The sequence below is a fragment of the Grammomys surdaster genome, unplaced genomic scaffold (genome assembly GCF_004785775.1).
Source record: "Grammomys surdaster isolate TR1022 unplaced genomic scaffold, NIH_TR_1.0 203, whole genome shotgun sequence".
In the NCBI taxonomy this organism is placed as follows: Eukaryota; Metazoa; Chordata; class Mammalia; order Rodentia; family Muridae; genus Grammomys; species Grammomys surdaster.
Genome location: NW_021604648.1, coordinates 30,406 through 138,970, shown reverse-complemented (window position 1 = coordinate 138,970; position 108,565 = coordinate 30,406). Strand labels below are relative to the sequence as shown.

Here is a 108,565-nt window from a genome sequence, read left to right as displayed (position 1 = left end):
CTGCCTGGTGTGTGTGTGTGTGCCTCTGCCTGGTGTGTGTGTGTGTGTGTGTTCGGTCTTCCTCCTGGTGTTCTGCCCACACTCTGTTTCCCCACAGCCTTAGCTTTATCATATGTCCCATGTCTTGATCCCCAGACTGCAGCCAGTGGTCCAGGCTGTTTGGGACATGTTTGATTGTTGGGTGAGGTGCTGTCTATAGAGGAGTTGGGGCTCCTTCATCCATCAGGCCTTAGATCTTTACACATTCTCTGTCCCACATCCCTGAGTTAACACAGAAGGATCCTTTAATTCTGACACAGATTATCTTTTCTTCTCCTGCTGAGGAGCCATGCCTGGGGTGGCTGGGAGCAATGATGGGGACCAAGGTGGGGATGGCTCAGTTTTAGAGCCTCAGTTGCATTTGTAAGTACATCTTCCTCCCCTACCATCCTCTCTGGTACCTCTGATGGGTCCAGGGGTGCCTGGTAAGGGGAGGAAGCTAAGCAAATGGCTTCCAGAACCTTCAAACAGTCTTTTCCTTGAGGGTCGTTGCTCGTGTCCCCTCTGCCTTCAAGCCAGCCTGCTCCCTCCAAGCCCAGACCCATGTACGCAGAGGTGAGGGCCAAGCAAACGTCAATAATCTGGCTCCCCGCCCTGGTATATGGGTCTCTTGCTTCCTGTCTTAGACCACTGGGAATTTCTCCCTCTGGCCTATCATGCAGAACATCCACGTAAGCTTCAGCTTGAGTCATTGGCCTTCTGATGGGGCCAAGATGCTAGTGATTGCTGGTCCCCAAGCTTCTGTTCACACAGTCATCCCTGGAGCCTCCACAGGTAGGGGAAGGGAGAGTGATGAGTGTCTGAGGCAAATACAGACCCTCATGGACAACCTTCAAGGCTCTCTGACAGCCTGGGCCTGCCCCCATGTGTTGTGGAGGATGGCATCCAGAGGCTTCCCTCCAGCTGCAGTCAAGCCTATGCTGCAAGCTGAGTCTCCAGTCTGACAGGCAGCAGGGGCTGAGAATCATTGCCCTGGAGCTCCTAACTGGAGAGTTATCTGTGGGGACTGAGGGTTGACTGTCTGATGCTACTGCAGAGAGCATCGTTTGGCTGGACATTGAGCAGGGAGGGCACTGGTGAGAAGGCTTCCTGGAGGAGGAGCCCTGTTCCAGAATGCCTAGGTGTTGGGGAGGGGGGAGGGCTGTATGCCAGCGGGAGAGCTGCCTCTGACTGTACCCACCTGACTGATGGAGATATCCCCCCACCCCAGAGTCACCGGCCTGAGAAGGAGTGGCCTGTCAAGAGCCTCAAAGTCTACCTGGGTGTAAAGAAGAAACTGCGGCCACCTACTTGGTAAGTCAGGACTGAGGTACCAGGCCTATGGCTGGGACCTGTGGGGTTAAGAACTGATAGGAAGGCACAGCTGGGGTTCAGGGCTTCATAGGAGATAGTTTTGTCGTGGTTTTGTAATCAGGGTCCTCTTGTTCAGTGGCATCACCGAGACATACCATAGAAGTACAGTTTTTCAGGGAACCCCCGAGCCTCCTGAGTTTGGGGTTCTGTAGTAGGGCTCAGGGCTCAGTGTCTCCTCAGGCTGTCCATGTAACAGTGAGAGTGAGATTACAATTTGGGGGTTGGTGTGTTTTATGTGTGTGTGGTGCATGTCAGTGAGTGTCCGGGTGCATGTACCTGTGTGTGCCCATGTGGAAGCCAGAGGAGAAGTTGGGATGTCTTCTTCTATCACTCTCTGCCTTATTCTCTTGAGACAGGGTATCACTGAAGTGCACTGTTTCAATTAGGATGTCTGGTCAGTGTGCTTTTTGGGGTTTACCTGCCTGTCTCTGCTTTCCAATGCTGGGGTTACAGGCACCCACAGTCATACCCAGCTTTTTATATGGTTTGCTAGGGATTTGAACTCAGATTCTCATGCTTGCAGGGCAAGCACTCTTATTAAGCAGTCTCTCCTACCCCGAGTATATGTTTTAGCAAGTCCAAAAGCAATGCATGCCACTGTGGCTGTTAGGCACTGCAGTCACGTGACTTGGTGTTCTAACTTTCTCATCTGCTGGCTGTGCTAGGCTAACTCTGGTTCTTGAGTGGGCTTGGGCAGACATCACGTTTGGATGGTTTTTTGTTTTTCAGTGGTGAGGGTAGAACTCAGTATCTCAGGCATGCTAGACACACGTACCATCCCCAACTCAGGCCCTGCGTTCGGGTGGGGAGAGAGAAGGACACTGGCCTTAGTGTGCTGCACTGGGGGAAGCTTTGGCTCTGATCTGTCCAGGCTTCTGGGCTCTTTCCCACAAGTCTTGGCAAATACCAAGTGACACATTCTCTGGCTCTTCCTGCAGCTGGGGCTTCACGGTGGTGCATGAGACAGAAAAGCATGAGAAGCAGCAATGGTAAGCCAGGGCCCCATTCTAAGGCCTGGGCTGAGGGAGTTGGGCAGGATTGGGAATCCCCTCTCTGCCCAGCTCTACGCCTATGAGATAGGGAGGCAGAATGCTCGCTCTCTGAGGCCCTCAGCAGCAACCCGACCTATGCCTTCTGCAGGTACCTCTGCTGTGACACTCAGATGGAACTTCGAGAGTGGTTTGCCACCTTCCTCTCTGTACAGGTACCAGCTGCAGGGGGCTTCTTAAGAGGCTCCACCATGGAGAGTGGGACAGCAGCAGAGAAATGGTGTCATAGGAACTAGGTCTCTGGTCACAGGGGCAGTCACCTGGAGAAGAGTGGCTTCCAGGCTGAGGGAACAGCATATCCAAAGGCCTCAGTGTGAGAAAGAAAAGGAAGGCTGCTTTTGAAAGGCAGAATTTAATTTGGGGTTCATGGTTCCACAGGGTTAGAGTCCACGATCATCATGGTAGGGAACGTGGCAGCAATCAGGCAGCCATGGTATGGTACTGACTGGAAGAGTAGCTGAGACTTTATACCTCATCCATAAGCAGGAAGGAGGGAAGGAGGGAGAAAAAGAGGGAGGGAGAGAGGGAAGGACGTAGGAAGGGAGACAGGTGGTTAACTGGAAATGACAAGAGCTTTGTAACTTAAAAGCCTCACGCCCCAGTGACACATCTCCTCCAACAAGGCCACATCTCCTAATCCTTCCCAAACAGTTCCACCAAAGTAGGGAGCAAGCATTCAAATATATGACCCTATGGGGCCATTCTTATTCAAACCACCACAGTCACCACTTGCAAGGGAGGAGCCAGCAGTGCAGGAAGTTGTCCCTGCAATAGGTCAGGAGCAGGACTGTAAGAACCTTGAGACCATGGTCAAGAGGCTGAGCTAGACCTTGAGTTTCAAGTGAGTTTGAGTATAGTGTAGGATTGAGCCTGAGGTGGGTCTCTCAGCTCCCTCAGCACCTGTGTACAGGAAACAGAGCCTGAAGGGCCACACCCATGGAGAAGTCATGCTGCATGGCTGGGTGACTGCCCTGGAGCCAGAGCAAGGCCAGAGGCTGGTTAGACATGAACCAGATGAATTAGATCAGATGTTCAACAGAGTTCAGAACTGTGCAGGGAGAAGGAAGTCAAAACTACCAGGGCTCTGCACTGAGTCCCTGATGTTACTATATTCTTTTAACGCTGAGTTTCATGGTGGTCAAGGCCTAGATGAAAATGGTGGATTCTGTAGTTCTTGGTTGCCGGGAAGAGGGGGCACAGTGTCTTTCAGTTTCTTGATGCTGCATTTTTAGGGAGGCATGTGGATCTTGAGTAATCTAGTTGGCTGGGTTGTGCTGGGATATTGTCATCTGCAAACAGCTGCTTCTCATATCAGCCTCGATCAAAGCTGAAGGCGTCAGCTCAGATCTTAGCTGGAGGCTTTTCTGAGAAGGGGTGGGCGGAACTTGAGCCTACAAGCCGAGTTGTGGCCCAGACCGTAGTATTCCTTTCCTGGTTGTTCCCTAGCATGATGGCCTGGTGTGGCCCTCAGAGCCCTCTCGAGTGTCCCGGGCAGTGCCTGAGGTCCGGATGGGCAGTGTGTCGCTGATCCCTCTCCGCGGCAGTGAGAATGAAATGCGCCGGAGTGTAGCAGCCTTCACTGCTGACCCCCTGTCTGTAAGTGGCTCTGATCCTGGTGGGCAAGGCTGGGTGGGACCTGGCTGGATGCCTGCCTGCACGTCACTGATTTCTCTCAGAGCCCATCTAGTCCCTTCCCTAGGTTTTTGGGGGCCCCTCTGTCTGGCCCTGGGAGCCCCAGCTGCTATTTTCTGCCTCCAGTTCATGGGTGGCTGCTAACTTTTACTATCACAAAGCACTTATAGGATCTGGGCTTCTGTGCCCCTACAGCTCCTCCGTCATGTCTGAGCACAGGAGTCGTTCTGACTCTGGGACACCATCACTGCCGCCAGGAAGCTTTCCTATTCAGACATCCTCATGCTCTGCGTGTTTGGTGTGAGCCAACAGAACACACGGGGAAGCCATACCCACATCCTACATCCTGGCTGCAGCACTGGCTCCTTGGCTGGACAGGAATGGGCTGGCAGTGGGCATTTCCCAGGAGGGGCCCTTTCTTGTTCTCCAGGCATGCAGTGCTCTTGACCTGGCTTCCTTACCCAGGGTCATTCTCCTTGAATCCGTGGGATTGGAAAGATGGACAGAAGTCAGGAGCTGTGCAGGAGAGGCTTAAGGGTTTGGGGCCCCGCTGGGAGGGAGCCTACCCCCTCCTACCCCTTTCCCACAGGCTCTGAAAGAACTCCTTAGGGGGTCTACAAGGGAGCTCATGGGAAGCTCCTACAGGATGAAATCTGGACTTGGGGATGTCAGCCCTCTTTTGGTGTGCTGGCAGGGAGGCCCAGGCTGTGGCTGTCTGCTATCCCTTCCCCACTTTGGATACTTTTTGATAATATAAATATATCTGTATATTTTACCCTATGATGCTGAGGCCTGCGATTGTTTGGGGTTGGGGGGGAATTGGTGTCCTGGGCTAAGGGTACAGTTGGCCGTGAAGCCCAGAGGTGAATGCTGGTCCTTTGAAGCCGGAAGCCTGAGTCCTACCCTCTGCATGTTTACTGAGCTGTTTACCCTCCGCTGTCCTGGCAGAGGCCTGGTCTGGCTCTGTACCTATTGTGCCACTGTACAGCCAGGCTATGGAATTCCTGATTCAGGACAAGGCAGACCCCAGCTTGTCAGAGCCCTGGTCCCTGCAACCATCTAAGCTGGGGCTTAGATCTGTGTTAGTGACCCGGCACAGCTACTGACAGCCCCTACTGGAGACACAAGGCCACAATGCATACCAAAAGCTTTGGTGGACTGTGAAGGGGGCCTTCACCCTGGGCACCATGCACATGGCTCCAGAGTGGAGCCTGCCTCTCACATCACAGGGCATCGCCTTCAGAGGGAGGTACTGACCTGTAGAGGTCACCAGTTATTCAGACAGACTGGAGACTTCTGCCTCCTCTGGAGCCTCGTTACCACCTTATCTCAAAGGCCTAGTGAGCAGACTTGCTGGCGTCCTGTTCCTAGCTCGAAAGGGGCTGAGCAGAGCTGGACAAGGCTGGCCCACCTGTGCTGTCTGTGACCCCTCAATGGGCACCTGGATGCTGTGGGGCCTTGTACACCTGGACATGTGTCCTTTGCCTCATTTCTCAGGAAGGAGTGTTTGCCAGGAGGCAGCACAGGATCCTTGAACTCTAACCTGTTACACTAGTGGCCTAAGGTTCCCCCATCACTTTTTTCCTATCTTCAGGGAACTGCTCCAAGCCAAATTATTGTGTCCTCCAGGCAGGACATGGCTAGAGGGCTTATGTGCCCAAGATATGCTTGGAATTCCTCCCTGAATTTGATCTACTGTCCACCAACAGGAAGGAGGCCCAGGAAGAGAGTGCAACTAGAGGTGCCCTCTGCTGGGCTGCCACTGTCATTACTCTGGTTTAGGGACTAGCTAGAGGGGAGCTGCATTTGGCCACTAGGGGGCAGTCATGGACCACTCATAGTTGCTAATTTTGAGCAGGGTCTGTGTAACACCCCCTAACCCTCCCTCCATCCCCCAGTAATGTTCCTGGATCTGGCTTTGTTCTGCTGCCAGTTGGACCACTCGGCCCTGCCTCTGGCCAGCATGATGTGTTGTAAGATAGCACAGTAGAGGAGCTTAGCTTTGGTCTCCTGGGCTCTAGGACCTGAGAGGAGCCCTTCACCCATTGCCTACTGAATGTGTACCTAAGCCTCTGCTCTCTGCTTTCCCTGCCTGACATTAGAGTCTCCTCAGCTCTCCTCATGCTCTCAGCACTGTTCTCTCTTGTGAGTGCTCCCTGGGAAGAGGAGGTTAGCCAGCATTGTCTGACTGTAGAATGCTACCCCTTGGCGTGAGGTTACATCTCTGCAGGATCGAGACTCAACCTTCGTGAAAAATACCTGTGACTAGAGTGTTGGAGGACCAGGGCAGAAGGCTCTGTTGTCTCAAGGATTCCTAAAACTGGAGCCAATGCCAGAAGGGAGGGATACACTTGGTACTTTAGATTGCTTGGGGTGGGAGGAGCCTAGAGTTAGGGGATAGGGAGCCTGGAAGAGGAAGGACTTCCTGGAGGAGTATGGTTGGGGGTAGGGTTGGATGTTGGGGAGGAGAACTGGGAGGGAACTCAGAGAGAGAAGGCTGCAGTAGGGCACAGCCTGGGCACCGAGGCATTGCAGGTGGAGTGTTGGAGGAAGAATGGGTAGAGAAGGATATGGAGCAGAAAAGGGTTGGGGTATCTGCCTTTGTCTCTCCTGGCTCCTTCAGCTGAACCCTCCTGCTCTGCGTGATATCCAGCAATGAGGACTGAGTAATCCTTGGCTCCGGAGAGCCCTGGGCACACAGGCAGCAGTGAAGCAGGTGGGGGAAGGGCTGGACCCTGCCACCACTGTGCTAACCCTGGGCTGGAGGGGACACGGAACTTTTTCCCTGCCCCCTTGGTCTTATTGCTGCATGCCCGCAGTTCTGTTTGGGGAAGCATGGGCGTGTAGGCAGATATCCTTTATAGTCCGCGTGGCTCTGGCAGTTGCTTAGATCTCTGGTCTTCTGTGTTCTCTCTGTCCTTTGGAGCTGAGCTGCATCCTGACAGACTCCCAGGACACTGAATGAGCGGGTAAGTGTAAAGAGCTAGCAGTGTCCCTTGCTAATCTCCTAGATCTATCTGCAGTGACTCCAGGAGAAGAGCTTGAGAGGTTCAGCCAGCACTTACTGAATACTTAGTGTGTTTGGTTCTCATTCACCAAGCACTTGTTGAATACCTGCTGTGTGCAGAGCCTTGCTGAACACGTGGGGCAGATGAGTAAGTGGTGTGGGGGAGGAGGAAACCCTTGAGGAGAGAGGATGCTGATCAAAGAGGATTTATGAAGAGCTCAAGTCCAGAAGACAGGAGGCTAGGGGATGCTAAGGAGAGGCCTATCCAAGAGAGGAAATGGCTTTGAGCACAGACAAAGGCATGCAGCCTGCAGTAAGACCTATTGTAACTGGAGCCTAGCACCCATGCAACCCCAGGGCCTCACACCCTCAGCACCAGACACCCTAGGGCCTCCTCTCCACACCCTAGCTGTCAGGTCTTAGTCTACTGGCTGCCCAGGAGACATGACCACATCCCTATCTAATGGGCCCTTTAGGACCTTGTCCCTACCAGAAAACAGCATCCTTTCTACCACTTAGCTACTTAGTGACCTGAATGACCCAGATCTTACTGAGACTGTGTGGCTGTTTCTCTCTCGCTGAAACACACACACACACACACACACACACACACACACACACACACACACACAAACACACACACACAGACGGCTGGTCAGAATCTTCCTGCCTCTCCTGTCAGGAAATGCCTTTGGCTTATTCGTCCCAATGTCCATGTTCTATGAAAACATGGGGAGGATTTGTACCCAGCTAGCCAACCAGGGGCTGGCCCCATGAAGAGCTCACTGGCCCTGACAGTCCCCTCGTCTATGCTACTTTCAGCCTGTGGAAATTTCCACACTTTCTCTACCCTGGTTACAGCTCCTACTGCTGTATTTATCACCCTGGAGACACAGTGACACAGGCCACATGCATACACTCATGCTCCGCACACACGTGCCTGCACACCTCAGCTTGCACTGCCATAACTCAAGGGCGGCACACACACACACACACTGCACTGCACGTGGAGGAGGAACACCCACACACAAAGAGCTCTCTAGGAAATTTGCTCTCCTTTCTGCTGCTGCTCCTCCCCCACCTCCTCCTCCTTTCTTCTGTCCGCCCACCACCACCCACAGACCAAAGAGCTGGGCCTAAGGACTGTACCTCCCACCCCTTATCAGCTGGGAGGCACTCTGCCTGGTGACTTGAATGTGCCCTCCCTCTTGCCATCCCACCCTCCTTCCCCCCTCTGCCACGCCCCTACAATCCTGTCTCTCTTCTCTGCATAAATCCCCTCTTTGTCACTCTTTTAACTCTGAAGTGGAAACTGTCATTCTTCTCTGCTTTATCTCCCAGAGGTTCAAGTTGAGGAACTCCAAGGATCCAGGCAGAGGCATAGACTAGGAGGGGGTGCCAGGAGCCCGCATCTCCTCAGCACCTGTCACCTTCAGCCCCCCTCTTGATGAGGAGAGGGCTGTGTGCTTGGCACCATGGAGACCAGCGAGCGTCATGGCAACACAGTCTGGGTGGGCACAGCCTTCCTCCTCTGGGGTTTGTTGTGGGGGGTGCATAGGAGGAACCCCATAGGCCTGATGGTGGAGGGCCTTGTGCTGATGCCCAGTGCTGGACACCACATCTGCCTGCAACCTGTTTTAGTCCTACCGCTCCTTGGCTCACTGCACTGCAGGCTGCAGGGCACGAAGGCTCTGATGCTCCCTGGACACTGCAGGGAGGATGCTGCAAACACCAACACTGCTCAGGGGCACGCCCAGGGTCCCACAGCGCCTCCTATCCTCACTCTTCGGTTTGTGGTCGGCCACCTATCTCAGTTTACTCAGGGCAGAGAAGTCAGTTCAGTATGAGTTTGGGCTCCCTGTGAAACCCCCCAACCAGCCCTTCGCCTTGCCAGTAAGAGTACGGAATACCTGCTGTGCCAAAGCTTCATGTGTTCTCTCACTTCACCCTTGGGAGACCCAGGGTGGCCGAGAAGTTGCCGAGCAAGGACAGACCAGGCTTGGGACGAGGTACCCGTCCTGGCAGGTCCTCTTTTCTCATTTGTGTCTTCCTCGCTGGAGAGGGGTCCCTGGCAGGTTCTGCAGCTTCATCAGGCTCTGGCCTTAGGGTGTCTAGAAACCTGAGAGTTAGTTTTGGGGGGCAGGGTGGAGTAGACCCTTCCTTAAGTGCCTAGACGTAGGGAAGACTTTGCAGCCCCACAATGATTGGTTTCTGGTCCTATAAAGAGTTGTCTCTGCTGTAGACTGGAGTGCGCAGAGTCCAGGAGGAGACCCCTGCCTTACAACCCAGACTTGACTCCTGGCCTCAGTGCAATCACGTTGCAGCTGCCTTCCTCCTGACTTATGTAATCATTCAAATATAACAGCTGCCTTTACCCACTGAGTCACACCCCTCCCTCCCTCCTCAGGTGTGGGGAGTTGTACAGAAGAGGTAGAGCTGGGCTGAGTGGGAGGCTGGGGGGCTCCGGGAAAGGGGAGTCCTGGTGTGCTGGATTGGAGGGAAATGAGGACAGCAAAACCTTTCTTAGAAGAGAGGAACTCAGGGATTGCTTCTGCTCTGACCCATCCTAGTGAAATGCCACATTCTTGTCAGGGGAGGGGGTCCAAGTGTTAAGCTCTAGCCACAGCCTTCTTTGCTGAGCCTCTGTCTTTACCAGAGGAAAGGCAGAGAGTATGAAGGAGAGAAAGTAATTTGGGACACAATGGCCAGGAGTCTCTGATCTGTGGTCCAGCTCTCTCCTGGATATGTCCCTGGCCTGTTTGTCCATCTGTGTAATGAGGGGTTGGACTTTCTGGATCTGACCTCATATGCTCTGTGATATCAGTCTCTAGTAGAGGCACCCAGGGGTCCAGCTGCACACCGGATTGGCCTCCCTTATCTGCCTTTTCCTGGCTCAGCCTCAGTCTTCCTCTGAGCCACTTCTGCTTAGCTCTACCCATAGCACTGGGTAGGAAGCAGGGCCACTGGATTCTGGGTTGAAGGACACAGTAGCCTTTGGCTCTCCTCTGACTTGATATCTGTCCCAGTGTTTCATCTCCAGTGGTAACTGGAGATTACTATCCCCAACTAAAGTCACCAGCCTCGCCTCTCATAGTAAGCTGACCCATGTCTCCTCATCTATAGATTCTGGACTGACAAAGTCACCTTCCTGAGATGTTGAAGAAGTTGCATCCCTCTAAAGCTGTTCTAGAGACCATGGTGGCTTTCCATGCCCTTGTCAAAGCAAAGGCTTTGTCCCTGGTGGTGTGACAAAGTCTCTCTCAGTGTGACCTGTGCCTAGCACCAAGGGTATATGCCAGGCCTTTCGCAATGGCATGGTTCTGGGCATCAGACCTACAAGAGGCAGCTTCCTGGCTACAGGGGGAAAGGCACCCTGAGATGACTCTCTGAGCTACCAATTCATCTATCCCCTGTCCCGTGGGAGCTTGTTACCAAGATCTAGGGTGGACTCCCACTCTATATCCCTGGTCCCAGACAGTCATCCAAGGTGTCCCAGTCCCCCATGAAGTCCATGGCCTGACAATTACACTCCATCCCCAGTGGAAGACATTGTACATTGCCGCATCAGCTTGCCCCAGGAAGTAGGGGACAGCGCCCTTCTCAATTCCTTACTAGACTCACTGCAACATGATCCTGGACTGAACTTGGCTCTGATTAGCACTATCTTTTTTCCATCTTTTATCTCTCTCTAGACTTCTCCATCAGCATTCTTCCCTTGCACCCCTGGGCTGGGCTAGGAGTCAAAGTCTATCCTTTAGGGTTCAGCAGATAAAATGAGAAGAACCCAGACAGGCAGAAGGAGGAGTCGGGGCAAATGCAAGGTGTGGAGGAAAAGCCAAAAGCAGATTAGCTCCAGGCCCAGAATCCCAAGGGTGCTGGTTCGGGTGTGTTTTGAGATGGCTCAGGAAGGATGGGCCAGGATTTGGCATGGCCAAGAAGGAGGAGAAGGAGGAAGAGGAGGAGGAGAAGGAGGAAGAAGAGGAGGAGGAGAGGAGAGGAGGAGGAGAGGAGGAGGAGAGGAGGAGGAGAGGAGGAAGAGGAGGAGGAGGAGGAGGAGGAGGAGGAGGAGGAGGAGGGAAGTCCATATCTTGGAGAATAAACACTGTACAAAGAAAGGAATGGAAGGGGATTGGAAAGTGATGGGTATTCCCCCCCCCACACACACACACCTGTAGCAGAAGAGGATAAAGAGAGATCGATCAGGGCCAAATTGAGGACCATGCCTTTAACTCTGAGCCAGGAGTGGAGGAGCTGGGAGTGGAGGATGGCCACTGGAGGGTTTTGAGGGAGTCACAACGAGATCACACATGTCAGAAAGCTGCACTAGGTGCAACATGGATATAAGATACAGGGTTGAACTGGAATTGGGGCTGGGGAGAGGCCAGGATAAAAGGGAGGAATCAGGGATGTGTGAATAAGTATGGACGGATGTGAGAATCCACTGACTTCTGGGGATGGGGCATGTGGGGAGCAGAGGGGAGGAGAGAGACCAAGCTGCGAAGTTCAGTCTAGGGGTTGGAAATTTTGCTGGTACTTCACACACAATCAACAGTCAAGTTGGTTCTTCACTATTTGGGTTTCCAGCCAACTGGATGTTCCCAGAAGAAATGGTCAGAGACATACTATACTGGCTTTTGACACCCCAGAAGAGGGTCGGATTAGTTGGTGTGTTGGGAGAAGGATCTCTGCCCAGTGGAATAAAGAGAATGGGGGAATATTGTTAGAAGCATCCACATTGTGGAGGCAAAGATGGGATGCGCCTGGGAGGGAGACAGAGGAGGGGCCGTCTGGACAGTGGGAAGGAAACAGCAGCGCAGGAGGAGGCACAGGCTGGTGCTGAGAAGTCTTGGGCGAAGAGAAGATAGCTGGAATCCAGCATCTTGCAGTCCTCCGGAGGCAAGGGCTGGCGGCGTGGAGGCTGATTCCAGAACGACACTCTCTCATCACTTTCGGCAGCCACCTTCATTTCCATAAGCATCCTTCCTCCTCCCACTTGCTTCAACAGCGACCCAGTTAGAAAAAACAAAACACAAAAACAAAACGATGACTGCTGACCCTCAAGGGGAGGGCAGGGACCTTAGAACGTGGCCGGGTTGGCTCAGTACCCTGGAGAGCACCCTTGGGCGGGGTCTTGGGTGGGCGGAGTCTGCAGCCCTACAGAAGATCTAAGCGATTGAGGAACGGGTTGATGCGGAGAGTCTTGAACTATTTCAATCCCTCACCCCTTTCCACACCCCCCTCATCCAGATACTGCCCTGGGGGAGCCCCTGTCCCAGCGCGTAGGACTAGTACATCTTGGGTTCCATCCATTCAATTTCTTTCTCCATGAGATAGACAACTATTTACTGAGAAATTAGTGTTTATCCCCCAAATTTCACAACTGTTTATATTTGGAATCTGTGACCTTGTCTTTCACGTGAGAAAATGAAATTGGAGTTCAAAGGGGCGACGTTACTTCCTTGTGTGTGTGTGGCAGAGCTGGAATTCGAATCCTGTCTGAGCCCCAAAGCTCACCTTCATCTTCATTGTTCTGGACCTTGACCTTGTTCCTGCAGATCCTGCTACAGGGAACTGTGAGGTGTGGGATGGCATTTGGATAAGGAGGAGAGCACCCTACCTTGTTCCCAGGAGATTTCTGAGCAGGAAGCCACTGCTACCATTTCCAGGTGGGGGAGCAGAAAGGGGCAAGTCAAGACTTCGAGCACCCATACCCAGGAGGCACCCTCGTTTGAACTCTTCTGGACCAGGTCCATGGACCAGCTCCTCAGGTCTGTGAGCAGATTCTGGATCCAAGGGGGAGATATGAGAACAGCCATGGGCCAGGACATTGGGGAACATCTCAGCTCACAGGCCTGGAGCAGGGAGGTCCCAGACAGAGGTGCTAGGCTAAGTAAAAAGACACCAGTTCCTGAACTGGCTCAGCTGGCTTTGAACCAGCCTGGCCTTTGTTCCCTCTGAGTGAGAAGCATATTCCCCAGAGCTTTCTGTGATTTGCAGGTCTATCTTTGGGGTTCCAATGGAGAAGCAAAAGCTTCCACAGAGCCTGACATGTCTGAGGCTACAGGCCTACTCTGTCTATAATACTCTGCTTGGATAGGCTGCCTGCACAAACTGGCTCATTCCTGTTCATCATGCCCTTCAGCTTGTGTCGGGTTTCCATTAAGTCTCAGGGGCTTCTCTGCCTGGAGCCTAGTGTGTGTGTAGGTGGGGGTGGGGTGGCACTCTCTCCATGACCTGGAGAGATGAGGTCACCCATGAGACTCACCATAGCATTTCCTTGGATTAGCTCTTCCTTCTGCCTTTAAAGACACAACATAGAGCCTCCTCTAGAAATGTTGCCAACTTTCTGCTTGGGTCAGGGTGGGCACAGGGGCAAGAAACAGTTCAAGTCATAGCTGATGGGGCTGACCAATGGTAGATGTTTGCAAATATATGAATAAACCAGTGGTGGAGTCAGAACTCTATTTCTTTACCCTAACTGTCTCCCACCCACCACCACGCCTGTTTCATGGTGTGGTACTTTTTCTCCCACACACTATACTGTCTACGGAGACAACTGCCTACCTGTTCCTTTCTAAATGCTCCCATTCTGTTAGGTTAAAGCTCTGTCCTGAAGAGTCCTCCGTGAGGACAGGATGTTGATGCAGTACATCTCTCCCATGCTAGAACTTGTGGCCATTGATGGTGGGGGAGGGGCAGGCTGTAGTCTTGGTACCCACAACTCCTAGCAGTTTAGGCCACAGCTCCCACAGTGGCCCTGGGAAACAGTCACCAAAGGTAGGCTCTGTGACAAGGCTGAGTCTGCTATGTGACAGACAGCTCACACTGGTATGCGCCCTAGGACATGACACAGAGACAGCCAGAGTGCCTAGAAGGGATGACAGCTAATTCTGCACGAGGCTTTGCTGTCCCAGATTCGGAGGACAATGGTGTTTTCCCATCCTGAGGGACTTTGTGGTGGGGCCTCAGAGAGTCTGGATTGTGTCCTCCTGTCCCTGGGGTCCACAGCCTCATCCCTGTTCTCATAGCTGTGTTTCTGCACCCCTTTCTGGTCTCTGTATTTCCCATCTTTATCTCTCTGAGATGCATCTATCTCTCTCTCTCTCTGTTTCTCTCTGTGTCTGTGTATCTCTCAGTCTCTCCCTCTGTGTGTCTTTTCCCTCCTCCCTCCTCTCCCTCTCTGTCTGGGCCTCTCTCTGTTCCTCCTCCACGCTCCCTCCCCCTTCTGCATTATCAGACTTGCTCTAGCCTCCTCCCAGAGCCAGCCTAGCAGCAGAGGCAGTAGCAGCCGGAGAGGCAGGCGGAGCAGCCCAGGCAGCAGAACTGGATCGGGTGTTGAGTACAGGCAGAGTCAAGAACCAGCCATTGCTCTTGGTTTCTATGCCTGCTGGGGGTGCCCCAGCCAGAACTCCAGGCAGTGAGGACAGGGGGGACGGGGTGAGGTGCCACCTTAGTCTGGCTGGGGAGGCAGAGGATGAGGAGTGATGGGGCAGGCATGCGGCCACTCCATCCTCTGCAGGAGCCAGCAGTACCCGGCAGCGCGACCGGCTGAGCCGTGAGTACTAGCAAGGGGGTCTGGGGGCTGGATAAGCAGCAGCGAGCGATACCACAGACAGGATCGGGAGTCCCGCTAGGAATTGGGATTGACATGGAGCTCAGCCACATGGGAGGGTCAATCCTGCTGGGGATGGATGGTTGCAGGATGGCAGCCTAGGTAGGGGTCTCTGTGTAGGGGAGGATGTCTGGCATCCATCCAGGAGGTGATGAAGCTGGGGTCCTAAAGAGGGGTTCCTGGCTGGGGGATGGGTGGTGAGAAGCCTGAACTATCCTTAGGGTGGGGTGAGGAGTTTGGCCAAGGAGTTTCTAGGAGCTCTGGTGGCTGAGGGATGGTTCAGCACCCTGGAGAAGGACAATCTTTGCCAGGAGTGTGTGTAGAGGGGTCTAGGGTGTGTGTATAAGAGAGAATACGGATACATATAAGTAGGAGTGATCCTGGAACAAGGGCGTATCGGGGTGACACACTCCATAGGATCAGGAATTAAGGGTTCGGGACGTTACTTTATGCAGCTTTCACCTCAAAGCATGCGTCCCAGGATAGTGTAGTGAGAGCCATGGAACTCCCGCTTTGTTCAGGAGCTGCATGTGTGGATGAAGGAACCACTGTGAGAAGTTCCAAGGTGGCTAGCAGGTGGCGATGGTGCGTGTGTGTGTGTGTGTGTGTGTGTGTATGTGCGCGCACGTGTGCATGTGCACACGCATGCACACACCTGTGGAATATAAGGGCCATCCTGGGTGTGGAGGTCTTGAGGGTTCTGGGGTCCCTGGGGTTGGATGTGAAACAGCCTGCGTGGGCTTGTGAACATTAGTGTCTGGCTGTGGGAGGGAACAGCCTGTGTCTGAGTGAGTGCAGGCTGCTGCGGATGGGAGGAGGTATGCATGTCAGGTCATTTGCATATTGCCCTGCATGCTAATGTGTGTGCGCTGCCCCAGCGACTCAGTACGCATGTTTGCTTGCTTGGGTGTGCATTCACAGTTGTGTGTTGTTAGCGCTTGAATAACTGCTTTTTGTGTGTGTAGGTGGATCTGTGTGTTCACCTAAGTGTTCTAGTGTGGGTGTGTGATCACGGGGCGGGTGCAAGAATATGTGTACATCTGGGCCTTTGTAGAAGCGGTATACATGTGTGTGCCTATTGGTGCCCATTTATGTGTGTGGGTTCCTTTTCTTTCATGGTTGAATACACAGTTGGGACACTTTGGCCTTCCCAGGGAGGGAGGAGGTGGCTGAGTGTGGTGTGTGACCCACCTCTGAAAGCCCAGGACAATTCATTCTGTACCCTGTGGAGAGATGCAGAAAAGAAATAGGCAATAATGGCCCTGTCCTCTGGGGCCCCCTAAGCTGCACAGACACAAAATAGCTCGAGAATAACGAAGCAATAAAAGGCAGCACAAGCTAACAGGTGGTGCATCCTGGGAATGGCTTAAGCACAAGCTGTGAGGTGGGATTGGGCGGCAGAAATGGGGAGGAAGCTGTGGAGACATGTGGTGAGAAGTAGCTGCAGGCTGGGCAGGAGCCGCATCTTGCAGAACTTTGAACTCCAGATCCCCTGGGCTTTGTACAGAGGTCCCAAGGGAACCTTGAAGCGTTTTCTGCAGGGGAGGGATATGAATATTTGGGCAGAGGAAAGATGGGATTATGTTTATGTTAGAAACCTGCTTCCGTGATACTGCTAAGGTTGTTCTGGGCTGAGCTGGGCCCAGAAAGGGAGAGCAGGGGCCAGGCCAGTTCAAGGAGCAGTGAGGTCTGGGGCCAGGCCCGACAAGTCAGCCAAGGGGCAGATAGAGTAGAGTAGAACTTTCTGCAGTGCATCTTCAGGGAGGGAGGGAGAGAGAGAGAGAGAGAGAGAGAGAGAGAGAGAGACAGAGAGACAGAGAGAGACAGAGAGAGAGACAGAGAGAGAGACAGAGAGACACAGACACACACACACACACACAGAGGGAGAGAGAGGGAGAGAGACAGAGAGAGACAGAGAGAGACAGAGACAGAGAGACACAGACACACACACAGAGGGAGAGAGGGAGAGAGAGAGAGAGAGAGAGAGAGAGAGAGAGATCCTAGCTGAGGTGCATAGTGGCAGAGTTACCTTTTGCTCGCCTCCCCTTACTGCCAGTGTAGAGCTGAACCTTATCCTCAGCTTGCTCCCCAGCAGCCTGGCCGTCTTCTCCTATGGGCTCTTGGGCTGCTCTGGGTCAGCTCACTGGGCGTTAACTGCCCATGTTCCCTGCAGCTCCAATCCCAGTTCCCCCTACCCTCCAAGCAGCTCCTGCCACTTTTCCTGCTTCCCACACCAGCTCTTGTCCCCAGAGACTGCTGATGGCTTGTCTGGGATCTAGCCAAATGGTGATGGGGGAAGGTTGTACTCCCATCAGTACCCCCTCACAGTCTTAATGGACTGGTGTCTCACTCTCAGCTATACTGCTGCCAGCCCTGCATTTCTCTGCCTTCTGCTGCCAGGGCCTTTAAAATATAACCCCTCTGCCTGGGCTCTTGCACTCACTCATTCACTAATTCATTCATTTGTTCATCAACAGGGCCTCCCTGGAGCCTGCTTGGTACCCATGACTCGGTCTGTAGAGACATTAACCCAGTTTTCAGATTCAAAGCTCACTATGAAAGAGACAGGGTGGAAACTGATACCACCCAGTGCCATGGGGCCGTATGGAAAAGATTCTGAAGAAGAGGTGTTTTTCTGGGCCCTGAAGGATACTCCTAGGCAAGGAGCAGCAGAAACAACGCATAAGGACAGGAAGGTGTGGATGATTCAGTGTAGTCAAGGTACAGAAAGAACCCAGGCCAGGAGCCAGAATGGATGTGGAAAGAGGCAGACAGGGCCAAAGGAGCCAGTGTTTGTAGGGTCTCCAATGTCACCCCCAGGAGTGTGGCCCTTGTCCCAGGAAGCAGAGATGGGTAAAGATTTTTTGATAGATTGCCTCTGCTAGGAAGCCCTCATAGATTGTCTCTTCTCTCTAACCCCATAACCCACCCTGCAGTTTTGATCCCTCGTGGAGCAGGGTTGATAATGTGGCTCAAATGCAGCCCTGTGATGTCTCCTGCATTTACCCACACAGCCAAGGAGTTCCTCAGTGGCTGCCTCATCTTCCCACCCTAGTCTACAAGGCCTCTTCTCCAGATCTTGAATGTCAGAGCCATCCGTGGCAGTTGCTCCCTTTGTATATGGTGTGCTGGCTGCTCTGACCAGCCCCTGACTCGCACATTCCAGAGACACTCACTCCTTTCTGCTTGGGTAGCCCATTCCTTGAAAGCAACCCAAGGCTGTTTACTCCAAGTACCTGTCAGCTCTATGTCTTTTCTCCATGCTAGGATATTGTCCTTATCCTAAGCTGTTGCATTTAGGGGTATAAAGTGGTCTAGAAGGGATAGCATCCCAGGCCCAGGCTGAGTGAAGGAAATGAACAGCTTCTAGTGAAAATACACAGTGAGCTGCATGGGGGCAGGGGGCTGACTCTTTTAGAAACCATAATACAGAAGCAAGCATGGCCTGGAGGAGAAATGAAGATAGATTATAAGAAGAACTTTCCACCACCACAGAAGGGCTGCGGCATCTGCTGGCTGGGTGACTGATGGAGGAGGAAGTGTCTCAGGATGGGAAAGAGTTGGAGGCAAGTCTTTCTTCATCCTCGATCTTCCTGCTGGTGACCACCATCGGCCAGGGATAAGGGTATGGGATTCCGTGATGGAGGGAGGGTTATCCATTCACTCTTTCCTGGAGCTGCTGCCCAGTTGAGTATTGCATTCCTGAAGGACATGGATGGAGCCAGTGACAGCGATGGAGGAAGGAGCCACCTTCCTTTCTTGTACCTGGGCCACTGGTGCAGCCTTCGAAGGAAGAATCACTTCTAGCCAAATTGAGAGCACACAATGTACAAAGGCCAGGCAGGGCTAGCATGGCTTTACTTATGCCAGGACTAGCAGACTTCAGAGTGGCCTAAGTTTGAAGCATATGCTGGGAGGGAAGCACTGAAAAAGGAGCAAGGAATCAAGGATAGACTACAAGTAGCACTTTCAGCCAAGAAGGTGTCTCTGACAGCTTGGACATGTAAACAGTTTTGTAAATGTGCAACATTTTTGGTTGCTTCTAGCGCCCCTGCTCAGGGCCTGTCAAAGGACACCATACTGGCTGAGAATGGTTCAGTGAAATAAGCAGAGACCCTGGAAATGAGGGCAAGGCAGTATTTGAAGAATGGGAGCCCTTCCAGAAAGTAGCATGCAAATGAATGCAAAACAATATTCAAATCAGTCCGTTGAGCTTGGCAGGTTAGGCACTGAGGACAAGACATCCCTTGCTTCTGTGCTAGCCTCCCACTCCCTCTGCCCCAGGCCCAGGCAGCCAGGATGGCTTCATCTGCTGCTCCAAGAGCCTTGGCTTGTCTGACCCACAGACTATGGCCTCCAGGGTGGGGACCACGAGCTCCCTGTCAGTACCTCAATCCTCTCGGGATGTTGATATATTTAGTAACAGGGATCTTTTCACACGTTTATCTCTCATTGTTCAGCTGCCCACTCCCTGGGAAAGGCCAGTTCCCTAGTGATGTGACCCACTTCTTGAAGTCCCTGGAGTGATAGTCTCACTACCCTTTTTGAGGCAGCTAGAGCTTGGTGCAACAGAAGGAGTCGGTGTCCGACGTCTGGGAGGACTTCCCACTAGTGTTGCTGAGATGAGTGAACCTTGAGACTTCTGGGGTGTTCCTCCTGGTTCAGAAGAAGCTTTGAAGATGGAACATGGCGGGGGTTTGGGAGAGGTGGCAAACTGACATAGGTTCTTTCCAGAGCCATGTGGTCCTGGGAAAGTTGCTCCACTTCACTCTGAACCTTGAACATAAAGTGTGCAGTGGCAATTAGCCTTCTGTCCTCACAGGATAGTTGTGAAGAATCTGGAAGCACAGAACATAGTGCTAGGAATTGAGTGAGTGCTCACATAGAGGCTAGCTGCTGTCACTGTAGAACACCCACACTCACCTACACTTTTAGACCACGGCTAGGAGCCCAGAGAGCGTCAGCGTGTGGGAAAGACAGGCGGCGGTGGGTGTGGTGAGAGGCACAGATGCTCTGTGGGCAGAAGGAGGTGTCTGATGGACATTTAACCACCTTTCTAGGCTGCACCTGCCTGGCCTGAGACCAACCCCCAGAGGGTACAATGGAAGATAGAGCTCATTGAGGAAGGGGTTAATGTTGTGGCCACACCCACAGCAGCTTGAGTCATTCTGGGAATTGTAGTTTGGAGTATGTTTGCAGTAAGTACACTTGGTCTAACCTCTTTCCAGCCAAATCTACACCCTGCTGGTGAGGCTGGTAGTTGGTAGGCCCTAGTAGGGTAGGGGTTGGGGGCTGGGGAGCTCATAGGTGAAGCAGCCTTGACCCTTTCTCTACTCCCTGGCAGCTTGCTGTGTGCTTGAGTTTGGAGGTAGGAGCAGGGATCAAAGGATTAAGTCATAATGAGAACTCTTGCACATGCACAGGGAAGTTTACAGCTGCCTGAGCCCGATTTCCACAGCTATGATCTTCTCTAATCCCCTCCACAAACCCAAGAGGCTGCTGTTTTCTGGATGAGGGAGCAGAAGATTCAAGAAGGGACTGACTTACCTACTGGGATGAGAGGGGCCAGGCTAGGGGTACAGGGTGCTCAGGTCACCAAAGCTTCTGCTCTTTTCATGATTTATTGGTCCAGATGGCAAAGCACTAGCCTTGAAGAACAGGAAATATCTGGCTGATTCAAGATGGAGATGAGGAACAAGAGCTGCCTTGGACAGTGAAAGCAAGAACTGCATTCTGTGGGATAAAAGGCCAAGGGGAGGGGGAGAGCTAGCCCAGGCCTAAAGACCCGATCTCAAGCTGAGTTTGGATGTGTGGCTGTGATCTGTTAGAACTCCCATCCCAAGGGGCCTTGGAAAGGTTCACCTTGAAGCCTCGGGATCACTGATTGATGTGGACAGACCCATGGCTGTCTAAAGCTGAACTTCATCCTTGGAGCACCCAGCATTTGTATTCTCCTCCTCTTCCTTTTTGCTGCCCAGGCTGGAGATTGGTACTGTACAATGGAGCTGTGCTGTAATGTCACATGAACCCAGCAGGGGTCGCTGCATACTCCGTTCCAGCCCCAATCTTGGATGTTGGAAGGACCAGGAAGAGTGAGCAAGGAGCTTAGATGATGGAGAGAGGGTAATGCCTTGCTCCCCACCTCCCATTGCAAAGGCACGCATGGTGGGGAGTGAGGATGGAGGACAGTTGGGCCCTCAAATAGCAGGGGCAGACATACTGGAGGAATGAAGCTCAGAGATAAGAGATTTCCATGTCACAGCTCAGGGACTGACTAATTGGGAAATGGACTTAGAATCACCTTGTGCTTCTGTTTAGTTTTTTATTTTATATTGTTTGAAATGTTTCTGATGCTTAAATGCAGAATAATATTAGTTGGTGTGATGTGTGTGTATGTGTGTATGTACCTGAGTGTGATCTTCAAGTCTTAGGTATGTGTATACTGGTTAGAGAGGGGGAGAATGTGTGGACTTGTGTTTGTGAAAAATTGTGTATATATTTGTATGCGTGTGCTTGTGTGTTCATTCTTGTATCCAAATCTTGGTAGATAATTGTGTGTGCAAGTGTGGCTTGTGTCTATGTGTGTGCACGTGTAGAGTGTTATGCGCAAGTGTTCTAGTATGACACTGTGGGTATCTGTGTTTGCAAGGTGTGTGTGTGTGTGTGTGTGTATGTGTGTGAAGGGCCTCAGGCCTGTACTGTTGACGAAGTAAGGCCTCATTGAGGTCTGGCCGCTCATCACCCTCCCTCTTGGGTCCTGCCTGCCTGAGGGTAGAGAGGGCTATGAGAAGCTGACTTCAGTGGTGGTCGGGCTGCTCAAGCACCCGGGGTCTGAGTGCCCTCAGGGGACTCTGGAATCCTCTGCAGTCCATGAAGACCTTAAGGAATAGTCTCATTGTCTTGTGTTCAGGTTGGGTGGCTGGAATCTTTGGCCATTGATTGAGAGGCTAGATGTGGCTGGGGAGGGGAGGTTGCCTCCCCCCAGGATGACCACACCTTCATGGTGCTCACAGGGCTTTAGGGCTCCCGGCCCTGTCCTCTTATTCAGAAGCAACTATCAAAGCCCAGAGAGGAACAGTGAAATCACCCAATGAGATCAGGGAGAGAGGCGGCTTGGAGTGGAGAGAAGGGTGTGTCTGGCCTAGAAAGCCTCTCCCTCAGCCCCTTAGGCAGTTGAGGCACCCTGAGGAGATCCAAGGCTGTGCTTGTGCCCCCCTCTACCTGGGAGTCTCCACTCCTCTTGGCCTCTGCCTTTGAAGTTTCCACCAGAGTTTCTGCATGCAGCGAGAGATGCCTTCCGGAGGTTTGTGAAGTCTGTCATCCCACAGAACACAGGGACTCCATGGGAGGAGTTTAGTGATAGGTGTGTGTGTGTGTTGTGGGGGGCTCTTTTTAGAGCCTCAATTGTGTCATTTTGAGCAGAGCCTTTATTTTAGGGCTCTCCTGTTCTGCCATTGAAGGCTTCCTTACACTCTCTCCGTGAGCTCTGGGTGCTGAGATAGTGCTGGGCTATGTATGAGGAGGTCCAGAAAGTCAGCTCTGCCCCAGGGCAGGATGCAGGATGCAGGATGCAGGATGCCCCTGGGATAGGCTGTGTTCCACTCACAAGTCAGGAGGCTACACATGGGCTCCACCTGCCAAGAATTCTGTTGCAAACTAAAGTAAACTTCCAGTAATAGCTGTGTGGAGGGGCCACAGGAAGCTGCGTGGGGAGGTAGGGCTCTGCTGGGCTCCTTAGCAGCTATGATAGGTAGTGCAAGGACGGGAGGTTGCTTGGCCTGACTAGAGGCTAAAACACAGAAACCCGTCCCTGGCGCTAGAGAGAACTCTGATCTCATGCACTTTGGAACCAGAAGCCCCAGTGTCCTCCACCTGCGCTCATTTGACTCCCATCATCCAAGGGGAGTCTTAGAACATAGAGAAGGAGGGCAGTGTTGAGGGGGTGACATAGGTTCTGGCTGGAAAGAACTAGGGTAAGAGGTGAGAAGCAGGCAGGAGTACCAATGCCCTTACCATGTCAGAGAATTCAGAATTTCTTTAAAGCTCTGAGTGGCAGCCCAAGAGGAGAGAAGTGTTTTTGAATATTTTTCTTTATTTACTTTAAACATTTAATTTATATGTATTTTATTTCACGTTTGCCCCTTTGAGACAGGGTCTCATTGTAGCTCAGGGTAGCCTGGAACTTACTATGTAGTCAGGATAGCCTTGGGCTCTTGGGCTCTTTGTGGCTCCCCCTAGAGTGCTGGGATTTCCAGCATGCAACACCATGGCCTGTAGCAGGAAGGGATGTCTCCAGAGTGTCCTCTATAAAATCTTAGAAATTGCTTGTTTAATCACCTCAACAGGTCTTTAAGGAGTCAGTACCAGTGTGTAGAGAACAACCCAAATGTCTCTCAATGTCTACAGTTTCCTGTAGGCTGTGCTGAGGCGGGCCTTCCTGTTGAGACCTTTAGACTGGCAGTGGGAAGGCCTAGGAGCAAGAGGAATACTGGACCCAAGAGCCCAAGTCTAGGCCTGGAGAAGAGGCTGCAGTGACTGTGGCCACCACCATTTGACAATAGGAGTGGGAGCTGAGGGGCAACTCTCCCTTTCCACTCTCTGCTCTCAGGCAGCACCCCGCCTACATCAGCAGAACTCATCTGAAAGTGGTGTGTGTGTGTGTGTATGATGTATATGTGTGTGTGGTGTGCCTGTGTGTGTGTGGTGTGTTTGTGTGTGTGTGTGGTATCCATGAGTGGTGTGCGTGTGTGTACGTGCATGTGTATGGTGTGTGGTGTGTGTGTCTGTGTTGTGTTATGTGTTATGTGTTGTGCATGTGTGTGTGTGTGGTATACATGTGTTGTGTGTGTGGAATGGTGTATGGTATGTGTGTGTGCACGCACACACGTGAGTACTCGAGGTGTGTGTGTGTGTGTGATAAGTTGAGAGGAAGCAGTGGCTAGAGGCCAGCCTCCCAGCAGGAAAGGATTGAACTTGAATCTGGAAGGACAAATGGATGATGGGAAGACAAAGTCCAGAGAGGGTAGAAGCTGGCCACAGTCACACACCTGGTTGATCTCAGAGTTAATATCAAAGCCAGGTCTAGCCTTTAAACATCTGCTCTCTCATTGACTTTGGTCTGGTGGGCGCATCCTGAGGGCTTCATATGCACACCCATGGTTGCTGTCAGCCTAGGAATGTCTTCTGACCCTGCCTTTTGCTCCTCCTACCTGTGTATCATGGGGGGAAGGGTGCTGCTAAGGAAGGTCCTTCTTAGGATCCACTCATGGGCTCTGTACTCTACTGTGCCACCTACTCAGGCATTTCAGCTGTCTTTGATGATGCCCAGGGTGCTCTACCTGTGCTCATCACCCAGCCCATGGAGATAAACTAGACAGTCCTCTCCCTGCTGTGTTAAAGACAGGTGTGCCCAGATGTGAGTACTGGAGTGGCTTACTAAGATGCTTCCCAGTGTTGTTGGAGATGACCTACCAGAGGGACAGGGTGACAGATACAGGGCTCTGAGGCAGGAGGAAGAACCTGGGGATAGAGAGGCAGACAAGGAATCTCAGCTCCCATCAGGAAGTAGAGGTTCCAGTGGGGTCAGGTTACAGTTACTCTGGGGTTAGGCAGATTCAGAAAGAGGATGCTGTGTGACCTAGATGAGAGGTCAGAAATCCCCCTGAGGAGTGGATGAAGATATGTAAATTGCTTGATGGGTCAGAGGAGTCATGTCAGCTCTCCCCTGGCTCACTGACCTGAGTTGTGGTCAGTTTTCTCTGATGCTCCCGATCCTCCTTTAGGGACAGCCCTCCCTTACCAGGCTGTCTGCAGGGACAGCCCTCCCTGCCTCCTGCTGTCTGCAGGGACAGCCCTCCCTGCTTCATGCTGCCTGTCCTTTACACTCTTGGAAAACCCATTAATTTTACCCATAGGTCACACTCTCCAATTCTCCCCCCACCCCCAGATCAAAGTTGGGCTACTGCTTTTCATCTCCTGGTTATATTTGTGACCCCAGCAATACCAAGTCCACACCAAGTTATCTCTTGAAGAGCTTCCTCCTGGCTGAGGCATCCATCCTTATTGCTGTCCTGAGCTCTGGCTCTGGGCCTTCTTGGGAGATGAGTCAGTGAGGGTGGGTCCCTCCCTCGTGATGCTGAAGGGTTAGGGACTCTGGTCCAGCCACCTCATCACTGCCACACACCAGCGGGAACTTTTGCAGCTTCCAATGGGCCTTGAGCCTTGACTCATTATCAGGGATAATTAGCTACCTTCAGCCCCACTCAGTGTTCGATGATCATTAGGTGCTACTGTGGGCAGCTGGGTCCTTTCCTGCAGCACCTCCTGCTCAGCCTGTTCCTCTGGCTCTGGCTGCCTGACCTAATGAATTAGGTGTCATGGCCACAAACATACAAGGCACTAGAGAATCCAGGTTTAGGGACACAAACACCAACACAGGTTCTCAGAGAGAAACAAACTCTAAAGATTCATATCTCCCTACACAAAGAAGCTCACAGCACACGAAGAAGCTCACAGTACACGAAGAGGCACCATGTACACGGCAGTCACTAGTATGTATTGAACAACAGACACAGGCTCATCTAAGACTGACCTAAAAACAGGAGAGAGAACCACTAGATACATCCAAGCACACAGAACAGGCTCACTGACCCAAGCATGGGTGAGACTCAACTCATGCCTGCTGCATCCAGGAAGTCACTCGTGATTGACATGGGCACGGCACTACCAGAGTCAGACCCAAGCACTGTTTGTTTCTGTTAGGAGAAAATCCTTCCTTGATGATCCCTGCCTTTTACTTTGATCTCAGTGTCTCCTTTATCAGGGGACTTTCCAGACCCCAACACACTATAGATGTATTGATATAGATGACATATACATATATGCTGATATCAACATGTATGCATTGATACAGATTTAGGGCAGAGCAGTCATGGCGCTTATTTTTGGCACTCTGACCAGTTATGTGTCTGCATTAACAGCTGCGCACTGCAAAAAGAAGCTTCTCTGACCAAGGTTGAGAGCAGCACAAATCTATAGGAATAAACACAAATATTTAGAAAGCACTTTGACAATATGCCCATTTAACAAATCAACCATAGACGGTTGCTCCCTATGAACTATGACCTCCGCAGCCATGGGGTTCTGGATAAGTTTATACAGTGCCATGCATGAATGCTTTATTGTAGAGCAGGCCTCAAATCCAATCAGAAAGCAGTTGGTTACCCCATAACACTTGTGCTGTTATGCACCAGTGGCCACATCTTGCCTGGTAGGTTAGTGTTGTAGCATGCAGGGTCCAGGGCTGAGTTAACTACAGATGTCTTCTCTCCTTCAGTATAATGGTACAGTAGCCTGTCTAATGATACAGTAGCCTGTCTGATGGATACATTCTGGTGCTGTGAGAGCTAGCCAGCAGGGAGAAAGTTTCCAGCCTGTTCTGGGTTAATTTCTCTATGTCCTGCAACCAAAATGTGTGGTGTCTTTGGCAGTAGGATCTTAACACCTAGTTATGATAGGCAACTAAGAGCAGTGACAATAGTCTGTGACGTTCTGGGGGCTTCTGGGGACTCCCTGACCAATAAATCAAGGTTAGGTACCCCATGTCTGGTACTGGTATTTTAGCTTAATTATTAATGTCTTCAGGGGACAGCATCATTCATTGATTCAGGGTACCTCCTTTCAAAGGCCACCTTCTTTTGAGACGGGTTCCTACTATGTAGCCCTGACCAGTCTGGAACTAGCTATATAGACTAGGCTGGCCTTGAACTCACAGAGATCTGCCTGCCTCTGCCTCCTGAGTTTTGGCATTAAAGGCATGCAACATTATGACTGATTTCAAACTCCTTTTCAAAAACATAGAGGGCAGGAGAGATGGCTCAGCAGTTAGGAACACTTGCTGTCCCTGCAGAGAACCTGGGTTGTTCCTAGCACCCACATGATGATCCGTAACCATCTGGAACTCCAGTTCCATGAGATCTATTTCTCTCCTTTGGCCTCCATGGGCATCAGGCAGTCACATAGTACGCATTCATACATGCAAGCAAAACAGGCACATACATATAAAATAAAAAATGTTCTAAGAGTCTATATTTTAATTAATGTAGACAGTACTGGGTCTCTGTAATTTACATGTCTTTAGGGTTAGTTAGCCCAACCCCACCTCTTCCTCACCCTCATTACCCCTCTCTCATGCCCACTTAAACCTTTAGTCCCCAGCATTCCCCTCTTCAGTGTGTAATGTGTTCTTTTAACCCCTCCCTCCATGAAGGCCTACTCCCCTCTTATGGTCCCTGGCCTGATAGGATCCCCTTTGTGCCCCACCCCCATCAACCTTGAAGGCTTCATTAACTATTTGTCACACACATGGCTTTTGTCAAGTCTGGGGTGAAGAATTTTTTTTTTTTTTTTTTTTTTTTGTTCTCCTATATCCAGTGCGATTGTGGCAGTGGGTGTGAACGGGCCATCAAACTGAGAAACTGGACAGAGGCTAATGTGAAAGGGATGAGTCAGCCACAGCATGGAGGGACCCCTGCTGCTCAGGGCCCAGAAGGCTCTGAACCCACTGCTGCCTTCTTCTCTCAGACACTCTGGTTTCTTTTATGTTTTTCCCAGGCTTGTGGGCTAACCCAGTTCCCTCCTTCCCCAAGCTGGCCTTGCCTCTCACCAACTCTCTTATACACGCTGATTTATGTGGAGTGTGCCTGGGCTCTCGGCTCCCCCGCTCGCCTCCCCTCTCATCTCCTCTTCCCTCCCCTCCCCTCTGTTCTCCTCCCCTCTGTTCTCCTCCCCTCTGTTCTCCTCCCCCTCCTCCCCTCACCTCTCCTCTGTCTCCTCTTCCATGTTCTCCTCTCCTAACTCCTTCTCTTCTCCCTTTCTCTTACCATTTGCTCATGCTTTTCCTTCTTTTGTTTTATTTGTGGTTTGGGTCAGAGTCTTTCTGTGTAGCCCAGGCTGGCCTTGAACTCTCAACTCTTTCCCCATCTCCTTTAGTCTCGGGATTACAGGTCAGCACCACCACATTAAGCTTCTGCTTCTACTTCTAAGCCCTCTTCAGTCAAGCCATGGGCTCAGACGGCATGGCCCCCACATACAGCTTCCTAAGCTGTGTAATTTACAGCCATTAGGGGAAGCAGTGGGAGGTGCTTATGAATGAAAGCCTACCACATCCCAGTGGCAGGACCTGTGAGGCCTGCCCCCTTTGTTCCTGCCTCTGTGGGTGGGCATGATCTTGGCACCCACCTCATTAGGGCTGCTGTGAGGAGGAACTGGAACCACGTGGGTAATGCCCCTGGCATATACTGGGGCCCTCTCATGGGCTGTGGAGAGTGGGAAACAAGCTAATGAGACTCAGGATGTGCAGGTGCACACAGGAGGTGCCTATTGACACCTTGCTAATTGGCACTGAGCAAACGAAACATCTGCGCTGTGAGCACCTACTAAGCACACACTATTGCTACTCAGCTCCTCCCGAGTCTCAGCACAGCTATTCCTGCCATGAGGGCCTGGAGGGTGGAGATGGGACCTCTCCTTTTAAATGTTTGAAAGTATGTGCTTTATTTATTATCACTTACATATAATAAAACCTCTAATGAAAGAGTGTAATTAATTTTAGTAAATCTGTAGTCATGTAATCACCATTGAAATTAAGAAAGGCATTTTAAAAAAGATTTATTTTTGTTATGTGTGTGAGTGTTTGCCTGCACATTATAAGTGCGCCACATGTTTCTGGTGCCTGCAGAGGTCAAAAGATAGTTGAGTCCCCTGGAACTGGGGTTATAGGTGGTTGCCAAACTCTAGGTCCTCTGCAGGAGCGACAGCACTTTTACCTACAGAGCCGTCTCATCATTTTATCCTCCTCGGGATGCTCTGTGCCCTTGTAGTGAATCGTGTGTGTGTGTGCACGTGTGTATGTGTGCGTGTGTGCGTGCATGTGTGTGTATATGTGTGGTGTGTGTGTGCATGTGTGTGTATGCATGGTGTGTGTGTCTGTGAGTGTGTGCATGTGTGTTTGTATATGTGTCTGTGTGTGCTTGTCTCTGTGTGTCTATGTGCATGTTTGTGTGTCTCTCTGTGTGTCTGTGTGTACTCTTTTCTGTGAGCTCGAGTGTGTGTCTGTCTGTATATGTGTATCTCTCTGTGTGTGTCTCTCTCTGTGTCTGTGTGTGTCTATGTGTATCTGTGTACATGTGTGTGTGCATGTGCATCTGCATATGTGTATGTGTCTCTCTCTGTGTGTACATGTCTCTGTGTGTGTCTATATATGTATGTCTCTCTCTCTCTCTCTGTGTGTGTGTGTGTGTGTGTGTGTGTGTGTGTGTATAGACTGGGGTAGGACTGTGAGAGGTGCTGGGTTTTCCTTGCACTGGCAACTTGGTCACATATAGTTAGACTGCCTTGTATGTGCTGGGTGGTGCTAGGGAGCTGGACATCTTCTCTGGGCCCTAATATCTCCCGCTACCAAGGTGACAAGGGCAGCCAGTATAAAGGATACTTATGATGTGTCTCATGATGACATACCCTGGATATGAAACTGGAGTGGTGTCCTCAGAAAGGCATAGACTAGGGCACAAGAAGTAGAGGGTCTGCACTTCCACAAGTCTGCTTCTCCAGGTGTTCTCTGGGGCCCTGGTGGCCATATACAGACCCAGATTAGAGCAGAAACCTGACCAAGATGACTCTATTCCCCCCACCAGGGGACCCCAATCCCATTCTTTGGATAACCAATTCCCTGAAAAGAAGGGGACCACTCTTGTTCCCCAGTTCTAGAGCCAAATATTAAAGCAATTATGTAACTAGCAATAAATTACTTAAAGTAGTGACTCACTCAGCTTAATTAGAGCGAGAGCAGGGAGGGATTAAGGTATTTTTAGAGCACACACCTCACTCCCTCATGCTGGGTAGGGGGAGGCCTCTATACAAGGTGGGGGTAGATTAAGGGCTAGGAGGCATGGAAGCACTCCAGCTGACAAAAGCTCATCTCCCATCCTGCTGAGTCCCTAACAAAGTCAGGGCTGCAGCAGGAGGCAGTCCAGTCAGATGGAACATCCTTTGCTGTGGGCTTGTTGACTATGGGGCGGGGACAATAGATTATAAACTTTGTTGGACAAGGACTATGTCTGTGATCCCCTCTCCACTTAGGAGGCAGACATATTTTGAGTTTAAGACCTACCTTTGATGGTCAGTGGCTCTGAGACCTTGAGCTAACTCCCTTGTCACCCCAATGTGGAAAACATTTCTCACTGTGAAATGGACATACATTTGTTACTTGGCTTGAGTGCACATTGTAAGGCCAGCATGTGTTAGTGAGGGTGTGTGTTTGTGTGTGTGTGTGTGTGTGTGTGTGTGTGTGTGTGAGAGAGAGAGAGAGAGAGAGAGAGAGAGAGAGAGAGAGGCAGACTCCAGTGTTGACTCCATCAGATCCAAGCTCCCAAAGGGCAGAATCAGATCTGTTCTGTTACTGCTGTATTCTGAGCTTCATCATAGGATTGTACATCCTAGGTGTTCATTAAATTCCTTATGTGACTGCATTCCAGTTTCATACCCAGTCTTCTGTTCCAAATAGATTCTTTCTCCCAAGGTTTATTTTATTGAGTTTCATTGTTATTGCACGCATGTTGGCATGGGGAGGGCAGGTGCACCATAGCAGGCATGTATAGGTTGGATGGTAACTTTGTAGCATTGGTTCTGTCTTCTACCTTTTAGGGAAGTGCCAAGGATCAAACTCAGATCATAAGCCTTGAGCAGCAAGTACCTTTACCTGCCAAGCCATCTCTCTGGCCCCTTCCTGAAGTTTTGTGAATGCAAGAAATGGAGGGCATTTGAGGTACCTGATGTGTGGGAGTCTGGCCTTGCCTCTCTGTGCTGAGGAGCCGACAGGTTCCCATAAGAAAAGGTGGAATTCCTGTGAGGACAGGCTAGGAGGGTTCAGAACCACGGACAGCACCCACTCCTGGTCCCCAGGTATCTGTGTTGGGAAGGTCTTCCTAGATTGCCACTATTCAGAGTAGAAGAAAGAACTCCAGTCCAGTATCCTGCAATAGGGTATTAGACTTTCTCAAACTTAGAGGGGATGTGAGAGTGGAGTAGGTAGGTCATATTGAGGGCCTGGAGGTTGGAATGGGGTATGGATAAGGATTGGCAAGGAGGATTTGGGCAGAGGGGACATCCAGGCTTCTGTAATGGGTAATAATTCTGACCCTTTATGTTCTCTGAACTAAATGAGTAACATTTAGAGGTCATTCATTGGTACATGGACATGGCACATGGGCTTCTCCTATCTCTTCCTTTCCTCAGACCCAGTGGCACACTGAGAACATCTCTGCCTTTTAGTGTCTAGCTATCCAGTCACAGAGGATGGGATGGCAATATTTTCTACCACCAGTTCTACTGAATTAAGTTAGACTGCTCTAGATACACAGTAGCTGTACAGTAGCCTGGAGCATCTCACTTGGATTGCAGAGGGTGCGAGGAGGGCACAGCTGGACTGGGTGGAGTTTAGTTCATGCTCCCCAAGCCCAGTAGTTCTGATCATCTCTGACCAGCACTCCTCACAACCTTGCTGGCCTTGCAGAGCTCAGGTGATGAATTTGTGATGACAGCAGCCAGCATCACTATGACGACTGTACACTGATGATCTTACCCTCCATTGGTGCGGGGGCAGATGCCAAAGACCCTGTTGGGCTCCCAGGCGTTTGTATTTTTGTGCTTGACAGGGGTTAGAGCCCAAGGGATAGCAGAGGAGGGGGATAGAGTCTGGGCCAGAGCCTGGGGCTTTATGAGAGTAGATGAAGGTCATGATGCCAGAAGGATCTTTGCCACAAGTTATGCCTCTCATCTCTTTTTTCATTTCTTCCTCACTTACCTTCTTTCTCTTCCACCTACTTTCTTTGAGCCCCTGCAGTATATGCCTTGACCTTTGCTGCATCCCGGGGAGCTGAGTAAGATAGAGGAACAGGCACACCCTGAGAGCTCTGGTGTGCAGTAGGCCAGAGGATGGTGTGGTTTAACTGTGCCAGCAGCCTTGTTGGGCAAGGGGTACTTCTGGCCCCTCTTGAGTGGGAAGGGATTCTGAGATGAAAACCAAGATTCAGAGGTGAAACGTGGAGGGATAGGGAGTAGCTGGAAGGCAGGGTGTATAGTAGAGAGCACGAGGGAGTCGACCTCTGCAGGAAGGAGGTAGTGAAGGTTTATAGCATGCAAAGGGACCGTGGAGGATTTCACTGTTGCTTGCTTGACTTTTAAATGGGAGGGCTTGTTTTAGAGATGGAAAAACAATTCCTGAGGCACAAAGTGACTTGTCGAAGCTTGCTTAGGTTAGACTCTGCTAGGTTACAGCTAGGAGTGCTTGCCCTTGCTGGCCAGCATCTTCCCAGGTAACTGTTACCTCCTCAAGCATGGCAGGGGCTATAGGTCATTTTGCTCTTGGTTTGAATAAAGTTCACATGGGATGGGTCTGTGCCGAGGACTTTTCCTGCCTGTGTCAGTCCACTGGCTGAGTCTGTAGCTGGTCGCTGCAGGGCATCCAGGGCAAGGTCTGGAAATCAGAGCATTTGACAGTGGTCAGGAAGGGATGAGGGCCAGAAATGGATTCAAATCAGGTATTTGGAGCCTAGTGCGGTGGTTCATGTTTTTGTTCCAGCACTTGGGAGGCAGAAGCAGGAGGATCTCTGTGAATTTCAGGCTAGTCTAGTCTACACAAGGAGTTCTAAAATAGCCAGGGCTACACAGAGAAACACTGTTTCAAAACAAACAAACAAACAACAAAAGCATCCCAAGCTGCACTTTGGGTCTTTGGGCTCCCTGCTTAGGACCTATTCTCTCTTTTTCCTCCCTCACCCCCAGGGACCTTTGACTAAACTGGTCACTTGTAGGAGATGAAGTTGTCCCTGTACCCCTTGCAATCTTCTTAGGGCTCTTTCTGGATCCTAGCCTGGTATTGAGCCTGAGAAAGTAAAGAAAGAGTCCTTTGGCCCCATTTTCCTGATAAATAAACCTGAGGTCTCAAGGCAACAATGACTCCTTCAGGGTTGCAGCATGGCAGGCATGGGGCTGGGCTTGGTTGCCTTGTCCTAGCTTGTCGACACTTCCTCCATCTTAAAGCTCTCTTCCCTCTTCCCCATCCCGTTGCATAGCATTACTGGGCCTGCCAGCCTTGATGGATGGCCCCACAACTCAACCTCCCTCCTATACCTCTCTGGATGCCAGGCTGTGAGCCTCCTAATCACCGGTCCTGCCTGGTGGCTGCCAAGCCGTTCATCTCCTAGAGCCTTGCTTAGCACAGGTATTTTCTTTTTCAGGGTATGTACAGCAAGTTCTCCTTTGTAGCTGAGCCCCAGTTTAGGGGGCCTGGTAATTAAGGAACATTTCCTGCACCTTTGCTAGTGTGTTCTAAGTCTTTCCTGGGCCTCTCAAGGACACCTACACACGCATACCAGCCCACAGATACAGTTACACTAATAAAAAGCTTTTGTGTATCAAAACTATTCTATGGGAAACATTGTGGCTGAACGTCACATACATCCAACTGTTTGATGTTATTGTTAACCTTTCTGTGTAGATTAGAAAACTGAGGCTCAGACAAGGCTGGGTGATTTGGATAGCACACATATGTAGGAAATGGAAGAGGCAGGATTTGAACCTAGACCTGCACTGCTCGCATCTTGTGTTCACAAATCCTGTTCTATCAACTTGCATGTGTACACATGTACATGCACATATGTGAACATGATGTACCACGTTGGCTCTTGCAGCATCCGTCAAACTGGTCCAGATGCCGGGGCAATGGCAATGTCAGGCTGTAGAAGAGAATGAGGCTCACTGCCTGCTATTCCCAGGCTGACCCAAGGCTCTCACCCTGCCTGTGACACTGGCTGGCGAGGAAGGGGGGGTCTTTGTGGAAGAGGCTACCTTTAAGGCAGCAGAAGAGGAGGCTTGGAGGCAGATCAATCATCGCTTCAGCATCGCCTTCCAGGAACTGGGGCCCATGGGAGGATGGCGCCATGGGTCGATTTTCTGGATTGTGGCCCAGACCTAGTGTACAGTAGTACACTAGTAGTGTCGGGTAAAGCTGGTGTGTAAGTCTATCTTCCACTACCAGCCCACCCCCACCCCGCTCCCCCATGCAGCCTCACTACAGAAGGGAGAAATAACCTCTCACTTCCCAGGTACCCTTGACACTGGCTGCTCCACAGCTCACTCTACCTCAAAGGCAGTTTTGGGGGACGTAGTTAGGCAGGATGCCATGAAGACTGTCTGAATGTGGTACCTATGGGAGTGGGAGCCATAGGGAGATGGGCCAGCACAGACAGTCGGCTCCAGAGACCTCTGTGGGTAACTTAATGAAATGATAAATGTCAAGTGTTCCACACCACAGGGCACATAGTAGGCACTTAATTAGTCTTTATTTTGGTCCTCCTCCAAGAGCCTGAAAAATGAGAGGCAGATGAGGCAGATGGGTACCTCTGAGTGCTCTATGCTCCCAGAACAGGATATCAGCGTGTCCACAGTGCTAATTAGAGAAACAATTACTACAGGTCCCGGCAAAGGCTAGCATTTGATAGGGCCTAGCTAATTACTGTCACATCCTGACATGGGGAGATGGGACTCTCCCCATGGGGGAGTAGTGGCCTCCAGCAGGGTTTGATCTTCCCAGACTACTCCACATCCTTCCTGGGGGGCACCTTGAGCAGACTTGGGTCACCCCCTTCCTAGATGTCCCTACCTCCCATGACTTTGCCCAGGCCCTTCCATTCACTAAACTCCTAGGCTTTAGAAGACTAGGGTTTAAGACCTGACTCAGTACCTGCTGGCCCCTGAGAAAGTTAAGGCAAATGACTTCCCTCTAGGGGATCAGTCACCTGTACCTATACCCCAGGCACAAGGAAGATTAAATGAGACGCTGCCTGCCAGGCACCTGCCACTTCCCTCCCTGATCCCTAGAGGCCGAGCTGCTCTGCCTCCTGCCACAGCCTGAGATGTGCAGCTGGGTTTGTTTCTCTACAGCTGCCTGCCTTGTCCTTAGTCCCCAGTGAGTCCCCAGTGCCCTGAAAAAGTCTATTGTAGAGGAAGACGGCAGGGAACCTCCAGGGTGGGAGGTCTGCCTCCATCTTAGGCTATGTCATCTTGTTCTATCTGTAGGGAGACAAATGTGGTTTGTATGAAAAGCCTCCAGAGCTGTCGTGGGCAGCTGGAGTGGGCTGACAGAGGCTGGGTGGGGAGTTTCCCCTTACATTCAGAAAGCCTATATCCACTGTTCCTGACACTGCTTTGCTTTGTCCAGATGGGGGTAGGACAAAGGCCCCTGATCAATCTCTTTGCTGAGGGTTTATGTCTAGATGACTCTGTGTTTAGGGAGAGATGATCGTGAAGGGGCAGAGAGAGGCTGTTGATGTCTGTGTGACCTACGGGCAGACGGAGGAGGAAACACCCAGGACCGGGGCCGGCTCAGGACGCTGGTGGCCTCAGTGCCCTTGTCCTCATATTTCTGCCATCTTGTCCCCACTGTCGTCTGCTCTGCCTCTCAGTCTAGTCCTCACTGGCGGGCTCACCCCCTCTGTCCTCTGTTCTCTCTTCCTTTATTACTGTCACTATATTGCCTCCTGCCTCTGGCTTATCTCCTGTCATGAATCCATCCATCTCTGTCACTCCTCAAAGACTCTCCCTCACTCTCTGGCACCCGGACCCAGAGCTAGACGTAGGGTCTCTGTGAGAGCTGGTGCCTCTCCGGCTCTGCCTCTGTCTGTCTGACTCATTTGCTTCTACCGCCCTGCACCTGTCCTCCTGATCGTGCCTCTGCCTTTTAGTTCCCGGATTCCCTTTGTCCAGCTCCACATGTTTTTCAGCTCTAATCTTTGGGTCTTGTCTCTTGGGTCCTGTGTGGACTTAACCTCTCTGCCTCCTTCTTCTCCGTACAAGCCCTGCACAGTAGTGGGTCCAAGCCTCCAGCCTGAGAGTGGATGTAGTTGGCTCTCTTGCTGGCTGCCTCCAAAGCCCCTGGCAATGCCCTCCGCCCCACATCTTGCCTTGTTGCTAGGCCTTGGGCTTGCAGCACCTGGCTTCCATAGCGACGGGTGCTTAGAAACCAAACACCACATCTCCTGGTCCCAGTACGGGAGTCTGCTGATCGAGTGACTTTGGATCAATCAGGGAATGTGGCTGCTTCCAGTGCAGAAAGCAAGAGAAGAAAGGATCATGGCCTTTACCTCACTGAGCCTGGGGACCACTGGGGTAGGAAAAGGAGGCTACCAGGAGGAAGGCCCCTATCTCTCCTCTCAGAAGCCGGTCTGCTGTAAGGAACAAGAGCTTGGGGAACTGGAGGCAGCTGGTTGTTCTACCATTCCTAGCTGTGTGAATTTAGTGATCGAAATCTCACAAATTGTAAAATGGTACGAATATCACAAGATGAATGGAGGGTGGGAATGGTCCCTGCTGTTCCTTTTCTCCCCTAGTTAACTGGCAGAGTCGAGTGAAGATTCCCAGGCACGGGAGATGGTGCAAAGAGGGGAGGCTAGAGAGCCTCACATATATAGAGCAATCAGAAAGGACCACAATCCATATCTGGAGAGGTTCTGCCATAAGACCACCACAAAGGAGAGACTTGCTCTCCTGGTAGTGGAGGTGGGGTGGGGTAACCTGAACAAACTCTCTTTTCAGCCTTCAAGGTTCCCAGAGTAGAGAACCAAGAGGAGTTCCTTAGTCTAATCTCAGCCCCTCCTTGTCACTGAACCCTAGGAATATGGTACTGTCTGGTTCTTCCTCCTAAGGTCTTCTTACACAGGTCAGGTCACCATGACCACAATAGCCTAAATCCTGGCCGGTAAAATTTGAGCATGAGGTTGAGGGAGACTCCATGGTTCACGGTCTCACTTTCTAAGGGACCATGGGAAGGGGAGGGAGGAGGCAGGATGGGTCTTGGGGAAGCCAAAGTCAGCAGTAACCTGTCACTTGGATGTTCGGTTAAATATTCTGTGCCTAAACCACGGACACTCATCCTGTTAGGGACTGCAAGGCTTGCTGGGGGTGGGGAACAGCAAATGTTGTCTTTTCCTGAGCTCCTGAGCACGCCTGGCTCTGTGCTGTTGCTCACGGGTTCTCTCATTTATCCATCATGACCCGAGGAAGGCCAGCTGATCCCGCAGCCGAGAAACGAGAATGGACTGTGTTGGCACTTATTAGGATGGTGAGATTGGTCTGAGTCACTTACACTGGCCCAGTTCCTTCCCTGTCCTCGAAATCTGGGGCTCCCCATGGCTGTCAGCACTGCCTGGGAGAGGGGTGTTATTTCTAAAGGCCTTTCCAGTTGCCCCTTCCCTGGTATTCAGAGACTCAACCATAGACCAGCAAGTTCCAAAGGCCATAGAAACCCAGATGTGAGAGTCTTGCCTATGTCATGATGTTAGTGTAAGAGGATATTAAAATTCATGGGCTCTTGCACCCCGAGGACTCCAGGGCTTTGAATTCATAGAATGTGAGCAGCACACATTTTGAAAATTTCTTAGAACATGAAGCTGTACATGTTTCTCAGAGCCTTGAAGGCATAGACCGAGGACTCCCTGAAAGGTTTGTGAGTTGGCTGAGTATGGGGTTTTGGATTCCTGTGGCTTATACTGTCTTACCTCAGTTTCCCAAACAGGGCCTGCTCTGAAGATCTCAGGGAAGAGTGTGTGTCCAGGAAGGACAAGTTAATGAGTGGTTGTAGTCTGAGACACCTTGGGAGCTTATCCAGCTCAGGAATAGCAGCTGCTCAGATAGGATCGTGCAGGGCTGTGGGCAGCCACCCCAGCTGAGGACCAGCCCATCCATCCAGCATTCTTGCAGCTTAGGTTCAGGAGGGCTGCATCTTACATGGTCCTTTCGTAGTGAAGGAGTCGAAATAGTTTCCTCCCCTGTTCTTGTAGGAGATGTCAAGAGGGGAGGAACACAACATCAAGAGGGAAACAGGCCTTTATCTGGATGGATAGAGCTGTGGAGGATGAGCTTGGTAGGGTTCAGTGATGGGCAGGAGACATGATAAAGGGGACTCAGTGGTGAATGGGTTAAGTGGGAAGCCAATGAAGTCCAGGGGAGACTACCCAAGGATTTTTCCAGGATGCTTCTGTACTTTGATCAGGCTCCTTATATGATGGGTGGCATTGGGTATCTGAGCACCTTGAACTCTCTTGCTGACCTGAGACAGGCCAGAGGTGAGAGCCCTTCTTCCCATGACTGCCCAAGGCTGTACAGAATAGCCAGAATTGCTCTGAAGGGACCTGCCTCTTCTCCTGCCTGGCTACTTCCTGCTTCCCATGGGAAGCTGGACCTCAGGAAAGCCAGGCTGACAGGATGATGCTCTAAGGGAGGAGCCATCTCTCTCACACATGAGACGGCACCAGCTGGGAAAAGGAAAGCTTCCTGTCCCTGGGAGTGTGCAAGCAGGGTTGGAGTAGCTAGGAAGAGTGACAGTAGAGTTCTGATGGAAGGAGAAGGCAGCCTAGAGGGCTCTTCCCTGGGGAAGTTGGACTTTGAGTAATTTATTCAAGCAGTCCTATCTTCCAGATGTGCCCAAACATCATAAAGTGGTTGTCATATCCTGGGATCCACTGTGCCCTAGGCTTTAGGCTTTACTCTCTGTGTCCAGCCTGTGCTTGGGCTTGAGTCTTTGTAGCTTGCTGCAGACCCAATCTCTGCCTTAAAAGGAGCTGTATCCAGTGGGGAAGGTACATGAGGGAAATGTATCGTTAAGCAAGTCCCACTGAGGGAAGCTGAACAGACTGGGGAAAATCCTACCCAATTCCTGGATGTGATTTTAAGTAACAGTAGACCAAGCCTTGTTCTGGAAGCTGAGGTCATTGTAGTGAGGAAAGCAAAAATGTCCCATTACAGGGACTGACAGCATAGTGGGGGTTGGAGGAACAGCGCCTCCAGACAGTTAAAGGAGTGTTAGAAGGCAGTGGGCACCACAGGGCAGAGCTTCACCTGGGCTTAAGGTTTTGACAGGGATTCCACTCAAAAGCAGGGCATCCTCTGTGTCCTACTGGCAGCAGGGATTCATGTAGGCATGAGTGAGACCAAGGTTGAGTTGAGTAGGAGAGATAATCACGGTAGGAGTAAGCACTGGGGCAACGGTAGAGTGCCTACAGAGCGTGTGTATGTGTGTGTGTGTGTGTGTGTGTGTGTGTGTGTGTGTGTGCAGGAGCTTCAAGAATGGGTATATACTTCTATCTGTGAAAAAGCTGTTAATGTTTGAGGGCATAGGGTGTGGGGTTTGGGACAACTTGTACAGGAAGGGTCATGTGGTCTGTGGATGATGGAGAGAAGATGTTAAGGTTTCAAGGATGATACAACCCAGAAGATTCTGAACTTAACCTTATGGGTTCCCTTCCTCCTGGAGGTTGATGGCACTACCACCTGCTGCATATAAAACAAATGAGGATGCAAATGATATGGAAATGGCTGACCCACCCCAAGCATCAAGAAGAGGTTGGGCAAAGACCAAAAGTTTGAGGATGGGGTGAGGAGGTGTGCATGGTAGAGGAGGAGCCTTGGGTGCCATGCCACCTCGGATTCTGGAAGCCTAGGGAAGGGGTATGTGTAGGCATAGTTAGAGCAGCCATACTCGGGGCCTTGTTCTGCAGGCACAGATAGTCATTCAAAATGATAAGAACACAGTATGGAGCCCAGATAACTGCTTGTCCAACTGTTTGAACCCAGACAAGGACTATGCATCTGGGAGCTCCATTTTTTTTAACTGTATAACATAGGGCTTAATCAAGACCTCAGTTATAGTTTCTGGGTACACCCAGGTCCCAACTCCTGTCACAACTGTAGACATAGGACAGTACAGGTCCTATGAGAGACTGGAGGTCAGAAGAGCACAGTATCCAGAGTGACAAGGTCTCAGTGGAATCATTTTTCCATAAATATCGTGTCTAGGACAGGGGCTTGGAAGAACACCTAGTATGGGCCAAGAGGGCCCTAAGGTAGGGAGACAAGAAGAGGTCTAAAGTGGCTTTGGAGGACATCTGGGTATGGGCTTCCTGGTGACAGAGATGAGCAGAGGGTAGAAGGACTGGGCGTAGGCTCCCCAGTCACTGCATTGTTGGAGATAAGAGTATACAAACTCCATTTTCCTTACCTGCCTTTTCTTAAGCATCAGGCATGAACTTAAGCACAGATGACAGGTGGCCAGGATTTGAATTCTGGGTCTAGTGTTTACTAGCTGTATGAGCATGGACAATTTACTTAGTTTTCTCTGCCTTCCTGATCTATAAACTGCGGTTGATAGGACCAGGGAGATAGCCCAGTCGGTGAAATGTTAGCCTTGCCAGACCAGGACCCAGTCTGGTCCTAGAATATATGTGAAAATGCTGGTTGCATGTTGTTTTTCTGATCCCAGCACTGATGAGGCAAACAACTGGAGGATTCTGGGAGCTTTGCTGGTCAATCAGGAATCTAGCCTAATTGATGAGCTCAATACCAATGAGAGAGACTAATCTCAAAGAGTGGACAGCACCCTCGAGGACGACCCTTTAGGCTGCCCTCCAGCAAGCACTCACCTGTGTACACTAATACACATACAAACACACACATGTATACTCACATACCTGCACACACATCAGTCCTACTTTATGATGGGTCGGGGGTGGTGGCTTGCTAGGCATTGAAGCATGCCAGGCCTAAACGTGCAACTCAAATCTGAGTGATGAGGCTCGACTCTTGCCTTGACGGGACAGGGATCAGCTAGAATCTAATTCTGATCTTTCAGACCAGGAAGTACTTTCAAATCATGAGGGAGAGCCAGGCATAGTGGATCCCAGACTGTAGAGATAAGGAGCCCTGGGATCTACAGGGAGCTCAAGGCAGCCAGACTTAACCTTGGGGTGACAACACTTTCTAACCATGAGAGTTTGGCAAGGCCCTTCCCTTTGCAATTTGGCAAAGCCTTGGTTGCCCAACTGTGAGAGGACTGGCCAAGGAATTTCAAGGACTTCACGTGAAAACAAAGCCTACCAAATGCTGTATGGGATTAGGTTGCTCATTTATTGAATCTAGACGTGTTAACATCTCACAGATGTGGTGGTGGAGGCCCAGATAGATCCATTGGCCACAATCATGCAGCAGCTCCCGACCGAGTGAGGACTCCTGATCAATGCTTGACTCAGAACAAATAACACACAAAGACCTGAAGGAGACTGTGCACCTGGGACTATAGTCACCAAAGCAGGAGAGACTCAAGTAGGATTTAAAAATAACTTCTCAGGAGGCAAGTGCTGTGGAGGTCCCACCTAAAGATGGGGTGGGTCTGTGCCAGGTTGGAGCTGGCTCTTGACTGCAGAGCTAAGATGAGGTCCCTTGAAGATCCAGTGGCTAGGGCCAGTAACCATGCCAACATCTCCTGGGCACCTGTGTCCTACCTAGAAAGCCCGAGACCAAGCCAGTCACATGTGACCAGGATTACTAAGAGGTTTGTGTACTGGACCTGGGGACAGTCATCATCATATTGGTGATCTCTCCCTTTTTATAAATATACAGGAGGAAACTAAGACCAGGAAAGAGAAGAGAGTCCCATTGAAGGACTAGGTACAACCTTTGCACATCTTAGCCCATGTCATGTTCTATAGTGTTAATATGTAGGACAAATTGCTTTATTATGAAGATGCAATAAAAACACATTGACTTGGTCTAGATCCTGTCCTCCACCCCCCAGACCTGACTCCTGCGGGAAGGATACAAAGGGGTCCCCTTAGATCACTAAGGTGGCATCCAGAGAGGGACTTCTGGAGCAGATGGCCTCTTAGTTGCTCCTGAATGGTTAGCAGGGGACAGGGTGGCATCAGGACAGGCCAGAAGGCAAGAGTAAGGAAGTTGCTATCTGAAAGAAAAGGGCTATATAAAAACAAGGGGTGGGGGACTGTCAGAGCTGGTTGGCAATCAGGGTTGAACTGTGGAAGGTCTGTGATGCCAAGTGAGAGATTTAGGTTTTAGGGTGCTCGTGGTAGGGGCCCACTAAGGGTGTTTGAGCGCAGGAAGCTGTAAGGTCAGCTAGGATGGGAAAAAAAAATCCTTGTATGGAAGATCACCCTTTGAGCTACTGGGACAGCCAGGACACTTCCAAGCCTGTGCCAGGTGCTGGGACCGTGTCCAGCACTGGGCTCAGTGACTCAACACTGGGGAAATTGCTCCCTAGGGGAAAAGGGCCCAAATGAATCACATCTATGAGGTGGGGGGCTGGGGGCTCACTGAGTCACCTCCTGTGGGCTGGGGGAGAGGGAAGAACAGAAAGAGGGGCAGTAGCGCAGAAAGGAACCAGGGAAGGTCACAGTAAGGGCTGTCAGGAGTCTCTGTCTTGTCTATCTCACCATCATTCCAAGTTTGAGCCTTCTGGCCTCCATTGTGGGAAAACTGGGAAGGGGATCTGGCTGAAGTCACACTGGAAAAATCCAGGAGGACCCAAATTCACCCTTCGATATAGACACGTCCCGAGTCTTAGCCCATCTTATAGCAAGCAGAGTCTAGAAAACAGGTTGGTCCAGGCAAGGAGTTTGACCCAAGTTGCACAAATGTCCCCTCATCCCTCCAGCCAACCCCAACTGGGGTCGGGGTGCAACTCTGCGATAGAACACCAGGGGGCGCAGTAGAGTCACGGCTGCTGCAAGCGCCTGAGCACAGAGGCCGCTCTGCGGAGAAATGCGCTCCCAGCTCTCGGGGTCCCACCGCGGAACTGCGGACTACGTGGTCCTGGGGCTTGCACCCTCTTCAGCCTCCTGGAACGCCGATGCAGACCTACCTGGTAGCCTTAGGGACCCAGTGATCTCACCCCACACTTGGGAACGATGCGCCTGTGTGTGTGTCAGGGCGCACGTGTCTCCTTCACAGATCTGCTACCGCTTCAGGGCTCGTCCCATTTTGGGGCGACCTCTAAATTTCTCTCTCACTTTCCTCTACCCTCTGCACTGGAAGGAAAGAAGGGACGTCGGGGCTCCCAGACTTGTGGCCGCGGCCCTTCTCCCTGCACTGAGCTGGACTCGGCCTCGGGGCTCTGGCCGGGCTACTGAAGTCCAAGTGCTGGGGAGAGAATGTGGTGCGACAGTGCGCGGGACTCTGGGAGGGGCCCTACCACATAGGAGGAGTGACGATGGGATAAGCGGAGGGCAGCGAAGGCTGAGAGGCGACCGAGGAGAGGGAACCCTTATAGCCGACCCGCTGCAGGAGACATGGGAGGATGAAGGCCTGGCAGGGGGCGAGCCGGCCGGGATCGTGTGGGGTCCGATCTTCGGAAGGCGTTAAAGTGCTGTCCCCAGTAGCAGAGTCGTAGGCGGGGCCTGGAGGCCTGGGGCGGGGCGGGGGCGGGGGCGGGGCGGGACCAGGGCGGACCCTCCCGCGGACCGGCGAAGCTGTTGCGGACGCGCTGACCGAGCGCAGCGGGCCGGGCTGGAGGGGCGGGCGGGTGGCTGCGAGCATGGTCCTGGTGTTGCACCACATCCTCATCGCTGTTGTCCAATTCCTCAGGCGGGGCCAGCAGGTCTTCCTCAAGCCGGACGAGCCGCCGCCGCAGCCATGCGCCGACAGCCTGCAGGTAGGAGGGCTCCCCCATTCTGGGTAACAGGGTGAAGCGGGTGTCCGGGGAGCGCCCGGTCAGGGCCCGGTCCTCTGAAGAGCTTGCAGTCGTCTGCCCCACGGTCCACTCTCTCCTGAACCTTCCTTTAAGAGGGGACCCTTCCCTTAGTTCCGAACTGCTTTGTACTGAATGGGACTGCAGCCATACCCAGAGGGGGTCCTTGATTCTTCAGCTCACCGCTCAAATACCACTCCAGATTCTGACTCCTCTTCTCATCTGGAACTCCTCCATCCCAAGCCCTGAACTCGTTGGCCCCCTCAGCAACATTGACAGCTCTGTATAAGCCTCGAGTTCCCTCCTCCCAGGTTAACCCCACTCGCTCCCCAAACCTCCGGTTCTCTACTGTACAGATCAGATTCTAGGCACACCCATATCCTCTAAGCCCCTGGCAGCAGGGAACTTTACCTCATAAGTAGGACCTCACCCCCAAACCTCTAGCTTCTATTCTATAGTCTTACTCCCCATTCTTACTGATTATCTAGATTCTAGTCCCCATCTTCTGCCCAACCCAAGGGTCCAACCCCCTTTTAAGACCCCAGCTTCTCTCTTCTCCTCTACCAGACTGCCCCCTCCCAGTCCTCAGACCTCCAGTCTCCTCCTGTTGCCTCTCAGCCTCTAGTTTCTCTTGAGGTGATGGTTCCACATAATTCTTCCGGTTCCCAAATTCCAGAGCACATCGTTCTTTGACCCCTCTGCTGTTCTCTTTCTTAGTGTGTTGCTCCAGGATGCCTCCCTCTCTTGGTCTGTTCAGTTTTGTAGTCTCTATCTTTGTGCTGGGGTCTTTCTGTAACCATGCCTTCCCTATATGTCTGCCTCTACGTTGGGTTGTGGGGAAACAGGCTCTTATGACAGGGCTGGAGTATCTAGGACCTCCACCCCTGCCTGTGTTCTCAGGCATGGCATGAGATGGACTCAAGTCCACGGGCTTAAACATGGAGAATGTTGCCTTCGGGGGTTCCTAAAATATGTGGTGGGTAGGGATCATGAGGTGGGACCCTGGGGTATTTCTAACTTATAGATTATATTCCCTTATCCCAGCTGTCCTGGTGGTTACTAGGGCAGTTGGGTTTGGGGATGGAGAGAGGGGGTAAATTGCAAGCTAATGTCCTTCACCTGTGGTGAGGGACGGGTAAGTCTGGGGTGTACATGCTTATAGGAAGGTTCCTGCATGCATAGCATGTGTTGAGTGTGCCTTGTGCAATCATATATGTTGTGCTATGTATAATCCCATCATGTGTGTGAGATTCTTCCTGGGGAGATGACAGTATGGAGATTATGAGTCTGGTGTTACATGCCGTGTGTGACTACAGAGGAAGGCTTGTGGGTAGGAGTTGTAGCACAGCAAATGACTCTGGTGTGTGCATGTGGTTGTGTCTGTCATGGCATTGTGATGTACGGACAGCTTGCATGTTGAAGAATGAATGAGTGACTATGCATGCAGTATGTAGCCAGGAAGAGTCTTAGTACGGTCCTGTTGGTTTTGAACAGATGTCTTGTGAGAGGTAAGTGGAGATTTGTGTCTGGATGTGCTTCCAGCCTACTTGGTAGCTTAGGGTCACTATGGTACATCCTGGGTTTGCTTGGGGAAAATATTCAAACCCCTGTGTATCAGTGTTTGTGTACCTTGTGTCTGTGGTGATTGTTCATGCAACTATGGACAAGATCGGGTGCAGCCAAGACCCAGGGTCCGGTTCACCCAGCAGCTGGTTGACCAGGTTGGAGGGTAGGCAGGAGAAAGCAGTTTCCAGACTGAAGGACTTTATGTGTCTACAAATGGGTGATATTTTGGTCTGACATTAAGCATGCAAATTATGCAGAATATGTCTGCACACGTGCTTCTGTGTCTGAGTGGTGTGTGTGTGTGTGATTTAATTGGATGCATGCATCTGTGGCTAGGAAGGTGAGTGTGAGGTGTACGAGGTACACGGTGGGAGATGGAGTCTGAGTGTGGTGTGAAGTGTGGGTGTGGGTGTAAGCCGTGTGACTTTTTCAGTGTGAGGTGTGGGTTCTGTGATCTTTTCTCCCTGGGAGCTGTTTGCCTGTGAGAGGATGAATTAGGGATGCCTTGGGGCAGGGCTCAGGTCTGGGCAATGGAGTGTGAGCATAAGGTGTGTGGTGTGAGGAAAGAGGGATATTATGTTTGGCCATGTGTGAATACAGCAGGTGCCCCATAAATGTTTGTGGAGTGACGTATGTGTGCAGGGAAGGCTTAGCTGCCTTCCTGTCCTCGCTTTCCTTCTAATCAAGTCCCTAGAGGTGCCGTCGCCTGCCCTCCCAGCCCAGGCTGCCCCCTAGCCTTTGCCCTTCATCCTCCTCACTTTGACCAAAGCCTTTGTCTTGCGTTTCCTGCTGAGCAGGCACTGGACAGGCCGGCGGCGGGTGATGTTGTGGTCAGGGAACCTTTGTTCTTTTCCTCTTAGCTTGTCCCGTGTTTGGGGCCAGGTTTTAGAGGGTGGGGAGAGGATACAAGTCTACTTGTATACGTGTCAGCAAGTCTACTGTGTTTACTACAACCTTGGTAGAAGGGAGGGTCTACACTGACCAAGAGGTTGGCTGGTGTCTTTGGAAGTGCCCCTCAATACCAGAGCAGACTGCGCCTGTGGTTGACCAAGCCTGACAATAGTATTCTGTTCAAACCAGGATGGTTCGGTTGTCTTCCTGGGTCATTATCACCTCAGTGGTACTATACCAAAGCCCCATTTCTCTATGCTCCCCTCTCCTCCTCCCTTCTCTATGTTACCAGGCTGGGAGACAACTAGAAAGACTTCAGTCTGTGTTTGCCTTTGTTGACCCCACACCAAATGGAGAGATAGACACTGTTCTCATAAAAACCATTACCAGAAAGGATTGACCTGGTCAATCTTTGGGGGATCCTTTAGTCTGATGGCAGAGGTCCCAGGCAATAGAGACTCACATCATACTCTCCAGGGAACGCTCTGGAAAAGCCCTTCCGTGCACTCTCAACAGGTGTTAAAGAACATTTGGGACTCCTAAGGTTGGAACATTCAGAGCCATCCCATTAACTAGAAAGGGGCTGGGGCTTATTCAGCATTACCTTCTAGAAGATTCTTCAAGTGAGTTGTGCATAAGCTGGGCCTTGAAGCAGTGCGAGGTGGGAAATCATGCTGCTTCTGCCCAACTACGCCAGCAGCGCTGCCTGGCTTCTGGTCACCATCCCTGGTTTCCAGCTTTTCTCTCCCTTTTTTTATCCATTGTCTTTGGCTGAGTCACTGTCATAAGTGTGGTCGTCATCATTGCTTAGCTAGTTCTTTCTAACTTCTGAGGTCCTTTGATGACATCTTACCTAACGACTCAACTCATGCAAATGCCTACAAGCATTGGCGGAGGCCCTGCTAGGCCACATAGGTACAGTTTAAAGCATTAGGATCGCTTGGTGGGCTTCTTACCTTCTGTGTGCAGCAGCCCCCTCCTCATGCCTGGGTCAGCTGGCACCTCTCTCAGCGGCTCCCCAGCCTAAATTGCACTTGGTTCTATGGAGCCTTCCACGTCCACTGGGGTCTGGCTTCCTATGTCTCAAGCTAGGTCTGTCTCCTACTTGCCATTGGATGCCCATAATTGCCCTGGAGGGTTGGCAGCCCAAGCCATCAGCTAGAGAAACTGAAGCCCTGAGCAGGGAGTTCCTCCCAGAACCTTATCCCTCTAACATTCCCAGAGAGGAAGAGATGGCTGGGCAGGGCTCACAGCATGTGGCAGGGCCGATACCACTGTCCAGCTCTCCTGGCCACCAGGCTGGGCTCTGGCCCCAGCACCATGCTGTTCCTTGGCTGGCCTCTGTGCTGCCTGTGGCGGATAAATGATTATTAATGACCCCCCTGGCAAAGAGACAGGAAATGCTTCCCAGCCACAGCTGGGGCACTCTTGCCTGCCAGCCTGCCAGCCTGCCCGCCCTGGCCATGGGGGTGAGCATCATGCTATGTCCGTTCTTTCCTGCATCCCAACTCCTCCAGCCCCTCTCACACCTCTGACTTTGACCTTCCAGGACTAGAGAACAAGCAGATATCGACCTTTCTCTTCCATGTCCTTGCTCCCAACTTCTCATTTCTACCATCTTCCTGTCTCAGACAAGAAAGAAGTAACCCCTCTTCCAGGAAACCTTCCCTGAATGTTCAGCCAGTTCCTCTGGTACCCACTCTCATGGGCTTGAGAACACAATGTCTCTGCCATGGGCATTCTGTCCTTACTCCTATGGCTGTTCTGGTGGTTCTACAGCTGGACTGAATGCTTTCTGTAGTCTGTCTTCTCCTCCTGGAAGTCTTTAGCCCGACTTCCTAGGGTTCTCACACCCCTGGCTCTGCTTGCCCTAATAATACTCTGTACACTGCCAGGCCTTCTTAGGTGCATGCTGTGTGAGTAGGAAGGTGAGAGATGAGTGTCCCCAAGTCTGTGCAATATTATGTCACCTAGCCTGACACAGGTAGCTCAGACCCAGGTGCCGGGGTGAGGCGAGAGGGAACCCAGGCAGAGGCTGGTGTGTGACTAAGGCAGAGCCGACTGGGGCCCTCATTCAGCCTAAGTTAGAGAGGAAGAGCAAGCTGGGAAGCTTTCAGAAAGAAACAAATCTGAGAGCCAAGGGATGAGCCTGGAGAAAGCTCTGGAGAAAGGAGGATGGTAACTGAGGTGGCTTGCTGGTGGCAGACAGAGGGAAGAAGACTGGCACTCTCAAGCCCCATGCTTCTGCTTATGGACCTGGACCCTGGACTGCCAAGGTGGGCATGCTGCATGGTCGCAAGGCAGGGGAGGGACATCAGGAGACAGGAGACGTGGCTGGTGAGGCTGGCAGGATCCAAAATATTCAGGACTTACAAACCATGTTGAAGTTTCTGGATGTTTTCCAGGGAGCCGGCATAAGAGGGAGGAGTTGAAAGAAAGGATTGGATGTCAGGACTGTGGGTTGTGAGCAGCTCCCTGGAGTGGAAACTGAGGCTTAGGCTGCTGTGGTCCATGCTAGGGATGATGAGGCCTGGTCAGGGAAAGCATGCCATGCTGGGAGAGGGAGTCCAGCAACAGAGGTGGGAGGGGAGGAGAAGGGGCTGCTTGAGGTGACTGGTGGGCTCTGTGTGGCCTCTGAGAGTTCAAGAGAGGAGACAATGATGGTGTGGGGATGAAAGCCTGGGCTTCCAAGGAGCACCTTGGTTCCTCCAAGAAGCACCTCCCAGGTGGTCATCAGCCACGAGGCTAACGGGGGACCTGGATTCTACTCAGGGCTGCTGTGCTCTCACCAATACGTATGTGGGCAACTGGTGTTCGGAACCAGAGAAACTAAAAACAAGCTGCAAAAATTAGTAGACTTTAAATCCAAAACTGTATGCGAATACATGTAAATTTATGAAAATGAGCAATGTACCTGACCCTTCCCATGTAAATTGTAAACTGTTGCTTCCCTGGACTTTATAACTCAGGCTCCAGTGAACTGTCTCTGATGTGGCCACCCCCCAGGGCCCCTGCCTTCCTGTTTTGAGGAGCCTGCCCTTCCTTTCCAGCTGGTGCCTGGGGTGAAGGAAGACATTTTGCTTTTCCTGTCCTTTGCCCTGAGGGAATTAGCCCTTTGCAACCCCCATGCACAGCACAGGGTGGAGGGTGGGGGAGACAGGCTGAGGGTATTGAAGGGAAAAGAAAGAGAAGAAGCTGAAAGGAGACCTGACAGCGGCTGGGAGGGTGGCAGCAGCTGACCCAGCACAAGCAAGGGTCTTCAGAATTTCAAAGCTGTCCAGTTGTCAGAAACACCAACCTGTATAGGTCCAATCGTCCAGTCTCGAGGCCGGGCACTGCTGGGTTCCTTGCTTTGTGATATATTCCTCTCTGAGCTGTATTTTCTCACTTATAAAACAAGGAAGTTGGAGGCCCGTAGCTCTGAGGGCTGTATGAGTACCAGCTCCTGAGGGACTGTCAGCTTGGGGTTCTCACTGGGAAGATGAGAGCCTTCCTTGACTCTCAGCTCTCAGCCCAGGGGCCGGTGGGTGTGTGGCTGTGTGAATCCCACATTCTGTGACTTTAAGATGCTGGGACTCTGGGAGCCCAAGATGCGGACATTCTGTGCATGTAGGATTCTAGAATTTGATGATTTGATGATTCAATGATGCTAAATGGGGCTGCTGGGAAGAGCTGCAGCCACCTGCCTTGTTAATGTCAATGTTCAGTTATTAAAAACATAACAAGACACAATGGAGACAGATAGCTTGGGGTGGGATGGCAGCTCCACCCCCAAGTGAAGGAGGGGAGGAGGGGTGCCTTGACATCAGGAGATGGGAGACCCTTCTAGCCTGGTCACATGGGCTCTCCCCTGCCACTACAGACTTGGTACATGTTCATGTGAGGGACCCGCCACTTTCTAAGCTTGTATGGCATGGCAGTCAGTCCCATCACCCGCTGCCTGCATCCCCCAGCCATCTTAGACTATGGCCAAAGAGCACCGTTCCTCCCAGCCCCCAAGGTGTCTTCATAGAGCTGTAGATGGATGTAGAACACAGAAGGAGGGGCCTGCTCACCCCCTTTCTCAACAGCTGTCTGAGGGGAAAACAGGACACGAGTACTTCCTGGACACGGGTGTGGAGATGCAGGAACCTTTGCCAGTGAGGGCTGGGGACCCAGAGACTAACCAGAGGATAGTCTCTGTACTCCCTACAGACTCAGTTCTTATCCTGAGGCTCAGGGTCTTAGAAGAGCTGATGGGGCCTGGCCTGAGTTTGTCACAAAACCAGCCCTGTTGTCTAGTACCTCACTGCCTCTCAGGTCCTGCTTGTGCCTCATTACCCAGGCCAGAGTTGGAAAGAGTTGCCGTTTAGAGCTTATCCTTGGTAACCCTGCAGCAGCCTGTCAAGGCTGCATGTCCAGAATTCCCCAGCCTAGTGGGCTGCCAGATCAAAACTAGTCCAGGTCTCATTACCCAGCGGGTCTGAAATGGAGCTCCCTGATTTCCTGGGTGCACCTCATTGCCACCCAGCCTTTCCCTTCCCCTGGGATCCCTGTGAGGCAGGAGTGGAGGTAGGACTCTAGTTCAAGGGCAGAGTTCCTGTCTGCCACCCTCCGGCTTTCTCCTCCCACATGCTAGAAAGCAGGTGGGAGACAGCTGTTCTTGTCATCCACAAGGCTCCATTGTATACTCCCTCCTGTCTGGGTCTCAAGAGTAGGGTCCCCTGCAGGGAACCCTCTGCAGCTGACTGGCTCTTAGAGAGCCTTCCTGTGGTTCCCAGCAGGGCTTTCCTCTCTGCTCTGCCACCCCTGTTTCCTCATACTCTCTCTTGGCCACCAGCCCCAGACTCTCTCCCGTCCCTATAGGTCTCCGTTTCTGGTTGTCCTAGAAGATCAAGTCGAACCCTTTTCTTCTGATGAAGAGGCTGCCTCAGAGAGGGGACGATCCTGACTAGAGTTACACAGTAGGCTGTGTGCTGTGCTCCTTCTCCTCTGGGTCATGGGCACACTGCTTTCGGCCTCTGGTGTCCAGGGTTTAAGAATTGACCATGATAGACACAATACACAGGTACCTCCTGAAGCCCAGCTAGCTTCTCTTAGCCTTACCCCACAGCCTCTGTCTCTCTTCTTTGCTCAGGCCCCTGTCTTCTCCACTGTCTCTGATGTCTAGATAGCCATTCCATTTGGCAAACCCTGACCTTGGGACTCAAGTTGGGCATCCATGTCTGGTATGGGTGGGTACCCATGCATACAGACACACAGACATCACAAGCACAAACGAATCCCCTCCCAGGTTAAAATTAGTCCAGACATAGAGGAGGCCGCTCTGGTTGCTGCTACCTTCTCTTTGCTGTAAACCCCCATGCATCTCGTGTGAAGCCCTTCGGGGTCCTGCAGATGGGCTCCACCTCACTGGAGGCATGAATCTCTATTCCTCTCCAAGCCCACCTCAGCAGTGAGGTCCCTCCCTTCTGTCTAGAGGAGTCACTCAACTTCCTGTGACTGGGTGGGAAAGCCAAGAGGTTCCCCAGAGGACAGTGGGACAATGAGGAGACTAACAGATGAGACTTTTCATCTTCTACAAGCAGGCCACACCCCACCCTGACTGCCCCACCTGGCAACTTGGGCAGAGCTGTTGCCCTTGAGTACTAAGGGTTTTGTGTGCCCTCTGACACATAGGTCAGAGATTGGAGAGCCTTGATAACCCATGGTAGTCTTTTGACTGAATCCTGAGAGGTCAGGTTCTTAGGTTATGGGCAACATGGGGGCAGGTAAATGGGTATTCCCAGGCATGGGGGCAGGGAAGTGTGTGATAGGGCAGTGGTCAGCATTACAACTGGGGAAGGCCTGTGAGTACCTAACTGAGATTCTCCCCACATCTAGTTCCCCATACTTGGGGTAAAGTAGAGAGGATAAGAACAGAGAGAGATGAGGTGTCCGAACAGGAGCAGCCCTCTCTCAGAGTCTCTGAGGGTGGTAGAGCCTCACTTCCACTCGCTGTATTCTCCTAGGAGACGGGGGCACTCAGGACTGTGGGGAAGAGGAGGCAAGTGTTTTGTGCACAAAAGGGATGTCCCCTAGGGTCAGACACTTATCTCAGCCCTCGTCATTTCCCCTGCAGGACAAGGCAGGGTTAGTGGGGTCATTGCAGATAGGGAAGGGACAAATGCCAACAAATGCCAGACCCTATAGTAGCCAACACAGGTGACCTTGTCATGCCCTGGGTTATAATCGTTCCCCTGTAGAGGTCTAGCCACTCAGCCACACTTGTCCAGGGAGATGACCACTCCTGGACTGTCGCTCTACACACAGACACCTGAGTAACACTCAGGACTAGCTGAATATGTAGCAAAGCAGGAAACCCCACCGGACATAGGGGACATGTGAGACAACCAGACACCTGACACAGTCACTCCACAAGTATCCACACACCAGGTGCAGCTACTGTCACCTCCCCCATCACCCATGTGAGGGCCAGAGACTCCTATAGCCATAGGCAGGTGTCCAGTGCCTGGGTAGGAACAGAGGGATGCCAGGCAGGGAATTTAGCTCTCCCCATGCCAGACTGTGTCTCCCCACCCTGTGCTCGAGGCTGTTTATTTCCTTTCGAGGATGAGTGTTTTGTCCCCCTCCCCCTCTCCCCACCCTGTCCCCACCACACGCTTCCGAAGCTGCCAAATCAAATCAGTCCCTGCACCCTCGCCAGGCTGGCATGGAGGCCAGCAGCTGACGGGAACGAAGCCAGGCTCAGAATATCCCACCGCCTGTCCGATGCTGGGACATGCTTGGGGGTGGAGGTGGGGAAGGGCAGGAGCCTGCAGCTGGCCCAGGACAGTGCTTGTCAGAGAAGCTGGGGCTTCTCCAAGTTGCCTGAGTGGTAGGCCTCTGAGAACAAGTGAGTGGGTCCCTGATGTGTCTGTCAGGCCTGCAGTAGCACTGTTAGCAGCACTCTGGGAGCAGTGGAGGTGGTGGTGAGAGAACTGGATAGAGGTCCAGTCGAGGCCCAGAGGGCTCAGTGCCTGATTAGTGATAACTGCTAGCACACAAGACACAAGCTCTTGGGATTTTCAGTATCTCTAGACTTTGAGCGCCAAGGCCTAGCCCACTCTGGAGAGTCACTGACTACTTCAGGTGGGTGTTCTGATCCCATTTTACAGATAAGTAAATTGAGGTTTAGGAAACACTGAGAAGGTTTCCTGGAGAGAAGTAGAAATGGAGGGACCTCAGGATGAGTAGAAGTGTGTTCATTTCTGTGCCTCGGGAACACTAGGCAAAAAGGCAAAATGTGTCTCTGTCCTCAGAGCCGAGAAAAAGCAGAGACAGAGATGCCCAGGGATCAAGAAGATGTTTCAGGGAGAGCCGGGCACAAGCAGGCAGGGCTGCCTGGAGGAGATAGCTACCTGTAGGTGTACTGGAGTCCGATGGGAGGGCAGGCTGGGGAGAATGGGAGAAGGCCTGCTAGGCCTCAGCCCTTGGCCTTCTTGTCTCTGCAGCCAGCCAGGATCCCCTTGCACAGAAGCCAGAACCCCCAGGGAGTAGAGACCGCCGACTGGAGGTGAGAGCTCAGTGGACGGAAGAGTGGGTGGGCGTGGGGGTGGGGTGCAGGATTTGGAGGTTGGAGTTGCATCCCCTGCCCACCCTCTCCAGCCTAAGGGCTCACACACACACTGAGACCCCTCTTCTCACTCTGTGCCCAGCCTGGAGGGCTGACTCCCTGACCTCAACTCAACTGGAAGCCATTTCTGACTCCTCTCTGGTTCTCCACACCCTTTGGATTCCCCGTCCATTGCAGAGTTCCTCTCCCAGCTCCATCCCTGCACTGTCCATCCTCCTGACACTCATTGGCTGCTTACTCTCAATTGTCCCGGCTTCCCTGTGAATGACAAAAGGATCTTTCTAACCTGACTACTCACCATTCCCCATGGTCCCCATCCTCTTGACCTTCTGAAGCTCTGGCCTATCACAATTTCCGTCTGTTCCTGCCTCACCAAACACCTGCTGCTGACATCCTGAACAGTCCTGGGCTCTGCAGTAGCCCCCCTCCTCCAGGATGGCCTCCTCCTACTCTCCATCAAATCCAGCCCCAGCCCGCTCACGCCTCCTCCTCTGAGCTCTTTCACCTGGCAGTTGGGTGCTAGGGCATTCTGTTGTCTGTCTCCACTGTGTGCTTTCTTCATTCTGTGACTCTGTGTGTATGCCTGGCTTGCCCCCTGCACTATGAGCTCCCTACGCCTGGGAACTGTGTTTCTCTCATTCCTTAACTCCACTGATGGGAGGGGCACCAGCCCAGTTCTGACTGTGCCTTTGAGGGTGTCTTGAATTAACTTCCACGTTCAATGGGTAGCAAAAATGGGGATAAACTGTGGGTATCGAAGATTGAAGAGTGGTGTGTGCCTGTGTGTGTGTGTGTGTGTGTGTGTGTGCATGTGTACTGATTCCGGTGTCAGTGTGCCCAAGAGAACTGAGAGGAAGAAGTTGTTGCCAGTGTCAGCCCCCGTGGTGCCAAGCACATACCCTGTACAACTCTTAGCATAAGCTAAGGACAGCTGTGTTTGGGAGAAGTCAAGACTCAGAGCAGGTGCTGGGGGTGGGTCATGGTAGAGCTGAGGCTAGATACCTCCCTGCCCATTCATTAAGTTGAGAAAGAGATGCCCACCAGGGTTTGGGGCAGGGGCTCAACATGGCTTTCCTACTGTGGCATGAGACCACATGTGAATGTGCCTTGCAGTGGGACTGGGTTCTGATGCTAGGCGCTGGCCAAGGGAAGGGGAAGGGACCAGAGCGTCATTATTAATTTATTTATTGCCATGGCATTCCCCATGGGTGGGAGCTCCCCCCAGAGCTGGGACAGATGGTGTTCCTGGGAGCCAGCAGTGTCTTAGCAGCCTCGGCCACCCGCCAGGAAAGACTGCATTTGTCACCAACCCAAGAAGCCACAAGGGGAGGGATTTGGAGAAGCTGAGACCCTCTAGGGTTGTGGGGGCTGAAGGAGCCTGGCTCCAGGTTCAGTGTCTCTGTGCGCAGACTCTGTTCCTCACCCATTGGCCCTCCTGTCTGCAATTCTCATCCAGTCCCTTCCCCAATCCACGGGCAGCATCCTCTCCATGAGGCCTCCCTGGATCAGGCCTTTGTTCTCCGCTGCAGTCTCTCTCCCTTTCCTGTTGGGTCCTGTTACCCTCTCACTCTGATTAAGGATTTCAGGCTGGGACTGTCTCAGCTCTGTACTACCCACAACCCTTCACTCATCTCAAAGGATGGCCATCGTCAGCTTTGCCTTTTAGGAGAGCCTGCTCTGGTCTGGGTCTGTCCCGTAGCAGGCATGAAGTCATCTTCCTCACCTGTAAGCAGAGATGAGATCTCCTGATGGATAGAGTTCAGGTTGGCAGAGCGCTTGGTAGAACAAAGGCCCTGGGTTCTGTCCTGAGCACTGCATAAATCAGGCACAGTGGTCAGCCTGGGATACAAAGTAAAACCCAAAATAACATAAAACAAGCAAGCAAAGACAAAAAATCCAAACAAACAAAAAAGATCTCCCACCGTCACTGGGACAGAAATGCACTGTTATTAGCATTAACGTCCTGAGCAGCTGGGAGAAGCTGCAGGGTCCATGTGAGGCCCAGACCCAGGCCTGTGCCACAGCAGGTTGTGGGAAGAGCTTTCTTGTTCAGTGATCCTTACACTCAGGACTAAATTACCCTCCCTTCCCAGCCCCAGCATGCACACAAGGTGGTGCACACAGTGGGGCTGAAATGAGGCTTGTAAAGTTCTGCAGGCATGGAACACTCTTCTGGCACTGGCTCAGCAGCAGCAATGGACACCATACTGTCAGTACCCCTTCCTACCCAGCAGGCACCGGTTCAGCATACTCTTTAGAGATGGCTCCCTGGCCTCTGACCAGCTGGGACCCAGGCCCTGGCCCATTCTCAGTAAGGACAGTTCAGGCTGGTGAACTGAGCTCACCAAGCTGATACCTCCAAGCTGGGAGCAGTGACCAGGTGGGGTCCTGGAAGCTCCAGCTAGGATGAAGGCTGCAGCAGGTGCTAAGACAGAGGCGGGCATGGAGCACAGGCACAGGTACCTATATCAAGCTCCCCGATGCACGGTCCAGTCATCGTGCCCCCATGGCTGCCTTTAGAGACTATATCCTTTGGCATGGCACCACTCCCCAAGCCCACTGGCGTCTCTCATATCCATGTCTTGTTCTTGAACAGTCAGCGCTTCACTCTGGTGGATTTGCTCCATCCTCAGCACACACTAGTTCTTCCAGTCCCCCAGCCCCACACCACACTTGCTCATACTGACCCATCCAGGTTGAATGTGTGAGGTTTCCCACCTCAGGTGGAGTCGATCTTCTTCCCTCCCTGGACACTCAGAGCTCGAAGTTTCCCTGCACGTACCATTGGGCGACTTGTTACGTCACATAGTTACTGGGTTGTAGATCTCCTCTCAAGTTACTGAAAACACCTGACTGTCATTGCTCTAGGGTTCAGTTGGGCCTGGTATACAGTAGATGCTTAACAAAGCGTCTCTCACTAATGAGCATACTTGCGCATAGGGTTGGAATAGGTAAGAAGGAGGCTCAGTTGGTGGATTAGGGCAGTCATGAGGCTTCTGAAAGACTTCATGAAGACATTCTTGGAACTATGAAGGATGGAGAGAGTCAAGGCCAGAGATCAGCTCGGCTGTCAGAATCCATGTGGTCAGCTCCCGACAGAACCAATGAAGGGTGTCAAGGACCAGGAACATCCAGATAGAAGTGTCTGAAATTCAGCCCTAAGGGGCATTCCCAGGAGGTGAGAAGGTTCCCAGGAGGTGGGAAGGTGTGGTTTGAGAGCTAGGGAGTGAAGTAGAGGCTCCAGTGTTGTAGGAGGGGCCCATGCACTGGTTCACAGTGGGCAGATCTGGGAGCCATGCTAAGCAGGATCAGGAGTGCTGTGGAGGAGAAAGGCTTGAGTGAGCACAGGTGAGCAATAGGACAGGACCACAGGTCGGTGGAGCACAGGTCCTGGATGCTGGTGTGAGCAGGAAGAGCCACACCGGAGGCTCTTTGCCAGGCCTAGTTGAACATTCCTGATCAAGCACTCCTCCTGCCAGCTGTTCCGGCTTCTTCCTGAATTCTCACATCAGTAGCAAGTGGCCTCAGTGCTGCCCTGTGGCCCCTGAGGGAGCGACTGCCAACAAGTCGGCTGTGGCATCTGGCATCCACAGGGGCCCCGAGGCCCTGCCATCTGTCTGTGCCCACCTGTCAGGCTGCATGGGCCTGGGGCATGTAGAGCCTTGGGACCAGAGAAGAGGTTTCAGCTGTCATCCTAGCCTGTCTCTCTGTCTGCCCATCCATCTGTCCAAACCCCGACTGATGAGAGAACAGTGGGAACCACCACAGGCAGATCCTTCCATCAGCGAAGCACAGGGAGAGGTGTCAGAGAAGATGAAGCTGGGATAAGGCCAGGCTGTGGGCAAGCTCTGTTTTAGAGACACCCAGGCTCCGTGAGAACCCGGACTCAGCTCAGAAAAACAACAGGGACTGGCTGAGAGACGCACAGCAGGTCCACAGTGGTGCTGGGGCAGATGCTGGGGGCCCAGGCATGAGCATGAGAGCAGAACACTATCCCCTCCCCCACCCAGTCCTGCTTGGCCCTTGGCTGTAAACACTCAGAGAACAAGTTCCGTTTCCCGGGAAATATTTATCTCAGGCCGTGTGGGGAGCGTGTGCGTTGGCCTCCTTGTGTCCTTCCTGCAAGTTGGCCCGGGCAAGAGGTGAGGGGCCTTGGCAGCCAGGAGGGACAGTCTGTAGGGCCACAGGAAAAGCCAGGAAGGAGGAGGCGTACCCTGAGTTCTCTGACTGGAGCCTGAATCAGAACCGTTCTGGCCTGGGAGGGAGGAACCTATTTCTCTAAATTCCACAGAATGACCTCTGCTCTCTCATCCTGTCTTCATCCTTGTCAGCCCTGGCGCTGCCAGGTTCCCGTCTCTAAGACATTTTGTTCCTGTCTGGTTCCTCAACTCTAAGCCTTTTCTTTCTCTTCCTCCTTATTTCCCAGCTCTTGGGGCCTTCCTTAGGGGTGGTTTCCTCTAGGGCAGATTTTCTAACTCTCTGACCTTTTGACCTTTTGTCATCTGCCCTCCTTCCTTTGTCAGGCTTCCAGACTGAGGCCTGCTGGTCTTGTCCAAAGTCGTTCAGACAATGTTGTAGCCTGCCAGGAGTCTCACTAGGAAGCACAGGGCTAGGCACTCTATCAATGGCGCCTATGTGGTACCTAGTGGGTATCTCCTGTGCCCATCTCATGGGACCAGCCCAAGCCCAGGCACTTGGACAATTTGAGTGTGTTAAGGGGAGACTGAGAAAAGCCCCATGAAACCATGTAGAACAAGCAGGAGCACAAAGTGTTTCCCAACTGGCTACGGGCTATATGTCCCAGACAGGGCCCAACCCAACTGGACCCTGACAACAGGAAACTTCTGAAAGAACATGCCTCAGCTGAGGCCTCTGAGCACAACAACAGGAAACAGTGTTGACACGAGGCAGCAGCTCTGTGACTATGCCTGGCAAAGGGGTGGGTGTGGGTGCTGCTTTGGTGACACTGAGAACATGGGTGGTGGGACAATGGGTATTCTAAGGGGTGTGGACATTGGGCCTGTGACATATGATACTACTAAATATAAGACCATGATTATGGGATTCTGTGTAGAGACCAAATGAGTTACTGAATACTGCTTGTGTGACACTGAGCTACTAAGTGTGTGAGACAGTAGGGACCTTGTGTGTTGACTCTGAGGATAATGATGGATACATAACAGGTGTGACGTGGTGAGAATCAAATACATAAACATGGGGAAATGACACTGCGTGGTAATAAGTTGTGGTCCTGAGCTTGTGGCTCGAGGGTCTTGACACTGAACTGTGAGGTCCAATGTGTGCCCCAAGAATATGATATGCTAAAGCTGAATGTGTGAACAAGGATGTGACAGGAGGTGACATCGGGGGTGACATCAGGGGTGTGTGAAGATGGCTATGATGCTCATAACCCTCAGCCTGGCGTCGCACATGTGATGTGTAGTGGTCATGACAAAATGAAAGGTGAACCCACAATGCCGAGTGTGACTGTGTTGTGGGAGGAGACGGGGAAGTAGCACAGTACAAGAGGCAGTTGGAAAGATGCCTCTGAGGGCTTCCTGTATCGTGGTGAGTCGAGTAGCACAGCAGGGAACTAGGCAGGCCCGTGTGAGCCTCCTGAGAACTGAACAAGCCTTTGAGAGGGTTGCAGGCTGAAATGATTGAACTCGTTGATGACTTTGAAGGTGAGAGAGAAGGCAGAGCCTGTGCCGTCGTGTGGGCGTGAGAGGCTAATAAGAACCCCTGAAGTGGGCTGGCAAGACCGCTTAGCTGGTAAAGTGCTTGCCCAGTATGAGGATCTACATTTGATCCTTCCACACTGGAAAAAAAAATGTACAGCAGCCTGCTCCTATAATACTAGTCCCGGGGAGCCAGAGACAGGAGGAACGCTGGGCTTGCTCACCAGACAGCCAGGCTGGATGAGGGTCACAGTCAGTGAGAGACTGTTGAAAGAGCTAATGTAGAGAGTGGCTGATGATAACCTGAGGATAGCCTCTGGCTTCCAGGCAGATCCTGCACGCAGGCATGACCACTGAGACTCACCTCTGCAGAGGAGGGCTAGGGTTGCTAGACAGAAGGTGGGGCCAAGGAAGATGAGACATTTTTATTGTGGAACTTCCTATTTTATTCTTTTTTGAGACAGGATCTCATGATGTAGCCATGGATGACCTGGAACTCACTACATAGACCAGGCTGGCCTCAAACTTACATGGATTCTCCCTCCTCTGCCTCTTTTTCCTGAGTGCTGGGATTAAGTGTATTTACCACTATATCTGCCCCCAAATAAAAATGCTTTAAGCACAATACCATAAAGCTACAATACGCTGTCCAGTCACCCAGGCTCGACACTGGTCATGACCAGTCACCCAGGCTCGACACTGGTCATGACCAGTCACCCAGGCTCGACACTGGTCATGACCTAGTCATGTGCAGCTCACATTTACTCTCCTTAACTTTGTAGCCTCTCTTCATTTTTGTTTTCAATTTTCTTTGGTTAGGTTGAAAAACTATTTCCTTGAGGTAAAATATACACAGGAGACTTTTCTGCCCTTAAATACATTCACACTGGGGAAGCAAAGGTGGGTGGATCTCTGTGTTTGAGGCCAGTATGGTCTACAGAGTGAGTTCCAGGGCCATCAGGGCAACACAGAGAAACCCTGTCTCAAAAACAAACAAACAAACAAACAAACAAAATTGTTTACAATGTTTCTGAACCAAGTTCTAAATTTTTTTTATCTCCCAAACAAAATCTACCTGTGAAAAAGCCTTCTGCCCACCCCGGCCCACTCCTTCCCACTTTCTAGTCTCAAGGGGCCTCATCTAATCGGAATCACGCAGTGTTTGTCTTTTGAGGACTGGCTTTCTGTCACTGAACACATTGTCCTTGAGGTCCATCCGTGTTGGAACACATGACAAGACTTTCTTCCTCTTATGGTCAACTGATTCCAGTACACACATTCTTGCTCATCTGTTTGCCCACCAATGGCCACTCGTGTCATTTCCACCATTTGGCTGTAGTGGGTATGTCACCACTGAACACAGAACAGACTCTGCATGCAGGATCTGCCTGGAAGCCAGAGGCTATCCTCAGGTTATCATCAGCCACTCTCTACATTAGCTCTTTCAACAGTCTCTCACTGACCGTGGCCCTCATCCAGCCTGGCTGTCTGGTGAGCGAGCCCAGCGTTCCTCCTGTCTCTGGCTCCCTGGGACTAGTATTATAGGAGCAGGCTACTGTACATTTTTTTTCCAGTGTGGAAGGATCAAATGTAGATCCTCATACTGGGCAAGCACTTTACCAGCTACGCGCTCTAAGATGCCTTCAATACCTTCAATACTCTGCCCTCAATGATCTTGGGTATATATCAATAATCATTCTTGCTGGGCCATATGGTAATAATCCACATTTGGTTTTTATGTTTTTTTTCTCTCTTTATTTTAGTTTCTTAAAAAAATTACCTTTTATTTAGTTTATGTGCATGTGTACATGTGCTTATGTGTGTTGTATATACACCATGGCACACATGTGGAGGTCAGAAGACAGCTTGCAGGGGTCAGTTCTGTCCTCTACCATGTGGATGGCAGGAATTAACTCAGGGTTGGTGGCAAGCACCAACCTGTTTGAAGGCCTGTTTTTTTGCCATTTGTCCCAAAACGGCCTTGAATGCATGGTCTTCTTGCCTTAGCCCACTGAGTTACAGGTGTGCACTGGCACACTTGGCTGTGTTTTAGTTGTTACTGGTTTTTGAAGTGGCCATACAGTATCTTGAAGCATCTGCATCTTTTTCTAGTCCTGCCTGTGGTGTATAAGGGTGTCTGTCTCTCCATCCCTTAGCCATCCCTTACTGTTTTCTGGATTTCTCAGATAACAGCCTTCAGAATGGGTGTAACGTGGCCTCTGGCTGTGGTTTGCTTTTCTTTTCTAAAAGATTAGAGCTATTGCACATCCTTCCAGATGGCCATCCTTTCTGTGTGTCTTGTGTGTGACTTCTCTAGGGAAACGTCTACTCACGTCCTTTGTTCATGCTTTAGGTTGGATTGTTTTGCTTCCTGTGGCTCTTGGGTCATAGGATTTCCTTATGTGTTAAACCTTTATTAGATACAAGATTTGCAAGTATTTTTCCTCTCATCCTATGGGTCATTTTACTGAAACATTTTTATTTTACTTCATTTAACTTAGATGCTATCTTCCCCTCCTCAACCCTTCTACCGAGTTCTACCTGCTACTCTCAAATCACATTTATTCCTTTATTCCTTTACTTACTTATTTATTTATGTATTCATTTATTTATTTGGGGGCAGGAGGTTGTATTGAAATGAAACAATATGACACACAGAGCCAGCATGGAAGCCCATCCTAGAGCTGTGACAGGGTGTGACAATGGCCCGATAGGATGTGTGATACAGAGAATGTGAGACATCCCGAGTGGAGGTGACAGGAACGAATCATTGTGTGACAGTCAAGGTGGAACACTGTGGACACTGGAGCAACCCCGTGTCATCGACTGTGTGGGACCTGCTGTGAGAAGGTCACAGTGACTGTGTCCATGTGTGATATCTTGGGGTGATGTGTGTGGCACTGGGCATAACTCTGTGTGGGAGTGAGAGGGACTGAAGATGATTTGTGAGTGACTGTGTCTGGGGTCAGTCACAGTCATACTTGCTGACATAGGACGGGGGGATGGACATTGTAGCATGGACAAGAGACATTCTCAACTGGGTTAGAAATACTGTCTTCGACCAGGTGTGAGGAACCCTCCCTTCTTCAGATACCCGGGAATGAATCACAGGGGAGGCTGCCTCACCCTGGAATAAGCCTTCAGAAGCTGACCGAGCTGACCAAGGGCAGTGCTGTAGGTTCTGACTGAAGCTCGTCATTTTATTTGGTGAGCCTCAGTTCCCCCAAGTACCACATAAGGTTGTTGATGGTATTATAGGATGCAGTCTCTCATACCGGGTGAAGGTTCTGCCTCTTGGGGTGTCTCCTCCTCAACCCTAGACCTTGAGGCATTTAGCTGATGGGAGCATCCATAGGGCCACCTGTGAGAGATGTGCTCCCATGGGAGCACCTGTGAGAGAAGTGCTCTCATGCCTCAGCCCTTTTGTCTTTCCCTGTTCACTTTCTCCTGTCCCTGGCTCAGTGTTGTGGCTTCTATTTGTCCCTGCATTCCTTTCTCCCAGACTCCTGCTGTACTCACCAGCCCATGAGCCTCCAGCGCAGGTTCCTGAGGCCTCATTCAATTAAGACCGATGCAATTTGCTCATGGAAGGAAAAAAAACCCCATAATTTGGTTAATCACACCAGTAGGGGATCTGGGTCTGCTGGGGAAAGCAGGGAAGGGTAGGAGGCTCACACAAACAGCTGGGGACATAGGTGTCCACTGCCTGTCCCAGGACCTAACCACTCCCTCAGGTTCTTTCAGGAGTCAACAGAGTCCAAAGCTTGGGTCACCCAAAACCCAGCTGGAGGTTATGATTCAGGAGTGTCCCCTTCTTCCCCACTGGTGCCCCTGGTTGAGTTTCTACCTGATTCTGGGCCTATTTCCTTATATATGAAGTTGGGTTGAGTTGACTCAGAGCCCCCAGGCTGAGTTAACTGGGCCCAGTATCTCAGCTGCAGTTTGTGCCCCAATGGCTCCTGTAGGATATTCTTCCTGGGCCATAGAGAGTTCAATGGTGGGTCAAGATGGAAGAGTCCTAGAAGTTAGGAGATGGGGGGAGCGTGGGGTTGTCCTTCAAACCTCATCTGAAATGTGGCATTCTAATTCCAGACTCAGAGTCCCTCTAGTCCCAGGCTGTCCTGAAGGTGGGACAGGAAGAAAGGGACTTGCAATTTGCTTGTTATCTCCAAGGCCAGTGCATCTTAGCCATACATATTGTCTCTTAGACAAGGACTGCCGAGGAACTGAGACTGGAACCGGGCCCTCTCTCCTCATGCAGACATGCCTTTCTCGACTTGCCCAAAGGTGGTCTCAGGCACCTACAGTCCATTGAGGCAAAACTTTGTTGATTCTACCTCTGGGAAGGTACTATTTGCTGATCAGACCACTGAAACCAGGGAGGTTGTTTGTTTGTTTGTTTGTTTGTTTGACTGTTGTTTTTTAACATTTGTTGAGCATGTGTGACATGTGCTGGGGCAGAGAGGTGGGTCCTGATCTCAGGGAGGTGATAGAGGAGGTGAGCAGTAGACGTCGAGGAAACTCTGGAGATGCCAACACAAGACCAGCCACCAGGCCATTCATGATCTCCCAGACAGCCACCCAATCATGAACATACCAGACTCACTCAGCCTTAATGACCGTATTCATACCAGCCTGGACACTCATGAATGCACATGGCCACATGGATACAGGGGATGCATGGATACATGCACTTTGCTCTCCTACGGTCTTCCACAGAAGCACAGACCACATTCTTTCACATCACAGATGTTTCTCTCATGACCCAAGGGACATATTCAGCTATGGTCATGTGATGGTCCTTAGGGACACACCATTATGGATGGCATGTGCTTAGGTCACCAGTAAAGTAAGAGCTCTCAGCTCCCCAAATAGTGAGAAAAAAAAAGCCAGTTCTGATGAATGTACCCAGAGTTTTGTAACAACAACAACAAAATAGTCTCAAATGCTTTGCAAAATCAAATTTGTTTCGCATCACCCAGAGGGTCTGAGGCCCTGGGAGGAGGGCATTGTCTTTCAGAGACCCTGGCTCACAATTACCCAGCCCTAGTGTTTGTGGACTGTATGAGTGTGTGTGTGTGTGTGTGTGTGTGTGTGTGTGCACATGTACACAGGTATGTCCTGGCCCTAGCTCCCAGGCCCTGAGGATATGAGGAGGGTGAGTGGGAGAATTTCTGCAGAATCCGGATGTTTGTTCTCTAGCTTCTGGGCCCTCCAAAGGCAAATAAATAGCTTTGGATGCCAGCCTGCTGCTGGGTGGGGCTGGATGAGTGTGTGGAGAGCCTGCTTTTGTCCCTGGAGCCCCACCAGCTGGGATCCTGTACATCAATGCACAGTGACGAAGGTCCTGGCCAGTTTCTGCTGTGCTTCTCTCTGGGGATTGGTTCTCCGAGCTGAAAAATGGAGGTAGGGAAGAGGTGAGTCTCTTGGAGATGGACCTAGAACAAATGAGAATAGGCTTGGGGAAGACCTGTAGGGGCAATTAGAGCACGGACTCAAGACATGGGGCCCCAGAGCCTACAAGGTCTTACCAGCAACTCCATGGTTTCCTTGAGGATGTGCTAGGTCCCTGAGGCCTAGCCCCTACCCTGCTATATGTAAGGAACAGGGAGAGAGGAGGTAGAGATGAGAACTAGGGAACCAGACTGGGGTTCCTGGAAGACCAGACCAGGGATCGGCCTGAAAGGTCAGAAGAGAAGAGAGGATGCTGGGGTTTAGGAAATGGGGGAACAAGGGTGCCAATATGAGAAGGATAAAGAGGGTTAGGGGTGAACATCACCCATTGAGCAAAGGGCCTGAATTCGAAAAGACTGGGTAGAGATAGAACTCAGACGTCAGGGTCCTCTGGTCACGCTGCCCCTCTGGAGCTGCCATGGGAGCTTTGCCATTAGCTCCTCCCAGCCTAGGAACCCAGACCTCAAAGGGATCTGAGGGAACAGGGTCACTCTACAGTAGGGTGGGAACTTGTGGTTCACACTTATGTTTTAGCAAATTGCTGCACAGGGTGAGGGAGCCCAGAGAAACACAAAGGCAGGGGCATGCCTGAGATGAACCCTGTCCAGAAGATTCCTCACACCAGCCCCCAGTAAAGAAGGGCTATTTTTAGGAACAATAAAAGCGCTCAACACATTCCAGCAGGGGCAGGGAGAGCGAAAGGAAGGGCAGGAGTCAGTGGAGAGGAGGGGAACCTCTCCTCCCTAGGTTTCCTTAAAGAGTTTCCTTGTATGTTGGGGGTCTTCCCTGGCTGGTTCTGCCCTCTCCAGTCCTGTCTCCAGAGTCACCTTCTGGCTCTCATGTGTTTCCCTGTTTCTGAATTGGTCTCTGTCCCTGTATTTCTCATACTCCTATTCTCCTGGGATTTGGGGAGCAGTTAGGATGAGCCAAGTTGTGAGGATAGAGCCAAACGCAGTCAGAGGAGGAAGCAGCGTGGGGCTGTGGAATCGACATGCACCAAAGAGACACACCAAGACAAGCAGACACAGATGTCCCTGGGGAGGGGCTGTGAGGGCTGGAGTCAGAGTCAGGACCAACTGCCAGGCAGGTACCATGGGACAGCCAGTTCTCTACCCGGCAAACCTGATCAGCCCTTCCTTCCTGCCCTTCTGCAAGCCACACATCACCCTGTGTCAAGCCAGTGCTGTTTAGCATTTATCATCTGTTGTGGGCACAGCAGGGAAGGGGACACTGGAAGAGTGGGAGGCACCCAGGCCTAGAGAGAGACACCCAGTCCCATCCCAACATTGGAGAGGTGACAAGACTATCCTTTGGCCAAAGCAAGACTTGAGAAGTCCAAAGTCACAGGAGAGAGGACCTTGCCTGTGCCTCTAGGGGAGAACCTGGTTAGTCTTTTTTGTCTCCTCTGGCCTTCCATATACCCCATACCAAACTGGGGATCCAATGCCATAACACCTAAAGACTCTGGTCCCATAGGAATTCCCAGGAGAACTGGAGTGGAGACACGTGTCCCCATGTAGACGACTTCCTTGAATAGGAGATGCTGCTCACCTGCTCTTCCTGGGGTCCTAGGCTTTTTCCCACTGGGAGATGATCCTGAAAAGCAGATATCCTGGCTTGCCAAGAAACCTTGAAAATGTTGTCAAAAGTTCTCAGGGAAAAGCAACCTCTCATTCCATAGGTTCTTTGTCTAAGACTCTCATCATGCCAGACTTGGGATACAAGTCTTGCCCTTGTCCTCCTGCCCGGGGCCTCCAGGAGCTCCACCTCTCTGCTCAGGAGTTTACAGACCTCCACTATTTCTATGCTCTGTTGGAGGCTAGATGATGCTGAGAGCCAGAAGGGCTATGGGACAATCAGGATGCAGTCCTCATCCCCCAAAAGTTCCTGATCTGCTAGGGGAGCCAGAGAGGGCAGAGTGGCAAGGTGATGACACACAGCTCTGGGAAAGAGCATCCATTATGCTGTGAGGGTCCCAGGTGAGCAGACCGTCACTGGCTTTCTCACCTACTCACTCTTGTCCAACAATTTCTTTGGCCATCATTTCCTTTGACACATGTCCCTTCCTGACACTGGTCCAGCTAATCACTCGGCATTCCTTTCTCCTGAGGGGGCCATTATGTCTGACTTTTGGAAGCTTCTGGGCTTGCTGTGTCAAGCTCTAGTCCTACCTTCAAGGCCACATGAGGGGTAGGGTCACAGATATTCAGGACCTGATGCAGGAGGCCAGCCAGTTCACCAAGACCCTTTCTCAGGGCACTGATTCCCTTGGGTCTCTTTCTTGTACATCCTGGGGGACAGTGTACTCAGCTTCCTTGTTGCCTAGACATCTCCCTAGGCACAACTCTGAGTCACTGCTGCTTACCACAGTCTCCAGTGACTGTCCCACTGTGCTCAATTCAACTCTCATGGTCACGGAGACAGGAAGGTTAGAGACCACAGGAAACCAAGATGACTGAGTAACTGTGATGAGGACACTATGGTGATGTGCTTGGGAGTTGGGCTTTGCTGGTGAGAAACCTGAGGGCTATGGGGACAGAATGGTCCTACTGTGTGGAGGAGGTAACTGAAGGCAGGGAGGGTGAGGAGAAGTCAAAGCCTGACCTAGCTCAACATGATCTTAAGCCTTCCAGGCAGGGATACCACCTCCTCCTGATACTCGGCTCTTGTCTCCTTCCTTTTCCCATTTCCCTAATCCTTCCCATCTAGACTGGAGAGTAGTTCAGACTGAGAGGACTAACAATCCCTGCCTTCCTGCCTGGCTCTTCTTCTTCTTCCCACTCTCTATCACCGCAGTTGGCCCTGGATGGTTTTAACGGGGTCAGTACAGTGGGAGGACCTGGAATAGAAGTTCAGCCTGGTTAGGGTAGAGCGGGAGGTCCAGGAGGGACTGGCCATGGTATGGGATGGGAGAAGACAACAGTTGGCCCAAGGGCCCCTCTCAGGGAGTGGAGGTTTCCCCCGGGAGGCGCCAGGACAGGCGCAGGTGTATTCTACAGTGCACGTGTCTCCAGTGTGGCTCGGAGGCTGGAGACGCGGCCCTGTTGGAGTAACAACTGAAGCCAGAGTCTTCGAAGGGTGGTGGTGGGCTACGGGAGAAGAGGGCATGATGGGCAAAAGAAAGGGGGTGGAGGAAAGAGAGAAGGAGGACAAGGGAGGCCCTTCCTGTAGTGCTTGGCTCTTGAGCTGCAGGTGGCTCCTTCCACATGCCCCTTTGTCACCAACTCAACTCTGGCCACAACTCATTCTCTCCTTCCTCACTCTTACGCCTCCTCTCCTTGGGGATCTTTCTCGTGGAGTCTCTCCATGTTGGGGTAGCATCCAGTTGTCCCCATGGCAGCCCTCACTGGGGTAAGGATCTATCTCCCCTTCACCCTGGTCTTTATACCCCTGCTCCTCTAAAGTGAGGTGAGTGAAAGACACCTTTCAGGCCAGCAGCAGCAGCTAGAAATTGAGGGGTGGGTGATGCAAACTCATCAATTGCTTCCCAAACCAGTTGATGCAGAAATTCCGGGGGTGGGGACAGCACTTTGTATTTCAGCAACCCTCCAGGTGACTCTGGGACATGCAGAAGTTTGGAAACCACTGAGAGACATCTGCAACCACAATCAGTCCCTGAGAAAGGCACCTTCCCTTCCCCATAGCCAGAGTCACTCAGGGCATTGACATTTGTGGTGGCTTGCTTGACATCTGGGTTGCCCAACATCACTTAGCCGCTTTCCTTTCCTTTTGCTTCTGGCCCAGCTCAGCCTTGCTATGGGGAGGGCTGTGGGTGCAAGTGTTAGCACACACAGGCAGCTCTTGTAATCTTTTCAGGTGACAGGTCTGCTAGTGCAGCTCTTTGGGCAGGTGGCAGGCGTGGGCGGTGGGGAGGGAAAGGAGCCACCTTCTCCTGCTTTCTCTGTTTTCTGCCTTGGAGTCTGGGCAGCTGTGAGGAGCCAGAGAGGAAATCTGGGCTTCTGGGCTTGGGCTGGGGACTTTCCTATTCTGAGTTTCAAGGAGTCTTCTTAAGTAGTTATACTGAGTGCCGTCCCTGAGCCTTGTCTCTGGCTAGTGGAGGCATGTGCTGAGCATGGAGATAGATGCACTCCCCCTTTCTCCAGGAGAGATTAGGAAGTGTGTGTATTGCTCCCCAGCACAAGAGGACGGAGACAAAGGGGCAGGTGGCGTCTGTTCCAGACTCCTGGTTTTTCCTCCCGTGCCCACTTTCTGGAGCCTCTATTCATGGTTGCACTCTGTTGGTGTTCTTTCCCCATGTTCTCAGGATGATTTCTTGGAGATCTGGGGGAGGAGTGGGCAGGAGAGACAGGAGTGGTGGGGGCTGGGAATATGCAGGAAAGAGAAGGAAGGTGGGTGGAGAAGCCTTCCCAGAGAGAGAGCCAGGATGTGGAGGTGGAAACGACACGGCAAGAGCAGTGTGTGACAGACGGACGTCCACTAGAGTATGACGGGGAGAGGCAGAGAGGCACTCAGAGGGACCAGAAGAGCCTGGCCCAGAGGGATGGAAAGAGGCAAACAGGCAGAGGAGTTCCTGGGGAATCTCCTGGATATCAGATTGGAGGAGGATATCAGATTCCAGTCTGTGAGGACAGCCTCTAACCTCAGGCCAGGAGGAGACATAGAGCCCACAAGATGGATCGGCAGAGATGGTTCCAGGGTACAGTTTGGATCTTCCTCTGGAGTGTGATGTTATTACTTTCTTGTAGGGGTCCAGGTGCCAGCAGCAGGGAGAGCAGACAGTGGGCTTATGAGGTAGGAAAGACATGGAGGGTTTTAGACGTGAAATAAGACAGCATCTTTTGTCAGTGACCCCTGACTCTAGGCCATCTGTTCCTAGAATGGCCCCAAATGGGAAAAGACCAAAGTTTCTGGTTTCATATGAAGGAGTTAGAAGCAATTCAGAGTGGACCCTCTGGTCTCCCCAGTCCATCACACAAATGCTGATTCAGGCCCAGGTTTTAGAAAACTGACAACATCCCAGGTTTCAGAGAAACCCTGGTTCCAACTGCATCCCCTTTCATGGTACCTTGGGAGAAAGACCAGCACACGGGAATGGCGCTGTCTGCGGTGCTGATGGCAGTCTCAACCCACAGCAGCAGGTAGAGAACTGCAGGTATGGGGGAGGCGGGGGCTGCGGAGAGCAAAAGGGCTCTGTCCATCCTTTCACCTACCGTCCACAAACTACCACTAACCTTCCACCCATCCTCCTACCCACCCACCCACCTACCTACCTCCCATCCATTTTCCTATCCCTTCACCCATTTGTCCACTCACCCACCCACTCATTTCCCTTTTCCCTACTTATCTACCCACATCTATTTCCCATCCAACAGCCCTATTCATCCATCACATCTATTGATTTTTCTCATCTGCTCATCTGTTCACATACCCACCACCTTCCCATCTTCCCACATAGTCATCTATCTACCCATTTTCTACCCACTTATCCATCTACCCATCCATCCACCCTCCCACCCACCCACCCATTCATCCATCCATCCACCCACCCTCCCATCCACCCACCCATCTACCCTCCCATCCATCCATCCATCCATCCATCCGTCTGTCCGTCTGTTCATCCATCCACCCACCCATCCACTCACCCACCCACCTACTTTCCTAATCACTCACTCATCTACCTACCCACCCATCCCATTCATCCATCCATACACCATTTGCCTACTTTTCAACCCACCCACTCACCCTCATCAAATTAGACCATTAAACCACAGAGCTAGAGATGTAGCAGAGTGGAAAGACCCTTTTACATTGAGGAAACCAAGGTTCAGAAGAGGAAAGGGGAGTGTTCAAGGCCACGAGGAGCCTCTGTCCTCAATCTGGGACAGGACTGGAAACCATTGCTCTTGTCTATACACCACAGGTTCTCCCCTGGGGTCTGGGAAATTGCCTGGTTGTAATGCTGATATTTACTCTGGTATTTGTTCACAAAAGATGCAAGGACAGGAAATGTGATGTCCTCCACCCACTCTGAGCTCTTGAGTATGTGAACACGTGCTATGAACCCCCTCATGTGTGTGTGTGTGTGTGTGTGTGTGTGTGTGTGTGTGTGTGTGTTTGCATACTCCTAAGTATTAGTCCTGACTGTACTCCTCATTGGATGTCTGAGTGTGCATATATGATCCCTCTACATGGTGGTGTGAGCTAAGGTGTATACTTGACAGTGTGTATATGTGGTTCACGGAGTGGGGGTGACGGGGACGGACAGACATGTGGGTAGAAATGGCTGTTTTTTCCCTCTCTCATCTTTTGAAGAGTCCTAGGGTGCTAGCCCTGTTTGTGGTTGGCTCTCCATTGTGCCTCCACTTCAGGAATTATCCCATTTCCTATTCACAGCTGCTGCCTCCCCCAAGGCTGCAGCTCTGTCCTGTGCCCAGGCAGGATTCAAATGTAACTCCCCTCCCCCAGCTGGTGTAGCTGAGATTAAGTTACCTCAGACCCTGGTGATGGGGTGTGGGGTGGGTGTTCATTTGTGCAAGTGGCATTTGAGTGAGCTATGAAGGCCCCTGAGTTCGAGGTCTGAAGCGACCTGTTTCCCTCAGTGGTTCCCGCAGCTAACACTTCATTCGTGAGCAGGTCAGACTCCAAAGCAGATGGAGAGATGGCTGCCAGGCGTGGAGTCTCAACTCCACTAGTTGATATCCTACTTACTCAGCCAAGGATGGAGACCCCTCCTTCCTGGTGCTCCAACTTTCCCCAAGTTATCTTACCTCATTCCCCTGCCCCCGCCATTTTCCTGCCCTTGGCCTAAAACAACAACAACAACAACAACAAAAAACCACAGAAAACTGATCAATCAGAACAAAGGCCAGACAAGTAGCAACCAAACGGAGTAAAGGACAGCTCAAGGCATCCACCAATCAAAGCAAAGGGCAGATTGGGGAACTGGCCAATCAGAACAAAGGACACACTGACTTCTCTAAGCCCTTGGGGTGGGAGATAGGAGTTGGGTGCTGAATATGCTCAGGTAGGGTGGGAAATCTGGAGGTTTGGATAATCTCTGGTCCACCGCAGATGGGTCATTGTTTTTCATTAAGCCTCAGTTTCTTCATCTCTCAAATGGGGAGACAGCTACTGCATCCTGTGGCTTCAGAGGCTTCTCTTGCGTTTAAGGCTTGCTCCATTGCGTTGGCTGTGCTCCCGTTTCCCTAGCACACACATGGCAGATACCTCCAAAGTCAGACCCTCTCTGGGTCCCTCTTGGTGATCATCCTGCCTCCAGGCAGGAATAAGTCTCCATGGACACCAAGACCTGGAGCCTTGTCCTTGAAGCTCCATTTGAGTGTGGGTCAAGAAAAAAATATATTTTTTTGAGATATTCTGGGCATGGGATTTTCCCACTTACGGTCTTTAGCCTTAGCCTTGGGAGCACACAGTAGCCTGGGACAATGCTGTGTGAGCAGGTGATATGGGGGTCTCTGGTCTGTGCTACATGAGGAAGTAACTGTTGCCGTGAGAACCTAGAAGGGTGACATCATGCTGAGTGTCTTCAAGGATATGGGGCTCTATGTAAGGGCAGTGCTGATGCCGCGCAAACTGCCAGAGGGTCGCGAACAAGCAGACTTGGATTGTGTTGTCTGGAATCAACTGCTTTGAGTGTCTAAGAGTGGATAGACATCAACGATAACCAAGATGTGGTACACCCTTGACAGTGGGAGCGACCAAAGCAAGGCCTGGGCAGGGAAGGCAATGCCTGCTATTGCCCCTCCCACTGGGAAAACAGAGAGTGTGAGGCCGTAGCCAAGGAGACTTGTCAGTGGCATTTGGAGCTGACATCTGAACAGACCCCAGGCTTTATGCAGACCCCAGCTCAGGACTATCCTTGACAGCCTTTCTGTCAGGTAGCATTTGGCTCATTCTTGACCACTCTTGGGAAAGGGGAGCCAGTACTCCAACCCCTTCACTAGTGGCCTCAGCCTTTGTAACATGGCTATGCTGGGAAGAGGCCCCTAAGATCCCACTGGATGGTATGTGCCAGCTTCCTGTAAAATCCTTTGGGCCCCCTGGCCATTCAGTGGCCATAGAGTTTAATCCTCTGTTGTGGGGTGTCTGAGGAGGTGAAGTTGGCCACAGAGAAGCTTTAGACTGAGCCTCCCTGAGCTATCTAGTCTTAGCCACACGCTGGATTTGGTTTTCTAACTCCTGCCTTGAAAGGGTCGTATCATTTGGATAAATCTCATCTTGTTCATATCTGGGACAGAAGGAATTGAGGATGGCTCAACCACATTACAAATGTGAGGAATTTGCACACCCCCTATTTGGGCTAACAACTTTCTACGCGTATAACTCTGCTATTTCAGCATTTTAGTCTTTACCAGCTATATGCATTCTGTGGGGTCCTCCAGGAGCCTCAGCTCAACATGGGAATGGGGCCCACACAGACCCACAGGGAAGACATCAGGAATGACTTCCAAGGGTTGGGGAGAGGGCACAGCGAGTGGATGGTGTGAGTCACCGTTCTGCCCTGGCCTTGCTCCCCTGTTCCGTTACCTTTCTCTTTGATCCCCCGTGGCTCTGGCCAAGTTAATAGAGCAAGAAGAAGAGACCTTTGTTGTCTCAGTTCCGGCTCTCCAAGGACGAGCTAGGCCTCTTCCTGGAGGGGAAGGCTAGGAGGCAGTCAAGGCTGACTCTGCCTTCCCAGCCTGCAGCGGCCTAAGTCTGTTGTGCTCACCTTTTATGCTCAACTGACCCTACCTCCATGCTTGCTGCTTCCCACCAAGCCCCAACTCAGCTGAAGCTGAGCTATGACCACAGTCCCTCCGACACAGAGATGCCAGAGTCACTGCTTTCCTAAGGACAGGAAACCCGTGCTGACTCTTGGCTTGCCTTCGTAACTCACTGTGAGGCCTTCACTATGTCTCTGGCCCATCTCCAAGCCTCGGTCTCCCCATATGCAAGACTTGGGCAGTCTCTGGCCTTAATTCTTCTGGAGTCTGATGCTCTAAGCTCATGTGTCTAAGTCTCACGCCACAGTCCCTGGGCCGCTGGGCAGAAAGAACCATTTATACTCTTTCTTCTCTTCCAGGATGCTTTGCTGAGCCTAGGCGCTGTAATCGACATTGCTGGCCTGCGACAGGCTGCCAAGGATGCCCTCTCAGCCGTGCTCCCCAAAGTGGTAGGTGTTTTCCCTTCTTGCCCTCCCCTCTCAGCCTTTGTCCAGTTCTGAGCTCATCGTGACAGACCTATGTATAGCAAGAGAGACTGAGGATAGACATAAAGAAGAACTTCCTGGGTGTCAGATCTTAGATGTCCTAGAGAACTCACTCTTCATGAGTAAATCTAGTATTGGATTAAAGGAGGAAGCTGGGGGGCTGGAAAGATGGCTCAGCAGTTAAGAGCACTGACTGCTCTCCCTTAAGTTGTGAGTTCAATTCCCAGCAACCACATGGTGGCTTACACCCAGCTTTGTGATCCAATGCCCTCTTCTGTCTGGCATGCAGGTGTACATGCACACAGAGCACTCATACATAAAATAAATAAATCTTTAAAAAAAAGTAGAGGGCTGAGTAGTCTTTAAGCCTCTCTCTGTCCCATCACAACACGATGAGTGGGATGGTAGGTCCGGGGCAACCAAGGTCACCTGAACCCTGAGTGCCTTGTTGGGTGTGTTATATACCTCCCTTGCTCTTGGGACTTGTGGCTCTAATCACATTGCTCATTCTTTAAGCAGGAGGCTGGAGCTCCTAGGAGTCAGAGCAGCAGGGTCACAGCTGTGTCAAATGGAGGGACACAGGGGACTTTGGAGAATAGGTTTTGTATCAACATAAGGAGCATGAAGACTTCCTGGAGGAGGAGATATCTAAACTAAGTCCACTTGAACATCCAGCCCAGGCTTCAGGAAACATGACCAACTCAGGATGCAGCCTTCCCACCCCACTAGAGACTATTGTCCCTGGCTCTGAGTGATGGATGAACCTACAGAGGCCCAGAGAGGGAGGGTATTTCACCAAGGACACACAGCATGACAGGGACAAATGGGGCTTGGCATGTATGCACCCCTATTCCCTGTCCTCAGCTCTGTCTTCCCCAAACCTCCTAGAAGTTCAGTGCCCAGGAGGAGGGCTAATGACTGAGCTTTATTGAGCGTGAAATTGGTAGGAAGTGGGTGGTGTGTTGGCGCCCAAAAATAAATCCTTTGGGAGAGGGTTGTGACTGAGACAACATCTGTCCTGGGGTGGAGGAACATCTGGATGGTGAGGGTGGGGGAAGCTGGCAGGTCAGAGACTGTGGACCTGCCCTGCAAGTCTTGAGGGATGTGTGTGTGTGTGTGTGTGTGTGTGTGTGTGTGTGTGTGTGTGTGTTGGAAGGAGGGGGTGAGTGACTGGCTTGGTGCCCAGCTAACTAAAGCCTAAAGCTGGGGCTGAGATGACAGCTGAGGCCCAAGAGACAGTGAGATGCTACTCCAGAGGCCAGTGATGGGCTGGGGAGACCAGGCCTGGGGGAGCCTCTGCTTGACTGGGAGGACTGGGCCCTGGGAGGTGGGGGCTGGACGAGGAGGAGAGCTGCAGCACCTGGCCTCCTCATCAGCACCCATTGTGGCAGGCAGCCCCAGTGCAGATGGTGCTGATGTGTACGAAACGAAAAGCAACCCTCCTACCCTGTAAACTCGGCTAAATTTAACCAGGATGGCTGAGTGTGAGGGTGGAAGGCGCGGACATGCGGAAGTGAAGGGTGGCTCCTGCCCCCACCACCCTAAGACTGCCCACCTTTCTGTGTGGGGAGGATGTACTCTTGGACTGAGTGCCCTATTAGGCTCTGAACCTGTTTGAGCCAAAAAAAAAAAAAAAAAAACATAACTCAAACCAAACCAAACCAAACCAAACAAACAAACAAAAACCTAAAACCAAAACAGAAGTCCTCCAGAGCTCCTGATCCATTAACGATGAGTGGGCAGGGTAGGATGAGGGGCAGCAGCTCTCTGGAAGTGGCTTAGTTCCTGGATTTTGGCCTAGAGGCTGGGCATAGTGGCCTAACTTATGACCCCAAAGCAGGACTGTCACAAGTCCTCAACCAACTTTAGCCACACAGTGGCTAAAGAGTCTGAGGCCAGCCTGAGCAACATGAGAAAGCTTGTCTCAAAAAACAAAAACAAAAAGCCTCAAACAAAACCCAGTTCAAGCCTAGACCCTGTTCACCAAGGCCAAAGGGGCTCTGGGCCTTCTCAGAGGCTGTTCCTGCCCTCCTGGGTCCTGTAATCCCTACCTCACCTCAGGACAACTGAACCCAGTTGAATGTCACAGGAGGTCATGGTAGGGAATTCCCTGTGGAATATCCAAAGGCCACAAAAGCAGCTGGCAGGGTTGTGGCTTCTCAGTCTGCTGAGGATTCCACATTTCTGAGAAAGAGCCTTCAGCAGCTCCCCTGAAGCCCTCCCTGCCATCCTCAGCAGAGAGGGTTCCCCAACCTTCCAGGAGAGTGTGGCCAACCATCTTAGAGATTGGCCAGGACCTCTAAGGGTCCCCATGTGGGGAAGTAGATCTTTGTCTGTGAGATGACAGCTTCTGCCAGGACAAGGTTTGCAGTTGAGACTGATCTAAGGAGGGAGGATTGCTGAACCAAAGACCCCACAAGCTCCAGCCAGTGTTTCCAACTCACCGTGAAAAGTGGTTGATCTAAAATGTCAACTTACTCTGCGTCTGCTCCCAGCTGTTTCTAAGACCCTCCAGCCTCAGCCCTACTCACCTCGCAGTCCTGTGCCCCTTCACCCCATTGTCAGTTCCAAAATGGTTCTTGCTCTCTGTGCCACTTGGTCTACCTGTGCTAGCCAGTTCCAAGCCTCATCCACACCCCTAGTGTGGCCAGTCATAGCTAAAAGACTGCTTCTTCTGGGAAGCCCTCCAGAGCCCCACAGAATACAGGCACAGTGCCCTGGCTATAGTTTCCTGGCTTGGCTCAGCAGGGTATTAGAAGGAGGGAGCGTCCTAAGCCAGTGCAGCCTGTATGCCATACCAAGTACAGTTTGCCAAATGCCTGAGGCTGGAGTTCAAGGTTTGGATGTGATTGGCTCACACCTTGGATTATTGGATTATTGTAAGGAAAGTAACAGATTCATGGATCTCTGCCTGCCCAGAACTCCTTCCCAGACCACCAAGCTCTGGCTCCCAGACCCCCAACATGGACAGACGAGGGCTGGACAGCCTCTCTATAGGGTCTCACAAGTGCCTTTGGTTCTAGGAGACTGTCTATACCTACCTGCTAGATGGGGAGTCCAGGCTGGTATGTGAAGACCCCCCTCATGAGCTCCCACAGGAAGGAAAAATTCGGTAAGTCATTTTCTGCTTGTCCTTTGCCCTCTGGAACTGCCGAGAGGTCTCAGGGTTAAGACACCTTCCAAGATCATCTGGTCCACCTCCAACTTCAGTCTCTCTTCCCTGGTGGGTCCCCTGGGAAATAATATCTCCTCCTATTTTGGGGATGTATCGAGTGGTATGGATTCTCTCTTCATAGAGTCTTTTTCATAGAATTGTTTTTTCCTTCTAATACAACGTCTCACGGTGTAGCCCAGGCTAATTTTGAACTTACAGTGATCCTTCTGCCTCAGTCTCCCAAGTGCTGGAATTGTAGATGGGATCCACCATGTGCAGCTCCCATAGAGTTCTTCTGGGTGGCTGTGGCTTCTCAGAGTGGAGTGGAGGGGTGAGTGGAAGGGGGCTACAGCATCTCTCAGTTCCAACCCCAGGATGCCCAGCATTACCCATGAGGCTTGGGCATAGTATTCAAGTATACCTGGGCTGCAGGAACACACAGTGACAGTTTCCTGTACCTAAGATTAGAAGGTTTTGGACCTCTACTACCTAAGTTCAAATCCCACCTCCCTGTGTACTAGCAGTGTAACCTTATGAAAATCAGACAGCCTCTGTCATGTGATTCTGTTTTGCTTTGCTTTTTGGTGATACTGTGGTGACAGTAGTGTTTATGGTGATTGTGTGTGGTCTGCTATGGCAATCAGAACCCAGAGCTCAGCACCCGATGGCCTCTGATACCTCTGAGCCCAGTGAATTCAGCCGCCTCATTTTCCCAGAAAGGATACTGAGAGACATGTTCAAGACCACAAGGCCAAGCTGGGCCCAAGACACAGTTCTCAGTGGGGGTGGAGCCTCTGAGTGACTCATTCTTGTTATCTAAAGGCTATGGGAGCAGAGGGCATCGTGGGTGCAGTGCAGTGAAGCTGATTTCAGAAAGCTGGGCTGTTTTGGTCTAGCCTGCAGTTCTTTTGGCAATGGCAGAGCTGCTACCCTGACAACTCTTAGTCATAGAGGCCCTGGGAGAAGTCTGTCTGGAGATGTCAACCTCATAGTTCTGGATCTTTTGTGGTCCCTGATACCCTGGGTTCTAGGACAGTGGCCCACCACCAGTCCAGACCCCCTCCTTCCCATTGTTCTGCCACAGGTCTGGGAGGTGGGACAGGGCTGACATTTTCCCTTTCGGTTTCTGCTCAGGACTTCTCCCTTAGAGGACTGCAGTGAGCAGAGCCACAGCCCCCTGTAGCCTGGGTCCTATCTAGGGGCTTTTGCCTTAGACATGGTGACAGCAGTGGTACTTCCATCATCATTTGGAGGTGCAACCACTTCTTACTTTTTAGCGGTACTGGCATCGAACTCAGGGCCTCATGCACGCTGGGCTCTACTGAGCTACATCCTCTAGTGCACATGCTTACACGTTTATTGTGTGAATAGGGTCTCACTAAGTTGCCCAGGCTAGCCTGGAATTCACTCTGTGGCCCAAGCTAGCCTCACATTTTTCCTTCTCCTGCCTCAGCCTCTTGAGTAGCTAAACCATCACTAGGCCATATCTCCTGAATCTTAAAGATTAAAAAAAAAGCTGGTCTGGGCTGTGGTGGCTATGCACTTGGGAGGCAGAAGCAGGCAAATTTCTGTAAGTCTGAGGCCTGGTCTACAGAGTGAGTTCTAGGACAGCCAGGACTACACAGAGAAACCATGTCTCAAAAACCAAACCAAACCAAACCAAACCAAACCAAAAAAGCTGTAATGTGTGTTCCTTTTCTTCTCTGAGCCGGTTCCTCCTGCCCAGAGTTCTTCATCTGTTATTAGCTTGCCCCCTCCAGGAAGTCTCCCAGCAGTCAGGGAAGGCATTCCTGAGGGTTGGGAAGGCATGCACAGGATGGCAGGCTCCAGGGGCAGGTTGGAGCTTCCTGTGGAGCTTGCTCTCTCTGGTGCTCCAGGCCCTGCTCCCTTGGGGAGGTGGTGGTATCTGCAGTGTGGGCAGCTTGGAAGGACTCTGACACTCTGCACTAGCAGCCTGTTCAGCATCCTCTCCATATCCAGGAAAGCCTTTGGAAAAGACAATTAAAGTAAACGTTCAAATGCAGTTAGCCCAGAACTACATGGAGATGGGAGGCTAGCGCCTACTGGGACAGAAAACAAAACAAAACAAAAACAAGCAAACAAAAAACATCAAACAAACAGGGATTCCAGAAGGCAGAGAGCAAGAGAGCAGGGGTTTGGCATCTCAGAGCACAGCATTTAGAGCACAGTCAGGCCAGTAAGGACTAGGGTTAGGGTCTTAGGCTGGCACCCTCTTCTGGAATCTGTTCTGCCTGCCCATACCTGTGTCTGATGTATGGGACCTGAATAAGCTCAGGTCCACCACTAGGGCTGATGGGCCCAAGGGTGGTATGGGCCCTGTTCTTGAGCTTTTCCAGCAGAATGAAGCGTGAGACAGAGGCATGTGGAAGGCAGATAGACCTGGATTCTAGCCTAGCCGCATGCCTGCCCAAATGAAGACTAACCTTGGTTGACCTTGAGGGAATGAGTTTCCTTTTGACCTCAGTCTCTTTTTCTGTGAAATGGGTGGGATTGGGGACAGGCTTCTCTCAAGTGTGACCATCAAGACATAGCAGAAGCACCTGCTTATGTGCAGCTACCTGGGCAGTGGTGGGGGAGGAGTGATCCAGAAGGAAACAGCTTTTGGTGGCTGCTGGCGGCTGCTGGCGGCTGCTGGCTGGCAAACAGCAGCAGGTGTGGCTGGAGGCTGGCTCATAAAGGCAGATAAGGCTGAGATGATGGACAGAAAATGAGCTAAGGTGGTGTTAGGGTGAAGCAGGGTGGAGCTCTGCTCCCACCTGTCCGATTCCACCCACTCCGAGGACACTCACAGCATGACCAGTTGAGGAGCTCAAGTGTGGCTTGCCTTTTTGTCTTCCCAGGCTTGCTTGTCTTTTTTTTTTTTTTTTTTTTTTTGCTCCCCAGATTAATCCTTCCCTGCTCTTCTTCCACGAGCCAGCAGCACCCATTTCATGAGACATACACAAGGGACTCCCTGCTGATGAGAAAAAGCCAAGCTTCACAAAAAGGGGCTGGTCACCATGGCATCCCCAGGGAGATTCTGTCCACAGAAGAGTTTGGGACTGGAAAGCAGGACACTGGGCCTTCAGGACATTGTTGCCCTGATGACAACCCTATTGCTTTCTCCCAGACTTCTGTTTTCCCCTCTGTAAAATGATCAGGTTGGTCCAGCCCTAAATTCTACTGGCTTTAACAGGAATTCTGGCCTGGAAAAGAGAGAACCCCTTGAGGCTCTCCACCCCTGACTCCTAGCCTATCTGAGACCCCGACTAGGCAATCCTCTTGGCATCCCCAAACCTCAGAGTCACCACTGCTAAGTGTAGGAGCTTTAGACCTTCCAGCTGCCACTTGGGCATAGCCTTGGCTACCATTTGCAGGGCACTTCCTCAAGGCAAACCTGGTCTTTTCTCATGGCAGAATCTGATTGTCCATCTGGTTTGTCTTGGAGAACACAGTGTCTGTCCGTTCCCATTTCTGGAGTCTCATTCTGGTGGAGCCAGGTGCTGGCCTAGATCATAATTTGTCTTCCAGAGCAAAATGAAAGGTCATAGAAATTAGTACAAGTCTCAGGGAAGGATGGAGGGATAGTGGAGAGATGGAGGATCAGTGGCGTGATGGGGTTCAGTTAGGGGGTTCAGTGAGATGACGGGGTTCAGTAAGGGGTTGGAGTTCAGTGATGGGATTGTGTTCAGTGAGTGGGATTTAGTGAGGGACTGGGGTTCAGTGAGGGGTGGCATTCAGTGAGGAGGTTCGGTGAAGAGATTAGGCTCAGTGAGGCGGTTCAGTGAGGGGATGAGTTTTGGTGAGATGGTCAAGGGGATAGTCTGTCATGGCAGAGAAGGCATGGCAGCAGGAACAGGAGGCAGCGAGTCACACTGTATCCACTGTCAGTAAGCAGAGAGGAACAAATGCTTGCACCCAGCTAGCTTTCTTCTTTTCACTCAGCATGAGAGCCCAGCCCACGGAATGTGCTACCCACATTTAGAATGAATCTTCCTATATTAATTAACCTAATCCAGAAAATGCCTCACACGCATGCCCAGAGATTTGTCTCCAAGGTGATTCCAGACCCTGTCAAGCTGACAATCAATCTATACTGCCACAGAGGCTGGGTGAGGGGTGGGGATCGGTGAGGGGCAGAAACTGAGTGATGGCATGGAGAACAAGTTAAGTGGGGCTCCGTGGGGTGGGGTGGGGTGACGAAGACTCAGTGAGGACCACAGCGAGGGGGGTCAGTAAGGAGAAGGGCTCCAGGAGTTGAATGGGTCAGGGAGAAGTTGGAATTTGTAGGGAAGGGCTGAAAGTGAGCTCAGGATGAGGCTGGGGTGCTTGGTTAGGGCTGGGGCTTAGCGGGGCTTGGAAAAGCATGGTGTTCAGTGAAGGAGCAGGTGTGGGCAGGTCTCAGTAAAGGAGGAAACCAGAGAAGGATGCAGGCGCTCCGGGAGGTGGAAAGGGCCTGGACACGTGGCCCTTTCCAGGCTATTCACCTTGACCACACACAGCTTTCTCCTCTATTCTTTCTCCATTAAACAAATAGTTGTTAAAGAAACGGAACTGTCATAAACTCCACGCCCGTTCCTCTCTGCGCCCTGTGCCCATCTGTCTTTTCCTTCAGTGGGGCAGGCCATGACTACCCTGGCCTAGCACTAAGACTGAGTCATTGGCATTCAGTCTGGGCAGCTGGGCTTGGGCAGGGGTCGAGTCTCTTGCCCCCTGTCTACAGCATCAGTCTGGAAGATAGCAAGGAGCGGGTAGGAAGAGCTCTGGGGTCTAGCCATAGGAAAGCCTCTCCCAGGGTGGAGGGAAGTCCCTATTTCAGCACCATTGGTTATAGTGTTGTGGACATTTGTGGATCATTCAGGCAGTGAACATTCTAGGAGGGATGTGGGGATGTCTTTTCCTTCCTTAACTCCTGTCAGGGTTTCCTCTGTCTCAGAATCAAACCCAGCTCCCCACGACCCTTGACTCTCCTTGGCTCTGCCTTGCACCACCCAGCCATACCTGTTTTCTGTGGCTGTAGTTTCCAGCAGGCGTATGCTACTCTCCCCTTTGAGCCTTCATATACTCAGTTCCCTCTGCCTGCTCATCTAGCCTGTCTGTCTGGATTACCTCTGTGTGTCCTTCAGGACTCAGGCACCTCCTTTAGAAAATCTTTTCTGACCCTATTTCCATCCCATATGAGGATGGATCGGGCATGCTCTTCATCCTTTTGTCATGGCTCTGGTACCTAACTCCACTGTGGATCTGTATGTCTGTCTCTACATGATGCTAGGATACCCATGAGTCAGGTATGAGTCTCACCTGTCATGTCAGCTCCCTCCACTGAAGCTGACCCAGAAGGGCCATATAGGAGACTGCAGTGCATATCCATGAGGCCTCTTGTCTAAGAAGTAGATTCTTGTTCTGTTAAGGAGGACAGTTAGAAACCCAGATAGGAGGCCAGTGGCTGGGGTAGAGTATCTCCACTGAGGCTGGGCAGTAGCTTGGGAATAGAGTGGGTTACAACTGTGAGTGACACATGGGAAACAACCCATCAATTACTGAAGGGAGCTAAGGAAAGAGAAGCAGCTAGGGCAGTCTACAGATGAGTCACAGGAGTTTTGACAGGGAAGGAGCTAGAGGAGATATATCCAGGCTGAAATATCTTTACTGCACTTCAGGGACATCCAGGGTGTCCCTGGAGTTACTGGAATCTGGAGCTGTGAACCAGATCCAGAGACTTATGAGGCCATGTGTACAGGATTCTGGGGGCAGGTGCAGCTTAGTCTGGGGGTAGGAAGTGGGATAGTATGGGCTGATGGGTGAGGTTTTGAAGTTTACTGGCCTTCAGTTCAGGGACCATCATTCCATTGTAGCTTCCGGCATGTCTGAGGCCAATTAGCATGGTGGGGTTTGAGACCTAAAAACCCTCAGCCTTCATCAATTTGGTCAAGAAGAAAGATGGCTTCCATCACTCTCCTGCCACCCTGATTTCAAGCAGTTGGAACACCCCAGGCTCTAGATGTGAAGGGCAACAGATGAGAGACAGTCCTGGTTCTTGTAGATTCTGAATTGGTCAGAAGGGCAGGGAGAGAATGACTTCTGTGTGGGTCAGAATGCTGTGTGCCCTTAAAGAAATGCTCAACATCTTTGGTCCTTTTTATTCTCCAGCAGCTGTGACCTCCTGACTTGGTGACTTGCAGGCCACCCCCTCCCTTTTCCTCATCTAATCTGTGCTGTATTCCTCCAGTGACCCTGATTGTACGCTCCAGAGTCCCAGCTTGTCTTCTATCCAGGCCAGGCAGTTCTTATAAACACAATACATGGAAGTTGCATGAGAGATGAGGAACCCAGGGCAATTAATCATCAGGGAGTGACATTTGGTAAAAAATCAGGTGCTTAATTAAGCAGGAAGAGCCAGAGGCTCGGGGGAAGATGGTGTTTGTGGAGGGCAGAGAGAAATCTTCTTCACATAACCAACCTTTCTTACCTCAGTTTTTAGCCTCCACATGTGCCCGTGCCCTGCTTGAAGCTAACATGCCACACACCTTTGGCCTTGTCCAAGTACAGTGATTAAACCTAAATCTGGTACCAGCTGCCCGGGTTCGAAGCTCCACTCTACCACTTATTAGCTGTGTGATCACAGATAGGTTGCTTTGCACTGAGCAAATAGGAAATGTGTCTATTCAATATATATTGAAAGCTCTAGCTTTTAAAAATGCAGATTGATTTGAAGGAAAAGTGATTGAACTGAGACTGCCACTGGGGATTCTCAACTCAAAACAACTGAATAGGGAAACAGGTTTTCTTAGCAGAGTCACCGAATTACACAGAGGTTAATTACCACAGCTGTGGGAGCAGTGGGCCAGACTATGTCACCAACTGATATCAGAGCTTCAAAGTGTCATCCCTATTGTATCTGTTTGGCACATGTAAAATATAAGAGTCATAGGACCCTGTAGGCTTTTTTTTTTTTTCCCCAGAAAGCCTCTGGGCTCAGGAAATGCTTTTCAGGGTCAGATTCCCTGCAAGAAGGTTCCAGGAGGTCACTGTATCAAATTTGAAAGTAAAGCCTACATTTTAAAAAGACCTCAGGATGTTGAAGATATGAGGATTATCCACCAAGAAAAGCACTAGGCTCGAAGTTGAGCTAGTGCAAGGAAGAGGATATGTTTGTCACAGGTGGCCGAGCTGGAGGGGTTGGCACCCAGACAGTCCCACCAAGAGCCATAGATGTTAGAGCTTTGAGCTCTGTTGCTTGCTTTGCTGAATATCCAGACTTGTTTTGATCTGACCTTTCTTTGCTGTGTGTCCTTAGTCCTTCCTTTTGGAATGCGAAGGCTTATTCTGTGCCACTGTATACTGGAAGTATGTGAACTGCTTTTTTGATTTTACATTGGTGTACAGTTCAGAGGTTGCCTTGAACCTCGGGTGAGAGTTCAGAGTTTGAGCTTTTGCATAATGTTAGGATTTTTTTGAGGACTCTTACATATAAAGTACGTGCATTTTCCATTTTGAGGTGGCCTTTGAGGACCGGAGGAAGAATGTTATGATTTACAGTGATGTGTTTGGGTAGCAGGGGGGGGGGGCTTGTGCTAGTTATTCTTCATTGTCAGCTTAACTGGATTTGGAATCTCCCAAGAGACACACCTCTGATGTGCCTGTGAGATGTTTAGTTAGAGGAAAGGCCCATCCACAATGTGGACCATGCCACCCCCTGGACTAGGATGTGGACCATGCCACCCCTTGGACTAGGGTCTGAAGTCAGTTTAAGGAGGGAGCAAATGAGAAGCCAAGATAACCACCTGTTTCATCCCTCTGCTTTCCGACTATGGACGCACCGCGACCAACTGCCTCACCCTCCCATGGCCACACCCAGAGTTGGTCTCACTGCCTTGCCTTCCCTGTAGCATTGGCTGGACCCTCAAACCGTGAACCAAAAGAAACCCTTCCTTCCTTCCTTAAGTTGCCTTTGTCAGAGGTTTCGTTACAGCATCAAGAAAAGTAACTGAGGCATCATCTATGTAAGTTGCCTGGTGCAGTGTGACTCTGTTGGTGCAGGAATGAATGCCCAGTGACTATAACTAGGCTGCTTCCTGCCATGTCTCCCTCTCAGGCTCTACCACTAAAACTTGTTGAACAAATGGGAGACTTGTCCTCTCCTCAATTTCAGCTCCTCCTGGGATGCTCAGAGAAGGTAGATCGCACACCTAAGGTCAAGTAGCGAGGGTAGGAGGTGACCTGACAGCCCCGTGAGCTGGGTGTTCCTGGGTGAGGATCTGCCCTGGGCTGTGTGCACATGTCTTTCCCACATCCACCAGTGAGAGACATGGAAGGCTAGGCCATGGCTCCCTGCTTTTTACACGGGGCATGGGCAGGGTCCCGCTCTCATTTTGACCTTCCTCATGTGTATCTCGAGGCAAACCATCTAGAACAGTGGTTCTCAACCTTCCTAATACTGCAGCCCCTGAGCACAGGTCCTCATGCTGTGGTGACCCTTCAACCATAGAATTATTCTCGTTGCTACATCATAACTGTGATTTTGCTACCATTATGAATCGTAATGTAAATGTCTGTGTTTTCTGAGGGTCTTAGCGGACTCCTGTGAAAGGGTCATTTTTAGCTCTGAAAGGGGTCTCCGTCCACCGGTTGATAACTTCTAATGTAGACTCTGGTATGTATGCAGGGTTCAGCCTGTTTGTCTCCAGGCTGGTGGGAGTGGGCCCAACCCCTCTTTGATTCAGGACCTGAGAGGTGAGACCATGTCTTATTTTCAGAGAGGCTGTGGTTTCTCGGAAGCGGCTGAGTTGCAATGGGCTGGGACCTTCGGACCTACTGGGAAAGCCCTTGGCCAGGCTGGTGGCTCCGCTGGCTCCTGACACGCAAGGTAAGGGCTAGAGACTAGACAGGAACAGGGAGGCTGGGTTCTGTTTCCAGGTCATGCCTGCTTTCTGCCTCATCTGTCTCCTCCTTGTGCTTGCTGTCTCCAGCCGTCCCTCCTCTAACTTTCTCTCTAATGCTACCAATCTCCCCAAGCCTAACTTCCTGACTGTAAAACTAAATGGGACAACAGTGCCTTTCGTGAGGGGGTGTTTTTGAGGCACAAATGAGGTGTCTATGTAAAGGGGCTCAGTGACTGTTGGCTGCTGTAGCTGTGTGCTTGTGCCTGTTGCCAGATGGGGCTGGAGTTGTTGTCATGTTTTCTGTCATTGTCTGTGTCTCTTTCTGGTCCTCTCCATGCCCCCTGTCCGCCATGTCTCTCTGCCTCGTGTCTCAGTCTCTCTAGGTCTCTGTCTTCTGTCTCGATGTGGAAAGTGCACAAGACTGGGAGTCAGGAGAGCTGACTTGCTGAGTGATCTTGGGCAAGTCACTTCACCTTTCTGGACCTCAGCTTCCTACCTGTAGAACCAGGATGCTCAGCCTTCCCTCCCTCCCTCCCTCCCTCCCTCCCTCCCTCCGTCCCTCCCTCCTTCCCTCTCCTTCCTTTCCTCCCTCCCTTCCAAGGTTTCTGGGAGAAACACAAGAAAGTTGTCAAGTGAAGGGACTTCCTTCTGTCTAGGGGTTGTTGCTATGGTTGTTTCTGTCATCGACTCAAGTCTGCTTTCTGTCTCACGGGGCCTCTGGGTCTCTCAGTCTTTGTCCTGGCCTCTCTGTCTGCTTCTTTGTCTTCCCTGAGTCCTTACTCAGTCTCTCTGGGCCTCACTGGGCCTGCAGGACCACCTCATTACCCTCTCCTCCCCTCAGTGCTGGTCATACCCCTGCTGGACAAGGAGACTGGAACTGTGGCAGCCGTCATCTTGGTAAGAGCCTGCCCAAGTGGCTGGGTTGTGGGTAGGATGGCGGAGAGGAAAGCAGGGGGGAAAGACTGTGGTTGGAGCCCCACTCTCTCTTCTCTCTCTCTCTCTCTCTCTCTCTCTCTCTCTCTCTCTCTGTGTGTGTGTGTGTGTGTGTGTGTGTGTGTGTGTGTGTGTGTCAGGGGAGTGTGAAGGAGCACTACTACTGGGATAGATTGGAGGCAAATGAGGGCTTGACCAGAGCCTGGGCCATCTTAGACCAATGCTGGGCCTCATCCTGGTAGGAAGAAGCTACTGGTTCATTGGGTAACCCAAGCTTTGTCTGAATTCAGCACTCATCAGTTTCCTCTTGGAAAACTCTGGGTGGGTTATGGGACAGGGACACGTTGAGGTGATTGTGACCAATAGACACTGAAAGGGCACAGAAAGGGGCATGAGGCTGTCCCCACTAGAGACACTTAGGCAGTTTAGGTATCAGAGCTGCTGGAGCTTGGGGCTTAAGAAAAGGTGGATGTCCCCAGTGGAGCTGCCTGGGTGACAAGCAGCAACCAAGACACATCTTGAAGCTGCAAACCAGAGGGAAGAGAAGGGGCCTTCATCAGAAGTAGAGACACATGGGAACTGTGTTGTTTTCTTTGGGCTCCTGGATGCTCTCTACTTCCCCTCATGGGGTGTCCCCACCCCCAGGCTTCTGCTTCACAGCTCCGTAGAGAGGTGGCTAAGCCTTGCCTGCAAAGGTTCTATTCCCCTCTTAATCCCTTTCGCATATGGAGATGGAAGTCAAATTCCTTGTCCCAGGAAAGGGCTTGCACCCCAAGCCACAGCAACCGGTGATCTGTCAGCATCATCCTAGTGGTTCCCCAGACAAATAAATTAGGCTCCAAGGGACTCCTCCTGATCTCATTAAAAAGGAATTAGAGGTTTCCGAGGCGCCTGACCTTTCCTGAGCTGCAGGGCAGGCAGTGAGTGGGGTTGGAGGGGGCAGCCACCCACTGGGGTGAGGTGCCTGGCTTGACTCCCTGACAGGAGGTCCCATCTACCTGAGGGAGGAAACCCAGAATCATCCTTACTGGTCCCCAGTTCCAGTTGTTCCTCTGGTGAGGGGATGTGCTGTGGACAGAACTCCCGTAACCAACTTTTTGCCCTGTTTCTTGGGTAGCCTGTCCTGGAGCTGGCAGACTGAGGCCAGGCCAGGGCAGGTGTAAAGGCTAGGGTGGGGAGACAGTGGCTTCAGCCCACCTTCTCTGCAAACAGAAGCGCTCTAGAGGTATCAGGCTCCTTGCAAGCCCTGTCCTCACTTTGAGACAGTGAAGACTTGGATGGGAAGGAAAGCATTTCCCCCAAGGTGAAGACATTTGGGAAGTTGATCATCTTGGCAACAGCAGGATGGTTGCCATGTTTGTCTTGGCTAGTGTCAAGCCTGGGGTCTGGGCTTCAGCTTTCTGGAGAGAGGAAACTCCAGTGTAGTCTTAACTCAGCCAGCCATCGTCTGGGTGCTGGAACCAGCCATTTCTACTTCTTGGAACTTTCAGTCTGGGGACAGGCAGGGACACCTTCTGGCCACCGGGAGCCAAACGAAATAATTGTGGCCAGCAGGTGCTCTGATGGCACTGGAGCAGCAAGGGGTGCCCCCCAGTGGAGAGAGCCTTTGAGTTAGGCTTTGGGGTATAGGTAGGAGGTGGGAAGGCTGAGGAAAGAAAGGGCAGTGGGAACAGCATGAGCAAAGGCAGGGGGGAGGAGGTGAGAGTCGGGGTGGGGTGGGGGAGGAGTGCGATCCAGCGAGGCTGAAGTGTGAGATGTGTACTACCGAGGAAGATGTTACCTGGGGCTCAGAAGTTTCTGACAGACATTCTCTCATCTCCTCAAAGATGCCGACAAGAGCGAAGAGCGCTTGAAAGGACTTTAGAGCATCTCACTGTCCAATTCTCTAAGCCTGAGTCTTCCCAGTCATGTAGAAACACACTTTTTTAGGATGCCCGCTCCCCAAGGCACACACATCTGACAGCTGCTCCCTGGGTCACAGGATCTTTCATCCTCCCAGAGGCAGCACAGGCAGCCATGGGGTACCCAGCTGCTACCCAGTCCTGGAGGTAGAGGGGACAGAGGAAGAGAGAAGCTGTAAGCCAACAGCTCCTTCCTTGATATCTGTATCTCTGCTGTTGGTGTTTATCATCTACACATGTACACAGGCATGCAGGCACACAGGCACACACACACACATTCATCCAAGACCTCTTTCTGCTAGGTATCAAGCACTGTGTGCTATGTTCTGGAAACACAGAAATGACAAAGATAGGTCATCAACTTCTGCCTTCAGACCATTAGTCTGGAGGACATGAAACAGTGGCAAAAGTAAGAGAGGATTGCAGATGCTCACAAGCTCTAGCCAGCAGACCAGGGAGTCCTGTGAGGAGCATTGCGTTAGGTGGAGCTGCAGTCAGCAAAGGACCTGCTGAGAGACGTGCCATCCAGGTGCACAGCTGTGTGCCTGAGTTCTGAGCTTCCCCTGCTCAGTTCAAGGCTCCTTGATTGCAAAGTCTTTGTGTGGAAAGTCTCGTACTCTGTTTTCCAGTTCTGGGATAAGAAGTCTCTTTGAGGAGTAGGCGGCTCTTGGTCTCTGGCATATGATGCATGATTTGCGCCTGCTCCCTACCCCCTAGCTCTGCCTGCTAGCTCCTTGCATGAGAATAGGGTGTTCATGACATTAGTCATGTTGAACTTGATGAGTGTGGGCCTGGTAGCCTGGCCAAGTTTTTAATTCTTTCTAAACACTGGTGCCCACTGATTAGCATTTCCCACGGAACCCTAGACACCCACCTCAACAGTAACATTTACAAGGATAAATGTTACCACATGCAAGTGTGTTGGGGAGATGAACTGGTTTGTGTTATGGAATGTTGGAAGTATGGGTGTGGCTAATTTCTTGTGTGTGCACAGGTGGATGGTGTGGGTACTGGAGGTGTGTGTGTGTGTGTGTGTGTGTGTGTGTGTGTGTGTGTATTTCCGGGGGGAAGTGAATGCAAGTGTGTACATGTGAAGGCCTGAGGTTCTTCCAATGAGTACCTGTGTGTGTGTGTGTGTGAGCACATGCAAAGTGGGTAAACTGAGGCAGTCTGACAGTGCATGTTGGGATGAGGGAACATCACAGTTTCTTCTTTTCCCTCAGCATTTTCAACCTCACAGCTCTGCATCTGGGTCCAGGTCTTTGGAAAACCAAGGAGCTGGATACCCCCCCCCCACTCCCGCTCCCAGCTCTAGAGGAGTCTCAACTGCCCGTCTTCCTGAGAGATGGGTCCAGGTGTAGAAGGAGAAAGAAGGGTCTCTCCTCTACATACTACCATGAAAGTCCAGCCCAGTTATGTAAACAGCATGAGGCCTGCCTCAGACGCCCTCGGGCGATGCATTCCCAGCTTAAGCTTCAACTCAGTCCTTAGCTCCTCAAGTCTCCGCCAGGTCTCCCTGGCTCTAGTCTTGCTTGCTGTCATTTACCCTCCATCCCATAGATGACAGCTATCAGATGCTAATGTTTACCATAGCATCCTGAATCCCAGTTCTAGGCCCTTTCCTCTATGGCTCCATGGACTTTACTCCTCCCCCCAGGGACCTCATCTTCCCACATCCCTCCCACTTGGCTCTTGACCAGGACAGCTTCCAATCTACAGCACACACACACCCTTTCTGCTTGTACTTTCAGTGTAAGAAGCCTCCCAGATCCCATTCCCTCTAGGATTCACAGTCTGTATGTGCACCCCAACCCACTCAGGTATAAGGTCCCATACCCCCTCCCAAGTGCTCCCCAACTCATCCATCCTGCTCCTGGCCAGACTGTGAGCTTCCTGAGAACCTGCTGGTCTCCTCCTCTCCATCTGTCCCTGGCAGGGGACCTAGCACAGGGAGGCAGTCAGGGGCTGCTGGGTGAGGGAAGCAGGATGAAGCCACACCCCCTGCAAGCACTGTGGGAGCCCCACAGGTGGTGAACAGCTTTGAGTAAGCTAAGGAAGTTGAGACAGCAGGTGGGGAGGGAGCCTTGCTGGCGGGCCACCGTGGGTCTCTAGACTGGCATTTCTACTTCTTCCCATCTCCGTCTTTCCACATTTCCCTCTTCAACACCCAAGAGTGCTGAAGGAAGAGAAATTCCCAGAGCGTGAAAGATGGCTGAAGGGAGCCCTGGTGACTAGCTAGCACAGGGACAGGGGAGGAGAACCGAGTGGTAAGAATGAGTCTAGAGAGTGGACATGGAGGCAGGAAGGGGAGGAGTGGATAAAGATGTCCTAACCCTGATGCTTTCTGCTTAGTGACTTTGGCAAAGTCCCCCACCCCTTCTGGGGCCCCTGGTTCATCTGTAAGGGGAAGACTGCATCTCAGTGTGGTGAGAACCACGTGTAAAGCAAAAGCACTCCTTCCCTCAATCCATTCATCTCCTCTGCACAGCTTCACGGCAAGTGTCAGTCATGTTGGGCTTCCTTCTTTACCCTAGATGTAAGGGCAGCTCAAACCCCACCCAGAATGGATGAACAGGAGACTAGAGCCAATTCCACAAATTCTCTAATCAGGGCCTGAAGTGCTCCGTGTGTGGGTGGTGGAGAAGGGTCTAAAGTTCTTCCTAACACTGTACTCCTGGACTGTGCTGTCTATGGCACAGTTTGCTCCAGGAATGGGACAGTAAGCATGGAAAGTGATGGGACAGACAGAAAAGTGCCACTCTTTTCACCAGCTCTGGACATCTTCCTCGGGAAAGTCACCCCCAGAGCTAACTGCCTGGCCTGAAGGATGGGCTTAAGTGCAGGTCATAGACTGTGTTGGTGATAACTGGTGTGTACCAGCCATGGGAGGACATGCTAGTGAAGACAGGCTGGGGAAGGTCACAGCTGGTCCCTTCTCCCTTCTCTCCAGGTGCACTGTGGCCAGCTGAGTGACAGTGAGGAGCAGAGCCTGCAGGTGGTGGAGAAGCATGTGAGTTGGGTAGGACCATGGTAACACAGGGGCTGCTGAGGACCCTTACCAGAGCTTGTAGGAAAGACGACCTGGTCAGAGAGCTGGACAGGCCTGGCTTCTGGTTCCAGCTCGACCACCTTGAGCAAGCCAGTTTCACATCTGAGAATGGGGTAACGATAGCACTGACTTAGCTGGGTTATTGATGAGTCAAAACCCTGTGCGTAACTGAGGCTCTTTTCTGCTTAAGGTTTCAGGGGTCTGTGATCTTAATCGGGATGGTGTTAGACAGAAAAAAATCTGACCCTCTTTTGGGAGAGTTTGTGAGCAGGGCTGGAGAGAGCTATACTTGGCTATGGAAGGAGCGAGGCTCTAAGGGCACTGGGAACTCCTAGGAAGTGGAAGGACCAGTGGGTTGAATTATTTGGGACCAGAACAGGGGTGGGCAATGGGCACTCTGTGGCCCAAAGAGGAATCTGTTTGAGCTAAGGAGAGGAGTTGGTAGTGGCACTGATACAGCGGCAGGGGTATGCTCACCACTCTGCCTGCCCTAGGCTCTGGTGGCCCTGCAGAGGGTGCAGGCCCTGCAGCAGCGCAGGCCCGAAGCTGTTCAGAACACTCCAGTGGATGCCTCTGAAGATCAAAAGGATGAGAAGGGTTACACCGACCATGACCGAAAGATCCTGCAACTGTGTGGTGAGGGCCAAACTTGGCAGGTCTATAGGACTGGATCGATAGATATTGATTGATCCTGGAGGGGCAGGGCCAGGTCTCTAGAGTAGGCAGGACCTGAGAGGTGAGGTATACCAGAAGGCAGAACCCAGATAGCACTTGGAAAGCATGTGGGTCTTCTGGGTGGTCTTGTGGAGCCTGAGGAGAGGCAGGGGTGGAGCCTGGAAGCAGACCCCAGGCAAGGTAGAGCCCCCCCTGATTCAAGTCCTGCCCTTGCAGGGGAACTCTATGATTTGGATGCCACTTCTCTGCAGCTCAAAGTCCTTCAATACGTGAGTCCCTGAGCATCTTCTCTTCCACCCTATCTCTCACCAAAGACCAGCCTATCTCTCTTCAAAGACCTTGAACCTGTCGCCTCAGTTCAGATTGGGACATCCCATCCTCTCTTCTTTTCCTCAATCCTGAAAAACCCAGAGAGGCTAGAGGGTGGTCCAGCCCTGCCTTCAGCCTGGCTCTGTCTGTCCCCTTACAGCTGCAGCAGGAGACACAGGCCACTCACTGCTGCCTCCTGCTAGTGTCGGAGGACAATCTGCAGTTCTCCTGCAAGGTGAGGGTCCAAGTCCACTGTGAGGCGGGACACCCTGTGTCTGCCTTTCCTCCCACAAACCCGTCTCCATTGCTGGGTCCCACAGGTCATCGGAGATAAAGTGCTGGGAGAAGAGATCAGCTTTCCAGTGAGTTCCACCTCCGTCGTCTGCATCAGAACCTGCAGGGACCAGGAAGTCCTAGCAGGACCGGGGCCGCCTAGAATGTCTTGGTGGGAGTAGTCCAGATCGTGAGAGCTACTTAGACGTATTACAAAGGAGCGCTATCTCTCATAATCAGGCTCTAGTAGAGGCAAGCTCTTAGAGGAGGCCTTACATGAGACCGGCTCTCTGGCTGAGTATTTCTAAACACGAACCTGTTAGAATCTCCTGAGTTCAGTGAGGTTCCTTAGGGTCTGCTTATCACTCTCTAGTCAGGGAAAACCTTCACGTCCACTATTGGCTACCCAGCCCTCCCTGTGCCTCTCTCCCCGTCTCCTCAGTATCAGCTCCGTCCATTCTTTGAGCTGTTCAAAGAGTTTATTGAGACTTCCAGACTTGGAAGGCAAGGATGGGTTGGCACAGGGAGAGCTGAGCCAACTGGGTCTCTCTTCACTTTCCAGTTGACCATGGGACGCCTGGGCCAGGTGGTGGAAGACAAGCAGTGTATCCAGTTGAAGGACCTAACTTCTGTAAGCCATGGCCATGCTGAGCCAAGGGAGAGGAAGTGGGAAACCCTTTGCTCAGGCCCCAGTGTCTTTGGAATGGGGTAACCTAGAAACGGGGAGACAAGACTCAGAGACTGTGGCATCCTGTCCTCATGCGGTAGCGGGCTGCAGAGTGTGGTGAGAGCTGGGGAAAGAGGTGCACTGCCTCCTCACTGTTCCCTCCTCTCTGCAGGATGATGTGCAACAGCTGAAAAACATGTTGGGCTGTGAGCTTCAGGCTATGCTGTGTGTCCCTGTCATCAGCCGAGCCACTGACCAGGTGGTGGCCCTGGCTTGCGCCTTCAACAAGCTTGGGGGACACTCGTGAGTTTGGGAATGGGGATGTCATTAAGGAGTTGGATCCGAGAGGCAGGGCAGGGCCAGTCATAATGTGAGAAGGGGCCCAGCAGTGATAGGGCTCAGTTAATGCAAGCTTGCTGATGCCCCATCATCTGTTGTTGTTTTGGTGGTTTTTGCCACTGTCCCTCCATGAGGGTGGGAGCATCAGGGAAGGGCAGGAGGACAGCCAGCTCTAGTGTTAGCAAGTCTCTAGTCTGCAGGGGGAGACTAGCCTTGATCTGAGTGACTCTAATCAAAGAAGGGAGATGTGGCTTTGGTTTCAAGGAGCAATAGCTCTCTTGAAACATGTTGGGCTGTGAGCTTCAGGCTATGATGTCCCTGTCATCAGCCGTGCCACTGAGCAGGTGGTGGCCCTGGCTTGTGCCTTTAACAAGCTTGGAGGGGATTTGTGAGATTGAGCATGGGGGTGTCATGGTGTCATGGCAGTAGCCCCTGGTTCTAGGGAGTCTGGAGAGGGAAGATCACGTGAGCCTAGCAGTTCCAGGCCAGCCAGGGCAATGTGTTTGTAAGCCTGCCTCAAACAAACAGAAACAAGCAGTAGCCTAAGTAGGCGTCGCATTTTGGTCTGAGGACAGTAGAGCTTTCCCTTGAGAGAGCTCTGATCCTGGAAGGGTCATGTGTGCAGTCCCAGCGTGAAGAGAGCTCCATTAGCTGGTAGGCATGAGCTTCCTGGTAGCATGCAGGAAAGCAGAAAAGGGCCGAGAAGCCCATCTTCCCTGTGCTCTCCGGTGATCCCCAGCCCTTCTTCCAGCTTCACAGATGAGGATGAACATGTGATCCAACACTGCTTCCACTACACAGGCACGGTGCTCACCAGCACCCTGGCCTTCCAGAAGGAGCAGAAGCTCAAGTGTGAGTGCCAGGTGAGTGCCTGCCTTGAGCTCCTGGAGCTTTTCCCAAACCAGCTCCAGCCCCAGAAGGCTATCCACAAGGGTGATGCTGCGCCTGTGTTATCTAGGCCAGTGGCAGCACTGCAGCTAGGTAACCTAGTGACCTGGAAGTCGCTTAAAGAGGGAGGTCAGTAGTTCCCCGGGCTCTAGGCACTATCTGTGATTGCCCTCTAGTGTCTAACACAGGTACTACCACAACATCTGGGCAGCAAGAGGCAAAGGTAGCAGAAGTCTGAGACTTCCTATTCTTCACTGGGCCAACCCCCAGCTCTTTCTCTTAGTAGCCAAAGGGTTTCACTAGGCACACCAGTTCCCAGCCTGCTCTGGGAGCACTTGGGAAGGGATGAGAACTTCCTGGGCCATCTTTATGATCTTCACTTCCTCTTTCCCAGGCTCTTCTGCAAGTGGCAAAGAACCTCTTCACCCACCTGGGTGAGTGACGGTCTCCCACACAGACAGTTTGGGGAGGATACTCCCACATGGGCAGTTTGGGAAGGAGACATGGAGGGCTTGCCTGGCATCCCTCAGATCTCACATGCTTCTCCTTCCCCTTCCCCCAGATGACGTCTCTGTCCTGCTACAGGAGATCATCACAGAGGCCAGAAACCTCAGCAACGCGGAGATGTGAGCAGAAGTGGGGTGGTGTGGGAGGGGAAGCCTCAGCCCTCACCACTGCTGCCCCCTCCCTGCCTTCTTGTCAGGCATTTCCTTCTGCCTGGGCTCTTGTTTCAGCCAGGACAGCGCTAGCTTCCTTTGCCATGGGTTTCTATGACACATAGTAGAAACTAAAAACAAAGCAATACTAAAAAAATAAAACGCAAGTGGAGGAATACTTGGAAATGGCCACCCCTGAGGAGAGTGTCTCACTTTAGGACACTTTCCAGGCTCTCAAAAATCGCTACTCTAGTCATAAGTGGTTGGGGAGGTGTCAGGACCCCACGAACCAACCAGTTCTCTCCACAGCTGCTCGGTGTTCCTGCTGGATCAGAACGAGCTGGTGGCCAAGGTGTTCGATGGTGGCGTTGTGGACGATGAGGTGAGGGAGTATGGAGGGTGTCCGGGAGTAAGCAAGGGACTTGGGGGAAAAGCCACATTTGAAAGCAGGCTAACTTCTTGCTTTCTATTCCATCCCTGTCTGGGCAGAGTTATGAGATCCGCATCCCGGCAGACCAAGGCATCGCGGGCCACGTGGCCACTACGGGCCAGATCCTGAACATCCCAGATGCATACGCCCATCCGCTTTTCTATCGCGGCGTAGACGACAGCACTGGCTTCCGCACGCGCAACATTCTCTGCTTCCCTATCAAGAACGAGAACCAGGGTGCCGACTTGTGGCCGCCAGGGGCGGGGCCTGACGGGGCTGGACAGGGGCGTGACCGGGGCGTGACCGGGGCGTGACCGGGCGTGACCGGGGCGTGGCCTAGGGGAAGATGGTCTTAGTTTCTAGGGTCGGGAGCTGAAGAGATTGGGATTGTCTGGTCTTGAGCTTTACTTCCAGGAGAGTTAGGGGAAGGCAGGTCTCACTGGACCACTTCACCAGCGATTCCTGTTTTCTCTTTCTTCCCAGAGGTCATCGGTGTGGCTGAGCTAGTGAACAAGATCAATGGGCCATGGTTCAGCAAGTTTGATGAAGACCTGGCCACTGCCTTCTCCATCTACTGTGGCATCAGCATCGCCCACGTGAGGGAGCGCTACTGGGACGGGGAGGGTGTCCTTCTACTCCCCATATCTGCTCTCTTCGTTCTGGCCTGCCTATGTTCAGGGCTCAGATCCCAGAGAACAGGGTGCTGTGCAGCCTGTCATACATGCTGGCTCATGAAAAATAAAGGAAAAGAAACAAAACCCCACCTAGTTCTGCTGGGCTGGTGGTATGGGCCTGTGATCTCAGAACTTGAGAGGGAGTGGGAGGAGGATGGAGTTCAAAACCTGGCTACATGGCAAGTTGGTGGCCAGCCTGAGCTACATGAGACACTGTCTCAACAAACAAAATCCCCAACTCACACATTCAAAACCCTATTGGTAAGATTCTACCCCTACCCCAGCAACTCCAAACCAATCCACTGGTCAGCATCTTTTTAGCAAACGTTGGGTCTTTCTGACCATGCTTTTGGCAGCTCTAGCCTGCAAATCCAACCTAGGTTCCCGAGTTAATCCCTCCTTTCTGATCTTCTCCAAGGGCTACCAGGTTCAGGGACAGTGTGCCTCAGATGTTAAAAAAATAGGGAAGGCCAGTAAGAGAGCTGAGATTAGAGTCTGGGTGGGGCCTGAACACTGGGCTGTTGCTAATGGCTTATACTGGGCCTCCAATGGGACAGGAAGGAGAACTTCTGCAATCTGACCCATTTGTGCCAGTTCTGGGCATTTCGAGGATGTCACAGCCTTCAGCTCCAGCCCCACCTTTTCCGTTTTCTCCCTTCAGTCTCTCCTATACAAAAAGGTGAATGAAGCCCAATACCGCAGCCACCTGGCCAATGAGATGATGATGTATCATATGAAGGTGAGGCTTGCTTGGAGGTTCTGTACATCTTACAGTCTGGGACCACCTGCTCCACATGTCTTCTCTGACTCCCAGAATCCTCTGCAATCCAGATCCAGGCTGAGCTTGGCTATTGCTGGCTTTTGAGAATGGGAAAACAGATCCACACCAATACCTGGCCTCTGCTCTGCCTAGGGGTCTTCCTAGACTTTCCCACACTCCTCTCTTAAACTTTTTTTCTTAGCCCGATCTGAAGGCAGCCAGCAGGCTTTCACCCAGGAGAAACTCTGGTTCAGACAGCTACCCCCATCCCACATTCAGAGTGTATGCCCCACTTACGGAATCCCTGAAGGCTAAAAACCTTGCTCAGGGCTTTCCCCTGCCACTCTGGCCGCAGTGGCCATGCACCCTTGCACGATCCTAATTGCTGATACAGTCCCATTACCAGGCCTGTTTCAGAAGAGCTACCTCGAGCCTTAGCTTAGAGTATATGGCAGTCACTGTTCAATGGGCCATCTCCTCTCACCTGTGTCCCAAACTTTGGGAATAGGCAAAAAGCAATAGTATGTGGGACTGAGATTAGATATTAGAAGGCTCTCCCTGAGAGAAAAACTGATAGACTTGGAGTCTGCGAAGGGCTACCAGGGGTTGGAGTATCACAAACGGGCATTCTTTATCATTGTCTAGACTTGTCAGTCATGGAGTAGTCATCTGGGCATAGGCAGGAGACACAGGAAGGCGGGCTGTAGTGCTGTGGTGATCTTTCCAGTGACATATAGAGTTGGTATCCAGCTTGACGTATGCTGGACAGGGGATCCCGCATCTGCATGGGAATTTGATGGGAAGGACACTGGAGAGGGAAGAGGGCATCTCCTAACATCTGGCTTGTCTGCTCTAGGTCTCTGATGATGAATACACCAAACTTCTCCATGATGGCATCCAGCCTGTGGCTGCCATTGACTCCAACTTTGCCAACTTTACCTACACTCCTCGGTCTCTGCCTGAGGACGACACTTCTATGGTGAGCTGGCCCTTCTCAGCCTAGCTGGCACATGGAGGTAGAGGGTAGGAAGTACAGATGTTAGTTAGATGTGCATAAGAACTTCTGGGTGAGGCAGGAACTCCCAGTAAGGATATGGAGTCTCCTTCAGAGACAGGCTAGGCATGCCTTTCGCCATTATGGGGCCACGGGGTGGCTTAGGGGACAGCAGTGGACTGGATGGGGCTCCAAAGCTGCCCCTGGAATGTGGTCTTGAGGCGTGCAACAGTGCCCATTCCTCTAAGACTACATGTGAGCTTGCTTTCGAGAAGTCTTAGCTCTCGGGCCCCTTAGATGTTGGATAGTTCACAGTTTGGCACATGCTCATTCGTCTATTCAATTGTTCCTTAGGTTTAGAATTTTAAGACTTTAAATTTTGGGGTATGAAGCTTCAAGAGAAGGCACATCTTGAGAGTGACAATGTCATTGACATTCTCTCTCTCTCTCTCTCTCTCTCTCTCTCTCTCTCTCTCTCTCCCTCCCTCCCTCCCTCCTTTACAGGCCATCCTGAGCATGCTGCAAGATATGAACTTCATCAATAACTACAAGATTGACTGCCCAACTCTGGCCCGGTGTGTGCCCCAGCACTGCCCTTGGAGCAGGGCCCAGTTCCCCTTCCCATTGCCCCAAGTATTCTTGGGTGGGGGGACCAGATTGTGGGGATGGGGAGGGCTCTGTGAATAAGGATCTATTCTCAGACACTGGATCATGAGTAAAGAAAGGGAAGAAAATGCAATGGGCAGTCTGGAGGGCTTCCGGAAGGAGGAGAGGCTGAGGCCCCTCTGCTGCTTTGGCTCCTCCCACAGATTCTGCCTGATGGTGAAGAAAGGCTATCGGGATCCACCCTACCACAACTGGATGCATGCCTTCTCTGTCTCTCACTTTTGCTACCTGCTCTACAAGAATCTGGAGCTCTCCAACTACCTCGAGTACGTGGCTGCTTTCCTACATCTTCCAATAATGAGGCCCCACTTGTGTGGCAAGTCCTTTACCCGGCCACTTTCTACTGTGGGGGACGGGATGCTGTACAGCCCCTGCCTTCCACAAGGGCTCTGCTCAGTCATGGAGAATGACGGACCTGATTCTCCCAGGACTGCCACGCTCCAAAGGAGAGCTGCTTTCTGGAACCTTTTGACTGGGTGGCCCCTGGGCATCTCATCTAGCTGACTGTCCTCTGATGCACGCACCCAGGGAGGACGCCCTGGTGACATTTCTCTTTTCTACTCCCCACCTAGGGACATCGAGATCTTTGCGTTGTTTATTTCCTGCATGTGTCATGACTTGGACCACAGAGGCACAAACAACTCCTTCCAGGTGGCCTCGGTGAGAGCCTGCCCTCCTCACAGTGGGGACCCTCTGCCTTGCCCTTCTCAGCCTGAGAAGGGATGGCAGCGAGAGCAGCATCTGGGGCGAGGGAAGGGAGCCATACCCTCAGTGGGAGGGGCTCACTCTGATCCAGACAGGAGGGGTAACCAGAGCTTTTATGGACTTTTCCAGAAATCTGTGCTGGCTGCTCTCTACAGCTCAGAGGGCTCTGTCATGGAGGTAAATCACCATCCTGCCCAGCTGCTGTTCTGAATCCCCAAAGCCAGTGACTTGCAAGCTAGAATGTTCTCAAACCATGCTCTCTAGCCAGACTGCGGGAGTAGTGCCTCGTGGGCTTCATTTTCCTGAAACAGACACAGGTTGGGGTGAGACTAGGCCCACTGGGTCAGCCTGAGCCAGGTTTGCAAAACCAGTGGGAACAGGGTAGGCCTGCCCCTCAAACCTGCCCCTTCGGGCCAGCGTAAATTCTAATCCCCTCAGTTTAGCCTTAGATTGTGGGATGGGGGTTGGCATTGAGGGGCACTGGTCTGTTCTCCAATGGCCTCCTGGGTCAGGAACAAGATCCAAGACATCTGAATTTCCTGTGCCTTATGTGGTCTTGATTCACAGCGTGAGGTGTGAGCCACATCTTCAAGGTCACCTTGCCCCAGGCTGTCTCCCACAGCATCCCCTCCAGAGGTTGCCCCTAATAGCACACCCATAGAGATATGCTTGTGCTCACTGTCTCCCAGGAGGCCTGATGGCAGCCCTAGTCCTGCCCTTTGTCCCTTGGGATGAGCTTGCTCCTCCTCCAAATGACAGCCTTTCACTATCAGGAGACAGGGCCTTGCCCTTGCCTCCTCACTGCCTTCCCTTGTCAGCAAACAAATATTTTCTGCATGAATTAGTGTCCAGGACATCAGGGGATTGTTTCAGAATTTTCTTCCAGCCTGTGAAGCCCTCTAAGCATACCTTATTGGGTCCCTTCTGGTGACAGCTAAGGGCTCTGAGTCATGGAGCTGGCTGGGGACTTGCCCAGGGCCATAGAAAGCTCAAATAGAGCACTCTCAAAGGGAATAGGGTCCCTAACTCTCCTTTCTATCTGCTCGCTGAGCTTGGGGGCCAGTTCCTGCCTGTCTGTTCTGCCTCTCTGGGAGCCTCTGGTGACAGGGGCACTTTGACCCAGTGGGACCCGTCTCTCATCTCCCTACAGAGGCACCACTTTGCTCAGGCCATTGCCATCCTCAACACCCATGGCTGCAATATCTTTGACCACTTCTCTCGGAAGGTGATGGGCTGTGTGGGGGTGTCCTTGGTGGGAGCTAGGAACTGGCTAGGCAGAGGGAGCTGAGATCCCCCTCGGAGTGGATCGGATGTGTGCACCAGGGACCATGACTGTCCTCCCCTGACACTCTCCAGGACTATCAGCGCATGCTGGACCTGATGAGAGACATCATCTTGGCCACGGACCTGGCACACCACCTCCGCATCTTCAAGGACCTGCAGAAGATGGCTGAAGGTGCAACACCTCACTGCTGGGGAGGGATGGGTGGTTTAGCATGGAGAGCTGCCCACCTGAACATCTGAAGTGGCTCTGTCCTGTCCTTAGCCCATTCTTGGGTATGGTATCCCTCCAGGTAGACCTAGTACTAGCCACCTTCCATTAGGTGAGCTTTGCTCCCCATGGGATGCTGTAGACCCACTTTGGGACAGGTCATGGGACACTTGTTCTCAGAAGGGACAAAGAACCTGGACCCTCCCACTTGACCACATTGTCCCCCAACAGTGGGTTATGACCGAACCAACAAACAGCATCACAGGCTGCTTCTATGCCTCCTCATGACCTCCTGCGACCTCTCTGACCAGACAAAGGGCTGGAAGACCACCAGAAAGATTGCGGTAAGAGCCAGCCCTCTAACCTCAGGAAGTACAAGCTATACCCAGCTCCATGGGCCCCCATAGTAGCTTGAACACCTTTCTGTGCTGAATTCAGCCTGGTTGTATTTTGAAGAGTCAGAAACACAGAACGCCTCAGAGCAACAGATGAAGTGACCCAGGTGTTCACTGAACTCACCCAGGGTTACATAACAAATTAGTGGCTTCTGGCAAGTGGGCAGAATGCAGATATTGTACTGTAGCATCTCCTGTTAAGCTAGCGAGGGTAGGCCCTGGGTGGGACTAAGACACCCGGCCTCAGTTTGCCACCATGGGAATGGGCTTTGGTGGACAGATGCCACTTGCAGGAGGTGATGACATTGTTGCCTTCTAGGAGCTGATCTACAAAGAGTTCTTCTCTCAGGGAGACTTGGTATGTGTCAGGTGACCTTGGATGCCCAGGGTAATGTGTATGCCGAGGGAGGGGTGTTCCTGACATGAAGCTAGGAGGGTTTGGGTTAGCTGGCTCTACCTGCTACCTGATGGAGGAGCAGGAGGGGCGGGCCTGATGATCTGGTGTCTGTAGGAGAAGGCCATGGGCAACCGACCGATGGAGATGATGGACCGGGAGAAGGCCTACATCCCTGAGCTTCAGATCAGCTTTATGGAGCACATCGCCATGCCTATCTACAAGTGAGCATGTGGGGCACAGCTGGGACCATGCATAGAGAGGGCGGGGCAGCCCGTGTCTGCCTCAATGTTAGCAAGAGGGCTGTCTCTTCATCCTCAGACCCTGGTGGGAAGGGGTCTTCACACCATGCCAATCCCCAGGCTTCATAGCCTTACAGAAGTGCTATCTGGGGGGGGGCATCAAATTTCTTGCTGTCTGGGCTCTGTTTTCTGGCTTCTGACCCCATCCCTCCTATCCCCAGGCTGTTACAAGACCTGTTCCCCAAGGCAGGAGAGCTATATGAACGTGTGGCCTCCAACCGAGAGCACTGGACCAAGGTGTCCCATAAGTTCACCATCCGGGGCCTCCCCAGTAACAACTCGCTGGATTTCCTGGACGAGGAATATGAGGTCCCTGATTTGGATGGCACCAGGGCGCCTGTGAATGGCTGCTGCAGCCTCGAGGGCTGAGTGATCCCCTCTAGGGATCCTCCCTGCCTAGCCCTCCTTTCACAACTCTACCAGTCTGTCTGATGCATTGGGAACCAGAGCCATGGGTCCTGGGTTCTAGGCCAGGATGTCCCCTGTGACCCGGCACATGCCACCCTTCCTGGGCTTCATCTTTCTCATCTGCAGAAGGAAAGCAAGATTCCCAGTCTCATACAATGTTTGTTCTTCAAGAGCACAGTAGTGACCAGTGGCAGTGGGCTCCCTTCTGCACCTCTGACTATACCGTGCCCGGTCCTGCCCAGGCTGCTCCATCTCTAAGCCACGTCACAGAACCTTCTGTGACCCTGTTAGAGCCCTACTAGGTCAGTACCCTTGTTTTCCTGGAGGAATCCCAGGTCTCTGGAGACTCCAAGATCCTCATAGAAGAGTGACAGAGTGATGAGTGAGCAGAGGGTATAAAACAGTCACCAGCTGGAAGTAGCCATCGTGTGAAGGTACCCGAGGGTGCCTCTGTGCTTCTGGTAGGACTGAGACTCTTGGAGGATGCTGACAGCCAGGCTCAGCGCTCTGCAGGAGGAAGTGCTCCAGCAGAAAGGACAGGTATAATGAGCAGGTCGGATCCTCAAGCTGGGAGACAGTCCTGTACACACCCATGCCCTTCAGGTGGTGTGACCTGAAGCAAGTTCCTTTCCCTAGCTAGGCAAGACCCGGATCATTAGCCAGCCCATTCTCTCTTTAGATCAAAGTCTCCATAGTTCTGTGGAGTCTGTGAGTGGCTGTGGCATGCTCTGCCACCCCAAGGCACAGAGAGCCTAACCTTTCTTTCCTGAGTGTATCCCCTTCGTCTGAGCCCCTCTCCCATTCCTGCCACCCGAGAGGGGCCTGGTCTCTCCCAACAGGGCTTCTCTCCTCTTCAAGGCCATATCCACACGTGCCCCCAGGGCCTCAGGAGACTCTCCCAGGGCTGGGCCTCTTGGGTGAGTGGCCACTAGCTTCTCTTCTGTTTTGTTCTGTATGTGTTGTGGGTGGGGGAGGGGGCCACCTGCCTTACCTACTCTGAGTTGCCTTTAGAGAGACACGTTTTTCTAGGACTCTGTGCACCTGTTGTATGTGGTCCCGTGGGCTGAGTGCTTTGTACATGAGAATAAATCTATTTCTTTCTACCAACCCTCCTGCAGGAGGTTGTCTGTGGACTCTGTCTGTACACTAGGTGGAGGGGAAACAGTTGGCACAGGCAAGTGTCCCTAGAAACTCTCTGACTACCAAAGCTTTTACCCCTAGACCCTACTCTCTCTTCTGTGATACCCCTGTCCTGGGGGCAGGGTGTGTCACAGACCTGTTGACATCATTCCTGGCCCATATATGGGGGCTAGGGGTTGTTGGCACACAGGAGGCTCAGGTATGAAACAGTGAGAAAGTATATCAGCTCACAGATTGTGGACTAGAGAGAAAGACCTGAGAGTCAGAAGCAACCAGGGAAGCCGCTCGGAGGAGGTGACCTGTGGCTCCTTCTACACCTCTGCATGCTGGTCTGCTGTGGTCATGATACCCAGATGGCCAGCACTTGGGTTTCAGAGTCTCTTTAGCTGTGGGGTTGTCTGGTACCCATCAGTCCCACATCCTTGTTTCTCCTGAGTGTTGTGGAAGGGGTCCCCATGTGTGTCAATCTCCATGCCTGATTTGATGATGGATTGTGTCTGTGGACCTTGCTGGATGAAGAGTGGACCTGAGAGATGCTGGCTTGCAGGACAGTGGCCTGTGGTTGCACAGAGGCCTGGAAAACACACTGGGAACTGAGGTTCCTGTGTCCCACGTTTACTCATCTCTACCCTACCCCTAGCTTGGGGGGCGGAGCTCTGGCAGGACTGTCAGAGTGGTCAGGGCAGCTGCCTGAGGATGTCAGAGATGAAGACTAGGACCTGAAGACCAGGACCAGGGACAAGGCTATGTGGGGGAAAGGCTCTCTCTTCACAGAGTCTGCAGGCATCCCTCATAAGGTCACACAACACAAAGCCAGCCCCACTGGCCTCTTATAACTGTCCTATCTTTCAGACTTAATGGTTATAATTGGCATTTTATCCAAACATCACAAGATTCCGTGGCATAGATGCCACTGGCCCATTATGTAGCTGAGTGGTCCAAGGTTTAGAGAAGTACTTTGCCAAGGCTAGGCTGTGAGCCAGCCCGGCATGTCTGGCTCCTCTCCAAGGCCTCTTCTTCTATAGAATAGAAGGCTATCCTGGAGGACAGAAGTTTCATCTGCAGTTTGGGCAGTACTGCCATGATCCATACCGGTGACAAGAGTGGGCTGAGCCCCAAAGAAGGAGCTGGGATCGGAGGAGTGTGTGCGCTTGCATCCTGAGAATGAGTGAGTTTATTCAGCAGTTAGTCTCCGAGGTGACAAATTACATCTGATGAATAAAAGCTACTTTTAAAGTTGATCCCCTCAGGGCTCAGCCTTTTTAAAAGGGGATTGGGATGAGTGTGGTGTCCTGGGTGGGTGACCCAAGGGTGGTAATAGGTAAAGGTAATAGGGTAAGAAGGGGCAGAAAGCGGCTGTTTTCCAGCCATGTTGCAACCTTCTGGTGGTGGCAGGGGAATCGGTGCAGTGGTGGGGCCAGATCCAGGGAGGCAAAGGAGAGAGAGGAACTGGACCCCCAGGGAGATCAGGGCGGCCATTGCTCCGGAGGCCAGGCTCTGTCAGGATTAGGAAGATGGGAAGGCAGAATGGGTATGGGGAGAGGAAGGGATTTTAATGGGGATCTTGTCTAATAGAAGTTCACACTGATGGGTGAAGCACAAAACCAAGAGCTGTCACCACACAGAGGCACCTGGCTCTTGTAGTCCTCACAAGGCCCCCAGGGCTTTCCTTTCTATCAGGGCAGGATAGGCATTGGGATTCCTCCTTGGTGTCAGTTTTCTCCAGAATTAGAAAGGAGGAGCCTTGGTGGAATGGGAGGGAACTAGAAAGGAGACTGTCCCACATCACATGGGAAGCCGTGTGTGAGCGAAATCTCAGTGCACACAGCACAGCCAGGGTGTTCTGGAGGGAAACACCAGGGCGAGTCCCTGTAGGAAGCAGAGGATGTCATCATGTTTGGAGATTGGTGAGTCAGGTGTGACAACCAATGGAATGGCGGCACCTGCCAACATGGCTGCCCTTCTCAATACCTAAGTCACCCACCTATGGAGAAACTACAGAAACGTGTGAGAAGTGTGGGATTCTAGGACCCAGGACAGTAGCCAGGATGCACAGGGCATGAAGAGAGAACAAAGGGAGAAGCCGGGATGGAGGAGAGCACTGCACTGCTGCAGGCCACCTGCATTACTGCCTGCCATGACAGCTGTACACATCCCGGGAGAGGCCTCCTCATGGTGCTGCTTGGAGAGCTCCAGTCTGGAAATCCACAGCGTGCTAACTGTGGCTATGGGGAGCTTGGCTATGGGGAGCTTAGAGTTCAGCTTTACCTCCTGCCTTAAAGTCAAGACCCCAACACATACAGAATACAGCTTACCCCCAAGGGCTTTTCACCTCTACGGGTGTCCCCAAGGCAAGCACTGGCTCACAGGTCAAAAGAGTACATGGGTTCAAAGGAAGATGGAAAGCCAGACGATACAGAGAAATGGGAGGCAGATTCCCTGGAACAGATGGGCCCTACTCTAAAATAAATGCTTTAAATTTACTTAAGGAGATAAGGGAAGATAATAGCAACATGAAGTTAGAGCAAGAAATCGTTATAAATGAGCCAAGTAGAAATGTCAGGCATGAAAAAAGAAAACGTTTGCATTAGAGGAAGCTATAGGAGAGAAGGCGGTGGTGGAGAGAACAGTGAATGAAGTTTGCCACCAGCTAGGCCAGCTCTTGACCAAGGCAGTGTGTGGGGGAGGGACAGGAGCTCATGTGACAGCCACTGTAAGAGCTGTGGAAGCCGGAGGTCGCTGAGTCCTCCTGACAAGCAGCTCAGATGAGGGGAGAGGGGGGTGTCTGTAGAAACTCGCTCAGTGGTAAAGCTGAGCTTTGGGGCTCGTGCCTGTGATCCCAGAGGCCAAGGCAGGAAGACTGTGAGTTCAAGGCAAACCTAGGATACAAAGTAAGCTCCAGGCCAGTTTGGATGACATACAAGAGCTTGTCTAAAAAATATGAGTAAAAAAAAAAAAAAGAGTGGATGCAAATATACTTTATTTAAAAAAAAGACCTAAAGGAAGGGAAGACCTAAGATTAAAGGTGTCAGAGCGTATCCACCAGGGGACATGGAGAGAAAAACTGAACAACCAGACACATCAGTTCAGGATTTTCAGATTACTAACACAGAGAAAGTCACGAAGATGTCCAGAAGGAAGGCTGAATCAGGTTGTCAGAATTCTAGACACCGTTCGCTGCTTGTTGGAAGACAAAATGGCACAGCCAAAGAGTGGCTGTGCAGTCTGCACAGTCCCTGGGGAACACGCCAGCTTCCTGTGCACACAGAGTATCTGACAAAGAGACTAGGAAGCCACACAGTACCAAAAAGTTTTCATAGGCCAAAATGTTTTCTGATCACAAAGTAATAAATGTAAGCATATTAATAGGTATGATCATAAAAAATGAATAATACATTTCTGTAGATTTGGGAGCTAAATGGTATGTTATTAAGTTTCTTGTCAGTTAAAAAATATATTCTTTATTTTTATTCGTTATACTGTAAGGTTGTTAGAATACTGTAAGGTTGTAAGAACCCTTCACCACACCACAGTATGGCCGAAGCAGAGCTTAGTGAAACTTACATCTTTAAGGTCATTTATTAGAAAACGGAAATAGTTTTTTAAAAATTCATGAAATAAATGAGCTAAGCTTCTAACTCAAGAGGCGGGGCCTAAAGGAGATACATAAATACTGGGCAGAAAGCACAACAGTGACAGAGAAGATTGGCAAAGCCATCAGCGTGGTCCTTTGAAAAAATTGCTAAGACTGATGTCTGGTAAGAACAATAAAGAAGAAGGGGGCTGGAGAGATGGCTGGCGCAGTAGTTGCTCCTGCACAGAACCCACGGTAGGCTTCCAGTATCCCAGCCATTCACAACTCCAGTTCCAAGGGGGAACATCATGCCCTCTTCTGGCTTCTGCAGGTACTGCATTGCATGTGGTGCATAGGCATACATGCAGGTAAAACACCTACCTGTACGTATATAAAATAGAAATAATTAAACCGTAGAAGAAAGATGAAAATATACTAAGTATAGGGCAAAATCCAGAAAGTATTTACAGATACAAAAGAATAAAAAAATCATAATAGAGGATGGTAACAAATAACCATAACTTTAGAATCTGGATGAGACAGAACTTTCTTTTGCTCTAGTCCTGATTTCACAAGGTACATTTGTTTATTGTTGGCCTTATTTCCTGGTGGACTGAAATATTGTTCATGAAGTTTGCACTTATGCCAATATCGTGAACTCTTTTCCTTCTAAGTATTCAATGATTTGTTTTGTTTTATTTTGTTCTTTCTTTTTTGGCAGGGTCCCACTATATAGCCCTGGTTAGCCTTGAACTCACTATGTAAACCAGTGGTTTTAAACTCTAGAGATCTGCCTGCCTCTTCCTCCTGAGTGCTGGGACTAAAGACGTGTGCTGCTTCAAAGCTTCATGTTTCCAGTTGAGTTCTCTGGTCCACTTGACCCTGGTTTTTATGAAGGCAAGCGATGAGGATGCAGATTTGCATGTGTAGAACTATCCTTTAACTTCTGGAATAAAGGCAACTTGATTGTGGTTTAAAACAGAACCTAGATGGAGTGAATACTCACCAAATATATAAATATTATTAAAGGGATGAAATTATAACTTAAGACAACCTCCGAAAACCTCCTCTGAGAGCTCTACCTTTCCATGAGGAGCTTTTGGCAATTTATGTTGCCAGGGGAGGGGGAGTCACTTTCTTTGTTGCTGTAGTCATTGGTAGGTTACCCATGCTCTGCTAAATAGTCTCTAGTACATGCTTATACACATAACCCTAATTAAACTCACTGAGTCTCCCCTCTCCTCTCTCTCTCTCTCTCTCTCTCTCTCTCTCT

At 51.5% G+C, this 108,565-nt stretch overlaps 2 protein-coding genes across 6 annotated transcripts in view; both read left to right on the top strand.

Annotated features, from left to right (window-relative positions):
- Window positions 1-4,853, top strand: part of Arap1 (ArfGAP with RhoGAP domain, ankyrin repeat and PH domain 1) — a 62,326-nt gene extending 57,473 nt beyond the window's left edge. For all 4 annotated transcript variants that reach the window (XM_028770757.1, XM_028770758.1, XM_028770755.1 and 1 more), the window contains 5 exons: window positions 1,250-1,332; window positions 2,331-2,381; window positions 2,533-2,596; window positions 3,888-4,037; window positions 4,269-4,853. In XM_028770757.1, the coding sequence (XP_028626590.1) occupies window positions 1,250-1,332; window positions 2,331-2,381; window positions 2,533-2,596; window positions 3,888-4,037; window positions 4,269-4,286 (366 nt within the window). In that variant the 3' untranslated portion in view covers window positions 4,287-4,853. The remainder of the gene's footprint in view (window positions 1-1,249; window positions 1,333-2,330; window positions 2,382-2,532; window positions 2,597-3,887; window positions 4,038-4,268) is intronic.
- Window positions 4,854-43,033: 38,180 nt separating this feature from the next.
- On the top strand, window positions 43,034-103,685 carry Pde2a (phosphodiesterase 2A). 2 transcript variants are annotated; one of them, XM_028770602.1, is made up of 31 exons: window positions 43,034-43,244; window positions 53,210-53,271; window positions 73,507-73,596; window positions 76,656-76,744; window positions 85,543-85,652; window positions 86,510-86,565; window positions 91,453-91,512; window positions 92,046-92,187; window positions 92,443-92,495; window positions 92,696-92,770; window positions 92,856-92,897; window positions 93,371-93,439; window positions 93,648-93,778; window positions 94,566-94,677; window positions 95,097-95,136; window positions 95,265-95,328; window positions 95,668-95,740; window positions 95,848-96,025; window positions 96,272-96,384; window positions 97,124-97,201; window positions 98,079-98,201; window positions 98,721-98,791; window positions 99,026-99,148; window positions 99,455-99,542; window positions 99,717-99,764; window positions 100,738-100,812; window positions 100,944-101,043; window positions 101,311-101,423; window positions 101,794-101,832; window positions 101,986-102,092; window positions 102,332-103,685. In XM_028770602.1, the coding sequence occupies exons 1-31, from the start codon at window positions 43,226-43,228 to the stop codon at window positions 102,537-102,539; spliced, it is 2,751 nt and encodes a 916-aa protein (XP_028626435.1). In that variant the 5' UTR covers window positions 43,034-43,225; the 3' UTR covers window positions 102,540-103,685. The 2 variants fall into 2 exon arrangements, with proteins under 2 accessions (XP_028626435.1, XP_028626434.1); XM_028770601.1 differs by lacking the exon at window positions 53,210-53,271.
- The last annotated feature ends 4,880 nt before the right edge of the window (window positions 103,686-108,565 follow it).

What these genes read in the sequence shown, in the direction of transcription:
- Pde2a (XM_028770601.1), top strand. Translation starts at nt 43,128, where the DNA reads ATGGTCCTGGTGTTGCACCACATCCTCATCGCTGTTGTCCAATTCCTC. An exon ending in AAAGATCCTGCAACTGTGTG is followed by an intron (nt 92,188 to 92,442) that starts GTGAGGGCCAAA and finishes CTGCCCTTGCAG; the next exon opens with GGGAACTCTATGATTTGGAT. An exon ending in TTGACCACTTCTCTCGGAAG is followed by an intron (nt 100,813 to 100,943) that starts GTGATGGGCTGT and finishes GACACTCTCCAG; the next exon opens with GACTATCAGCGCATGCTGGA.